The sequence below is a fragment of the Herpailurus yagouaroundi genome, unplaced genomic scaffold (assembly GCF_014898765.1).
Source record: "Herpailurus yagouaroundi ecotype Mexico unplaced genomic scaffold, PumYag 29, whole genome shotgun sequence".
Classification (NCBI taxonomy): Eukaryota; Metazoa; Chordata; class Mammalia; order Carnivora; family Felidae; genus Herpailurus; species Herpailurus yagouaroundi.
Genome location: NW_024412377.1, coordinates 35,323,823 through 35,468,001, shown reverse-complemented (window position 1 = coordinate 35,468,001; position 144,179 = coordinate 35,323,823). Strand labels below are relative to the sequence as shown.

At 37.5% G+C, this 144,179-nt stretch overlaps 1 protein-coding gene across 1 annotated transcript; it reads left to right on the top strand.

Moving 5' to 3' along the window:
- The first annotated feature begins 25,410 nt into the window (after positions 1 to 25,410).
- On the top strand, positions 25,411 to 108,254 carry FGF10 (fibroblast growth factor 10). The gene is made up of 3 exons (XM_040496682.1): positions 25,411 to 26,532; positions 101,145 to 101,248; positions 105,317 to 108,254. Exons 1-3 carry the CDS (start codon positions 26,169 to 26,171, stop codon positions 105,512 to 105,514), a joined length of 666 nt encoding a protein of 221 aa, XP_040352616.1. The 5' UTR covers positions 25,411 to 26,168; the 3' UTR covers positions 105,515 to 108,254.
- The last annotated feature ends 35,925 nt before the right edge of the window (positions 108,255 to 144,179 follow it).

Here is a 144,179-nt window from a genome sequence, read left to right as displayed (position 1 = left end):
TCCCACCATAAACCATCGGTCCATTCTCCTCTCTAAACCCCATGTCTCTGTCCATATACTATCTCATTCCCTCCTTGCCTACTCAAGGACGCTGTTTCTCCAGCAATGCTCCCCTCTTCTGTTCTCCCACACTAACTAAATTCTTCCATTTGCTACAGTTTAATATACATTCAGGCTATAACCACTTCTCACCACATTTAATATCATAACCTTTGGTCCAAGCTGTCATTTTTTCCTGGATCATGGCCGTACCTGCCAAATGGTCTCTCTGTTTCAACTTTGTTCCTTTACAATCCATTCTTCACATGGTAGTCAGAGTGATTCTTAAGACAGATCAGGTCTCCAGAGTGAAGATTCTCTAACAACCCTATTTAAAATTTTTAATCACCTCTCATGTCCCAATCCCTAAATTGTTCCCTTTCTTTTATAGCATTTTTCACGTTTAAATAAAATCTGTAATTTACATATCCTAGATTATTTTGGATACTTCATAAGTTAATGCAAATCATGCTCAATTCTTATTATTGCATTTCTGTCTTTATATTTTCCAAGATTATGAAAAGCACTTAAAAAGTAGAAGGGATTTTTACAATAGATATCTAATACTTATCACCTGCATTTGACCATTAACATTTTGCTGTATTTGCTGTATCATGTTTCCTTCTCCTTCCTCATTCTATCCAGCCATGCAGCCATCTTATTTTTGATACATTTCACAGTAAATTGCAGAATCAAGTTTAACTCACTGATTTTGCTCATTTTTAATTGGGTTGTTATTTGCTTAGTGAATTATAGGGTTTCCTTCTATATCCTATTTACCACTTCTTTGTCAGATGAATGCTTTGTGTATATTTCCCCCCATCTGTGGTTTGCCGATTCATTTCCTTAATTGTGTATTTTGACAAGCATAAGTTTTAACTTTCAATAAAGTATAATTTATCAATTTTTATAGTTACTGCTTTCTGTAACCTTAGAAACTTTTGCTTATATACACAATGAAGAAATTCTCCTGGCTTTCTTTTTTCCCCCCTGAAAGTTTGATGATTTAAGCTTTTGCATTTAGGCTAATAACTCATCTTGAATTAAGTTTTATGTATAGTGAGGTAGAATTAAGCTACTTCTTTTTTTATAATATATTTTATTATGTATTATTTATATATATACATAGATATATATGTATATACACACACACACACACATTTAAAGTGCATTTTAATACATTTTATTTTTAGAGCAATTCAGGTTCACAGCAAAATTGAACAGAAAGTAGAGAGAGCTCCTGTCAGCATACTGTGCACTACCTGTTACCAATCTTAGGGCAGGACTACAAATACTTCTGTCCACTGAATCTTAATATTAGAGTCACCAAGGAAAACACAATACAGTTAAGCACTGGATGGAATAATACTTTACTTACATAAAGAGACAGAGAAAGATCAGCTTCAATACAGGGTGTGACCCATGGCCAACAGGTCTCTCCTGGCAGCCAATACAGGACAGTTTGCTTACTTACATCCTTCTCTAGCAATGGTTAAAAAAAAAAAAAAAATCCTGACCCCCCCGGCCCCGCCTTGTGGAGTCTAAAATACTCAAAGCTAGTGGACTCGCTGAGGGCCAACGACTTCCATGCTTAAGCAGAACAAAGAAACACGCACTGCTCCTGAAACAGGAGAAACAATTTCCCGCTACAAGGTGGTAAATCTAGCACAGGCTGTGCAGTTCTTTACCTGTTGGTAAGTTAGTGCTGCAGGCCCAAGGCTCGTTGTTTTACAGAAGAGTAGGGATCAAAAGACTGAATGTATGAGACTGCATTTCTCAATAATTCCCATATACAACCTGTCCCCACACATGCATAACCTACCCCCACTATCAACATCCTGCACCAGAGTGGTATATTTGTTATAACTGACACATTGTTATCAGCCAGAGCTCATAGTTTACATTAGGATTCCTTCTCTGTGCTGTACATTTTATGGGGTTTAACAAATGGATAATGACATGTATCCACCATTACAGTCTGCACACTAGTTTTACTAGCATAAAAATCCTGTGCTCTGCCTGTTCATCTCTCTCTCTCCTACTCAAGACTGGTGACCACCGATTATTTTTACTGTCTCCATTGTTTTACTTTTTCTAGAATGTCATACAGTTGGAATCACAGTATGTAGCCATTTTGGATTGGCTTCATTCACTTGGTAATATGCATTTAAGTTTCCTCCATGTCTGTCATGGCTTGATATAACTCATTTCTTTTCAGTGCTGAATAATATTCCATTCTCTGGATGTATTTGAGTTTATTCACCCATTCACTAATAAAGTACGTCTTGGTTGCTCCAAAGTTTTGGCAGTTTTATGAATAAAGCTGCTATAAACGTCTGTGTGAAGGTTTTTGTGTAAACATAAATTTTAAAATTCATTTGAGTAAATACCAAGAAATATGATGGTTGGATCACATGGTAAGCATAGGGTTAGTTTTGTAAGAAGCTGCCTGTCTTCTAAAGTGACTGTACCACTTTGCACTCCCACCAGCAATGAATTGGAGTTGTTCTTTCCAAATCCTAGCCAGTATTTGGTGCTGTCCGTATCCTGAATTTTTACCATTCTAATAGGTGTATGGGATCTTTTTTGCTGTTTTTTTTAATGTTTTATTTATTTTTGACAGAGAGAGAGAGACAGAGCATGAGCAGGGGAGGGTCAGAGAGAGAGGGAGACACAGAGTCCGAAGCAGGCTCCAGGCTCTGAGCCATCAGCACAGAGCCCGATGCAGGGCTCGAACTCACAGACCACGAGATCATGACATGAGCCGAAGTCGGACGCTTAACCGACTGAGCCACCCAGGCGCCCCTCTTTTTTGCTGTTTTAATTTGGAATTCTCTAGTAACATGATGTCGATTAACTTTTCATGTACTTACTTGCTCTCTGTGTATTATTTTATTTATTTATTTATTTATTTATTTATTTATTTATTTATTTATTTATGAGAGAGAGAGAGAGAGAGAGAGAGTGAGTAGGGGAGGGACAGAGAGAGGGAAAGAGAGAGAATCCTAAGCAGGCTCCACACTGTCAGCATGGAGCCCAATGCAGGGCTCAAACTAACAAACCATGAAATCATGACCTGAGCTGAAGTCAGATACTTAACCAACTGAGCCACCCAGATGCCCCTGTATATCTTCTTCTGTGAGGTGTCAAAGTAACCTGCCCAGTTTTAAATCAGGTTGTTCATTTTCTTTTTGAGTTTTAAACTTTCTTTATATATTTTGGATAACAGTCCTTAATTAGGTATGTCTTTTGAAAAATATTTTCTCACAGTCTATATTATCAACTTATTCTCTTGACACTCTCTTTTGCAGAGCATGTTTGTAATTGTTAGGAAGGCCAGCTTCTCTATTCTTTCTTTCACGGATCTTGCCTTTGATGTTGTTTCTAAAAAGTCACTGCCATACCCAAGGCGTCTAACTTTTCTCCAAGGTTATCTTCTGGGAGTTTTATAGTTTTGTGTTTTGCATTTAGACCTATGATCCATTTTTTAAGAAATTTTTTTAATGTTTATTTATTTTTGACAGAGAGAGAGAGAGAGAGAGAGAGAGAGAGAGAGAGAGACAGAGCATGAGCGGGGGAGGGGCAGAGAGCGAGGGAGACACAGAATCTGAAGCAGGCTCCAGGCTCTGTGCTGACAGCAGGGCTCGAACTCACAGCCCTGTGTGTACATGCAGGGCTCGAACTCACAGACCATGAGATCATGACCTGAGCTGAAGTTGGACAGTCAACCAACTGAGTCACCCAGGCGCCTCCCTATGAGCCATTTTGAGTTAATTTTTGTGAAGGTGCAAGGTCTGTGTCTGGATTTATTTATTTTTTTGCATGTAGATGTCCACTTGCCCTGGCACCAAATATTGAAAAGACTATCTTTGCTCCATGTATTGTTTTTTTTTGCTTCTTTGTCAAAGATAAGTTGACAGTATTTTTGTGGGTCTACCTTTGGGATCTCTATTCTGTTTCGCTGATATATTTGTTGATCTTTTCACCAACACCATGCTGTCTCAATTACTGGTAGCTTTATAATAAGTCTTGAAGTCAGGTAGTGTGAGTCCTCCAATTGTTCTTCTTGTTCATTATTGTGTTGACTATTCTGGGTCTTTTGCCTATGTGAACTTTAGAACCAGCTTGTTAATATCTACAAAATAACTTGCTGAGATTTTAACTAGGATTTTATGGAATCTACAGATCAGGTTAAGGAAAACTGACAACTTGACAATATTTATCCTTCTTATCCATGAATATGGAACACTTCTCCATTTATGACGTTCTTTGGTTTCATTCATCAGAGTTTTGTAGATTTTCTCATTTACATCTTGTGCATGTTTGGTTTTATAACTAAATATTTCATTTGAGGGATGCTAATGTAAATGTGTTTTTAATTTCAAATTCCACTAATTACTGGCATACACAAAAGTTGTTGACTTTTGTATGTTAATCTTGTATCTTGCAATATTACTATAAATGCTTAAGTTCCATGAAGTGTTTTTTTTATTGATTTTTAAAAATTTCTACATAGACAATCATGTTATCTACTAAGAGTTTTCTTTCTTCCTATTCTGTACACATTTTCTTTTCTTGGGTTATTGCATTACTTAGGACTGATAGTATAATGTTGAAAAGCAGTGGGTAAGAGGGGACACCCTTTCCATGTTCCTGGCCTTGGTGGGAAAGCTTTGAGTTTCTCACCATTAACTATGATGTCAGGTGAAGGTGTTTTGTAGATGTTCTTATCAAGTTTTGGAAGTTTTCCTTCTATCCCTAGTTTGCTGAGTTTTTGCCATGAGTGGATATTGGATTTTGTCAAGTGCTTTTTACGCATCTATCTATACGATTATGTGATTTTTTTTTTCCTTCTACAGTCTGTTGATGTGATGGATTATATTGATTTTTGAGTGTTCAATTAGCCTTGCACACCTGGGATAAATCTCGCTTGCTTGTGGTATATGACTATTTTCATACATTGTTGGATTTGAATTGCTAATATTTTGTCAAATATTTTTGCATCGATGTTCATGGCAGACATTGATCTGTAGTTTCCTTTTCTTGTAATATCTTTGTCTGGTTTGGTATTAGGGTATGCTGGCCTCATAAAATGAGTTAGGGAATACTCCCTCTGGTTCTAGCCTCGGAAGCACATTGTGGGGAATGTATTTAATCTATTGCTTTAATGTTTGGTAGACTTCACCAGTGAATCCATTTGGGCCTGGTGCTTTGGGAGGTTATTAATTATTGACTCAACTTATTTAACAGATACAGGCCTACTCAGATTGTCTATTCCTGTGTTGGTTCAGGCAATTTATGACTTTCAAGAAGTTGATCCATTTCATCTAGATTATCAAATTTCGGGGCAGAGAGTTGTTCATAATATTCCTTTGTTATCCTTTATTATTCATCAGATCTATAGGAACGACTCTCCTTTTATTTCTCAGTAATATCAATAATTCATGACTGCTTTCTTATTTTTTAGTTAGTGTAGCTAGAGGGTTACCAATTTCATTGATCTTTTCAAAGAACTAGCTATGATTTTGTTGATTTTCTCTATTATTTTCCATTTTCCATTTCATTTATTTTTCCAGTATATTATTTTTTTAATTTCTTTAAATTTAATCTGCTTTTTTTTAGCTTCCTAACATGGAAGCTTAGATCTTAGATCTTTCTTTTTTTCTAATATATGCATTCAATGCTATAAATTTCCCTCTAAGCAGTGCCTTTACTATATCCCACAAATTTTGATAAATTGTGTTTTCAATTAATTCAAAACATTTTTAAATTCCTCTTGATATTTCTTTTTTGAACCATGTTTTATTTAGAAGTCTATTGTTTAATCTCCAAGTATTTGGGGATTTTACAGATTTTTTATAGCTCTTTTATTTGTTATTGATTTCTAATTTAATTTCACTTTAGCCTGAAAGTAGACATTGCATGATTTCTACTCTTCTAAATTTGTTAAGATGTGTTTTATCACCCAGAATATGATTCATTTTGGTGAATATTCCATGTGAGTTTGAAAGGAGTATTTAGTCTGCTGTTGTGGGATGAAATAGTCTACAGATGTCAATTTTATCTAGTTGAATGATGGTACTGCTGAGTTCAACTATCCTCACTGATCTCCTATTTACTGGATCTGCCATTTCTGATAGAATATTTTTAGAATCTTCCAAATATAATAGTGGATTCATCTATTTCTCCTTGTAGTTCTATCAGTTTTTACCTCAAGTAGCTTGATGTTCTATTATTAGATGCATACACATTCAGGATTCTTAGATCTTCTTGGTGTACTGACCCTTTTATCATTATGTAATGCCCCTCTTTATCTCTGATAACTCTCCCTGCTCTTAAGTCTACTCTTTCAAACATATAGCTACTCCAGCTTCATTTTGATTAATGTTACTATAGTAGAACTTTCTCCATTAATTTACTTTTAATCTATATGTGTCTTTATATTTAAAGTGGGTTTCGTGGGGCACCTGGGTGACTCAGTCAGTTAAGTGTCCAACTTCAGCTCAGGTCATGATCTCGCGGCTCATGAATTTGAGCCCCGCGTTGGGCGCTGTGCCAACAGCTCAGAGCCTGAAGCCTGCTTCAGATTCTGTGTCTCCCATCTCTCTCTTCCCCTCCCCTACTCGTGCTCTGCCTCTCTCTCTCTCTCTCTCTCTCTCTCTCTCTCTCTCTCTCTCTCTCAAAAATAAACGTTAAAAATAAATAAGGGAAGGGAAGCAAAAATAATATAAAAACAGGGAGGGGACAGGGGCGCCTGGGTGGCTCAGTCGGTTGAGCAACCGACTTCCACTCAGGTCTTGATCTCACAGTTTGTGAGTTTGAGCCCTACGTTGGGCTCTGTGCTGACAGCTTGGAGCCTGGAGCTGCTTCAGATTTTGTGTCTCCCTCTCTCTCTGCCCCTAACCCATTCGCATTCTGTCTCTGTCTCTCTCAAAAATAAATAAACATTAAAAAAAATTTTTTAAAAAATAGGGAGGGGACAAAACATAAGAGATCCTTAAATATAGAGAACAAAATAAGGGTTGCTGGAGGGATTGTGTGTAGGGGGATGGGCTAAATGGTCAAGAGGCATTAAGGAAGACACTTGTTGGGATGAGCACTGCGTGTTGTATGTAGGTGATGAATCACTGGATTCTACTCCTGAAATCATTATTGCACTATATGCTAACTTGGATATAAAGTAAATATATATATATATATATATATATATATATATATATGTATACACATATATACACACAAACACACACATACATACACACATGTATTTAAATAAATAAATAAATAAATAAATAAATAAATAAATAAATGAATGAATGAATGAATGAAGGAATGGTGGGGGTCAGTGCCTGGTGCCTGGGTGGCTCAGTCAGTTAAGCATCTGACTTCAGCTCAGGTCATGATCTTACAGTTCATGGGTTCAGGCCCCGCACTGGGGTCTGTGCTGACAGCTCAGAGCCTGGAGCCTATTTCAGATTCTGTGTCCCCCTCTCTCTTTACCCCTCCCCTGCTCATGCTCTGTCTCTCAAAAATGAATAAACATTAAAAACATTTTTAATAAAAAAATAAAGTGGGTTTCTTATAGACAACATATTGTTGGGTCTTGTTTTTAGATCCACTCACAATCTGTCTTTCAAACCATTGACATGTAAGGTGATTTTCATATAATAGAATTAATATGTACTATATTTGCTACTGTTTCTATTTGTTGCCCTATTCTTTGCTCCTGTTTTTGTCTTCCATACTTTCTCATATATTTTGTGGCACTAAGTATTTTGTATGATTCCATGTTTTCTTCTTAGCATATCAATCACTTTTTTTTTTAGTGTTGTCCTTAATTCACAATATACATTGCAACTAATCTAAGTCCACTTTCAAATAACATTATGCCACTTCACAGGTAATACAAGTATCTTTTAATAACAAAATACTCCTAATTCCTCTCCCCTTCTCTTGTATCATTACTGTCATTCATTTTTCCTATAAATAAGCACATATTAGCATATATAAATATATGTGTGTGTGTATATATATATATATGTATATATAATCAAATACATAGTAGCTATGATTTTGAACTGTTATATATCAATTAAGAATAAGAAACATAGGGGTGTCTGGGTGGCTGAGTTGGTTAAGCCTCCAACTTTGGCTCAGGTCATGATCTCAAGGTTTGTGGGTTTGAGTCTGCATCCGGCTCTGTGCTGACTGATAGCTCAGAGCCTGGAGCCTGCTTCAGATTCTGCCCCTCCTCCACTCGCATTCTGTCTCTCTCGCAAAGATAAACATTAATTTAAAAAAAAATAAAGAATAAGAAAAATAAAAGATCTACCTTTATCACCTGATGTTCTTCTTCTTTTTTTAATCTGGATCAGAGTTTTTGACCCACACCACTTCCCTTCTCTCTGAAGTGCTTCTTTTCACATTTCTTCCTAGGCAGACTAGCAACAAATTCTCTCAGTTTCTGTGTGAAAAAAGTTTTCTCCTTCACTTTTGAAGGGTCATTTTTCAGGGTACATAACTTTATGTTGGCAGCTTTTTTTCTCTTAACATTTTAAAATATTTCACTCCATTCTCTTCTTGCTTACATGGTTTCCGAGGGGTAATTTTTATCTTTTCCGCTATAGGTATTTTTTTTCTTCTGGCTTCTTCCAAAAGAAGTTTTTTTAATCTTCGATTTTCTAAAGTTTAAACCAAACATGCTTAAATGTAGATTTTTTGGTATCTCCTGCTTAGTACACTTTGAGGCTCCTGAATCTGTGATTTAGTTTCCGACATTAACTGGGAAAATGTTCAGTCATTATTGCTTCTGTTCCTTCCTCTATTTTTTTTTTTCCACTTCTAGTATTCCCAATATGTATATGTTATACCTTTTATAGTTATCCCACAGTTCTTGGATCTTTTTTTAATCATTTTTTTTTCTCATTCTTTCTTTTCCCTTGCTTTTTAGTCTTAGAAGTTTCTATGGTCATATCCTCAAGCTCAGTGATTGTTTTCTCAGCCATGTCCGTCTACTAATGAGTCCATCAAAGGCATTCTTCATTTCTATTACAGTTTTTTGTTATTGTTCTCTATCATTTGTTTTTTATTTTCTTAGAATTTCCATCTTTCTGCTCACATTACCTCTATATTCTTATATGTTATCTATTATTTTCTAGCATATTAATATATGTTTTAAAAATTCCTTCTCCAATGAACACTATAGTCTTGCCCTATCTGACTCTGGTTTTGATGCTGTTCAGCCTCTTCAAACAATATTTTTTGCCTTTTAACATATCTTGTAATTTTGTGTCGAAAGGCAGACATGATGTATTTGGTAAAGGGGCTGTGGTAAATAGGCTTTTAGTAATGTAATGACAGGGTGTGGGGAAGAGAAGAAGCATTCTACAGTCCTAGGATTGCATCTGCCTTTTGGTGAATCTATGCCCCTGGACTATGAACTTCACCATTACTTCTCAGTATATCTTCCTGCTCTTAGGTGGAATAGTATGGCTAGAGGAGGCTAGAATTGGCTATTTCCCTTCCCCTGTATTTAAAGCTAGGGCTTACTGAAGTTGAATTAAAACTCAGAAGGTTACACTCTTATAAAATAGTTTTTCCTGAGAAAACACCTCATTATGAAAAACAGAATTTTCGGGGCGCCTGGGTGGCGCAGTCGGTTAAGCGTCCGACTTCAGCCAGGTCACGATCTCGCGGTCCGGGAGTTCGAGCCCCGCGTCAGGCTCTGGGCTGATGGCTCGGAGCCTGGAGCCTGTTTCCGATTCTGTGTCTCCCTCTCTGTCTGTCCCTCCCCCGTTCATGCTCTGTCTCTCTCTGTCCCAAAAATAAATAAACGTTGAAAAAAAAAATTAAAAAAAAAAAACAGAATTTTCTGGTATATTTAAACATGGTTCCTATTCCTTCCGCCTGTCAAAGCCTGAGATTTTTCTCCAATATTCACTCTGAGGACCTGATAGAGCTCCTGGAAGTAAAGCTCACAGAAGTGTGGGAAGCCTCCTATGACCAGGTCCCCATAGTTTTTAACTCTCAGAGTTGTATACACATAGCCTCTAACACTTGTCAATTACTGTCATATTTCCCTGCCCTGGTACTGGTTCCAGTGGGGATACCTGCTCATGGATTTTTGTTCTGGTAAGTTCTGTTTCCTTGCCTCTGTCTCTCCAATATTTGGGGCAGTGGTTTTATCTGTGATCTCATTTCTCTAAAAGATCTAAGAAGAGCTGCTGATTTTTCAGTTTGTTCAGATTTTTGTTGTTAGGATAGCTGTTGTGACTTCTGAGCTGCTCACACGCTGGCCTACAAGTCCTTAATCTCAATTAAATTTTTTTTAAATTTTTAATCTGGATTCCCAGTTATTACAACATCATTTGTTGAAAATACTTTCCTCTACCACTGGATTGCTTATCTAATTTTGTTGAAAATAAAATCACCACACAAGTATAGATCTGTTTCTGAGATTTCTCTTCCATTTCATTGTCAATTTTTTTTTGTCTATCCCATGCTGTCTTTATGATACAGAATTACAGTCTTTTATTCTTCTTGAAAAGTGCTTTAAATATATTTTTAGATTGCAATATATATTTTAGAATCAGGTGTAGATTTTTACAAGTTAAGTCTGCTAAGACTATGATTAGGATTGCATTGAATCTACAGATTTTGAGAGAATTAATGTCTTAAAAATACTGAGTCTTTCAAATCATAAAGTATATCTCTCCATTTATGTAGGTCTTAATTTCTCTTAAAAACGTTTTGTTTTCCGTGTAGAGACATCATACATCTACTGTTTAATTTACTCTTAAGCACTGTATGTACTGTGACATGATTGCCAATGGAATTTTTTTATACTTTCTCAATTGTTCCTGCTAGTTTGTAAAGAAAGGTACATAGGTTTTTTCCATATTGGCTTAGTGTCCTGCATCATAGTCAGATTTAATTTCTAGTATTTTTGTAGATTCCTTAGGATTTTCTATATAAACAGTCATACCACCTGTGAATTAAAGGCAATTAAGATGTTTATTTCGGGGCGCCTGAGTGGCTCAGTCGGTTAAGCGGCCGACTTCGGCTCAGGTCATGATCTGCGGTCCATGAGTTCGAGCCCCACATCGGGCTCTGTGCAGACAGCTCAGAGCCTAGAGCCTGCTTTGGATTCTGTCTCCCTCTCTCTCTGTCCCTCCCCCATTCGCGTTCTGTCTCTCTCTGCCTTTCAAAAATGAATAAAATGTTAAAAAATATTTAAAAAAATAAGATGTTTATTTCCTGTCTTATTCCAACGAATACTGGGACTTCCAACGAATGTTAAATAAAAGTGGTGTCCATGTGTATTTTTGCCTTGTTTCCAACATCTAGGGGAAAATATTCAATATTTTATCGTGTATGATAGTGACTATATTTACATACGTCATTTATCATATTAAGGAAATCACCTTTTATTCTTTGCTGGAAATTTTTATCACATATGGGTGGATTTTCTCAAATATTTTCTTTGCAGTTATTGAAATATTTTTCTCCTTTATTCTGTTAATACAGTGACTTACATATTTATATTAAATGTTTAAAAGGGGAATTCTTAAACCCTATTTAATCAAGATTTAATGTCTGATTTATAATTTTAAATGTTTATTAAAAGCATTTTTAAATCCTGCGTAGTAAAGGCTTAATGTTTTTTTGTGCTACATTTGGTTGTGCTAATATTTTGTTCGTTGCCTATATTCCCAAGAAATACTGGTCTTTGGTTTCCTTTGTTTTTTCAATATCTTAGACTATTAGTTTCATAAAATAATTTGGGAGCAATTTGTCCTCTTTTTCATGAAATGTTTAGTGTAATATTGGGGTTGTTTCTCCATTAATGTTTCTTGGAATTCATTAGTGAAACCATCTGGGTCTGTAGTTCACTTTGTGGTAAAATCTTCTTTAATAATTTGATTTACTTAGGAGATATGGAGCTATTATTCATTTGAGTCTGGGAGTAAAATTACAGATTTATAGCTTCTGTAAATCTGTAACTTTGTGTCTTCCAGAACTCTAGCCACTCTTTCTTCTCTTCTTCCCCCTCCTCCTCCTCCTTTTTGTCATATTTTCTCCTTTCTCCCCTTTGGCATACCAGTTACACATATATTAGAACTTATAATATTACGCTATAAGTCCCAGAGTCTCTGTTTACGGTTTTAAAATCTTTTCCTCTATATACTCCAGATTATTACCATTTTCCTAGTTAGCTTCACTGATTCTTTCCTTTGAAATTTCCATTCTATTATTAAGTGACATTTTTAGTAAGGATGTTGTGTTTTTCCTTTCAGCTTCAGAATTTCTATTTGCTTCTTTTTTTGAATGTTTTTTTATCTCTCTGCTTTGATTTCCCACCTTTTAAACCATTGTGAGTATATTTTCCTTTATCTTAATTTACCTCATTGAGTACAACTCTTTGCAGTCTTTCTACTACTTTCAACAGTTGGGTCACTCTTGCATTGGTGTCTCCTGAGTGTCCTTCCTCTTGAGAAAGGATCACATATTTCTGATTCGTCACACATTAAGTGAACTTGGGTTAGATACTAGATACTGTGAATGATATGCTGAGGATCGTGTTGTATTACCGATTACTTTAATTGGATTCAAGTTGGAGGCAAATTCTTTAGTAGCTCAAATCCCAGCACAGTTATTTTATCTTCAGCTAGGGTCCGTTCAGCAAACACAATGGTATATTTATGTTTGACTTAGTGAGTTTACATGGACTTGGGGAGAAGGGTGGGTTCACCAAATAAATTAGAGACTATGTCACAAAGGGAAAAGCTGGTGATGATTCTTGGATAGGCAGTCAATAGTGTCTGCTACATAAAACTCTGAATTGCAAAATAACCAGGAGATACTTTTCACATAGACTAACATAGGAATGACAGGTCCCAGAATCGTGCAACGTGGTGCTGTTAAAATTAATTACTAGATAATTTTATGAAAATAGTATTGGAAAATTTATAAAGTAAAAATTGATTTATTTTCATCCAACTATATAGCCACTGAAATGGGAGTGTGATTAGTGTTGTTTAAGAATTCCGAGGTATGAACATTCTAAGCATGGATATACACGGAACAGGGAGAGCACTCTAGCTGGGGAAGTATATGGACTGATATATAATCATATTGAGAAAATATACGGTTAAATGGATATCATTAGACTATGATTTTCTAAAAGGTCTAAGTTTTCTCAAAAGGTGGTAAGTTTTATCAAAAAAAAAAAAAAACAAAAAAAAAACAAAGAAAGTATATTAAAAACAAGAAACACCCGGTATTATACAAGCAACCTTCTTTATTTAAAGAAGTACCCTAGAGGAGACATGACCAAAATAGTTAGGGATGAAGTCCAGTTAGTTCAAGAGTGAGAATGATATTAAAAATTAAGTCATCTTTCCACACAGATGAAAGGAAAGGCCAAGGATTATTTTCTTGGAATAAATTCCCAGAGATCACCTGATGAAAGATTGTATCATTGTCCTGCTCATTCATGCAGTTTTTTGACAATTTCTTTTCAAAACTTCCAACTGACCTAGAACTTTCAACTGCTGATCATTTCAGTGTCTTTTGGACCTCGAAATTATTATAGCGGCACCTGGGTGACTCAGTCAGTTAAGTGTCTGACTCTTGATTTCGGCTCAATGATCTCATGGTTCATGAGTTCGAGCCCTATGTTGGGCTCTGTTGAGCATGGACCCTGCTTGGGATTCTCTCTCTCCCTCTCTCTCTGCCCCTACCCCACTCACAAGTGCACACTCTCTCTCAAAATAAATAAACTTAAAAAATGTTAAAGAAATAAAATAAAGTATTATAAATATATATCATCAAACACAGTGGTCTCATCAGGGATGCCTATGGTTAATCAAGTATCAGATATTTGACTTCTAACCCCTTCTCATCCTAAAGTGCCTGGATTTTTGCCAGTCTTTTTTATAGTAGCTTGCATAAGATCTTTAAAAATCTATTTAGTCAGAGTTCCCCTTAATCCACATTTACATTTACTCAGTATATTTCTCACTCTATTACTATCCTCCTAAAAAAACAATTTTACATTATTTTTGCTTTAAGAGATGGATATAGTGAGAAGAATATTGGGCAATTCGGGTACACAGCTTCTAAGGTTCTGTCAGTAATTACCTGGATAATATTGGGCAAGTAATTTTTCCTTTATGGACCATAGTTGCCTCATGTGCAATTATGGAGAAAAAAAATGAAAAGAGAGTTTGGTATTAGATGGGCATTTCAGTTCTATTACTCCATGATCCCAGAAGATAACCTCAGTGACAAGATCACACTTCCAATGTTTAATATCATCCACAGTGCAGTACTGAAAAAATATAACCTTTGTTATTCTGAGCCTCATAGGTTAGAGAATTTTAAAGCCAGAAGTTATTTATCCCTTTGCCTAAATATTAGCCCTAGGTCTCACAATTGTTTGTGTCAGAACCAGAAATATAATCTAGATTTCCTAACTTCCAGGTCTGATGCACATCCCTCTTTTTTCACCTGACAATGTCGTAATTACACACTCTGTGAGTCTGACGAATATTCTCAATTGTTCTTTTCTCCTCAGGTGAACATTGTAGAAGACACTATCAGAGGAGATAATTAAAACACAGGTTATCAATCATTTGTCATTCCACATTTTACTCGTATCTGGACAGACTCAGCATTCTCCAATAGTAATGAAAGCCTTGAAAGTAAAGGCTAAGAAACTAAATATCTTCCTGTAAGAAACAGCGCCAGGAAATACACCTTGGTCAGAAGATAAACCCAGAATAACATCCAACAGCAAATAGCATACACATCTCCTGAGTCAAAGGCTGAGTTGAGCTTCAAAATATTGCTCAATTTAAAAGACATCCCCTTTCCTTTCTATGCATTTTAAGATATTTTTAAATGAAAAATCATTAAAAATCTACTGGTTAAAGATGATCTGCCTCTCCAACAAAAACATGTTACTTTTTATTAGCTTTACTAGTCTCTGTACAGTAGTGCTGAAGATAAAACATCGTAAGAAAATAGTGATGATTTATGTAAAGGCTCTTAAAATGGTTCTCTTTGCAAAATGTAGGGCAGGGGGCAACCACTCCCATGGGTCCTGTCCCTGTCTAATCTTCCAGTTCCTTCCACAGGAACCTCACACATTTAGAACTGAGGACAGTGCCTCACCTGCTTCTCTCTACCCAAGGGGAAAGCTCCCTGGGCTCCGGCTGTCAGTCTTACAGCTGCTTTGATGAAAGATAGGGATCTAGATGGGATCCCCTCCATCTGCACACCAGCCTCCCTTCACTGCGCCCCTGTAGGAGACAGCCACTGTGACAAAACAGTTCCCCTCAACCTCATCCCTCCCCACCTGGGATTTACTTCCAGCTTCTGCTCTTTCCTGACGGGAGCTGAGGGATACCCAGCTTTCTCTTTATCCTCCACCAACATAATGCCAGCCACAAATTTCTAATTTTCCCTAATAGCCACTTAGTGAGGTGGCTTTGAAAAAATTCACTTGGTAATAAAGACAAGTCAGATAGGAAGGAACAAAAAAAATTCCCTCCAAATGACAGAAGCAAATATTTTTAAGACAAAATACCATGTAAATGAAACTGGCTCCCAAACCTTACACAATTCATTTCTTCCTAAAACATTCGTCTGCTGTCATGTGGATACAGTCTTGTGCATTTTCAGTAGTCCTAAAAGGGTAGTGTTTATCAATAAAATGTTCCTAAGTACCAAAACTGATTATGCTTTATATTGCTAAATCTGGAAGTTGCTTTATTTAAAAAAAAATCTGAGGTTTTTATCTTTACCAAATATGTGGCTTCCTTGCTGTCTGTATTTCATTTCCCTTGCTTATTTACCAAAAGATAAACTAGTCACATTTCCCCCCTGGCTTTGCTTAGTTCTAATTTTTTTTTAACCTCACGGACAATTTTCTTTTGAAGTTTGAGAATGGGAGATCCTGTGCTTAGGTTTACTGAGTTTGTTGTAATTTCAAATTTTACTCAGTTTAAAAATGCACTAACAGAAAGTCAAGCAACAAACTTAAAATTCAAAAACAGAGTTGAAAACAGCAGCAGAGTTTGCTACCTAAATTCTAACTCATAAGCAATGAGTCCATAGGGATTTTTTTTTCCCTCTCGCAGCCCCCATTGTTCTCTGAAAAAATGATTGGGCATCATCCCTCAGGCCTTCAGTGCTCAGATTGGGATCTGGTGTTAAGAATCCTCACTGAAAGACGCCCCAAGTGCTTACTGGGAATGTCCTCGAGTAGCTTAAAAAGGCTTTTTCTCCACTCATTATGTAGAATCTATCCGCTGCCATCCAGCCCTAGATTTCTAAGCAAAAAAACCAAATTGTGTTTAATCTTGGCACAAAACTAGCTCAAGAGTCAGGTCTCTACCTCAAGCAAAAGAAAGGGAGGAGCAACTTGGCACATAGAGCAAGCCCTCAAGTTAGGGCAAAAGGCTGTCATTACTACTACTGTGGTAGTATTAATAATTAAATGGAAGAGGCAGTTATGCAGAACAATTGTCTACGTTTAGGAAAGGAATAAAGAAGCAGAGGACATGCGTTTGAGTATGTATTCAGAACCCAGAACTTTCTGGAAGAATAAAATCAGGCACCTGAAAGAGAAAAATACAGGAACATCAATGTAAAGAACCACTGTCCTTACTCCTTAGATCCTTCCAACACAGATACCCCCAAACTTCGATACTGGTATTTCTGAAGTTCAGAGTCCTCAGACTGGGTACCCAGGACTTTTCTATTCACAGGAGAGTGTCCGAAGAGGGGTCCTGGCTCTGCCACTGGAACAGGTTTCTTCACCTTACTGGACTCCAACACATACACCTAAGGTCAATACTCCTTTCTGCTTCCCTCTGTTATTTGTCAAAGACGACGAACTCACATGTTTATTCTTGTACGGCACTTAAATTTCTTTGATAAATCAAATATCCAAAGTTGCCTTCCAATTACAATGGGCTGCTTTCCCAGTTGTACTAAGCAATTCTTTTACTGGGCTTATTTCTATCAATCTAGAAGCTGACCTCCAGAAGAGAAAGAACCCAGCACCAATTCATATAAATAACACTAATCTGTTATAAGTAAATATTGAACTAGTGCAAAAGCTGTTCATGTATTTGGAGGAAGGTGGTCAAAAGGTACAAACTTCCTGTTGTAAACAGGTACTAGGGATGTAATGAACAACATTAACGCTGCTATATGATAAGCAGGAAAGTTGTTAAAAGAACAGATCCTAGGAGTTCTCTCACAAGGAGAAATACATTTTTTCTTTTTTTTTTATCATATCTATACGAGATGATGGATGTTACCTAAACCTACTGTGGTGAGCATTTCACAATATATGTAAGTCAAATCATCATGCTGCATACCTTAAACTTACACTGATGCATGTTAATTATTTCTCAATAAAACAGGGAAAAATGAAAATGGGCCATGTTAGCTCTTGGCCCTCTTCTTAATTCATGCTTTGCAGTTAAAAAAAAAAAAACCTATTTTTCAATCAATTCCAAATAATCTGACAGGCTCTGTATTTCAAAAATAAAAAAAAAAAAAAGATCAGATGTCTAAGAAGAGGTGCTTGAAGAGGAGTGTGTATTTGTGTATGTATGTTTAATAAATGAGTAAGGTAACTTCTCACAGTTATACTTCTAATTGCAAAAAATACAAGAATAAACTACTTCTCACAGGAGAGGGTCCGAAGAGGGGTCGGAAATGTATATTTCCCTATTTTTAAACATGGCGAAATAGGTAAAAGAGTAAAAATAATACCAGCTACGTAAATAAATCCAGGAAACATTGCTACCTAGTGCTATAAAATAGGAAGAATATACCCTAATCCACCCACAAATGAGCATGACTTTGGTTAAAGGCAAAACAGTATTTCTTTCTCACAAGTTAGCCAAAAAGTTTTCTAAGTCCTTTCTCCCTTTGCCCATAAAATTTAAATACATCAAATCAAAATAGCCAAACCCCACTGACAACTGAAACAGGAATGTGAAAGCCAGAATGGTATAGGCAAGAAGGAGCCATTGTAGATACTTGAGCACAAATTAATTTTAAAATGACATACTTTTGAACTATTATCCTGAGGGCAGTCTCTTTATCCCTTAGCTAGAATTCAAGCAATTTATTGAAATGCTCTCCTAATTCACGGATAGTCTAGGATGTTCTCAACCACAAGGACGTGCTCTTCTAAAGGCACAAGTTGGAATAAACTCTGAGAATTTTCCAAAAAACCTGCTAAATGCCCCGAACATTAGGAAATGTTCTTCCTCCCTATCCCACAGCTTCAGCAGGGGCCACTGTTGTTCTTGCAAGTGTACTACATCTTTTAAGTATATGACGCTTTCTTGCAATTCACTAGTTTCATGCAGGCGTAGTAGTTCATTACCACTAGCCCTGTCACCCTAGGCAGTTTGCCTCATCTTCCCAGGCCACCAGCCTCCAGCTGCTCTCCCTCCTTCTCCTCCTCCCACTCCTCCTTTTTGTTCTCTTTCTTCCTCCCGCACCCCACCTGTGAAGCAAGGGCAGCAGAACTAAGAAATTTAACGTCTTTTCCAACTATAAAGGTTCACGATTTTATAACTGTTCATGCTGATAAGGGGAGGTGATAGACAAAGGGGAGAAAAAGACAAAGGCTTGATCTGAGCTCCATAAATTCTGGGTTATGTTGATTTCTGTGAAAAGTTATTTGTGAAATTTATGGAATTGTCTAGACAGTGATCAATCCACAAAATTATCTGTATATATAGTTTGTCTTGCAAGTTTTGGTCCTGTACCCAGCTTTTATGCCTAACTGAAAAATTCAAGGCTAGCTGCGTACCCATTTTTAAAGACTTGTCTTTAGATAAAAACAAAGCAGGCTAGAAAATAATACTATTTACCTCCGTCCTTCTTTTCTAACTAAACTATCAGTAAAGTTCAATGAAACAAATTTACTCACACAAAAATAATGATTTTAAAGATTAGGAAACATTCAAATTTTTCATAGTTAACTGAAAAGAAAAAGGTAATTTTAATATGGAGCTCTTACTACAGCTTTCCACAATTGCATGCTATTTATGAACATAAATTTCTACTTTACTGTATTCATTTTCTAGTTATTTGTGTGAAAGTATTTTATTGAACATTTAGCAATCAAAATGTTTTTAGACCTCAAAGTCATTCACTAAAGTAAAAAAAAAAATCTCTGCAATAATCATTCAAAACTCAATACTAGATTACATATTTCTTGAGGTCAAGTGCCATGTGTCATTGTCTTCTACATAGTTCAAAGATTATAGCATATCAAGCTAGCACTAAATGTTTCACAATGCACTTCGTATTAAATTACACTCCTCTGTTACCTTGCACACATATAAAACATATTCCTCACTGGTCACTTACTGCAGAAGATGTGCACTGTAGTCAGTGTCCTGACTATGACACAGAATTTATCCCAACTGACCCAGAAGAAGAGACTGGAACAAAGTTGCCAGTCATGGAGGTGTAGGTAGGGGAAATTAACAAGCAAGGAATGATGATGGCAGACCAGCAATAGAGAGGAACTGTTACCACTCCTTGAACTTAAGGGGCAAGAGGAGGAAATAATATTGCAGGGACTCCAATGAAAGTTGGATCCCTGGAGGAGGGGTCATCCAGCAGGATATGTGGATCTGGAAGGACACAGCCAATGTCAGAAGAGTTACAGGCAATTGAAGAGGAGAAGGAGAGGAAGAAATACCCAGAGTTCTCTCTCCTGGGCTCTGATCTTCTGGAGATCCCATTCTCCCACCAAGAAAACTAACTGCAAGTTGACACTGGTGATGCACAGGCGTTAACACAGAGCTGAGCAGAGACGGGCAGGAAACGGATCTGAGAACCAATCTACCAAAAACCCAGAACCGTGAATATTGCCTCCTCCCAACACAATAATATTTCTAATAGTAATTAGTGGATAATCTTCTTTGTGGAAGTCTATTTAACAGAGGCAAATTTTGTCAGATAGGGAGAATGAGTTTCAGGTCAAATTAGATTTATGGAATTGTCTAGACAGTGATCAATCCACAAAATTATGTTTTAATAGGAGGCACACAGGACAGCATATAGATTAGGGAACCCTTACTGGGAAGGAATTAAAATAATAAGGTGGAAAACACAAAATATGCATACAGGAGTCTGAGAACAAAAGGCAAGGACAACAAGTCAGGTTGCATTGTTGGCAAAAAGGATGTAGCCCAGTTGCCCAGACTACAGGAGAAACTGTGAGGGACTGTGTCGGGGACACATCACAGGAAAAGATGGAACCCTGATCCTTCATGAAGCCAGAAAATAGAAGTCACACAGTTCCCTTCAGCTCTTTATATAGGCAGTAGGACAACCAGAAAAAAAAAAAAAAAATTCAGGGACTATTTTCTCCTCCAAAATGTTTTCTGGGTCCTAAGATAACTTTACTTCATTTGTCATGAATAATAAAGCACCTAAAACCATTCATTCGTTCATGCTTTTTACAAGGGATGCTGCTCTTAGTTATTTGCAAAATCCCTCACCATGCACGCCCAGCTGGCACATAGTAGGTATCAATAAACTTTAGTTAAATCAAAACCAGTTAAATGAATGCACGAAGAAAGACATGTATAAATGTCTGTTGTTTTAAGACACTGCACCTTTAAAGAAAACGTAATGATGTACCAACTGAGTCACAGACATAAATTACTGATATCAGAGTGTTTAAAATTCTGATCAAGGATACAGGACTAAGAAACCTAGAGGGCATGAGGTGGAAGGAAGGACAGCGCTACAAAGGGACAGCTGGAAACACAGAAAACAAACAGAACTCTTCATACTTCACAGCTTTGTCAAGGGAAGGTTCTGTTTACCATCAGCTGGGAGGAGACAAACAGAAGCTTTGTGCAAATATGTTTGGTGTGTTTCGTGCCAATTGAGGCAGAGTGGAGTTTCCAAGAACTTTTGTGATTTATTGTATAATTTAAACATTCTTATATAGTTGTTTGTTTGTTTTTTTTCCCCTTCAAAAGATCTTTACCACTACCTGGGCCATTTTTCATTCTCCACAACAGATCATTAAGTCTGTCTGAAAGCTTGGGAATAGAACATTTAATTTAGTTTCAAATTTTGAAAAAAAATAGTTAAGCCAATACCTATGCTTTGAAATATCACACTCCTTTATGGAGATTTAGTCTTAGAGAAGGCAGAATCAAATTATAAATCTGCTCTTTTTTTTTTTTTGAAGATGCCATGGATTTCCTAGAGGAGAACCTATACATCCAGATTATATAGAAAAAAAATCATTGAAAATACATGGCATGCATTACTTTCTAATTGTGTTCATTTCACGAGTTTTGATAAAAAAGCCCCCCTTTGCCAAATATATATCAATATTTATTTGGCTGATTAACTGGTACTCAATAATTCAACACAGAGCTATTTTATTACTTTTCTCTGCCTAATCTTTTCCAGCAAACATATATTGGTTTTGCATAAGTAAAGCCTCCTAACCATTCTTATCATTTCCACTCTGCCATCTCTGACATATTAGAGTGATGAGTGGTCATTGATAAGGAGGAAAGGAGCAGGGAGGGGGGGAAAGAGAAAACAGACAAGGCAGGTGTTACCAAAAAAATTAGGACAGCAGCCTCTGATTGTTAACATTAGGACTCAGCCCCTGAGTTCTAAACTCTGTTCTATCACTGAGTGACTTGGGCATCTGTTCATTCAGCTATAAAATGAATGAGGTAGATTCGTCTGTTGCTAAAGTTCCCACTAGCTCTGAAGTATTGCACTGCTCTCTGTGGCTTAAGACCTCTTTCCCTTTCAATTGAAACCCCTTGTTAAAAAAATAAGATATCACTGTTTGATTTGTCCCAAATGTCACTGACTATACACATCATCTCCAGCCTCATCCTGGAAAGACCAGAAGCTCCAACAGTGCCTTAAAACTGGCCTCTTCCATATCGGAAAGGGAGTAAGAGCTGGGACACATAGCCCAGAAGACTACAACTGCAGACTTCAAAATAAGGCCTGCACATGTCTACTTTGTAGAACAGCCTGGCTGACTTTTGACCTGACTTATTATTATTTGAAGCAGCTTACTGACACTGTCAATTACATCACACATAATAGAACACACATCTTGTAATTGATGTGCCACAGATAGTGCCAAGCAACATAAAGAATCCAGGAAATACATACTTAAAATGTAAACTGCTCAAACAGAAGAGCTACCGAAGGATCTGGAAGTACATACGCAAACTGCTTCTCTGAGGCTGAATAGCTACAGCTTAGGCTTCTTCAGTGGCTGCTGCCATGGTCTTGCTTTTAAAAGCCTCAATAACTTCTCAAGGCATCACATTAAACAAAAGGCCACATCTATTTCCTCCAATAAAGACTTAATCTAATATTACTGGATATGTTTAGGACATAGAAATAAAGCATGCCTTCCAGAGGTTAGAAAAAAAAAGAAACACAGCCTTTGAGAATTAGTAGGTACCACTCTAATCTGAAGCTTGTACTGTCCTTTTCAATCGTTGCAGAGAAACAATTAATAAAGGAACCCATTAAGACCTGATTATTGCTGCTAAAAAAGGAAGGTAGAATTTCAGTCCTTTGAAGTAACTGAGAATGATTCAGGCCTCATTACAGAGATATAATCTACATTCATACATTTATGTTAGTGATTCAAATCTATTGGGAGAGATTGAATTCCGTTAAATAGTGCATCTTTCCTGTGGAACTTTTCTCAGGCTTTCTCGGGCTAACCTAAGAGGTGACCTAACAATGAAAAGCAGTGGAGTATTTAGGGATTCAACTGTGCTATAAAAGAAAGGCTGTACAGAAAAGAAAAAGAAGAATGAGATATAATCTAAAAAGCTATGTCAGCTTTTCCTTTGGGCTGTTTTGTAAATGCCCTTCCTGTCATCACGCTGTACAGAAGAACGGCGAGAGGACTCTAGAACTTTTAAACACTGCACCTGCTGCAACCAGATTTTAATATGGAAGTTTGACGATGTGTTTTTCCCCCCCATTTCAAACAGAATAAAAACACAAAACTTCTCACAAAGATCTGAATAGCTTTCTCTGCTGGAGCAGAAAGTTGGAGTGTCTATTGTGAGCTTTAAAAAAAATTAAAAGGATCTCAAGCTGGCATCAATAGGGTTGATGCCCAGTGTAGAGAAACCTCAAAATAATAACTTCCTGTACTTTGTAACTTTTCACAGCAGAATCTTTACTGTATGGTTTCATCAAACATATTTTTAAAAACAACATGTAGTTTTAATTAGTTGTCAATTCAAACATTTGGATTCTGCTGAACAATTGGACTGAAACTCAAGTCCCTTAGAAACACTACACTCTTTCAGGCATTTGTTAGCTCAGGTATAAAACTGTGAGCTAGAAAATTAAAATTAGCACAGTGATTTCATTTTTAAACACCCATGCTTTAGTGAAAGAACAAAACTTTAAGCATACACATGACATATGCTCTTTATTTGTTTAACTTTCCAATTAATAGCCACAGAAATTAGAACTGATTATATTAAATTAAAAACCCTACCGTGGTGTTCACATTGTCAACATCTTTTCAGTAAGCATTGCAATTGGTTACAAACAATGCAATTAAAATTCTGATTCTAGCATTACAGGGTTCTATTTCAAAGACCCTGAATGCATAGGAAAATGTAAGCGCATGCATATAAAGTCATTTTTTCAGGTCACTAAACAACATAATTGGGCAATCATTCCTAATGCCCATCTCTAAAGCTAGATTTTTTATTTCTTCGAATTTTGTTCGGTTCACAATGAAGACTAAGGTCAAACGCACACTATAGGGATTCTGGCTTGTAGTATATACACAAGCACTTCTGATTAGTTCTCTCCAGATTACAGTTGCAGAGGTCAAACTCCCAAGTTCACCTTGAAGCGATTCTCCATCTTAGAACAGCAGTCTAAAGATTAAGCTGAACCATATGAAATTGCCACTTGGGAAGGTCAAGAAATAGAAAATAGTGGCCATTTCATATGCTTCCACATAAGGCTAATGTCCAGCTGCCTTACAGAAGCTAAATATTTTACATCTTCAGTAACTCCCTCCAGTTAAGCCTTCCCTCATTCACCGAAATTCTAGTAGTGAGCCTCTAGGAACTCTCTCTTACTCGTGTTGGAACCAATTCTGCTAGTAGTGTCCTCTCGCGCCTCTTAATTCTTGGCAAGCCTTCCTAGCCAGGGATTTGGTTCTGTCTACACCTGGGTTGTGGGCACTGCTAGCAGTAAGGGTGTTTCCAGGTAGTGAGTGTGGAACCGAGAGGGAGACTGGTAGTTCACTTGCATCGCAAAACAAAGCTCTCTTAACATAGAAAGTAAAGATAGAAAAAAGAAAATGCCCCTTTTATGACAGGGTGCAAAGGAAATCGCATAGAAAACAGAATTCGGCCAAATCGCATGGTTAAATCTTCACAATCTCAGTAAAGTGGGTTCGCTTTGAAGTGCACGCGTGGTTCAGTAACCGACTCATGCTAGCAATTAGAAATCGGTCTTTTCGGTCCCCGATTTCATTTGCGCCAAGAGAGAGGCGACTTTTAAGGGTGACGATAAATCTCCCTGAGCTTAAAAGGCAGAGAGGGCCAAAGTGTGAACTTTTTACTTCAGCAACGGAAGCGAGAAATCAGTGATTCATTAAAGCAGAGACCTCCTTGGAAGCTGGCAGAAGAGGAGGAAAAGAAGCTAATTATGGTCTCCCTTCTCTGGGCTCACTCCGACCAGTTTATAATCTGCTGCTTTGGAAGGTTTATCCTCAGCATCTTCTGCTTTCTCCCCCAGGCCTCCCCTCCTTCTGGGAGCCAGAGGGGGCGGGAGGGGGGAACAGTCAGCCGAGCACCAAGCTCCAGGTGGCTCTCAAGTACTGCACGGCCAAAAGACGTGGGGGGGGGGGGGATCCTACGCTGCAAAACAAGTGAGAAAGGGGCTCCCCAGGGGGGACTGGTTCAGGCTGGAAGACAGCAAACTTCGGAGAGCCTGAGGCTACAGCTCGCTCCGGCGGCCCGCGCAGCCAGCACACGGACACTTCACAGCAACTCCCCGCAGCTGGAGGCGCGGGCGGAGGCTGCGGCCGCGGGGCCACAAGGCAGGGACCCGGCAGCCCCCAGCTCCGCGCGGAGGCACCGCGCCCTCTCCTCCTTGCTCCCCTGCTCTCCCCCCCACCCTCCCAGCCCCCTCCCCCTCCCTCTCCTGGCTTTCCCAGCAGCCGAGGGTTTCAGATGTCCCACCGCCGTTTGACCCCCTCCCCGCCCCCCCGCTTCTCCACCCCTGCAAATGAGGTTTGACCAGCGGAGGCAGAGCCCACCTCGGGCTTGGAATCACTGACATTTGGACTCCTGGCTGCAACCTGTTTACAAGCGGGCTTTCCAGAGGAAGGGGGTGGGGAGGGAGGGAAGTAGGGCCAAACAAAACACCAACCGCCATCTCCCCCCAAACAAGAAGTGACTTTCTGGAGGCTTCAAATCAACAGGCACCACCAAAAAGAGAAAGCAGGAGGGGGGAAGCAAACAACGGCGACCGGCAGCCGCCTTCAGCCCTGACAACTCCGAAGGGACGCGCTTTTCGAAGGCGGCTAGCAGGCTGGGGCTCTGCGCAGAGGGACCAGAAGGTGCCAACCTCAGAGAGGCGCAGATATCTCCCCCAGCCTCTGTGGGTTTTGTTCACCGTGCTGTCATCTGTTTTTCAGACTTTTTTTTTTTTTTTTTGCATCTAACATGGTGAAGAAAGGCGTGAAGAAGAGAACAAAGTAACTCCGGGTGGAGTGAAGATCGCTGGTGACCACCGCCACCGCCACCACCAGCTCCTGCTACTGCGGCCACCCACATCCACCATTCACCGGGAGACTCGAGAGGCTCACGGCAGCGGCAGCGGATCCGAGAAAGGAGCCAGGAGAGGCAGCCGGCCCTTCCGAGGAGTTATGGATGTTGGTGTATTCACTTCTGGCCAGATCCGCGCCCAGAGGGAGCTAACCAGCGGCCTCCACCTCCAGCTGTCTCCTTGCCTCGCACCAGGTCTTACCCTTCCAGTATGTTCCTTCTGATGAGACAATTTCCAGTGCCGAGAGTTCCAGTACAATGTGGAAATGGATACTGACACATTGTGCCTCAGCCTTTCCCCAGCTGCCCGGCTGCTGCTGCTGCTTCTTGTTGCTGTTCTTGGTGTCTTCAATCCCTGTCACCTGCCAAGCCCTTGGTCAGGACATGGTGTCACCAGAGGCCACCAACTCCTCTTCCTCCTCCTCCTCCTCCTCGTCCTCCTCCTCCTCCTCCTCCTCGTCCTCCTTTTCCTCTCCTTCCAGTGCGGGGAGGCATGTGCGGAGCTACAATCACCTCCAAGGAGATGTCCGCTGGAGAAAGCTGTTCTCTTTTACCAAGTACTTTCTCAAGATTGAGAAGAACGGGAAGGTCAGCGGTACCAAGAAGGAGAACTGCCCGTACAGTAAGTTACAAATGCGCGCTCCCCTCCTTCCAATTATCCACCCCCCACCCCACAAGGGGGGGAAAATCTGTTCCAGATGTGGCCAGCTAAATATTTACGTCCCCAACCCCTGTAAAATGATGAAGTGGAATACTTTCACACTAAATCACCCCCATACATTGTGCCGCCGCACCCCCTACCCTTGGCGCGGCTCCCTCCACACACCCCCCCCACTCCTTGCCACCCTAGCTGCCCTGTCTCCGCTGCTTGTCATTACCTGGACCGCGCAGGGCGCTGGAGAGTAGTGCAGGCGCAGAGATTCATAGATGCCCCCCTCTCCGTCTCCGTCGCCCTTCCGCACCTCGTCCCAAGGTCCCCTCTCCCTCCCTTCTGGAAATGGCTCAAGTAAACACATTTTGTTTCTGTTCGCTGGCAATCTTATTAAGAGTTTTGGGACAGCTTCCTCAAGCTGAAAATAATTATCCGCTGTCAATTACAGGGGCTTTATGGGAGCCTTATTTAAGAAAGAAAAGTCAATTCCACTAGCTCCCCACCCCCAACCCTTTACCCACTACCTATCTAGACAGGAGTGCAAACATTTCTCTGGTTTTGATTCTTTTTTTTTTTTTTTTTTCTTTTTCTTTTTGGCCCCTCATGTTGGTTTGAGTGATTGCAGTCCGTGAAGTTAGCTTTTCAGGCACCAGCGCCGCTATTTGTCTTCTGCCTGCCTTCTCTCTTGGTAACATGATGCTCATGTCTGCATTGTCAATGGCATATGCGCTGCTTTGTGGTGTCCTGTTGTACTCATTTCTTCTGAAACCTCTCATATTGCAGAGCCATACTACTACAGCATTGTAAACATCTGGGACTGGATTCACACAGACCTCACACAAATTTCATTGTCATTCTTTTATTTTCAAAGTAAAAGTCATAAGTCTGTTTCCATGGCTATAGTTTGTACCACTGGATGAACTTTTCTGCTCTGTATACATAAATTATGACCCCCTCCCCAGCCCACCCCACCTCTGCATTTCTTTCCATTTTCCTTTCTCTCATTCTTTCCTTCTTTACCTCTTGCTCTTCTTTCTTTCTTGCAGGGCTGTGGGCTGGGTAGGGGGAGGGAGAACTGGAGGAGGAGGGGTGGATATTGTGTCTCTTCTTGAATCAGTCCAGCAAAGCCAGATTACTCTGTTGGCTTCTTTTCCTAGTTACTTTCAAGTGGTGAGACTTATTCACCCTCTATTGACTGCTATTTGAAAGGAGCCCGAGGCTATGTAATGGCACACTGAAGACAGTAGACAATGACAGTTACACATCTTTAATGACTATTTAGCATTATCTCAATGGTTCTACCAAGTCACCTCTTTAAGGGACCTTAAAGTGTCAGTCATTTGGGAATTTCTTGCCAACTAACTTAAATACATGGGTCATACATTCCAAGACACCTTGGCCCAGAAAAGTATCTGGTACCAATGGGAAAGACAGTTAATCGGAATTTAGCATTTCCTTTTTAAATAAGGATTTATAAGAATTAAAACTTGGTTTTCTTCTCTGGAGATCCACATACATTTGACATTAACTTCTGCTGCTGCTTCCACTTACTAAAATTAGCAATAAGTTTGTAAGTAATAAAAATACTTGTCAAAGTATTTTAACGTATCCATCTTACATTTAATACTAAAGCTGTTTCTGTTTCTGATTCATAGAAAGTGGCTGAAATAATGTCATTATGATTTCTTTGGGTTGAAAGTCATTTGTTGCCTGAATTCAGTAGGTATTATGTATAGATGTTATAATTGTTGGTTAAAATTTTAATACTTTTGTTCACTTCTAAAACAAAATAGTTATGGTGTCATCCAGGTAGGAAAATAGGGAAGAACTGAGCCAAACACTTGCTGAAGAGTGAGCTGAGAGTTAAAAAATAAAAAATAAAAAATAATAATCCCCATGGGCTGAAAATCTTCTGTGTATTTTTAGTTCATGGAGATAAATAAATTTTCAGTTTTAAGCTCGAGCAAAATTCCTTTTTTTGGATACTAACTTAATTTTGCTATTGGTATATTTTAAGTATCTTTATGATTTACTGCAAGGACCAATCTATATTAGTTTGCTTATACAACTGAAATGACTATTTTCTAAAATCATAATCATGTGTGATTATTTAATAAAGTGATTGCTAGGGGTATACATTGAATTATATTTTTAGAGTAAGAATTATCTGCAAAGAGAAAAGTATCTGATTTTTATTGCATAAAAACTAGTATGGAAAGTTTCCATCCCAATTGTCCAAAATTGAATAATATCCCTTCCATATGATAAAGCATACCAATAGTCCTTATTAAAATATAATATCTTATGTAATAATGCAATGTTAATCAATGGTTGAAAATGAGAGGGGGTGGGGTTTACTCTGTTAAATAATGTTAAACCATAAATAATTTAGGCTTTCCAAGAATATCTGTATCAAGACACAGCAAGTGAAAAGTAAAGGTTGAAAAAGCCTTAATTTCACATGTGGCTGGGTAATCAGAACACTCCTACAATTTCCAGCTGGACTGATTCAGCTGAACTACATGGTATCATTAAGATATTGTCTAAATGTTGCATAATTACATGTGAACAAACTTTTGCCATGCCTACAGGGTAACCAGCCGGCCAGCCCACCAAATGGTAGCCTGTTAAATATTAGGATTTCTGAAGAGTGTCAGTTCCTTGTCCAAAAACCACTTTTCAGTAACATTTTCCTAAACAAGTTATTAATTATTTTCAATACACAAAGCTGGTCTTTTGAGGTTTGCTTATTTGAAGCTTAATTTTCTTTGTTACTTTTGACCCTAGTATTATTGCTGCTAAAATACAGTAACAGCTTATCTGAGAGGTGACATGTTTGGGATGTCCTGGGTAATTAAACAACTGTTTTACGGGCTTTTTGCCAGCAAAAGACTAACAAAAGGGAAGTAAGGAAATCACCCATAAGTATTGCAAAATCATTTTTAACTTCTACCTCCAAAGCTGGTTCCCAGGAATTGGATGATTCTAAAAATATTATATGTGCTTGGGGTGATTACAAACGTTTATGTGTGTGTGTGTGGAAGGGAGGGTGATTTTTTGTTTGCTTTTTTGTCATTATGTGAAAACAGAATAAAGGGAGCAGAGATGAATTATGTTTCTCCTGCTGGAAGTGTAAGAAAGCTTGAATAATTTAGAATAGCTGTGGTGTATCTGTCACTAGATATGCTTAGGCTCATTTAAGTTTGTTTTATCACTCTTTATATCTAGAGCTTTGCCCTTGAAACATTACCACTCAGCTCTATTTCTGGACTCCTGGAAAGGCTGGATACAGCTGTTGGGTACCCTTGTGACTGGGACTGGATGCGAGTGGGCTGTGGGCTTCTCCCATGGTTGTCACTGGTAGAAAAGGGGAGTCTAGTGAAAAGAAAATGTATCCCTAAACTTGAGACAGCCAAAAATGGATATTCTCAAAATGGAAAGCCACAGTGCTTATGAGTCTTTGCAGGAAAGGCGATTAAGCTACAATAGAGAAATCAGGATGTACTGTGTAGTAAGTGCCCTATTTCTTCAAATATATATTTCATTTGACACATAATAGTCCTATAATTTAGATATTAACTATCCACACTTTTTCAAAGATGCAAAATAAGCTGAAAACAGTTAATTACCCAAGGTCATTCAACTGGAAATTGGTAGAGTCAGGATTCAAGCCTACATCTATTTGATTACTTTATTCCTTTTACCTCTGTTACTGACAACAATGATACCAATATATTAGAATTAGATATCTCAAAACTCTAAAAAAAAAATTATCCGAAATCTTAATTGCTTCTTGCTATGAACACCAACAGTTCTTCAGGTTCACGCTGGAATAGTAGTAAATTGGGAGGGGAAGAGAAGTGAATATGTTAAAGGTTATCATTGCAGGTGGCTATGCAGACATGGTATCAGACAATGTTAGTGCATTCTCTAGGTGAAATACCTCTTCTGATATTTTGTTTGGGAATATTTTTGCTTACGGAAACGCAAAATACATGTACACGGATCTCAGCTTCTTAACAGAGGGCATTAGGAATACATTTAAGAAAATCCATGAATGTCATTGTATATCGTAATTGTTTACAGCTGAGGGCAAAATGTTTAATTGTTCCCACATGTAATAAAATAATTTGGTTGTAAATACCGGTGTGAAAGTGGGCTGTTGCAGAAACTTCTGATATATGACTCTAAAAAGGGCAAAATCTTAGAGACCTAAAGCTATATACATGTTAAGAAGGCTTTAAAATGAGTCTGCAAATCAAAAAGGTACTTCACCACATATAAATGACAAATTACTGTCTGGGATTAAAGGTTTGCATTATTACATTTAAATCAGGACTGGGGCTGATTGTAGGAAGTTACCTAAAGTGAGAAAGGAAGTGTTGAGGGAAATAGGGACTTGAATATCATCTCCTAATAAATGATTTTATTTTGGATTTTTGAAAAGAAAACCTATATACAACTTATGGCTTCCACTGGTGTCTTATTTAAGTTGTGGTTGTTTCTAGAGTTTGGTTGCATAATTTATAACTGGCAGCATTTAATCATGCACATTGAGGATTTATGAAGGTGGAAGCACTGTATTTAATGTTTACATGACATTGTCCCGTTACCTTTACCGCATTCCTACCATATGGACCCTCCACTTTGATGGCTTTATCATAAATCCATTAAAAATGCACAATTACCCAGTTTCCTCTTCATAAACCTGATTTATAACCTTCTACTAGAAGAAACCCAAGAAAACAGTTGGCAGAAATCACATGCCAACAGTGGAGTATGAGAATTCAGAAACACCAATCTCTAGGTAGTCTTGGGTATTTCAGGAATCTATGAGGCAAAGGTATGGACCACTCTTTAAAAACAGGTGTTTTCAAAATGATGTTGAGGCACAGAATTTAAAATAAAAATTGTCTTATTAAATGAGGGAAACCCCAATGCACGCATATTTTCTTCTATATTTTTACTGCCTGCTTTAGAGCAAAAAGGCTTATTCGAGTTCTTTTTTTTTTTTTTTTTTAACTGTTTAATGAACTTACAGTGGAACATGAAGGAGCACTTTACACTCCTGTAGTTACCTTCCTGTGCAGAGGCAAACCCCACTTATTATTCAAACGCCTGACTTTCCACAAGCCAAAATGTTGGAAAAAAGTTGACAGCTCATTTGAAATGGAGCTAATGTTCCTCACATTTATGAGCTGCCTGGGAATATCTACATCTTTCCTAAGCCTTAAATGTCTGTATGCTTATCCAAAATTGTAGTACCAATGATATTTCCTTATTATGCTTCAGAAGGAAGAGTAACACATGTGTATTAGTTCAAAGTGATTTTAATCTATCTTAACATTAATTCTGTGAACTTTGCAACGGGGAGTAATTCAGATGACGTTTTTAGTATTACTGTTCCAACATTTGTTAGCATTAATAGTTGATATTTGCTTAATGTAAGTAAGTAAAATATTAGTATTTCCCTCCCAGAAATTAAAGTTCTCTTTTAATTTTCCAGCAAGATGGGACACAAGATTTATGTTTATGTAATTTTAATACAGCTTTATCACAGCTTAGAAAATAATGGACCTCATTTTGTCTCAAGTCCTCTATACAGAAATATCTTCATTTTTCATGGTATATTGCAATCACTGAAGATCATTTACACTTACGATTTGACCAATGGTATTTGTTACCTGTTTTTGCAGATTAAAAATATTTACTTTTCATAATTGGCACTTTTTTTCACTGCCCGTTAACCTTTGCCTGTGCCAGTCAGTCAGTATAACAAGTAATAACCTAGACACAGGCCTTTAAAATTAGTGAAAGAAAATATACCTGCATCTTGGGAAGCCAGTGATACTCTGATCAAGAGCTAATGAATACAAAATGTTGATGCTTTATAGAATCAGTTTAAAAGCAAATATTTAATCAGTACAGATTTTACACAAATAGAAAGTTTCAAGATAAACTAAAAGGGAGCCAGGTCATCCACCAATGGCCTTAAAGGCCATCCAATAATGGCCTTAAAGGCTCCCTTGCCTTTAAATCCGGTCAGTTGTGTTCTTTCTTTGAACACTGTGTTCTAATTGGAACAATAAATCAAAGAAGACACTCAGAGTAGATTCCCATGTAAGGTGGACAACTGGACAGTGACTTTTTACTGCTGCTAACACGTGCATCCAATTACCATTTGAAAGATTCATAGTGCTGGCAGTAAAGCATTGCCTCGTTTTATAGTTCACCTAATAATTCTTCAGCCTAAATCTGTCCACCTTTACCTATATCTAATCTGTCAGTATGTGTGTTATCATTAATGAGGAATTTTCAAATGTTTGGCATGCTTCCTACAATGGATGGTGACATTGAGAGATTAATGAGCCATTTAATTAACCATAATAGAAGAGGTAAAGTATTGATTAGGTCAATATATACCCAACTTCGAGTAAACTGTCAACTAAACATAACCTAGTACTTCCACCACAACTATAACTTAATCATGGATCATGGATAGTATGGGTTAACAGCAACCCAACTCTATGTGGCAATGGTTAACTGCAAAATTGAGAACTTCTTTAAAAGGCATTTTCCTATAATCATTATTGTCTTTCAAGGACCTGGTGTTATCATGCTTTACTGATAAACATGTGTGTTAGTTCATCCTTAACCCTTTTCAAGGCATTGCCCCTGTCTGAGGATAACTTGACATGTTAATAGAGTCTTTACAATTCAAGACTCATCAGTTTGTTTTTTTTTTAATATTAAAAAACTTTTTTAGTGTTTATTTTTGAGAAAGAGAGAGACACAGTGTGAGCAGGGGAGGGGCAGAGAGAGAGAGAGAGAGACAGAGAGAGAGAGAGAGGGAGACAGAATCTGAAGCAGGTTCCAGGCTCTGCTAAGAGCACAGAGCCCAATGTGGGGCTTGAATCCGTGAATTGTAACATCATGACCTGAGCTGAAGTGGGATGCTTAACCAACTGAACCACCCAGGCGCCCCAAGGCTCATCAACTACTAATAGTTCTGTCTGGAGGCATTTATACATCTGGAACATTAGACATCTGCAACAGCCCTGCCTCTATGGCACTGTGAATCATGATACTTTTTTGCCCCTTCACCACTCCGTTATTTTCTCCTCTTTTTCTTATTTTCTTTTTTTCCCTTTTCCCTGATGTTCAAACCCGTTACATGTCATGTAGGCCAGGGAAAGTCATCCATTATCATTGCTCAGCATGCCATGTTATATTTGGAGCCAGCAGCCTAGACCGTTTTGGATGTTCAGCATCCAAAATGCTGAGGAGTCTCTTCTCATTTTGAATCTGCACTGAATTCCCCCTTATCCCAGCACTCAGGCCAATTTCTTACAGCCTTGCCTTTAGTGAAACAGGCAAATCACAGATAAGCACCTTCTGCCAATGAATGCTGATTGTCTGGTTATTCTGCATTTTCCTCCAGATTAAATATTCTATCTCCAATAACTCTCTTTGCAGGTTCATTTTGCCTTTGTTTTAAATTATTTTAGTACATGTAACATTAGCTACTTTGCCAATTTCCCTACATTTTGCCTTTGTCTGGACTCCTATGAGAGAAAGTGAAGCTGAATTAGGAAGTCCAATAACTACTGCTCTTCTATTTTAGTCATCATTTATTTCAAAGAAGATGAATGCTAATCATAAAGGTCTTTAGCATTTCTAACTTCCATGATTTCCCTTAAAACACAGGGCTTCTCTGTATACCCCTGCCAAATGTAGCTTTGCAAAGTAAAACCTACTTTTCTCATTAATACTGGTGGTCAAGGGGGAAAAATATAAAATACACATGCATTTATACTCCAGGCTGACTAAATATAGAAATGCACATATATTTTTAGAAAGATATTAAGATACCAACAGGAGTTAGAATTTGAATCAAGAGCATACGTCTCACTTATTTCTTTTAAAGAAGAACCTTTTTGTACTGATTGCTGAATTAAATTTATTTTTATGATATGTAGAATCTGACTATATAAGTTAGATTGGTCTGTTATAATAATTAAAAGTCAAGCTTCTTATAATTGGTTTCAAATTATATAGATACATAGATGTAAATAGATTTCCAAAGCCTAAATAGCTTTGACTTATTGATAGAATTATTAAAAGAAAAAATTGACATTTTGTAATATGGGCAAAATGATAACACATGATATGAATTTGTAAGCTATTTCTTATCTAAAGTGAAATAGCTTTACAATCCTATTAATAACAGTAAGTAAACCAGATTTCTAGGGCGTTTTTTGGAACATCTCTGTAGAAGGGTATGATTCCACAAATATGAAAAAGAAAAGTGCTAATGATGTTGATAAGATTATGGTATAAAAACTAGATCAACGAAACTACCGAAGTGCTTTAAAGCAGAAGCAAGAGGGATGGCAAAGAACATATGATCAGAATGTTAGAAGCCAGAGGAAAAGCAGGAGAAGCCATTGAGCATTTCGACAGACTGTGGAAGGGAGGAAGAGATGCTGGGCTAGAGTGATGGAGACAAGGGTTCTGAACTCCCAGCAAAGAGATCAAGCTAATGAGTAGCTCTGCAAAAGGACGGACATGACAAGAAAGGTGTGAGGGAAATATAACCCAACCCCTGGCATTTGACTGCATGTTAAATTAACTGAAATGAGAACCTGTGATCTAAAAGGAATCCCACAGAAGTAATCGCAGCCACGGTATCAAAGTAAGGAAGGCTAAATCCAGAATTCTTGCTAAGGAGGCAGCAGGATAGAGGGATTAAAAGTGTGGGCTTTGATGATGACAGGTATGGCCCTGGACTGAAAATGAACTTTGGAGACACAAAAGTGGGTGTATTGGAGGCTTTGACCTGCCAGGGTGTATGACTTGGCAACTTGCCATCAGTAAAACAACAACATTAACAATACCTTCCTTTTTCCTATACCATAAAGATTAAATGAGATTATTCATTCATTCAACAGAAATTGAGTGCCTGCTTTGTGTCAGATACTGTCTGACACATACATACAGTACTGAAAAAAGAGCCTGGTTTAGCTCTCAGAGAGCTTCACTCTAAAGACAGTGTCAAAAAAAAAAAAAAATAGCTATGTGATGAAAACTTGGGGTAAATGCTATGGAAGAAAGAAGGAGAGTACTCCAGAAGAAAATAATTGGAAACTATTCTAAATCTCATGGCTAAGAAGTCCTGGAAGGTGAGATGTGGGTGGAAGGAACAGCATGGGGAGGGTTTGGTACCTCCTCCAAGAAGGACAGAATAGACACACTGAGCCTGGGGTTTGGGGAGAAGTTTGGAGAAGTCAGACGTAATGCACGGAATAGCTTAATGGTGCCTGGTGCATAACAAGTCCTCATCAAATGGGTATTTTATAAAGAAAAAGTAAAGAGGGGCGCCTCCGTGGCTTGGTCGATTAAGCGTCCGACTTCGGCTCAGGTCATGATCTCACGGTCCGTGGGTTCGAGCCCCGCGTCGGGCTCTGCGTCCAGCTCAGAGCCTGGAGCCTGTTTCAGATTCTGTGTCTCCCTCTCTCTCTGCCCCTCCCCTGTTCATGCTCTGTCTCTCTCTGTCTCAAAAATAAATAAACGTTAAAAAAAAATTAAAAAAAAAAAGAAAAAGTAAAGAGAATGCTTCCCTTTGTTGGAAGGGAAAGGGCTGGGAAACCAACTAGTTAGATTATTTGCTGAAGTTAGAATTTAAAATATTGGAATTAAAGAAAGAGGCAGGAATGAGGAATGAAATGACATTTTTAGAAAAGGAAATATTACAACATCTGAAATTATTTAAGGTTTGCAATTGTAGCATTCATAATGTTCCGAAGTGTGGGGGGCAAAGAGTAAAGTTCTGGTTTATTAAGAGACTACCAGCAGATATTTAAAAACTGAAGATAATTTGAGGAAAGAGCGAGGAGCTGAAAATAAGTAGAAGGTAACAAATGAGTTCAGGACATATTAGAAAAGAACAAATGGGAAAAGTAGGAATGAAACAGGTAACTAGAGATCGGAAGAAGACAGATTACTGCACAAGAGGCAAAAAAAGAAGTGACTCGATGTTTACATATTTCAAGACAAACTATGTTCCAAGTTATGATATGGTTTTAAACCAGGGTTATCACAGATGCTTAGCTCTCAGTAAATTCTGTATCTAAGGTTCTTGTTTCTCATCCCACGACAGTGACCTGTTTGGCCCATAGCTTTAAAGGGTTCACAATGTAGAGACAGAGACAGGAGATCTTCCCAAGGAGTTGGAAGATAATAGAAGACAGTTTATACTAACCACCAAAGAAGCAGAGCAGAAATTAAGTGAAAGGTAACCCAAGGGATGCATGAATGACATGGGCAGTGTCGCACCAAGGATAAGGACTCCAGCTAGACACAGATAAAAAGAGAGGAGTAAGAACATCCTAAAAGAAGGCACAGAAGCATATGGGTGCAGAGCCTTACATGAAGTTTCCAGGTAATAACAGGCAGGCAAACAGCGTGGAACAGAGTTTACAGGCTGGGGGCTTACCTTATGAAACACAAAGTGAAATACACTGGAACATGTTGTCATGTGAGAGGGAGAAATGTAAACACCCTTATATTTGAGAACTTAACTTTTCTGCTAAAATATTACATTAACAGTTTTCATTTAATATTGGCCTTACTTTACTTTTTAAAGAAAAAAAAACAAACAGAAAGCAGAGATATATTTTAAAAGAGTATATAAATTTCAGTATAATAGACATAACCTACCCATATTGAAATTCTAGCTTGATCAGCAAAACAAACAAAAACCCAAAACTAATTTTATACTAGGGACACGGAGAAAGTAGTTCTTCTGACCGATACCAAGTGGCATCATCTTTAGCATTCATCATTATTTAAAAATTTAAAATAGTCCCTTTGCAGAAGTTCCTAAAATATGCATAGCACGGGGTGGGGTTTTGTCATTTCTCAGCAGATTCCCAAAGGCAACTACTGAGGCCTCAACATTACTTGCTCCCATTGTATATTTTTTCTTGTCATTCCTAATTCTAAATTATCTCAGATTTACTTGGTTTAGGTGATTGGGAAAAGAAACAAAGTAGATACAGGTCCTTCTCTTGCTCCTTCTCTTCTCTTACATACTTTAAAAAATTTTTTTAATGTTTATTTTTGATAGAGAGAGAGAGAGAGAGAGAAAGAGAGAGAGAATATGAACGGGGGAGGGGCAGAGAGAGAGGGAGACAGAATCCAAAGCAGTCTCCAGGCTTTCTGCTGTGAGCACCGAGCCCAGTGTGGGGCTCGAAGCCACCAACCATGAGATCATGACCTGAGCCAAAGTCAGACGCTTAGCCAACTGAGCCACCCAGGCACCCCAGTACTTATGTATTTTTAAAACAAACAAGGAGTAGGACACAGGCAGTATATACACAGTCACACCCATAATGAAGACCATCAGCTTTGGAGACAAACTTCTGGGTGTAGAATCAGGGTTCTAAAAGTGTGTAGCTTTGTGGCCTTGGGCAAATTACTGGGTTGTGATCCTTGCAACTGTTAAGTAAAGATAATAATACCGCCCACCTCATCACTGTTGGAAGGATGAGCTTGTAAACTTGCAACTGAGATTATAAATGTGAAAGTCTCAATACCGGACACAGAGTCCGACATGGGGCTCCACATGACCTGAGCCAAAATCAAGAGTCAGACCCTTAACTGACTGAGCCACCCAGGTGTCCCTTAATTATCCCATATTCTGAAAGGATCCCTAAGCCATGGCCTAATATAAAATTAGACAGGAAATTGATATCATACTATTTTACTTCATTTTATACTTTATGAAGTATTTTAATGTTTTCATGAATTGATTCTTGGAAAACTTCCATAAAATGGGTAAAATAGTCATTGTAATTCCCAAACTATATTTAGGTGAGAAAATTGAGTCCAAAAGTTATGGTGCCAGGCTGAAGTTGGATAGTTAGCATAAGTGAGTCAGGATTCAAACTTAGGCCAGTCTTAGCAAAGGTGACCTTCATCTTCTAACTTGGTTTCCCAGGAACAGTCTCAGATGTGCCTCTTGCTCTGGCGTATTATTAATAGCACCCTATTCACTCTCCAGGTCTCACATGACAAAATCACCCTTAACCAACTTGGTCTGTGTAAGGCACAAATCTACACAAGTCAGTTCCCTATTAAATACTTTAATTTCTTCCTAGTGTCCTTAGAACAAGATCCGTATTCCTCAGCATGTCATGTAAGGCCCTCAGTATTTGTTCCCTACTGACTACTCACCCCATTTCTTACTATTTCCCATTATAGATATACTGAGTTGATGTTAGTTCTAGAACACGCCTTGACCCCTCATGTCCAGACCCTGCACACATTACTAGGTCTGACTGGAGTGATGTTTCTATCTTTGCTCCTCGTACTTCTTCCTTTCAACGTTCTATTGGATGTCATCTCTAGGAAGCCTTCCTGAACACTTCCCAAACACCTGGTCTCTGGTATTTTAACACAGTCCCACACTTGATTTTTTACCCATCTAGTTTCCTCTTACACAGAAAACTTACTGAAGGGTAAGGACTATATACATCATATTGACCTTTGCATCCAAGCCCTTAATACAGAGTCTGGCCTATAATGGGTCCTTTCTATATTATTTACCAGGTAAATTGTTTTTAACTGCATATCCTTGATCCAAGTCACTTAGACTTTTGGGTTCAGTCACTTGGTCTGGAAAGTATGATTAATATGCCACCTACCTAAAAACATGTGGTTGAAGTAAATTATCTTTTACAACTACATTAGGTTCTAAGTTCCACAGTTCTGAGAACTTGAAAATGTTAGGGCCATCAATACTTAACTGAATGTTAAGAACTTAAAGTCATACCAACTTCTGAATGGAAATACTGTGTAATCCCTGAAATGGATTGTTTCCCATATTTCTCCAGTTTTCCTAAGATTACTATTGACTATGATCAGTGGATATAAGTGACAACTGCTCTCTTTTAAAATTGACGCTGGTTGTGACACAGTTTTGGTTTCAGAGTTACAGTTGGATTCTGGAGTAATTTAGTACCAATTAAGAAATAATCAATTCTTGGTAATTCATTTATAGAAGAAGAGTGTATACACTATGAACAGTGGCAGAACATATGGTTCATAGTCTTGGTCATGTCACAACATTTACTGTGCAACCTTAGGCATGCCATTTACTTTAACTTGACCTTGGACCCTAATCTATGAAATGAGTGAATTGAACTAAATTAGTACTAAAATGTTTTTATTCAAGTTACTCATTTCCTAGATTAAGGACCAAATTCCACAAGCGTACCTATATTAGGAGATATCAACTATGATATGCTGGATGATAGCCACCCAAAGGTATTAAATCCTAATCCCTAGAGCCTGTGAATGTTACTTTTTATGACAAAGTTTCTGCAGGTAGATTAAGTTACGGGTTCGTAGATGAAGAGATCATCCTGCATTCTCCAGGTGGGCTTTCCACCCACCTGTTGTTATAACAACATTTGTCACTTGTTGTTATTATAAGATAGAGACAGAGGGAGTTTAGACACACACACAGAAGACAGTTTGGTGACAGAAGCAGAGAAAGAGAGACTTAAAGATGCGATGCTTTGGTTTTGAAGACAATGAAGGAGCCACAAGCCAAGGAATGTCACTGTAGAAGCTGGAAGAGGAGACAAACAGATTCTCCCCCAGAGCCTCTGGAAGAAGCTTGGCCATTCTGACACCTTCATTTGAGCCCAGTAAAATGGATATTGGGCCTCTGCTTTCCAGGACTATGAGAGAACCAATTTCTATTGCAGTAAGACACAACTTTGTGGCAATTTGTTATAGCAGCCAAAGAAAACAAATACAGATTTTGATACCTCAGCATACCGTGGAAGGGACTTTGGAATTGGATTGTTATAAGCAGGAAGAATTTTGAGACACATGATGGAAAAAGCTTAGATGGTCTGAAACAGACTTCTGGTAGAAATACAATGAAAGCACTCTGGTGAGGGCTCAGAAGGAAGTAAAGAGCACAGAAGAGAAAGCCTATGTTATCTTAGAGAACGCATATATCCTCATAAAGAGGATACTGGTAGAAATACGAAGATTAAACTTGATTCTGGGGCACCTGGGTGGCTCAGTCCGTTAAATGTCAGACTTCAGCTCGGGTCATGATCTCACGGTTCGTAAATTTGAGCCCTACATGGGGCTCTGTGCTGACGGTGTGGGGCCTGCTTGGGATTCTCCCTCTCTCTCTGCCCCTTCCGTGCTCTCTCTCTCTAAAAAAATAAATAAATAAATAAATTTTAAAAAATAAATAAAAAATAAAAGTGATTCTTACGACAGCTAGAGGAAACAGGGAGCATGTTATTGGAGCCAGAGGAAAGACTGTCCCTGTTATATAGTGGCAGACACTTAGCTGAGCTGTGTTTAATAGTCGTGTGGGAAGCAGAACTTGTATGTGGTGAACTTGGAAATGTAACTGTGGGGAATTCCAAGAAAAATGTTGAAGGTGCAGCCTGATTTCTTCTTGCTGCTTTTAGTAAAATGTGAGAAGAAAGAAAGAAAGTGAAGAAAGAACTGTTAAGCAAAACAGAACCAGCACTCAATGATCTGGGAAATTCTCAGCCTATCCAGATTGCAAAAGATGCTAAATTAGGAGGTACACTGCTAAGGAAGTGTGCTGTGAAGACAAAGCCAAGGGTGTGGCTGAATAGCTTGAATCTAGTGCCGGAGAGATGAGGCACTTGACTGAGCGGTTCCTTCAGCCGTCTCAACAGAAGCTAGGAATAGAGATTATAAAAGCAAGACCTGAGGAGGACCCTGTGACTACTGGCATGAATGCCTATGACATACACAGGAGACTCACAAAGTTCTTGAGAATGCCGCATCGGCAGAAACACTGCCAGCGTGAACTGAAAGAGAGCTGATAAATGAAGGAAAGCTGTCCGACTCCCACAATTGTACAGGCAGGAAACAGACAGATAAAACTATTCAGCTACAAATACATGCTAGCTTTAAAAAAAAAAAAAAAAAAAAAAAAAAAAAAAAAAAAAAAAGCAGGATCATCAGGATCACCGTGAGGGAAGAGCCTTGGGCACAGAGGGTACAACCGTAGGTGCAGAGGCAGAGACTAACCACAGGCCCAGAGCCAGGACCCTCAAGCCACAGAGGACTATTCCGAGGTGCTGAAAGCTACTGGGCAGTTGTCCTGCTAGATTTTGAAACTGGTGGAGACTGTTGACACTTGTCTTCCTTCCACGCTTGCTTTTTGGCAATGCAGATGTCTATACCTGGCGTACTATGCCCGTCCCGACTGTATTTTGGGAACAGGTGTTTTCTAGTTTTACAGATTCAGAGGTATAGAGGAATTCCACCCCAAGAAGGCTCATACCCAGAGTCTATTCACACCTGATTTAGATTATGTAGATGATGAGACTTGGGATTTCTTAAATGATGATATTTAAATGAGATTTAGGACTGGAGTTTATGTTGGGTGTGAACTTTGGGGGGTGTTGGGATAGGATGAATGTAGTTTATTTTACATAAGAGGTGCATGTGAATTTTGCAGGTCTAGAAGATGGACTATAGTATGCTGAATAATGGTCATCTAAAGATACTGGGTCCTAACCCTTGGAACCTCTGGATGTTATCAAATGTAGTAAAGTTTCACAGTTGTGGTTAAGTCAAGTGTTTTGAGATGAGGAGATTATCCTGAATTATTCAAGTAGGCCCTAAATACCATCACAAATGTCTTTATAAAATAGAGGCAGAGGGAGATTAGACATAAACCGAGAAGGCAGAGCGTGATCTAATGACTGAAGCAGAGAAGGGATTTCAAGATGCTATACTATTGGCTTTGAATCTGAAGGAAGGACCATGAGCCAAGGAACGTGGCTCAAGAATCTGGAAGTGACGATGAACAGTTTCTCTCCTAGAGAGCTTTCAGAGGAAATGTGGCCCTGCCAACATTTTTACTTCAGCCCAGTGACACTGATATTGGACTTCTGACCCCCGGAACTGTGAGAAAATAAATTTCTGTTGTTTTAAGCCACCAACTTTGGGGTAATTGTTACAGCATCCCTAAGAAACTAATACAGCCGCCTATGACAGTTCTATGTGACTCACATTAAGGATAATTGGACAAAAATAATATTTTGCCATGGAAAGTACTAAGCATGGACTCAGATGTAAGTTCAAACACTTTGTCTACCTCCTGGGTGTCTGGATTCTTCGTCTGATCCGTGAAGATTAAAATAATTTCTGTAAAAATATCTAGCCAAGTAGCAAGCTTATAATAGAACCTTAAATTTTAATTGAGTCTAAATTGATGCTGAGTTTCAGTGACTATATATCTGTAAAACATTGTTTACAAAATATAGTTTATTTGCACCTAGTACCTTCTTTGCTGGGCACTACCAGAGCAAAGGAAGGGCTTTGATTCTCTGATGCAGAACCTGGCTGTACCTGTGGTCTGATTTTCCACCGGGTTGTAAATTCAATCCAGATCCAGAAGTATCTGTTCTCTTCCTCCTCACTGGTCCAGAAGCCACATTCCTGAACGTGCATGCTATACCCATATTTTTTCAACTGAAAGAGGCCCTTTTAGAGTTAAAGGTGATAGAAGATCTATTTAATAAATGGATAATTAATACGATTAAAATGTAAGCAAGTGGTACTTTCCAAAGTATTTCAATGTCTATGTTGAAGTTCCATTTGCTCTCTGTGAAACTATATCCCACATCCTCCATCCTCCTCTGTCACTGCGGATAAAATTCACATAACACCCTAGTTTAAACTTTTCACTTTGCAAAATGTTTCCGTAATGGTACAACTCTCCTAAAATTTATTATCACGGCTGTTTAGATCACCTAAAATTTTAAAGCCTGGAAAAAAAAGCATGAGTCTAAAACTGACATTTCCTCTTACAGAAAATTAGTTTCTCTCACAGCAACAGGGCTATGAAGTTTTAGACAATAGATAAATGTTTTGTTGTCATGTCTTAGGGTAACGGGCTTTTATCCCAAGCTGAGGCGGACAGTGACATCTCCTAGGTTGGAGTGTTATGGGGCTCACTCCTTTTTCTCCTTTGCACTCACTGTTAACTGAGTGCTGGACCTATAATAATTCGAGAAGAGAGGTAATGGTGGTGATTTGGGGGGAAAGTGGGTGCAATTAGGAATAGGACTCTTCTGCAAGGGAACTGGATAAAAGATCTGATCCACGATTATCTTGAGCACAATGAGCATGCTAGTGGTCACGGTCAATCTTACCATCCTTGGTGCCATTCAAAGATTGTAACTTACAGTCTCTGAGACCAGGTAAATCGCACAGGTCCATGTAAATCCACACTTCTGAAACATTTTTAGCAACAGAATGGTTGTTTGTGAGTTATGGCTTGAGAGGCAGCCCCTACCTATTTCTCTTAAAAAATAAGATTCCTTCTAATAAGTATACAGAAAAGACATTTGGGGAAAAGAGAGAGAGAGAGAGAGAGAGAGAGAGAGGCCAGATTATAATAGCTAATAAGAATAGACAATGCCAAGTATTTCTCAGAGTTGGGCCCCTGGGCCACATGATCAGAATAAACTAGGGTGCATGCTCCAAATACAAATGGTAAGAGTCCTGTTTCAGAAGGGCTGCACAGGGGAAGAGGAGACTAATAAGAAGTATACACACAGGCATCTGAACTTTAATAAACACCTCAAGCAATTCTCAATGCCAACAAACCTCTGAGAAACAATGAAATTAAGGATGACGCTAAGGTAAGCGTGGAGGTGATGAGATGAAAGGCCAAAGGTATTCTGAGCTTGGAATAATCCAAAAAACTTGGCAGAATGGATTTCATACACATACTCCATGTCTGCATATTTTCCATTTTTGCACATAATCTGGAAATGGGGAAAGTGCCAGTGTATTTTGCAAAGAGGAAGTAATTTTAAAAGTGAGTTAAAACATATGCTAAAGTGTAAATACTCTTTCACCGGTGGAAAATATTGATACATCTGAGATTAGGTCAGTTTACAGCTCCCTACTATAAAGTGCATGGGTCGTGTATGCCAAATCTGGGGTGAGGGGAGCAGAGATGTGACCTTCCCGCGGGGGGGGGGGGCCCCCCCCCCCCCCCCCCCCCCCCCCCCCGCCGTCTACAGCTGCCTGTTTTCGCCCAGTGTCAGGGTGCTCTGCGGCTGCTACTTATGAGGAAGAGCCAGGGGTATACACCTCATGACAGTTGTGCAAACAAACTTTTACAGATTCAGGGTTCCTTCCCACTTGTTTTGCTGTGATTGGTTAAGCCACAGGAATCTGTGACCAAGCACCTCTATCCCAAGAGGGTTAGCAAGAACATAAACCTCAAAGTGATCCACTTCCAAAGCTAGAATCCTGAAAAAGGAATACAGATGACATTCTGTAGTTTCCCGGAAACAATCTTTCAAACTCCAGCAGCTCTTTAATGGTTTCGGCATTATTGAGAGGAATTCCTCTTTGTTGTGAGGTTCTCTTTCTTTCACTTGTGGAAATGATTTGAGCATCAGTTCCTGTATATGACCCTTTTTTCAGATGAATCGGACTGGCAGACACTATGGTGAAGGCTGTGGAATGTCCACCTTGTGCTTCATGAATATGCAAATGATAGGCTCCCTTCTGGTTCAGTGACATGTCTTTATACCTACAAAAGACCAGATTTACAGCCCAAATAACTTACAGAATGTCTCCTGCGAAGTCACAGGGAATATGAATCTGAAAATGTTAATTTCAAAAAAAAAAGTCAACAATTAGCATACCCTCTGATGGATCTTTTTTCCCATGTTTCTTTCTTATTGTATTTTTTTTCTTTGTACTGTGAAGGCTTTGAAGGCATTTAATAAGATTAGTCAGAATATAGTCATCTGAGTTTAGCTATATGTAACCACTGACACTGGCTATAATTTATTAATCTGAGATGGTTATTATACTGACCAACCCAAAGTAGTATGGTTGGGTTTTTCACAATCCAAAAAACTTCACAGGGTTTTCAATTATTTGTTATATCCTGATGTGCTATACGAAGTGCCTGGCCAAAGGTGTTTTTGCCCTAATGTCTTATGCTTCAAAGAAGGCATCAAATTTTCTCAACTTTTAAAAAAATCTCAAATTGAACACTGCTGATTTTATTCATCAGAAAAGTGCCACCCATAAGTTGTCATATTATTTTCCATTTTGATGACAAGGATTATAGAATAAAAGCATGTTGTTCGGGACCTTCCCACCATCCCATGGCCATATTCAGTGACTGACACTTTAATTGAAGTAAAAAGTTTTCAATTGAAGTAAAGTAATAGTGACATTTTGTGATGCAGCAAAACCAGAAAGATACTAGAAAAAGAAAAACGACTGAGGAAAAGTTGTATTCTTAAAGTCATCCTTATTTTACCTTAAGCACAATAAACATTCAGTAATACTCCTATAATCTCTTAGATTAACTACATAGAAAATCCTGTTTTCCTGTGTTGATCATTGACAATGTTTGGAAGCAGTCAAGTTTTCATTAACATATGGGTTCCTCATGTCCTATTGATTGTTTGTTTTATCATTTTGGATATCAGCAGAATCCACTGAATAATCAGGGAAAGCTTTATTTAAAAAACAACATAATAAGGATTTTATTGGGCAACATTCAATGATGGATGCAAACTGGGCGAACAGTCTTAACTACTGATACCTAGCTCCACAGTTTGAGATACTGTTTCAGTTCTGTTTTTAGGATGGGATAAAATAATAACAGCCATTAAATGCTTCATTAGTCCTAAATACTTCACACGTGTACTCATTTCAACGTCAAACAACCCTAAGGTGTGGATACTAGTATCATCCCAATTACAGACGGCAAAATCTAAAGCTTCTAGGAGACGGAGTAATTTCACTAAGTTACCAAGAGGTGGAGGTGGGACTGGAACCCACGTAGAGAGGCTCCAGTGTACATGTACTTTATCAGTATGAAATTGTACCCTTCAATACGTTACAACATACAACAAGTCTAACCTAAAATCCTTTAGTCAAGCAGAGGCAAACTGGGCAGTATGGTGCATCAGCAAATTGCATTTTATAGCGGGAGGAGCTCTATGCAGTATTCTATGCTTTCCTGACTTAACTTTGCCTACTCAAGACCAAAGAAGATCTCTTCTTGCTATCTATAAGTTTGTACCTGCAGGTCCAAAAGGTTGGCTCCTGATCACTTTTGTCTTGATATGATGACTAAAAAAAGAAACAGGTCAAAAAAAATATATGTACTTTTTCTTTTCCAGTAGTAAACATTTTAAAGAATGATAAACTGGAAATGTTTTAAAAATAAAGTTTTATAGTATGAATTTATTTTTCTATAATTCTTTCAGCTTGAAATTCTTTAGGTCATTTACTTAATATCAAAGATAATACTTTTGACCTAATCACATATGAGGAGAAAATATTTTGTTTTCTTGCAGTTTGGGAAATATTTGTCTTGAAGCCAAACTACCCAAAGATATATTCTTTTACTAAGAAAGCAAAATTTTAAGAGTTTACTTTTCCCTTTTATTTAATGTCCCCATAGTTCCCAAGTTCAAGACTTGAAGTATTCTCTTTATTAAAGAAAATCATTCAGATTAACCCCTACATCTACATGTAGCCATTTCTAAATTCATAGCACTTAAAAATGATCCAAATATCGAATCAAATAAAAGACGTATTCCCCTATCTTAGCAAATGTCTTTCCTAATGAATTTTAACCAAACTAACCTAACTCAGCTTTTGGTATACTTATGCTAATGGTAGATTTGCTCTCTGCTTTTGAAGGTGAATTGATATTCACAAATCATAGGTCACAAGCCACTAAAAGTGTCAGAATCCCACAGCAGGCCCTTGGTGGCTTGTTAATCTCTCCTGTTTAAAGGAAACAGACTAATTCACTTAAATATAATGAAAGCCATGCCTGCTCCAGCCTAGTCCTTCAGAGTGTCAGCCCATGCAAAGTCCTGCCTTCTTTCTTCACCTCTTTCCTTCCTGGCTCTGACAATTAAACATGAAACGAAGACGCAATGATTTCCTTAATGTTACCATGTCTGAGTTATTTCAGATGTCACATATGCACAAAATATTGAATGCTTTTTTTTTTTTTTGCACTGAAAATACATACAAGAACGTATTCCTGCCCACCTTTCACCATTGTTCTCAACAAAGCATAAAAGATAAACCAGGATGCTAAATGGAGGGACCAGATGTATATATAACCTTTTGCCCTCATTATTCTAGTTGGCTTCCATTAGGGAAGACAAATAAAATAATACACAATAGGAAATAATTGATACAGAGGTGTGAGAATGAACTTTTATAGTGGATTGGCTAAAACCTGAAAATACGATCACAAAGATGGAAGAGCGGTTTTCAAAAGTGCCAAATAATAAATGATTGGTATAATATTTATAGAAGGGAAAGAAAGAATTTATCTTAATTCTACACACATAGAAACTGTCCAACTGTGGTCAGTCATGTTCAAGCTACACTATTTTTACCATTTCTAGTTTTTACATTTTTTAATACTTTGAAAGAAGAGCCAGATGTTCTGTGACTCTTTTTACCCAAAGACACACCACCCACACTCTTTTGGCTAATTTTGACCGTAGTTCGCTACCCCCTAAAAGAGCACATTACCCTCTTTTAATAGCATTATTTATTTATGGTTGTCCATGCTGTAATGAACTGCAACATATGGTAAGATGAGATTTTTCTATCAAGTACCTTAGTGACAAAGGAAGGGACCTAGGACTGGGATGAAAGCAGATCTTTACTTTTAACATATGTCTTAGTCAAGCTTAAAGCACTAAGAGTGAAAATCTGGAGTTAGGACACTGAAAGAGAAAAACAATTTTCATTGCAAGCATACTGTACATGTTAGTCATGGCTCCGTGGAGTAGAGACTTTATGGAGCAAGAAGGGGGAGGTGCAAGAAGAAGGTTTTGAATTTCCTTCCAAGTGTATTTTTAAAAAAGCATTACGGAATCAGGATTTATGAAAAAAGGAAGATAATAACTAAAAGAAAGCTTTTTCTTTGGCAAATTCTGAGAACTGGATGGACCACCAGTAAAGGGGCATGAAGAGACCAAACGAAGATAATTAATTGAAGAACTCCCAAATGTGGCAATGTCTGGAATCCTACACACAACCTGCCAGAGCCTGCTGACAGCTAATCTTGGGGGATAGAGTCTGAGTGGAAGTTGTAGGAGTGGAAGGAGCTTTCAGAGGTCATTTAGATCACCTCCTCTCTCTCTCCACAAACCACACTCCTCTCATTTTAGCCAGCTCACACCCACACAGATATTTAAAAATCATCATAATTGGAGAATCTACGGTATTCATTAATACCCAATTCTAGTTTTGAATATACTATCTGGAGATTATATATATATATGTATTATATATAATATATTATATATATATATTAGTGTGTTCTTAAGTATTTTATTGGTTTTGATGCTATTATTAATGAGTTTATACTCTTTGTTTCTTCTTCAGACGGCTGGTGGGTTGTGTGTAGAAACATGGCTGATTCTGTATGTTGATTTCGTATCCTCCAACTTTATATTTCCCACATGAAGAGCATCTACAGAGATTATACTGCCATATTTCTACCTTAACTTCCTTAAAGCAAAAGGACTCTTATACTCGTTGAATTCATTTGGATATTTATTTGGTTTACAGGATACTTTCACATATGTGAGCTTATTTGATTTTCACAACAGCTCTTTCAATTAGGCAGGGTAGGTGGTAATATCTTCATTATATATATGAAAACACTAATCATATTGCACTTAACCTAGAATTCTCTTCCTCTGATTTCTAATTTATAATCTTTCTGCTGCACTATTCTGTTTCTCCTAGATCAGGCTGTCTCAGCCACAGCACATTTGATACTTTGGATCAAATAATGCTTTGTTGTGGGAGGCTGTCCTGTGCATTGCAGGGTGTTGAGCAGTGTCCATGGTCTCTATCCACTAGATGCCAGTAATATTCCTGTCCCAATTGTGACAACAAAAAATTGTCATTGTCACAGGCCATGGGTTGAGAGGCTGCCAAGCAGATCATATCTGGAGAATAACGGTATTCAATTTCTATTAGTTATCCTGCAATTCCTTAAATGTAAGATGTGTATTCTTCCTATTAATATACATAGAATTGTTGAGTCATCACCTTTTTGATAACAAGGGTGTCTATTCACTCACAGAGGATATAAATTACTACCTTCCCGTAATTCTTCTAAGGCCTTTAGTTTCCCATCATAAGGTAATTTTCCATCTTTCCTTTAGAAAGAGTCCAGTAAGAAATGTTCTTTTTTTCTTTTTCTCTTAGAAGTTTAAATGGCAAAAGAAGAAAATGTACCTTGGATAAGTTTGGAAATCTCTTAGCCACCTAGACCTTGGTCTATAGCCAAGATCTGAGCCCTGAAGTCTTATTTTTTATAGTATACTCTGAAGCTGAGAGCTACTGAAATATATAGTAAATTTTACAATGCCATTCAAATGTGAAGAAATCATGTTTACTACCAATTAATTTGTTACTTCATTACCATGTGATCCAGGGCTATCTATCTTACTTGTATATTCAGGGGTACATGAAAGACTTGGAGAGACAAATTACAAAGGAAAAATTTATCTGGAGAAACCAAGAAAATAACTAATGAGAACAAAAAAAAATGAGATTTCCTATAGATCAAAAGTATATGCAAAATTATGAGTGACTGCAAGTAGATACGTAAATAACCACTTTCTAATTTAATAAATTTCCTTATGACATAGAACATATACCAACTTGCCAAAAAGTACTTTCTACAGGGGTGCATGGATGGCTCAGTCAGTTGAGTTCTGACTCTTTATTTCAGCTCAGGTCATGATCCCAGGGTTATGTGATCAAGCCCTGTGCTGGGCTCCATGTTGGGCATGGAGCCTACTGAAGATTCTCTCTTTTTCTCCCTCTGTCCCTCTCCACCACTCGTGCTTTCTCTCTAAAATAAAAAATTACTTTCTGCATATTATAAAGAGGGTCTCATTAATTAGTGAAGGAAGATATTGTCAGTGACCTTACTGGAAAGTCACATTTAAACTGGACAAATCCTTCACACTCTCTTTTCACTTTTCAACAAACATATCTTCTTCAGTGCTTCTTGGGTGTCTAAGATAATTTGTGTCAAACCCCATATTCTGAAATTTGCTTGGTCCAAATTCTCACAGAAATTTACAGTAGTCAAGTTTTACTTGAAATGTCTTTAAACCTTACAATCTACATACTTTTAAATCGTTATTGATTCTGAGAATATCTAATGACTAAATCTTGCTGGTTCCCTAAGGAATAATTTTATTTCCTTAAGAAAGGTTAAATATTTACTTCACCACGACTATTTAAGTTTCCTGTTAACATTCACAATTGCCTATTAAAGGAGAATATGTTGAACTGAAATTCAAGAGTTACTCCAATGCAAGCTTTTACTTAAAGAGCCGAAAACTGAAAAGCCGAAAAGCTGAAAACTATATTAATTATGCATTAAATGACGGGCATTTAGAGATATGAAGTGAAACAAATTACTTCATTAACATGCTAATTTTAGGTAAATTATATTCATCTCTTGCTTTTACCAAAACTGAACTCCAGGAAAATTGATACTGTTGTGAAACACTGGACAAGTTACAGAGCAAACATATTCAGGAGTATATTCACTATTCAACAAATACTGAGTGCCTACTGCATTCTAGGCCCTGTGAAATATTTGGGGGATAACAAAATTAGTCGTTGCTGTTTCCCACATGGAGCTCACAGTCTGGAACTAGAGACAGACAGACAGACAGACAGACAGACACACACACACACACACACACACACACACATAGTACACGAAGTGCAAAAGAACAGGGCAGTGGAGGCACAAGAAAAGAGACGACTTAAACCTGCCTCAGTCTGAGTGTTTTGGGCAGGAACATGCAGAGATAAGTGATGGCAATTCAAGCTTCTCTAGGAAAGAATCTCTTCAGCAGAGAAGACAGGATATATGGAATATCTCTAAGAGGTTAGGGACATTGTGAATGGAAGGAGAGTAGCACATATAAGGCAAAGAGGAATACACTGCAGATTTATTCTCTAGCACATAGCATTCATTTTTACTCTAGGATATCTCTACGTGGGATGGAGAAAATGACAAAATGGATATAGGACCAGCTGCTGTGAGTGTTAATGTTGTCAAATATGAGGAAATGTAAGAATAGCTGGTTATGCTGTATGCCGGCTTATAGGAGCTTTACATATGTGCTGGTTAATTCTATCAAAAATAGTATGGAACAGATGGAGTGGTTTTTTTTTCCATTTTTCAGAAGAATTAAAGGATAATTTGTCACAGTTGACGAGGACAGTGAAGAGCAAAGCCCTGATGCCAAGTTAGGTCTGCTTGGATCTAATCCTTATAGAATACTCTTCCTCTTCTGTGTGTGTTATCTGGCTCAGTAAGATTTTTTTTTAGAGAGTAGTCTCCTCCTTTGAGAAATGGAAGCAGAAGGCATAAAAGCACAGGATTTATTTGGACAAAATAAACATAGATCACCTTGCTGGTAAAGGGAGCAACTGAGAGAGTGGTAGGAGGTAGTTTTGTGTGTGTGTGTGTAGTTGAGAGGAAGACTTTTTGCAAATGCAGATGTAAGTGAGTAAAAAATGGCATCTAGGTGCTCAGGAAATGGAAACTACGAAACTGCTGAGCAGACAAATTGAAATCAGTGAAAATTTTCAAGTAAACTCACAGAAAGCATCCAATGTAGATTTATTAAGTGCAACATAGTAATGAGTTTGTGAGGCACAAAGAATCTGTAGAAGCCCGATATTTCTAAGTTTTGCCAGACTATGCAAGACAGACTTCTCTCTCCTCCCTGGCTCGGCTCCTAAACAGAGCTATTATCTGGAGAGATAATTCCAGATGCTCTGACCCCTTCCAAATTCTTATTTGATGATCAGTCATCTGGAGTGGAACTCTTACTCTCCAATGGGTTTTCAGAGTAATGCACCAAGCTTTGCTCTCCTAATTAACACTATGGGTCATCTCCATGCACCCAGTAGTTCTTGGAGACTGTCAGAATTCTCAAATCTATGACACTGCCCCTGGGAAGGAGAGGGATGGGTGGACCCCTTGAGTGGCCTTCAAATGCCTCTGCATTAAAATAGAAGTCTCTCATGAGTGTCTGAAAAATCTCAGCTGTTATTTCTCCAGCTTAAAAAATTTTTGAACTCAGAAAGCAATAAACTACAAACTAAGAAGGCCCAGAGAGCTTCTGTGGGACGGCAGAAGCCGTTTTTAGCTGAACTAGCAAACTCTGATTGTCATCATTCAAGATTTCAACACTGGGGAATAATCTTAACACAGTTGCTCTGCCAGGCAACTCTTTCCATTTACAAATTTGTATTATTGCTTGTAAGTACAATACCTTTTAATACAAAAACTTCAGGGCACTTTGGTTTGTATTCTATACTGGGTCATTGAGAAAACTAAGAGGACGGTCATTCAGAAAAAGAAGTTTCAGTTCATAAAATTAGCAATTCACCCATGTTTTCATCAGCATCTGACCTCTTTAGAAGATCCAAGTCTTGAAATATCATTTAGACAGAATATTTTCTAGACAAAGTCACGCCCTTACTATTCTTTGGCAATCAGTCAACTGGTAATGGGGTTGCTACAGGTGTCTTGCTACTTTTAGTGGTAGCGAAAATGATTATCATCATGTGCTGCAAACACCGAGTTCCTGCAGGCATAACACAAACTGACATAAGATTCCAGCCCCCAAGCTTAAGAGTCTTACAATCTAATTTAGGAAACAAGGTTGGTAGTATAATTATAAGAACATACACAATTTCCTAATTATTGAACACAAATAGAATGGTATGTAAAGTCAATACAAAGGCAGGCATGAAGAAGCCGTGCATCCTTGAAAGATGCTCTTTAAAGGAAGAATGCAATCTAGAAAAGTGGCTGAGATGGCAAGGAACTCAAGGTGGTGGCCGTGGCTTATATTGGAACTATGGTTTGTATGTTCAGGGATCTAGGACCGGATGCTTTTGGCAGAATCAACGGCTGCCATAGGGCAGAGAATGTGAGATATTCGTAGGAAAAGCTACACTGGCATATCAAAAGCTGTCAGAATATCTTAAATGTCAGAAGGAAAGTCCAATAGTACATTAAATGTCTTACCATTCAAAACTACTTTTGTTAATACGGTATATTTTAAACAATGAAGTCTGTTTCAACCAAAGATGAGTCTTATGTGGTTAAGATAACGTCATTTTATAGTGGAGTAATGAATTGTTAACATTTGGGCTCCAAAATCCTCCAAATGTGTCTTGGCAAATGTCATCCTGTGAAATCACAATATGTCATTATGAGCCAATGTGTTGAATGAACACTGGTCAATACAAAGCCTTTTTGTGGTTTCTAGGACTGTGAGGATTTGGGATGATTTCAAGACTAACTCAAAGAGTTAATAAAAGGATACAGGTATTACAAAAAGATAATTCATTCCAGGGAGGTAGCATTTTCTAAACAATCACAGAGCTAAATATAGATCCCATTGTTCAAGTTGGAATTAGGTTTTCCAGTCCAGTCCAAACTAGCCTACCATTACCTAGCTAGCACAAGCTACCTTGGGAAGTAAGGGACAAAGTAAAATCAACCATTAAAGAATATTTGCCATATGCAAATGATTTACATGTGCCGTTGTATAGGTCCTTACTGAAATGTCCAATGTACAACACTCTCCTGATGCAGTCTGCACGACTGGCCCAAAGAAGATATGTCTAATCCAGACTTCTCCCTTCCCCAGTAAAGTGGAAGGTTTTGTAATTTCCCTGGAAAACTGCACAGTGACAAATGCTAAGTACAATAATTAAGGATTATTTTCTCTAGGATACCCAGAATGTCATATATCAGTGTCTTTGAATACGCATCTGATTTTTGCCATAGATACATCCAATGTGTGTCAATATAATTCTTTCCTTAAAAATTCCATTATGTAAAAATGTGAAAGTTCAGAGCTTATCCAACAACAGAAAGAAAACCCTGAGGACTTCACTAGCACAAACTAAATATAAGCACTCTGCAATGTACTATGGATGATTCAAAAGAACTACAAGATGGTACCTGCCTTTATAAGACTTTGAATCTTGCTAGGGGACTCTCACTGGGATATAAGACTACACATAGTCAACTGCTGAAAGGCTTGAGCCTTTGTGCATAGTGAGGTTTGGAGGCTTGTTGGGCCTGTGTATGCTGCATCACACAGAGAGAAAATGTACCATAAAAACAGGGTCTTTCTTAGACCATATCATTCTGAATATTTGGGGAAGCTAATCCTATTAATTATATAATTTCCATTTTTTCTTGGCTTTTGAAATATATATATCAATTTAAGGTACAATGTACTAGCTTTTAGTGTTCTTATGGGTTGAGCATGTACCATTAAAACTGATGTGTGGAGATAATATGGACCACATGGTTTCTTACTGTCTATATGTCTGGCTTTAATCACAGATTCTTCATGAAATGTTGCAATCCTGGGGTGAGCTAGCTGTGAGATTCTTCTGGGGTACAGGCTGAGCTGTGGATTATAGGTGAAACTGCATTACGAGGCTACTGAGGTTAATTATGTCTGAAAGTTTCCAGCACAATCCACATCAGTTGACAGTCTGTGCGCACTACATAAACAATCTGGAGGGAGTCCTTTATTAGCAGAGCAAGAAAGCAGCTAGCTGTCTGTGTTCTATAATGTCCTCTTGGTTTTTAGAGACTTTGACTCAAATAGCCCTCTGTTTGCTTAATGTATGTTTATTCAAATCCATATTTATTCAGTCAAATAACAAGAGCCAAGAGGATCAAAATATTGAATATAAATTCTCAGTGTCAAAGAATAGTTCCTAATATAAGATCATGTGCTCCAGGACAGCAGTCCGGTGCACCACAGGGAAAGCATCCCAGTGTTCACCCAGAACTCCACAGTCCGTGGTGCAGTGCTGGGAGCCTCCCTAACCTGCAGAAGTTTGATGAAGAAGTTAGCCAACAAGCATTTGTTAAAGGTCTCCTATCCTGAGGATGTTGTGTCTTATCTGTTGGATTTTCTGCCATGTAGAAGTCTCCCAATTCTCAATGAATCACAATCCTTTGTGATACTCTTTCAGTTGTTAAACAATAACAACAACAACAAAAAGGTGCGGGGAGCGGGTAGAAGAACACTGGGGGCCCAATAGTCTAGGCTGGCCTGGGAATGCTTTTGTTTTCCATCAAGTCTCCCAACTTCGACATTACTCAGCCTCTGGAGTACACCAGAGCCACGTTTCCTCATAAGGGCTCTGCTTCGTCATCTTATCATCTGGTGGGTCTCACACATTCTGGAGGAGACAGAGGGAAATGTAGAATTCCTACAGGTCTTCTGAATTACCTCTGTAGATGAAAAGGGCAGGAAGCTTGAGGGTCCTGAAGATCTTGTAAGTAAAAAGGTACCGTGCTCACAAAGAGAAACCTATATTCACTAAGATGTTGACAAAGTAGGAGAATTTTGCCCCAAATTGGCATCTTTGTCATTATAGTGCTTAAGCACCTTGCAGAGAGAGGATCAGGAGCCCAATGGCTAAGATCAAGGACACAGGATCCATGTTGCTTGATCCTGGCTTCACCACTTAACATATGACCTCAGGCAAGTTACCTAAGGTTCAGGTGCCTGTTATCTCTCAGTAAACTAGGATACTAATAGCATCTCACTCATAGGACTATTCGATGGTTAAATGACTTGATACGTGGTAAGCGTTCAAATTTCAACTGGAAATTATCGATTCCACCCATTTCTCTAATACCATTTTCTTTGTTAGCCATTTGTATATAGACAAAATTTTATATCTGTAAACTAATGGGAAAGTAAACACATGCACATTACAAGATACCTAAATTTTGTATCCCAGCACCAGTGAACTGTATGACTATGCAATTATCTGATCTTTTTGGGTTCGAGTTTCCTCAGCTGTAACATGAGGAGGTTGAAGTAGATTACTTCTATGGCTCTCTTCAGGTCTAATGTCTAATTACTCTAACCCTAGAGTTGTTGTTGCCAAGCCAAAATAGCTCATCATGTTTCCAAATTGCATCAGAGTATTTGTTTCTCACCAAATCTTAGGAAATTACAGGTAGTGTTAGTGATCTAAATGGCATCCCTCACCTACACACACACACACACACACACACACACACACACACACACACTTTTTTTCTTTGTAACAATCCTTCTAAAAGTTTTGGTAGTTGGAGCAGGAAGAAGTGAAACATTAGATTTTTGAAAGCAAAGTATATTGCAGGGAAAGGGTTATAAGGTCACCCTGTTAGTCTAAAGTGTGTAATTCTTTTCTCTCTCACCTCATTCTTGGTTTTTCAGAGTAGCCGTTGAGTAATATTGTATCAGTTTGATAAGGCTCTCGTGCCCTTCCTAACAACTAAAACCATCCTAGACACCTTTTCAGGGACACTCCCTCCATTAAAGCATCAGAGAACTTTAGAGCTGCTTTTTGAAAAACAGATAAATTAATGATTTTCTTAAGAAATAGTTCTCATGAGAAGAATCTGAGAAAGAATTGATGATGCCATATAAGATCCTAACACCGAATAAAGACACGGAGCATTTCTGCCTCCTGAAACATGTTCAGGAAATATCCCTGGGACATTGATATTAGAAAAGGAACAGACACAAACTCCACTGCATTTGGCTGCCAGTAAAGAGCTCGTTTTGTTTACATTATTACTCTCCAAAGAAGACAAGATGAGATTGTCATTATCCAAATGTTATCCAGTGTTTTCCAACTCAGTTCCTGAGCTAAAGTAAGAGATTGCCAAAAATCATGTTTACAACATTGAATGCATTGTGTAATAAAGTGTTAGGTAGATCAGCTAATAAAATTACTTATTTTAGACTTAAATCGAAGTTGAATTTGGGTCTAATTCTCTTCCCCAAAGGGACAAGAGAGAGCTGATTTTCTGATAAACTGAAACATACCCAACTTTTTGTTGATAGTAAGGGGTGAGATCCTTTATTGAGATACCACCCATGGGAACCACTCTTTTTCAGTGGGAGAAATTGGCCAATCTTAACCGAATTGCTAATGGTCATCTTTCTAATTGATTTTGATTCTCAAATTTGTTAAAACAAAGTTGGCAAAGACTATTCTTTATTGTCCCTGTTGGCTGACCTATAGACTCTGAGCTGGAATGGAGTTGGTAAAAGTTTAGGAATGGAACTGAAATTAAATCCTTAGATCCCCATCATTAATTTCCTAGGGGAGACTGTAACAACTTCACCTCCCACCCTTTCCTGACACTGAGAGTTGTATGATCAGCATTCCCTTGTTAAGGCATTAGTGGATCAGGCCTCTTGGGAAAAGCAGTGCTGTGCTTTGAATATTTGACCCAAAGTACCACTCAGAATAATTCATCTCAATTTATTCTACTTATAAAATTCAGATTAGGAAAACTGAATCATGATGCTTTAAAATAAATGCAGCCTGCTCTTAAAGAGCCATGTGGAGTCATACATAAGTAGTCTTCTATACTATGTTGTACTTTTATTATTTTATGGTTGCTCAAATATTGCAGAAAAACATGGGTCATTGAATTCTCCTTGTTTTCATACCTTTGTATACTATCACTTAATTAGTCATCCTTTGTTTTGAAGCTCATAAATCTGAGATGTTTATTAGTTCTCTATTTTCTTGGTAAAGAATACCATTATAATGTGGCTTGAAGCAGGATATATCCACACTTGGGAGTCTTCAACAAGCTTTCTGTGCTACTCAAGACTATTCATATCAGATCCTTGTAACCTGTTTGCTCTTTCTGTTCAGTCTTTTAACATGTCCACAACAAAGGCATTATCCCATGTAGATAGGGAATATACTTGGACTTTTCTATAAATATGCCCATTAGAAGATCATTTGTAATATTAGATTGGGGCCACATATGTTAAGAGTGTTTTGGTGAGATGCTAAGAATCCACGAGGCAATGACTACACTTCCTGAATTACTTATCTTCTTACCTACCCCATTCTCCCAACATTACATACAAGTGAACTAAATGTTCTTATAAACCCTATTTTCCCTTTCATGCCATTTGGACCACAGTTCTGCAGTGCACGGACATATAATTTAGAGACTGGGTGGATGCAAAGAGGAGAAAGTCACTGTCTTTTTAAGATCCGGGTTTATATCAACACTGCCTAGCCAGAGAGAAAGCCTAATGAAGGAAAAGGGCACTAGTATTACAACGGTAGTGAATCATAAAACCTAATAAAACCAAGATCCAACCAAAGCCGCATCTGGGAGTAAGGTTTTAAGGAGCAGGCAGGAATGTGCACTAATTATCGGATTGTTAATATGTTACATGTGTTTTGGAGAAGAGATAGTGTGACTCAGGGCAGGCAGTAGCTGGACCAGTAGCTCTGGGTTTTATCCATCACAGATTTAGTATTAAAACACCAGCTGCATTATAACTTTCCTAATGGAACAAATGCCCATACATCACCTGGTGTAACAAGTAAACATCCTGCCATTTTTAGAGATGTTGAATATGAAGACTGGGGTCTATTTGGACACCTTCTCAGCAGGAGAGGAAGTTTAGATATGTATGTTAGGTGCTTAAAGCTTTGCCATGGCAATGAACAAAATTTGAGGGCTCTCAAGTTCTTCATAAGCAATTAGATTTAAGAGTAAAGTGGTTATTTGACTTAAAGCCAGTGTAATTGTCCTTTAATATAGGATAGTTGGAGAGTCAGGGAAGACTTATTATTTTAACTACTACACACACACACATATAAATATATATATATATATATATATATATACATGTATATATAATACAATATGTTACAGATTATATTTATGTGTAATAAACACTTCTAATATAATAAACACTTCTAATTAACCTTCCTCTTAATCAATATGAGAAATGCCATCAATTACAATACTAAGGCAACATGTCTGCTAGGCAAAACATTTTAGTAACAACTGAGAACATAGACATTTAACATGTCACCCACTCTCTAATTTCTATTTAAGAATTTAACTTGAAAAGGAGATTTAAATGTTACTACAACTGCAATTTCAGAATCTTATATATTCTTTGTTAAGCAGTTTGCATTCTCCTAAAAAAGGAACCTTTCTAACATTCAAAAGGTAGGGTATATCTAACATACTCTAATTTTCCTAAACTAAGAAAAGAATCCCAGAGAGTTATAGCTTCTTATTTACCACCTTACTCTGTGCTTTGCTTTATTACTTAGTTGTATTACTACCAGTAGAAATGACAAAAATACAGGGAAAAATCTTCAAATTATTTATGAAATAAGTGCATTTGTTACAAATTCATTTCATTTCAGAAATGGAAATACGTGGGGCACGTGAGTGGCTCAGTTGAGCGTCTGACTTTGGCTCAGGTGATGATCTCACAGTTCTTGAGTTCGAGCCCCGCGTCGGGCTCTGTGCTGACAGCTCAGAACCTGGAGCCTACTTTGGATTCTGTGTCTCCCTCTCTGCCCCTTCCCTGCTCACACTCTATCTATATCTCCCTGTCTCTCAAAAATAAATAAACGTTAAAAATAATTTTTAAAAAAAGAAATGGAAATACATGAGCTAGCAGGATTAATTAGAAGTACTCTTTCAAGCATAGCTGCTTTCTAGCAAGGAAAATAAGAGCCTTTTTCTTCATGATAAATGACTTTTCTTTCCCTAATCATGACTTACTTGTAAACCTAATAGGAAGTAATTGTAAAGCCTTCACAAATTTCCTTACTTCCCAGTTTCTTTTGCTGAAGTAAAGTTTTCCAGATATATCCAATTTTACTAACAGAATCTTCCTATTTAGAAGGTATATAAAAGGGGCACCTGGGTGGCTCAGTCAGTTAAGCTTCTGACTCTTGGTTTCGGCTCAGGTCATTATCTCTTGGTTTTCTGAGTTCAGGCCCAGGGCTGGGCTCTAGGCCGGCAACATGCAGCCTGCTTGGGATTCTCTCTCTCCCTCTGCCCCTCCCCCACTTGCGCTGTCTCTGTCTCTCTAAAAGTAAATAAATACACTTAAAGAAAATAGAAGGTATCTAAGAAACTCTTGTGACATTTGGAAAGTACCTTCGGGATTTCTCTTGTTTATTATTTCCACTTAATTACCAAAAGATCTGAAGCAATTAAAAAAAAAAACAAACGCTAGGGGCACCTGGGTGGCTCAGTCGGTTGAGCGTCTGACTTCGGCTCAGGTCATGATCTCGCGGTCTGTGAGTTCGAGCCCCGCGTCGGGCTCTGGGCTGACAGCTCAGAGCCTGGAACCTGCTTTGGATTCTGTGTCTCCCTCTCTCTCTGCCCCTCCCCTGCTCATGCTCTGTCTCTCTCTGTCTCAAAAATAAATAAAAACGTTAAAAAAAGATTAAAAAAAAATACAAACGCAAGACACCACCACTGAAATAAGGAAATAAGAATAGGAATTATACAATAATTTTGTTGCAATAGTTTTATTAAAAACTATGCTAGAGGTTGCTCTTAAGCATAACATTTAGCTCTAAGCTTATTGTTGAATGTAAACCGAAAAATGGAACAATGCAATCGTTCTCAACAACAATAGAAAAGCAAAACAACGGGGAGGTTATCTGGACAGTCAGAAATAGATCTCGGCATTAGATTCTTTTGTGACTACTGAAGACAGAGAATGGCTGACAGAAATGGAAACTAATATTACTAAGTAGAGAATGTTGACCAGATGCTATTTTAGGTGCCTACGTCATTTAATTCATAAACATTACAAGATCTCGGTGAAATGAGTAGTATTAACTCTGTGAGAAGGATGACCACACAGAGGCTGTGTGATTTAATTCTACCTACACATGGCCCTATGTCACATTAAGGGAAATGTTTTTAAATTCCAAAACATGTTTTCAGAGTATCTCATCCATTTTTGTGACAAGTCTAGGATAATAATAAGGAGACTGAAAGCTTATTTCTAATAGTAACAACACAACTTCTGTTAGCACTTATGGAGCACACATCATACATCAACTCATTTAAGCCTCAGAAACCCCCTTGTGTTAGGTACTGTTAATATCTATTTTACTGATGAGGAAACTTTCCAAAGTTCTCATAATTATAGAACCTAGAAGGTTCCCAGGATAATGTCTAAATCATGTACTCCTGGTGATCTAAATTAACACAAGTGTGCATCTTAGAATGCTTTGATATTCTTGGGCTTTCAACTGCTGATCTCAAAAATCAGTTATCTCAAAGCTCTGACAGGAGCTGGGAAGGAGTCAGGCAAAGCTTCTGAAATGCAGTGGATATTTTGTTCCTAAAATCTAAGAGCCTGGTTTGGACCCTGGGCCAGAACAGGGTCATGCTGACTCTGCATTTTTCAACCCCAATGCTATGACCAGTGCTAAATGACAGTCACCCACTCATAACAATTTATGTGCTCATCTTTCATGGAATATGATTCTGATTGTTTTGGGCTCTTCTTAGCCTGAGATGGAATCACTAGTAATAGAATAATTGACCGATCCTACAAATATCCCCTAGCTTTTAAATTTTACCACTGAATTCAAATTAAAACACAGTTCTCAGTTGTTGGAAAATTCACAACTTATAGTACAAAATAATAAGTAAGACATAAATCAATAAATAATTTAACTCTAGAGTGTGTATCTGTGTGTGTGTGTGTGTGTGTGTGTGTGTCTTTAATTTGAAGAAAGGAACATGACCATTGTGCATCTTTTAGCACAAACTACTAGGTTGAATCATGTACTTTTAACTATTCCTCCAAATCTTTACTACGAAAAAAATTGAAATTTACATGGTCCAATCCAGTACTTCCAAATAACAGACTATTATTATTAACAGCAAAGTAGCAATAGAAATGTTACTTAGCATAGTGGGGGTGCCTGGCTGACTCAGTTGAGCGTCTGACTCTTGATTTGGGCTCAGGTCATGATATCATGGAAATCAAGTCCTGCATCAGGCTCTGCACAGATAATGGGGATTCTGCTTGGGATTCTCACTCTTCCTCTCTCTCTGCCCCTCCACACTTGCTTTCTCTCTCTCAAAATAAATAAACATTAACAAAATAAAAAAGAAATGCTAGCACAGAAATTAGTCAGTGATGACATGGAAACTTTCCTTCCTTAAGAAGATGATTCCAGGGGCACCTGGATGTCTCAGTCGGTTGAGCATCGTACTTCAGCTCAGGTCATCATCTCCCAGTTTGTGGGTTCGAGCCCAGCATCGGGCTCTATGCTGACAGCTCAGAGCCTGGAGCCTGCTTCAGATTCTGTGTTTCCCTCCCTCTCTGCCCCTCCCCCACTCATTCTCCCTTCCTCTTTCTCCCTCTCTCTCTCTCAAATAATGAATAAATATTTTTTAAAAATTAAAAAAAAAAAGATGATTCCAACAATGATCTGCCCTGAAAAACACCTACTTCTGGTTTTCAGAGATAGCATGCATTGTAGCATGTTTCTCTGTTTAATTAAGCAGGCACAGTGTTTGTAATCATCTGACTCGAGTTTTACTTATCGTTCTCAGATCCTCAGAGATTTTTCTGTTTTTAAATATTTGGAGACCCACGTAACTTTAAAAACAAAGTAGATTACATTAAATAAGACAAATCAGAGAACATGACCTGTCTTTTATCAAGCATAACCTCTAAGCATAAATAATAAGAGAATGAATCACTGACTCATTTTATCTATTATCTATCTGTTCATCTATCTAACATTGAATGATAAAGCACTTCTTTATGTAAGAAAATTGGAAGACACTGTCATGTCTTTAAATCATGCCTTGTGTGCTGATTAGTATATTTTGAATAAGATAAATAAGAAACTCATATCATGGATCATTATCTTCTCTCAAAAGAGAGAAAATAGGACTATTTAAAACCCAAGAGAATTTAAATTTTAACTTGGGCTAAACTGAATTAGCTTATGTTTATCAACTTAACAATGCCAGAGAAAGCAAGTTGACCTGAGAAGATTAATTTTAAGAAATGGATATTTACCTAAGTACTTTCTAAGTTCTTAGGTGCAATATAACACATATAAGTTTTCGTTGGGCATTATTTTCTAAGCTACTTAATGATGCAAATATAAGCAAGTTTTCTCAACATGTAAGTTACAAAAAAAAAAAAAATCAACATTCCTGAGGTGCTTGGGTGGCTCAGTCAGTTGAGGGACCAACTCTTCAGCTTGGGTCATGATGTCACAATTCATGGGTTCAAGCCCTGCATCAGGCTCTGCGCTGTCAGAGCGGAGATTGCTTGGGATTCTGTTTCTCCCTCTCTCTATTTTCAAAACCAAGCATGAATCAAACTGATAATGACATGTACACCTAGACCAAGTCTAACTTGATTTCAAAACAGAGACTACATTCCAGCAAGGGAAATACCCGGACTTCACCAAAGGTAGGGAGATACAGAGAACACGTAAGCACGCAAACACACGCAAACACACACACACACACACACACACACACACACACACACGATTTTTCTTAGGGAAGAATTGCCATTGTTAAAAAATTAAGGCCATGAAGACATGGTCTGTAAAGTGATGGTAAAAAAAAGACAAGATAGCTAACTGCCTTGCATGTGAACTGAATAGAAATCTGGCTGCTGGGGTAAAGTAGTAAGAGAAGAAATGAAGAGGTGAAACAAAATAGGAGGAAGTAAAAGATTATAGAGGTAAGTGGTGAGTAGGAAATTTGCTCAGAGTGGAATGTAGGAGGAGGGCAAAGTGGGATGAAGTATCCTGGAAAATAAGCTCATCTTTCCTGAATCTTATTTACACTGTGAAGACCTGTATCCCCTCCCTAGCTGCAAATGTTAAGGGAAGCCCACTATATACATAATGGCTTGAATGAGTTCAGGGGAAAACATTTACAGAGAAGGAGCCCAGTTTCGCAATGCAATCAGTATGGAGCATAAGAAAGAGAAGATTCATGGAAAGTGAGACGGAAATTGACACCTAAGATTCAGGGTTTTAGTACAAGCAAAAATTTAGAACCAGAGGTGATGAAGAGAAGCAAAAGTCACCACCTCCCAGCACCCTCCCCAAGCAGGCTGCCAGATAAAATACAGTTAAATAAGAATTTTCCTTACACCTCAGAGGATAGGGCAAACTCTAATATGCATAGTGTCAGAATGTTAGCAAAATCGCAAGTGCCTGCTATACTCTGAATGTTTGCATCCTGTCAAGATTCATATGTTGAAATCTTAAATTCCAAAAGATGATGGTGTTAGTAGGTGGAACCTTTGGGAGGTGATTGGGTCTCCAAGGTGGAGTCCTCACAAATGGGATTAGTGCTCTTTTATAAAAGAGATTCACAGAGCTCCCTTCTGCCCTGTGAGAACATTAGAAGTCTGTAACCCAGAAATGAGCTCTCACCCCCATCCCAGCACCCTAATCTCAGACTTTTAGCTTCCAGAACCACAAGCAGCAAATTTCTGTTTATAAGCCACCCAGTCTGGTATTTATAAGCCACCCAGCCTGACCAGAACAAAACAGTACCCTGTTTCTGTCCCTAGCTCTGCTTCCATTATGACAGGACTATTCCATTAGCAAGTTTTATTAGTGTTAATAATAAATAGTATTAATAAATAGATTAATAAAATCTAAATAAATACAAAAAATATAAAATAAAAATAAATTTATTAATTTGTAAATTCTAAAATTCTTGTTAAAGTAATACTACATTAAATTAAGTTCTTATTAAATTAACAAATTCTAATTAATAAATCAATAAAATTATTTAATTTATTGATGAAATTAATAAATTCCAAATAAATTAATAAATTCTAAATAAATTAATAAATAGTATTAATAGATAAAATTAATAGTTAATAATAGTGTGATACCTATACTTCATCCTACTTTGCCATCTTACTATTGGTTCCATAAAAGAAAATTAGACTTTTAACAACTCACTGCTCACTCACCTCTAAATGCACAACTCTTTAGAATAGCTAAGACATTTCCTTAAAGAAAGGCTGCAGGAAAAAAAAAATTAAAAATTTAAATGAAAAAGGAAGAAAGGCTTCCGGGAATGGCTAACATCAACAACTCAGGCAACAAAGAGGATCTCTTTTGCCCTGCTGGTGGGAATGCAAACTGGTGCAGCCGCTCTGGAAACAGTATGGAGATTCCTCAAAAAGTTAAAAAGAGAAATGCCCTATGACCCAGCAATTGCACTACTAGGTATTTATACAAGGGATACAGGTATGCTGTTTCAAAGGGGCACTGCACCCCAATGTTTGTAGCAGCACTATCAACAACAGCCAAAGTATGGATAGAGCCCAAGTGTCCATTGATGGATGAATGGATAAAGAAAAGACACACACACACACACACACACACACACACACACACACACACACACATTCATACACACACACAATGGAGTATTACTCAGCAATCAAAAAGAATGAAATCTTGCCATTTGCAATTATATGGATGAAACTAGAGGGTATTATGCTAAGTGAAATTAGTCAGAGAAAGACAAATATCATATGACTTCACTCATATGAGGACTTTAAGATACAAAACAGGTGAACATAAGGGAAGGGAAGCAAAAATAATATAAAACCAATGAGGGGACAAAACATAAGAGACTCTTCAATATGGAGAGCAAACGGAGGGTTGCTGGAGGGTTTGTGGGAGGGGGGATGGGCTAAATGGGTAAGGGGCATTAAGGAATCTACTCCTGAAAGCACTGTTGCACTATATGCTAAATTGGATGTGAATTAAAAAATAATAATAATTAAAAAATAAAATAAATAAAAAAATAAAGAAGAAAAAGGCTGCTGGCCTAGCAGCCATGATTCAGCCAGAAGGCAGATAGAGCCCTTGGAATCTTCTATTAATCATTCTCATATTTGTGAAATATTTTCACTCAGGTTCTATTTACATTTTATACCAAATTATGACAGCCTTAAGAAAAGTGACATACTGCAGAATGGTGGTATTGAAGATTCCTATATTTACCTTCTAAATTTAATAAAAATATGGCCCCAACATAAATAAAATCCTATTTCCAGACACTAAAACTAATTGTTCTATAGAAGTAAAATGCAAAGAAAAAAATTTCTTCTTTGATAGGAATAATAAGAGTCTTGAGCCAGAGTCATTGGGTTGCATCCACCAGTGCTATGGAATCCTACTATAAGGGCATGAGCTGAGTTTAATTAACAATTATTGATGGAGCACTTACTATGTGTTACATATAGGACCTCTGCTCTGTGATGAGGTTACAACATAAGTCACTGTCCCTGAACCTAAGTACAATATATTCATATAGCAATAAAAGCATGGGTGAGATATGAAAGGTATACAAAAAAGGGAGTGATTCTCAGCAAGAGAAGGAATATCTGCCATGGGTGAATCATCATACAGAGCACACCTTCAGGTTTTTGAAGGATACATAAGGGTATCCTAAACACGAAAAGGAAGTCTTGTTCAAACCAGACTGGGATGTGTGAACACTGCAAACACTTCAGTATTTCTTGAGTGTAAGATAGGAGGTAAGGAAGGCCAGCTGGGCAGAAGTCACCATATCATTAAGGGGTTCTCATGACATCCATCAATGTGTTTTGAGCAGTAGTGTGTGACTTGAACACATATGTAACTCAAAAGGATCATTTAGACGGTGACATTAAGGGTACATTTAAGTGAGGCAGAAGTAGTCCTCAAGGGAAGATAAACCAGGGATTTTATAACACAGGCCTAACTTCAGCAAGAAGCAGAAGGGATGGATTCATCATTCATTCATTTATCCATTTTTCCTTCATACATTTATTGCACCTGGGTCTAACTCCAAAGTCAACCCAATATCTCCTTACTGAATAGATGACAAGAAGTCACAAGAATATAGTTATATTACAAAGAGTGCCCAAAGAATAGGAGAAAAATGCAGACAGTGCGATATCTCAGAAGACAAGTGAGAAAACGGTTTCCAGAAGTATGGAAGAACAGTTACTTCAAATGCCGCTGCAAAAGGCTTAGACAAGAAGGAACTACTGGATCTTGGCAACATGGAAATTATCGCTGCCTCATGAAAGGGTACCAAGTGGAACCCCAGTCTTATTGAGCTGAGGAAGAGAATAAAAAGTGAGAAAATGGGGATCTATAAGCAACTTATGTTTTTCCGAGATAGGAAAAAAAATGGAGAGAAACTTGAGAAAAACTTGAGGTCAAAGGTAGGTTGTTTTTCTCACACCTGTCAGAATGACTAAAATCAAAAAGATGAAACAACAAGTGTTGGCAAGAAACAGGAACCCTTGTGTACTGTTGGTGGGAATGCATACTGGTGCAGCCCTTGTGATAAATAGTATGGTTCCTCAAAAAGTTAAAAATAGAACTGCCCCATGACCCAGTAATCACACTACTGGGTATTTAGCTAAAGAATTATAAAAACACTAATTCAGAAGGATACTATGCACCCTTATGTTTATTGCAGCATTATTTACAATACCCAAATTATGGAAGCAGCCTGAGTATCCACTGATAGATGAATGGATAAAGTGTGTGTGTGTGTGTGTATACACACACACACACACACACACACACACACACATATATATATATATATATATCTTCCATACATACAATCATACAATGGAGTATTATTCAGCCATAAGAAAGATTGAAATCTTGCCATTTGCAACAACATGGATGGAGCCTGAAAGTATAATGCTAAGCAAAATAAGTCAGACAAAGATAAATACCATATAATTTCATTTATATGTGGAATTTAAGAAACAAAACAAATGAACAAAGTGGGGGGAAAAAAGAGACAAACCAAGAAATAGGCTCTTAACTACAGAGAACAAACTAAGGCTTACCAGAGGGGAGGTGGGTGGGGGTGGGGTAAATAAGTAATGGGGATTAAGGAGGGTACTTATCATGATGAGCACAGAGCAGTATATAGGAATTGTTCAATCGCTATATTGTACACCTGAAGTTAGCATAACATTGTATGTTAACTCTACTGGAATTAAAATTAAAAACAATAAAATTAAAAAAATACTTGATGTTAACTAACTTGGATTTAAATAAAATTTAAAAAAATAAAAAAACTTGAAATCCAGAAAAAAAAAAAAAGGTAGGTTGTTTTTAAGATGAGAGATACTCAAACACATTGCAGAGAATGATCCTGTAGTTGGGTTGAAATTGATAATGGTAATGGCCTTTTGCTTGAGCAAAGATGAATGGAATTTCAATAATAATGGAATTTTTAATGTATTACATTTTTATAAACAATACAAATGTGGTTGAAATCTGAGGTCTTGGGAAATACAATCTTAGTTCAGTTTTATTTTACTTATTTTTTCCCTAATGTACCTTCAAGTCAAATCTTCTCATTTTCTCATTCTATCGCTATTTTTCAAGAAAACAACCAATAGGCTGTCAGTAATGCTTAATCTTTTGGCATCTGAAGACCATTTTTTAGATTAAGATATCTTGCAGACTTCCACATGTAATCACTATAATTACATAATGATAAAAAGCTAATAAGAATGCTTTAAAAATTTTTATCATTTTATCACTACAAAATATTCTACAAAATATCACTACAAAATATATTTGAAAAAGAGTCTATATGCTTGGGAAATGATGTTTTTTCAGGTTATAGGTGATGTGTAATGTGACCACTGACCACAGTAACTGAAATCCTTAAGGTACCCAAGGCCACAGATTGGAGGTCCACATACAATACAAAAAAAAAAAAAAAAAAAAAAGGAGCCAGCAAGTAATTGTAATTACTACTGTAGCCTGAATCAGGGAAGTTTCTAGGACTATACAAGTGCTTTTATCCAAACTCAAAAAGTTATTTTCAAATGAAATCCTTTGAAAGTCCGAACACTTCCTTTCCTTTACTGACCCCTAGAAACCATTGACCCAGTACATACCATAAAATCAGAACAATGCTGAAACTGTTATTATTAGCAAATGTTTCACAGAAAATCATCTTGAAGGAATACTTGTACTCTCTCAATCCTAATTACTGGAAATACAAAATATTTATCCCTGGAAACAGAAGTGGGTCAGGGAGTTGGTAGGGGAAAAAAACTGAGAAAACCCTAATTTTGGTAAAAAGAAAAATTATTGCCCAATTAGAACTCAGCTTAAATCTGGCATTGTTACTGTGTTTAATTTAAATTTAGGGATGAAAACATTCATTGAATCTTTTTAAAATTTTCAAATGATATATCCTGTGGTTTTATAGCAACTTAGTGAAAACTACAGTTGGTCAAAATGCTATTTTGCTACCAGCTTGTCTTTACTCGAACATGGTACCCTCATCTGCCTGAAGGTATCCCCATGCAGGGATAAAGTCTGCTGGAGCCTCAACACTGGACTGTGACAATGGACTGCATTGAAGTGCTTGGACTGGGAAAGGAACTCTGCTCAGCCTTGGAGCAGATACCCTTACTGCCCTGTCATGCACACCCAACTCATTGTTCTCTCTGGATGTCCCTTTGTTTGCTCTCTGCCCAGATTTCTAACAGAAACCTTGTCCACTTGGTCCCTATGTCTGGATACCTATCCATCCACCTCTCTGGTTTCTTCATCATAGCTTTTCCCTGAAATGTTGACATGCAGGATTTTTTACTCTTCCAGAGTTACATGTGCAGACAACACGGAACTCTAAGGAGAAACACTTCCCAGTCTAAATTATTGAAATGTGTCAACGTGTGTAACTGGGTTTTTTTGTTTTTAAATGTAGGTGTGCTTGAATGTGGTGGGCAAGGTTACAAAGAATTTTCATTTCCTTTATTCTAAGGGTCCCTTGCTCCCTCCTCCTACCTGTGTTTTCCTAGAGTGCTTGACCTAGAGCTGGCAGACAGTAAATACTTTGAATAATGGATTCTGCTGTCTCCATAAAGCCTTCTGTAACTTTCCTAATCCAAAATCCTTGTTCCCTTGAACTTCTATTGAAGTTATTGTTTGTACTACTCATTTGGCAACATATATATTTATAGATGGATTTGTGACATCATTAACTAGTATTTGTTAACTTTTCACAAATTGTTTTGCCCCTTGACAGGATTTGCCTAATACGATGTTCAGTGAATTTTAGTAACTGAACTAAGAACAAGGTCTAGATGCTAGAGTGTGACTTGTACTTCCTGCAGTAAATTATGCATATGGTACTTGACAAGGGGTCACTGATTTGTCTGTGATGCTTATGAAGTTCAAATTTAAAGCTAAAAGAATATGTTTTATGGAGGAGACAACTAAGGAATAAGTAGCAATAGGTGGTAAAGACTGAAAATATAAATCTACTAGCTTCTAAATGGTACTAAATTCACACATATCTAAGGAACAATGGAGTTATTAAGGGATACATACCTAGGTTTTAAAGCTTATGTTAGAAAAGACAGAGCAACCTTCCCAGCTTTGGCTCTATCATCACTAAATGGTATTTCTGCAAAGCCTACTGGATTAGTTACAATATAGAACTAAAAATAGCCATTATTTGTTGAACATTTTCCATGCATTGAATTATTTATTCCTTATATGAATCCTAGAAAGTAGGGTTGTTCAACATCACCTAAAATAATAAAAGGTAGAACTGGGTTCAGGTCTGTCTGATTTTAAATTCTATGATCAATCCACTATCCTATGATTTCTTCCCAGTCACTTCAGATCATTTACTGTGATGGTTCTGTTCTTACAATTGGGTCCTAAAATATATAGTGCTGAGTAATCCTGATAGTTCTCTAATTGATTTAGGTCTTCAAATAATGGGTGTGAAATCTCTTCTAAGACAATTCCCTTATCATGGGGGTGGTCTATAATGTGGACATTATAGAGCCTTTACTGTTTTGCTCAATGTCTTGAGTTGTAAAGTAACTTACCCACTTGTAAACTCATTTTATGGCCTTCCTTCCTTCCTTCCTTCCTTCCTTCCTTCCTCTTCCCCCGCCTCTATCTTACTTTCTTTCCTTCTTACTTTCTATGTAAAATAATGAACCATATTATATTGGTCTTTCACTGTATTCGGTAAATCAGATCCATGACCTGATGAGGTAGAACTGATTGATGTAGTTTTATTTTAAATTCTTGCTCCTTTCTAAGAATTCCTTAAAAGCGAAATCTAACCAATTTTTACTCAGACCAGTATTTATTACATACATCAAATTCCAAGAAGACATTTTCAATGGTTTTGCATAATATAAATAGGAAAGAAGCAATTTGTTTTAAACCTTACACTATCATATTTTTAGATTTGTACACATTTATTACCATTTATTTCCTCAAGAATTCAGGTGCAAGCTTTCTCTCTGGAATGTAGATATCAGACAACCCCCAGAGTGGTGAAAAATAGGAACACATAAAGAACTGATTAGAGTAACTTCTCTTATTAGACAGACAGTGATACCCATCAGATCATCACACAAATCCATCCTAATTTAGGTGCTTCTCATGTTAATTTCTAGGACATTCATAAGGAAGTGGATTTTTTTCTTCCTGGGCTGATTCTACCTTTGACTTCATCTTTTTTTTTTTTTTTCCTTTTGGGTAAAAAAGAATACACAAAATCTTAATTCTCTTTTCTTCCTTTTTTGAATTTGCCCAAAGAGGTAGATTCTAAATCTTAGAAGAGGGGTGTGTATCAAAAACAGCTATTCCATCAGAGCCTAAATTCTCAAAGGGCACTCTCTTTCAAAATTTAATGTTTGCTGGGGCACCAGGGTGGCTCAGTTGGTTAAGTGTCCAACTTCTGTTCAGGTCATGGTCTCACAGTTCTGAGTTCAAGCCCCACATTGGGCTCTCTGCTGTCAGCGCAGAGCCTGCTTTGGATCCTCTATATCCCTCTCTCTCTATCTCTACCCCTCCCCCCTCGCAAAAATAAATAAACATTTTTTTAAAAAAAGAAAAGAAACATTTAATGTTTGCTACCACTCTTCAGTCATAAAGTGAGAGGTACCGGCTAGCAATCATTTATGCTAATATCCTCAGAATAATAAAAAGTTAAACTATCACACTGGCAAAAGACAATGCCTATTGCCATCATTATAAAGAAACAATTAACTGTGTCCTGGAATTAACTGCTTCTTAGAGCCTGCATATGGCCATGTTCTTAAACTTTCAAACTTTTATTATGTCTCATAATATTTTGTTACCAGGTCAGTGCTGTGTGTTTTTTTAATAGTTAAAGGAAAGTATCAAGAAGCTAAAAAGGATAGGCACTTTATAGGTACAAGGGTAGATTTCAAAGGTTTATGACTCTCACTCAAGTTTATAGCTCTTAGGCAATTATTGTAGGGATGGGGAGAGAAGCAAGCCCAAGGAATGTCATTCCTGTCCTTTGGGCTACTTTCATTCCACCTTCCAAATTCTGTATCGATGCATACTGCCACTTTTTCCCTCCACCCGCTATTTCAGCTTTTATATATTCCTCTCTTCTTTACTGCTACTCCTCCTTAACTGTCTAAAGTAGCAAATGCATGTGAAGTGGAAGAATTCATGGTCACTTTGGCGATAGTGGCAACTGGTAAGTGGAAAAAAATAATGACTATATTCTAAAATTCTTCATTCCTAGTCTTCCATAAATTCCAGTTTCTTACCACTTGCTGTCCCATTAACCAAATAGTGAAGAAAGAAATTTAAAGTTAAGGGAAATGAATAAGGTTTCACTTGGCTTAAAGAGGTATCTAAGAATGGAGACCTAAGTCTTCAGAGGCAAGAGATGGGTGTTGATAGGAGCATAAAAAGAATGGGGACAGATGGCCTGGAATGGTAGTCCTTTGTTCAAGATAATAAAGAGCCTGAAGAAGGGGGAGAATTCAGTCAAACGTGAGAAGGTGAGAAGCTGAAGAGCAAAGAGCAGAAAGCAAGATGTTAAAGATAGGGGTCAAATGGCGAGAGGAAAACTTTAAGATAAGAGGACACCGTTCAAAGGATCTCAAAGTGGAAAACAAAGAAGTAAGTGGAAATTTCTCAGCATGGGCCTAATAGGTCACTGGTTCTTATATGGTGTGTTGATAGGAGGTTATCACTGCATTTCAGATAATCAACAAATACACAACATGAAAAATTCTCTTGCTAGGACAGAACATAGCTCATTCATAAAAGAAGGATAATTTCTCTTACAGGATGCTTTCTACTACATTTTAATTTTTACTTTTTTTTTCTATTTTCTTCAACCCTACGTTTCTTTAATATATTTTAAGAATGGTATTATCATCTCTCCATTTAAAAGTTAAACATCAATTAGATTATGATATGTGTAACATGTTTGAGGTGTGGGTTAATTTACACTCGTTTGTGTTACTAAATTCTAAACTGATTTAACTATTCTGATCATCATGTTGCAACACTTAGAACCTAAGATGTACAGACTTCAGGTAAAAATAAGTAAATAAAATTTTTAAATGTTCTTGGATTTAATCTCTCCTTTGAGACAGATTCAATATTTTAGAAATTTTCAAAAAATACCCTCTTTAAATCATATTCATTGTTTGCTTTGATCACTTTTAGAAAGGAAAACAATAAGAGAGAAGGCACTTTTTATAATTAAATATACTTGGTGCTAAATGACCAGGAAATTCGATTCATTGATTTGGTTTTATGTGAAGCTCTATCCACATTCTTTTATTTATTTATTTATTTTTTTAACGTTTACTTATTTTTGAGACAGAGAGAGACAGAGCATGAACGGGGGAGGGTCAGAGAGAGGGAGACACAGAATCTGAAACAGGCTCCGGGCTCTGAGCTGTCAGATGCGGGGCTTGAACTCACGGACTGCGAGATCATGACCTGAGCCGAAGTCGGCCGCTTAACCGACTGAGCTACCCAGGCGCCCCTCTCTATCCACATTCTAACTGACATTTGTAACCCACCTTTTAAATTCATTATTAAGTAGCTGGTTAGATAATCTCAACCTCACACTATAAAAATACAGTTTGCTATTCTAAATCAATTTTCCACCTCATGACATTCCTCACTGAAAAACAAGATGCCTCTATTATTTGTCTTTGATACTTCAAACAGAACACATACATCGCAAAGGCCCAGTGAAAATTAATAGAGTACTTTAACTCAGCTGTTGGGACATTTCTGATAAAGTTGCAGATAAACTTTACCTTGGAAATCAAAACTAGGAGAAGCTTCTGTTACAATTTAGTCTCTTCATAATAAATGTTTCTTTGAACTTGTGCTGCAGTGAGGGAAGGCACAGGGAAGCTTTGCTGATCTTTTAAACACATGTAGAGAGCCAGTCATGTCGGACAGGTGCTTTTGTCAACCTGGATGGTGTCTGTGCCCATCTTCCTGTGGAGATGTGGCATTGATCTTCTCTCAAAGGTGAACAGGAGCTCCATCACTTCAGGAACTCTAGAAGACCTACACAGAGCTTCAAAATTTCTATGTCTTCTAGCATCTCTCCGCTTTATTATTATGTCGTCTTTGCTTACAATTTTGCACTCAGAAGAAAAAAAAACATTCAAAATATTGGGTGTGGAAAATACAGAAGATTAAAAAGAAAAAGGAAAATCACCAATAAAGTGATCATTCAGAAATAATCACGATTATTTTATTTTATTTTTTTAAATTTTTTTTTCAACGTTTATTTATCTTTGGGAGAGACAGAGCATGAACGGGGGAGGGGCAGAGAGAGAGGGAGACACAGAATCGGAAACAGGCTCCAGGCTCTGAGCCATCAGCCCAGAGTCTGACGCGGGGCTCGAACTCACGGACCGCGAGATCGTGACCTGGCTGAAGTCGGACGCTTAACCGACTGCGCCACCCAGGCGCCCCTTCACGATTATTTTAGATTATCTTCCTCCTTTCTGATAATTATATGTGATATATAAGATATGTGCTGAATTGTAGCTTTTATAGGATGGTGATCATATAGCATCATATTGAAAGCTTATATTATTATCAAATCGTCCTATCACTAAATAATGTTATTTTAACATTTTTCTAACATGTTTTATATGATTGCCAGTGGAAATATAATAATATGACAATAATAATTTCATGTGTACATTTAGTTGGATATTTAGATTGTTTTCCATTTGTTGGTATTACATGTAATGATGTCAGTTTACTTTTTAATATATAAATCTGTTTTTTTCCATTCCTAACTTTTTTTTGCACAGATTTATAAAAGTGAAGTTATTTGGTTAAAGGGTTTAACAGTTTTTTTTTTAATTTTTTTAATGTTTACTTATTTTTGAGACACACACAGAGAGAGACAGAGCACGAGCAGGGGAGGGGCAGAGACAGAGAGGGAGACGCAGAATCCAAAGCAGTGCTGAGAGCTCAGAGCCCGATGTGGGGCTCGAACTCACAAACCATGATATCATGACCTGGGCTGAAATTGAGAGTCAGATACTTAACTTACTCAGCCACCCAGGTGACCTCTTGCTGAATTTTAGTTCTTCTTTTTCATTGATTTATGTGAGCTCTTAATGGACTGGGGTTAGTTTCCTTGTCAGATTTGTGGTAGAAATGTTCTCTTTTATAACATTTTGGTTTATTATGTACTTTGACATAGAGAATCATTAATTTTTTTATATTCAAATATATCATTTTCACTTTGAGAGTATATCCTTGTATTTTATTTTTTTCTCATGCCCCAGACCACATTATTTCTCTATATTTTTATGTCTGATTACATGATGGCATTGCTTTTGAAAGTGAATGCTTTTATTAACTCAGAGAGTGTAATATTGATTTGAGGACAGGATCTAATCACTCCCCACCCCTCATTTTTTGCCCAGATAGGTAATTGCTCAGCATCCTATACTGAATCTTCTGATTTTTCATGCTACCTGAATCATAAACTCTATTTGACATGCTAATCATTTATTATTTCTTTACATTGTGTTTAATTCTAAATTAAGAAAGCATGTAAAGAAAAGGATAAAACACAGGTAAAATTAAGCAAAGAAAAAATAATAATTGAAATTGTATATGGAGTCAATAATAACACAAATTTTTTACCTTCCATCATAATTATTCAAGGAATGGGCCATAAATAGCATACCTTAGGCTTTTTAAGCATCTAGTGAGAATAGACAAGCTTAGTGTGTTGCAGGATTCAAGACTCATAAGTATAAAAAACTAACGCTCTTAAAAATTACAAATTACCTGCTCAATGAAACTATAATGAAGAACACCAGAATGTGGTAAAATATATTCTTTGTTTTTGTAACAAACAGAGCAACATTTTTACTAACAGGCTATTTTCAAGCCCATGGCTTTGACTTTCTGGTAAGTTTGATTTCACTACAATTTTAAAAATCGTAACTGTAAGAACAGAATCCATATCCTTCAACGTTTTTCATACCACTACACAATTTTTTAAAGATACTGTGCAGCCACAAATTCAGAAATATCCAAGCTGAGAAGGTCCCTGAAGTGCCTCGAAGGCATGCAAACAGTTGAGGGCAGGAGGACGATGAGCAATTCGAAGAGTTAGGCTAGAAAGGACATCTGCATGAGCCAGCCGAGAAGTGATAAAAGGTCATGTCTTATGTCTAACAGAAGTCCACACTCCCTCTGCTTGAAGGAAATGTTTATATGTAGGATAACCAGTGTCCCAGCTGTCTATTCCACCCATCAGTCTTTGTGCCACTGTCGCATTGTTGGAATTCTTACACCTGTATAACACATTTTATGATCAGGTAGAAAATGTGTGCCTCAGAATTATGTATTTTTAAAGGTGAAATTTTGTTATTCTTAACTATTTATTTTTCTCAATGAAAGATAAGACCCCTTTACCAAGTGAAAACATTAAAATTGAATCAAGCACATAATAAATGAAAAACTGAAATGCTTATAATGTTCGTAATTCTTTATACTCCCCTTCTTTTATATCTCAACATTGCATAAGTTTTTCCCATAGGCCATGCGTATTTTGTTCATGATTATCTCTTATTTTTTAAATTTTTTTTTTCAACGTTTATTTATTTTTGGGACAGAGAGAGACAGAGCATGAACGGGCAAGGGGCAGAGAGAGAGGGAGACACAGAATCGGAAACAGGCTCCAGGCTCCGAGCCATCAGCCCAGAGCCCGACGCGGGGCTCGAACTCACGGAGCGCGAGATCGTGACCTGGCTGAAGTCGGACGCTTAACCGACTGCGCCACCCAGGCGCCCTGCTTATCTCTTATTTTTTATTTCTTATGATTTATCAAGGGATTTTTAAAAGATTGTTTTAACGTTTTTATTTATTGTGGGAGAGACAGCAAGAGCACACATGTGAGCGAGGGAGGGGCAGAAAGAGAAGCGAGAGAGAGAGAATACAAACAGACCCTGTGCTGCCAGCACAGAGCCCAGTGCAGGGCTCGAACTCACAAACCATGAGATCATGACCTGAGCTGAGATCAAGAGTCGGGATGTTTAACCGACTGATCTACCCAGGCGCCCCACAGGGATTATTTCCAAATAGTAGTTAGCATATAGAAAAACTATTAATTTTAAATATCTTTGTATTGAACCAACTTAAAGAACTGTTAAGGTTTCCAGATTATTTTGATGTTGTAGTTAGATAATCCTATCACCCAAAGGTAATGATAGCATGGCTTCCTCTTTTCAACACTTATCCTTCTAATTTCTATTTAATGTTGTATTTCATTGACCTGAACTTCTTGGTTAATATTAAATACTGGCTGTGGCAGAGGGTGTAGTTACCTGGTATTAAACTATGTTTGAATTGCTGGATAAATCTCACTTGATCATAATGTCCTCTTTCGATAGTGTATTAATGAATTTGATTAAGTAGTATTTTAATTAAGATGCAACGGAGCTTTCTCTTTGTGTTATCTTTATCATATTTCAGGGTCAGTTGTATGCTTTTTCTTCTCAAAAGCAAAATGGGATCATTAATATAGCATGGGATTACCTGGTTTTGAAAATGAAATAACATTCATAGTAACAACCATTAGATCCATTGTTAGGATTGGAGAAACTGTTATAATAGTAGAAGTAGTAAACGTGGTATTCTATCTTAAAATAGATTCTTTTCTCACTTTGAGTCAGGTGATGAAGAACATAGGTTATAAGGATATTTGAAGGTCAACCCTGGTGTTCAAGTCATCATCATTATTAACATTCACTAATTATATTCTGATATTTTTAATATTCAAGAATATAAAGTTATAGGGGTTATTAAATTGGGTGTGCATATGTAATATAGTATATTCTACAGTTTGTTTACAGAATTATTTTGTCCATTTTTACAATCTGGGTTTTTCCAACATGTACAGTTAACAGGGAGGAAAACAGTAAATTAAAGCTTGATATATAGGCAAAGTCTAGGCATATAGTTTAACTACTCTGTGAATCAGTACAAAGGATTTGTTTTCCATGATTAGCTTCCATGTATTAAAGAGTACATTGATTTCCATTAATGATGCTCAAGTTGTAAATCAGCATATAATTTAGCATGCCAAAAGTTGTATTTGGCATGTAGCTTTGGGATCATAAAATCTGAATGTTTCCACCCAGGAGAATTCCCAAGAAGACTTCTGTTTAAATTTTCTTTTGGTAAAGCGTACTTAATATGAAAGGTTTTTTATTATATACCAAGATATATACTAAGCAGAAAATTAGCTGTGAACACGACTGAAGGTACAGCCCAAACTGAAGATTTTCAATTATCAAAATTATCAACATTTCTTGACACAAAAAGAAATCTGGAGACTTTTCCAATATATCAGTGTTTGCTTAAGGTAAGGTGGAGTAGGTCATTCTCATGATGATGCATGAGTGTCTCTTGGTAAGCAACCACTGTGGATGATCATTGTTTTTTTGTGACCCACATATTCCCGCCTGTAGGCATAAGTCCTTCTAACTGGTAGTTAGAAAAATACAATCTATTCCAATCTTTAACTTATTCTCTTGTTGTTATTCACCCTTCTTCATGTTGAAGCTAAATTCTGAGTCTGGCACTATGTAAAAAGAGATTAGGCTACATACAATAGCAGATCTTTAAAAAATCATATAACATTACCAGGGAAAACGTTCAAATGAGAATGACTAGGAAGAGAGAGACATTTCTTACACTCAGTTATTTCCCCTCAGCATTTATGATCAATTTCCACTGAGCCTTCCTGAGGTTGATTCATGACCAGTAAATTTGTTTTCCAGATGACTGAACCTCTTAGACATCAGCTTTCTTGTTCTCCTGTCATTAACCATCTCAGGTAGAAGCTACTTTGCATAGCATCATTTTTCTAGAGCTAGTAGAAAGAACATTACGTTGGGGTTGAAAAAACATGGACTAACCACTACTGTATAAAGTGAGATAATTCCTTTAACTACTGTGTACATCTAGTCTGTCCAATCCAAATTACTGATATTCTTTAATATTACCTCTATAAGCATTGCTATTGATAAGCTTCTAAGGCATTTCTGAATGTAGTTTTTGTGTGAAGTGACTATATTCCCCTTCGTAGCTGGGATGAGAATGTGGCAAGCATTTCTTTTCAGTGAATTGGGAGAAAATTTATGTTGGTATTGGGTTTCAAGAAATCTTTGCAGAAGATGCCTAGGAATCTTCAAAACACACTTAAGGAAAGGGCTAGAAGAAGCAGTATTTTTCAAAGGAATTCTCATTCTAGAGTGCAGGGATAATATGGCAAAATGGGAGAAGATAGAGAGCCTAGAATAATGGACATGATGATAGGGAGCTTGTATCCTCATTCAGAATCATGATATGGGGCATCACAAAGTTTCAAGACCAAGGCTTACTGGAAGCATAATGCTAGGAAGATAAATTTGGAGAAACACTTAGTGTGAGGGAGTGGTGCCCTTGCTAGCTGTAGGAGCAAAAGAAGTGATAATCACCTTTTTGAACCATGAGACCATTTGCTTCTGAAAAGAGAGTGAGGCCCAGAAGAGGTAGTGGAAGAGAATGAGTGCTCTCATGAAGGAGAAGGAAGCCAGATCTAAAAACAGATGAGAGGGTCAGGCTCTGCCTTGTCTCCTCCTGCCAGCTCCTCCCTCTTCCTACAGTCAACTCCCCACACATAAAATACAAATGTAGAGATAGTGGGATCCAGACACACATCATTTATTATTCAAACTGGCAGTCTCAGCATCATCTCCCTCCAATGCACTACAGAAGTGGTTACTGAGAATATGGAAACAAATCACACACAGGAAAAGGATTGACTTCATCTGTTAGTCAACTGGATTTAACATTTTGAAAACCAATGAAATGCAACATAATCTAGCAGTTAAGAGCCTACACATCTGATGTCTCATAAGAGATGGGATCTTAACTCTGAGCTTTTTCAACTTCAGCTTCCATATGCATATAATGGGGCCATCAAGGTGAGGACCACAGTGTGCTTAGCCTAGGGTCAAGTACATGGTGATATCCCATACACTGGAGCGATTATTAATCTCCTACAAGCTTCATTACACTTTATCATAGTTAATGTTAATTTTCTCTCTTCCCCTCTGTGAAATGACAAAATACCACTGTTGTCTTCCTTGGGTAGGTCTACACCCAGCACAGTGCTTTGAACAGATATAATGTTTTGCTGCTAAACTTAGACTGCTCTTCTGTCTGAAAAGAAATCCCACGATGCCAAGAGTTGAGTGCATCTGGACATATGTACTCATTGTTCCCATCAACACAGCTTCCTTCTGCAATAAATTACACAAATATGGAGATTATTTTCTGTCTAGACTGATTCCAATGTGTTTGTCCATAATTATAGAATTGTTTTCGGGGCGCCTGGGTGGCGCAGTCGGTTGAGCGTCCGACTTCAGCCAGGTCACGATCTCACGGTCCGTGAGTTCGAGCCCCGCGTCAGGCTCTGGGCTGATGGCTCAGAGCCTGGAGCCTGTTTCCGATTCTGTGTCTCCCTCTCTCTCTGCCCCTCCCCCGTTCATACTCTGTCTCTCTCTGTCCCAAAAATAAATAAACATTGAAAAAAAAAATTTAAAAAAAAATTGTTTTCTATATTTAGGTTCAATTAGTTCTAATTTTTTGGTAGGCCTGTTAATTAAAATTTACTAAAATACAATACAACATTAGAGGGGCCCTAAGTCCTAATGCATATACTGTCATATGAAGCCTTAACTTAGAAACTTTCTAGAGATAGCTACTGAACGAGAGCAGTGTGGCTTTGCCAAATGAGTCCTTTCAATCTGGTGCACTTATTTCCCTCTCCTCCTCCTTCTCCTGCTTCTCTTCTTATACTTCTCCCTCCTCCTCCCTTTTTTCTCCTTCCTTTTCATCTTTTACTAACTAGAAACTTATTTCTCAGCACATGCTGAATGGGTTTCCTTCCTTACTTGGACCAATTTTGTGCCAAAGAACACTAATCATTTAAACTCTTTGCTAGTCAAACTCTTGCTGATTCTAGGACCAGAAGCAATGAAATCACCTGGGAATTTGTAATGCAGAAGCTGAGACCCCCACCTCAGGTGATTAGTTTGAGAAGCCTTACCTTAACCTATTTTGTGGGGGATCTAGGGAAGATATGGTTTCACCCACTAGAGGGCAGTAGCACGTGTGCACCACCGAGCACCGCATTTATTTCCCAAGTATGATTAAAAGTTCTTTTAAGAATCACTTGCAGTTGCCACAGGGATAGTATACTTAGTTCCTTTAAAGGAAAAAACCACAAAGTCAAACCAGGTTACATAGAGAAATTCAACATGTGAGATTAATGAAAAAAGCAGTTCCATGGCACTAGCATAGTATAAAGTCAGGTGCCAAATCCTAAATTGTATTTTTGGCTCTTGTTCAAAGATCACAGAATTATAAAGCTGGAAAAGACTTTGATAATCACCTCTGGGGCAACCTCTTTACTTTACAGATGATGAAGGAGACTCTGAGAGGTTAACTGGCTCTTCCAAATTCATATACTCACTATCTGCCAGGCCAAAGCTGGAACTACTATCAACAGACTCCCTACCAAGAGTAAAAAGTTTTTAACAAAACACTAAACATATCTCTGTAGTATTCCATGGTAAAATGGAGTTCATTTTTATGCTTTACACATATGGTGGGTTTAACACTATTAGTTCTTGTTTCTTAAGAGGGAAGATAGAAAGGGAAGCATGTGTGTGTGTGTGTGTGTGTGTGTGTGTGTGTGTGTGTGTGTGTGTGTTTCCCTTCAGCTATTTGCATGCAACCACACTACCATCAGAAACAAAGTAGATGTCTGCAGCTCCAGACCCAAAGTGTCCACATGTAAATATCAACCAATCATTAGGTATTGAGTAACCATAATATTCATGGCACTGTTTCACATTCCTTTTAGCATGATGCTAGCATGGTTTCTGCTCTTGGTGGTCTTTGGTTTTGTGTGTTATAATAGCTTGGCTGGTGACTGTTTTTAATTCTCAGTCCCATATGGTTTTTTGCATGCAAAATGGGATCAACAACATTGTGTCAGACCCAAAGATACAGAAGATGATGAAAACTGAACTGGTAGATCCTCATTCATCTAAGAAGCTGGCGAGGCTTTACAGAGAAAGGAATCCTAATTGCACATACAACACCCTCAGTACAACTTGCTCACATGTCTTCAAAATGACCTTTTAAAGAATGTTTTAAATGTCAGTGCTTTTTTAGAAAACATTGAACCAAACATGGAAATCGCATGAGAAAAAATTCGGAGTCTCCAATTAAAGGAACAAAGCTACATTTTCAATTCCCTCTTCCCTTTTCTCTTATCAATGCAATTATTTAAGAAAAACTAAAGTTATGTAAAGTTAGCAGACACATTCCATTGGTTGCCTTTTAGTTTTGTTGATTGTTTCCTTTGCAGTGCAGAAGCTTTTTATCTTCATGAGGTCCCAATAGTTCATTTTTGCTTTTAATTCCTTGCCTTTGGAGATGTCTCAAGTAAGAAATTGCTGAGGCTGAGGTCAGAGAGGTTTTTCCCTGTTTTCTCCTCTAGGGTTTTGAGGGTTTCTTATCTCACATTCGGGTCCTTCATCCATTTTGAATTTATTTTTGTGAATGGTGTAAGAAAGTGGTCTAGTTTCATTCTTCTGTATGTTGCTGTCCAGTTCTCCCAGCACCATTTGTTAAAGAGACTGTCTTTTTTTTTCCATTGGATATTCTTTCCTGCTTTGTCAAAGATTAGTTGGCCATACTTTTGTGGGTCCAATTCTGGAGTCTCTGTTCTATTCCATTGGTCTATATGTCTGTTTTTGTGCCAATACCATGTTGTCTTGATGATTACAGCTTTGTAGTAGAGGCTAAAGTCTGGGATTGTGATGCCTCCTGCTTTGGTCTTCTTCAATACTACTACTTTGGCTATTACGGGTCTTTTGTGGTTCCATATATATTTTAGGATTGTTTGTTCTAGCTTTGAGAAGAATGCTGGTGCAATTTTGATTGGGATTGCACTGAATGTGTAGATTGCTTTGGGTAGTATTGACTTTATGACATATCAGACAAAGGGCTAGTATCCAAAATATATAAAGAACTCACCAAACTCCACACCCAAAAAACAAATAATCCGGTGAAGAAATGGGCAGAAGACATGAATAGACACTTCTCTGAAGAGGACATCCAGATGGCCAATAGGCAATGAAAAGATACTCAACATCACTCCTCATCAGGGAAATACAAATCCAAACCACACTGAGATATCACCTCATGCCAGTCAGAGTGGCTAAAATGAACAAATCAGGAGACTATAGATGCTGGGAGGGATGTGGAGAAATGGGAACTCTCTTGCACTGTTGGTGGGAATGCAAACTGGTGCAGCCACTCTGGAAAACAGTGTGGAGGTTCCTCAAAACAGAGTTCCGCTCTGGAAAGCAGTGTGGAAGTTCCTCAAAAAATTAAAAATAGATCTACCCTATGACCCAGCAATAGCACCACTAGGAATTTACCCAAGGGATACAGGAGTGCTGATGCATAGGGGCACTTGTACCCCCAATGTTTACAGCCGCACTTTCAACAATAGCCAAATTATGGAAAGAGCCTAAATGTCCATCAACTGATGAATGGATAAAGAAGTTGTGGTTTATATATATAGAATGGACTACTACTTGGCAATGAGAAAGAATGAAATATGGCCTTTTGTAGCAACATGGATGGAACTGGAGAGTGTTATGCTAAGTGAAATAAGTCATACAGAGAAAGACAGATACCATATGTTTTCACCCTTAGGTGGATCCTGAGAAACTTAACAGAAGACCATGGGGGAGAGGAAGGGAGAAAAAAAAGTTACAGAGAGGGAAGGAGGCAAACCATGAGAGACTCTTAAAAACTGAGAATAAACTAGGGGTGGAAAGGAGGGGAAAGTGGGTGATGGGTATTGAGGAGGGCACCTGTTGGGATGAGCACTGGGTGTTGTATGGAAACCAATTTGACAATAAATTTCATATTAAAAAAAAGTTAGCAGACATAAGCATTTGGATATTGATGGCTATAATGCAAGCAGATTCCTAGAGTCTCAGTTATTGAGCAAACCTCCAAGATAAAAAAAAAAAATATGGTGAAACAACATCTGAGTGGGGAGACCCCAGCAACAAAGAAGCTCCAAAATTAGTGCATATGTTTCTTAAAGAAGTATCTAATCTTGCTTAATTTCTATGTTGACAAAAAATTTCAATCCAGCTCCCAAATAATTTTTTCCAAGTTACTTCCCATGTACCACCTCTCTTTTAACCTTTATCCTGTGCAAATGATGTCATAACCAATGGTAATAATTTTACCGGTTGCAACTGTTTATAGTGTTAGCCACAAAATCTTTTTTTTTAATTTTTTTTATTTTTAAGTTTATTTATTTGACAGAGACACCGAGAGAGAGACAGAGAGAACAAGTGAACACGGAGTGGCAGAGAGAGAGAGGGAGAGAGAGAATCCCAAGCAGGCTCTGCATTGTCAGCACAGAGCCTGATGTAAGCCTCGAACTCATGAACCAAGAGATCATGACCTGAGCAGAAACCAACAGTCAGACACTTAACCGACTGAGTCACCCAGGCGCCCCACAAGATCATTTTTAATTATCAGAATATGAATGCGAAATATAACTGCTATGATTCAATCAGTCTGAATAAAAGATCCAAGTAGTTGTTTCTATTTTAAACTGAATAGGCAACAGTTTAGCAAAAAAATGACAATATCTAATCAATTGAGCAAATAAACAATCCCTAACCTGTAAACAATTTAAATTGCTAACTACTTTTATAGGGTGTTTCCCCTACTATAAAAACAGTATGACCATAAAGAAAAACAGTAGCATTTAATAAACTTTATTTTTAGCATTTATATAACAATGTATATGCAGTTATTTAGGAGAATATTACCATTTGGAGTTACGCTATGTATTTCATCTGAGAATATTCTTTCTTTTTTTTCCCCACTATAATAAAAAGAACAGCTCTCAATTATTGCCAGTAACATTAGTGGCATATTCATGTTTATATCTCAAATATGCTTTTAATTTTCTGAAGCAGAGGCAAATTGCTGGTGATATCTTAATGTTTAGAGGTGGTTAATGCCAAAAGGCTTGGGTCTGATCTTAAACTGAATATTTCCCAGATGTGTGGTAGGGTGAAAGGTGGAACAGCTAACAGAAACCAACTTCCTATCCATGTTAGACTTACTTAGGTGAGTTTTAAGTAAGGATTAATTAGACAATGAGACTTTATAAGCAGTCACCCTCACAGCTCCCACAGATAAAAGCTGAGGACCTGTTCAGTTGTAACATAAGCCATATGTTGAGAAAGAGCAGTTATCAACTACAACTGTCTCCTTGCACCTTGTTTATAATGCCTTTTTAGTCAACTTTCTTTTGAAAATCAAATGCTTTTGGAAATGTTGAAAAGCTATTCACTGAAGGATTAAAGAACTTGCAGTTTTTGAGTACGTATCAGCTATTGAAGTAGCAAAAATATATGCAAAACATTTAATTCATACGGATGAGCTCATAAATATAAAAGAACAGCTTAAGAATGACAAGAGGAAACTGCTATTAATGTGGCTTATCCTAGACCAGCTTTGTACTAGCAGATACCCTGGGGACACTAAGGCTCTAAAAACTCTATGTCTCCGTGGGAAGCCAGGCTGCCTATTTCAGGAAGAGGAATTTGGCACAAATTCACAGTTGTTTGTCCAGATTCAGCAGAGGCTAAAGATGAATTGGAACAAGATCTTGCCAGTTAGCCATTCTGAAGGGCTGACAAGAGTTTGCCACCTACAACAGCTGTTTTCTGTTGGAGCCTAGAAGGTAATTTTGCCAGGACTACTTAGAAGGTCTGAGCCATCGATGTCAAAACAAATGTTTTTGATATTGAGTATATGCTCATTCCGTGGTATTTTTCACTTAAGTTATCATGTCAATATGGGTGCTGGTTGAGGTTGGAGGTGTTGATGAAGAAGAGAGTGGTGTCAGGTTAAAAGCCTACTATCAAAATATGCCAAACTATTAGGACAAGATCTGCTTCAACAGACATCATAAAAACTAGATTTGGTGAAGTCAAAAAAAACAAAAAAAATCAATGAAATGTACCTGTTTGCTAAAAGTAAGAGCAAAATCTTCATCTGTAATATCAACTCTTCAAATATATCATATATCAACAAGTTATTCTGGATAGGGATCTACATGAGATAATTTTCCTTATATAGTTTTCTCCTTAATCTTTTTAAAAGTATTTATGAACATAGGTAAGACTGTCAGGCTATGGTAAGAATTAAGGGAAGTATGAAGAATCTGAGAAAGTATCTTGCAAAGAAAATAACTATATGTTTTTCTGCCTCTAATAAATTGGTCAAAAAATTCTGTTTACTTAAAGACTTAGTGTGTCAATACTTTGCTTCAATTTAAAAGTAAAAAATACCTCTGACTTTCCAACACGATTACCTTACACAGTAATTAGCGAGCAAGGGCAACTGAAAAAAGAAAACAATCAGATTCCAGTAGGTAGTACACTCCTCACTCTCTAGGGATGCCAGTATTTTTGGAAGGCTGAATGAAGTTGAAAGGGAAAAAAAATGGGAACAATGGTCAGGTACAGGCATTTCACAGGATGGTGTTCATATCCCTTGAAGTTTGTGAGTGGGCAGACAGCTAAGAAAATGTCTCCGAAGCTCTGTTTTTGGAAATCAAGTTTGTGTAACTGGACAAGACATGTGCCACAAGTCTGTGCAATTAGATCACATAGCCTAGTACCACAAACATAATTATTAGCGGCTGTTTTTGTTGAATGGCAGGTTAGAAAAACAGTAAAAAGAGGAGTTGATGATGATGAATGGGGAAGGGCGTGAAATGGCTGTGCTCTTCTAGGAGCTTTTAAGTCTCAACATAAAGAAAAGACTCTGTCATCCTCTCCGGACTTAAAGTGTTGACTGAGAAAGCAAAGAGGGATGAGAAGGCTGTTTGTAGGCTAGAGGAATAAAGATAGGATCTCCCACCACGTCAGAAAGGTGTTAAGCACTCAAGGTGAAAACACCCATTGGGGTTTCAGAGTCAACAAGTAATTGTTTGTATTTGGACACTGGCAGCAGACTTCATTACCTTAACATTCTTGACCAAAGTTTCTGAGGCAAAGGACAGGCCTTTGGTGTGGACTGAGTCCACTGGAGTGGTGTGGACTGAGATACTAGACTTCAAGGTTAGGGGACATTTTTAAAGCTTTTCAGATAGGTTCTTATGACTGCACACCTATGTAAGGAGAAGGAATAAAGTGGTCTTTGACTTTTGTTGTGGAAGAAGCGAGTAGAATTTAGGAGGAAAAGACTGAGCAGAATAATTCTGTACTTAGGTTTGGGACTTCATTTTATTCTTTCTCTTCCAATACCATGCGAGCTACGGTGGCTCTTTTCATGCTCGGTAGGTGGCTTTCATACACAGTAAACATCCAGTATTTTTTAATGTTTTCATAGGATTACATAAGGTAATCAGTCCCTCGAGGTAACGACTCATAACTTTGAGTTGAATATATATACCCAAGATTAATGTGAGGGATCAGTCTCTGGGTCAGAGACCCAGTAGAAGAAAAATTGGGCCAGTGGAGGGGGACAATGTTGTGCTCCTCTACATTCCTATCTGCCACAGAAGGTGAAAATGAACTGGCTTCTGATTTTACCCAAGTACCCAGGGTCGCTTGGCACCCCAAATTAAGAAGGGATATCTGCCAATAGCTTTCTCTCTTTTCCTCTTTCCAGAGGAAAGTAAGTAGGCCGAAGTTGAAACAGGTACTTTGCACATTAATTTATTCAGATAAATTAATTTGTTCCATGATTCTATATTGGGCATCTGCTATGGGCAAGGTGCTGGTAGTACAGATGTGGCCCATACAACAAACAAAAGAGTCATGCTTGCAATAAACTAAGGGAAAATTGAGACTCTACCTCCAACCAAATTCATTCTCCTTGTTCTTCACTGTAGTTCCCACTTCTGCCAAATGATCCACGATCAGACTTTTGAAAGAAGTTGCAATAGGCATACTGAACCATTTCTCCTTGATAAGAAAATTGGCCTAGTTCTTGTATCAGTGCATCAAGAATTAAGTTCAGCTACAGAGTAGCTGTAACCTGTCCATAAATAAAAACTGCTTAATAGTTTTATTCCTCAGCCCCATTTCTATGGTCTGCCATAGTTTAATCATGCTTTTTGAGCTTTCTCAGAGCATGTCTATTTTTATTTATTTGCTTAGTTTTTTTTTTTAATTTTTATGATTGTATTTTAACCAGTTTGTTTGGATAAGACAGTCGTGCATGTTTCTATTCATATATCTATTTAATAACACTGACCAAAAATGTATACTGTATTATGGTCCTGGATTTCTGGGTCTGTTTTGGTAAAATAAGGAGACTTTAAATATAGCTCCTCCTAAAATTAAATTATGACACTAGATTTGACATCTCTTTGGACATCATTTGTAAAGATTCTTATACGAAAACAAACAGGGTTTACTTTGAATCTTACCCAAGAATAATCTCCACTGAAATATTTCAATGTTTGTACTAAATTAAATAATATTATAATCAGAGTTTTCTTTTGGCTATCTAGAATTAGTAGGAGAGGAGGAAACATTTGCAATAGAAATCAAATAGTATGAAACTATTGAATGCTACTTGATTTTTATAGATATTTCAATTAATTTACTAACCTGACTTGCTCAAATGCCAACCACTTTGCCTGGAAATGTATTTTGCCATTTCAGTGGCAGTTTGACAAATTATTTTCAAGTTTTTAGCTCCTGTTTTCCCTATCCCATATCTATACACTGAAATTTTAATCATCATAAATTATTATAAATTATCATATTTCAGGTGAATTTAATCATTATTTGACAATACTATATACACTAGTCTGAATTGAGCAACTGAATTCAAATTCCTTCTTACAATTGATTATATGAATTAAATAATATTAATTGAGTCTTCTGGGGGGGGATGTTTTCAGATTTTGATAAATAAACATAAATGGAAACATTTCTTCAAAATATAATATTGTGGCATTTCATCCAGCGTAACTAATGTATCCTACAAAGAAGTTAAGACAACTTTTCTCTGCATATAATTTTTCCCCCAAATTTTAAAGGTTTTCACAATTTTGGATAAAATTTTGAGTAAAGTGAAACATTTGCAGTTAGCATGATTTAGGTCAAGTCAGTGCATTCATTCTGTTTCTTGCAGTGTTTCTCCTCTATCAACTTTTCAGTTTTGGTTTTCTCTTCATCTCTTTTCTTCTATAATCCGGATCCCAGAAATATTTTATGTGTAAGAACTCAGGTACATAGTAGTTGTAACCTACCTTCTAGTCTTAAATACTAAATTTTCAGCATGTTTTATTCAGACAAGTTGACTAAGACTTGCACTAAGATGAGTGTGAAATAACACTTGCCTAAAATGCTGATAAATAATTATTTCCTGACATAATTCAATAAGGTTAAATGGACAAAAAGCAATCTTTGGAGAGGGAAATAAAAAAGAAAACTTGTTGTATTATTAAATCTATTGATCTAGCACAGTGCCATGAAGAGACCTTAAATGACCACCTGCAAGTATTTGTTGACTGATGATCAATCGGGAACACTCCAGAGTCACATTTAATTTGCAGTTAAAGATGCAGCAGAAAATTATTCTTTAACACACTTTAACAATTAATTTACAATCGGGAGTATTGTCCCTAAAATTGTGTTGTTAGTTTCTGGTACTTTTAACGGTAGGTCAATGACAATGGCTAAACTATAATACCGTTCAATTGAATATAGCCTTAAATTGAGAAATGATTTAGAATGTGCCACTGTGTTCATCAATAAGGCCAAGCTAATGACTACATTTGTCCTTGAAGCACCAGTTAAAAATGTCAAAAGGTCATTCTGGTCTTTAACAAATTAAGAAAAATATGTATCCTCTTATATAGAGAATTTTCTGCTAATGCGGGTCCTGTTTATGTCTGCAGTTCTAAATTCATGTCACGGTATCTCAAAGAACTGTGGATGGTAGAGAAACTAAATCAGTTCGGTTGCATTATGCTGAAAGGGCATCTGGAGTCTAAAATAGCACAGGGTGGCCCAGAACTAGGCTAATGATTAGCCCACTCTGGTGTCCTCTTTTTAAAAGTGGGGAGATCATTCCAGAGCAAGTATATGCCTTTAACTCTGGGTGGAGGATAACAGATCAAGTGACTCTCTACTGATCTGTAGCAATTTCTTGGCCATAAGCATAACAATAAAGGGGTCACATGGTCCCTTAATTTTTAGAATGGGGACACAAGTAGCCCTATGAGAATGCATGTAAAATACTTAAAGGAGTAACTGAAGGCACTTAAGTTTCAACCAACATTTCCACACTCTTATTCAGGGTAAGAAAATGATGATTATGATAATCTTCTTGCAAATCTCTAAAAAAAATTACCTATAGACAACGATAAGGTAGATTTGTACACAAATACCAAGTCCACATGGCTATAGTCATGCAGATGTTGAGTCCCACACCTGTCAAAAATACACAAAAGAGGGGTGCCTGGGTGACTTAGTTGGCTGAGTCTCAGACTCTGGATTCTGGCTCAGGACATGATTCCAGGGTCGCGGGATCAAGCCCTGCATCTGGCTCCACGCTGAGGGTGGAGCCTGCTTAAGATTCTCTCTCCCTCCCTCTCTCTTTCTCTCTCTCTCTCTCTCTCTCTCTCTCTCAAAATAAATAAATAAACATTTTAAAAATACACAAAAGAAAAACCTAGTGCTTCTTTCCACATTCTTTAAAATTTTTTCATTGATGTTAGGCTGCTAACATTATGTGTGTCTATTCCTGTTTGTGGTTCTGTTTCTCTGTTTCTGTCGATGCTTTTTTGATGTCAAAAACCTGCTCCATTTCTGAACTGTAGTGTATAGAACAGTGTGTGGTCCTTGCACCAACAGATTCAGCCATTCCCTAGGAAATGGCTAGAAATTCAAATTCTCTGGCGCCTCCCCAGATCGAGTAAATTAAAGAGCCCAGCAATCTGTGTTTAAACAAACCTTCCGGATAATTCCAACGCATGCTTAAGTTTGAGAACAGCTGATATAAAAAACATGAGCCAGCTTCAGCAGATAGTAAATACCTATTCAATACCCACTTCTCCAGATTCCATGCAATCCCATGAACTGTATGCAATTCGTTCCAATTTGCAAATGAGGAAACCAAGACTCAGGAATTACAAATCACTTATTAAAAGTCATTTTGATGGCTAAGTAACAAGGCTGAGATGCTAAGCCAAGTTCTTCTGCTCTTTTAGAGCCACTTCCCTCTCATTTATACTTCTTCCATTAATTTCGTCACATAAAATATGACTTTGATGTTCCCTTTAAAATTCTGTGTGGATGTGTGTCTGAAATTGCTGGCTGCCTCATTGTGCGTGTGTGTGTATGTGTGTGTGTGTGTGTGTGTGCGTGCGTGATTGAGAGACAGACAGACAGATGGTGGAAGGCAGGGTGGAGAGAAATGAAATGGGAATATAAGTAGGCAATACAAAAAATAAAAGTAGTATCACAAATGGTGCTGTCCAGTTACCCTCCATTTACAGCATTAGAAACATTTTGACATTCTTTCAAGACAGTTAAGCTAGAGTCTAGACGCACTTTTTGATATTGTTGAATCAAGTGAATATGCAATTCCAAACAGGGCTACTTAAGCTAAGAGCCATACCCCTCAGCTATGTGCTGTCCTTTCCCAGTCTTCAAAAACATATTCTCTTCTTCCTTTTTGCATTCACCACTCATAGACTATTTGGCAGGGCATAGGCTACCCATGAATTTGGTAACAGTTTTCTACTCATAATTTCTGTGAAACTTTTTGAGCTCATGTAATTGAAGCAAACAAACAGCATCAAATGCTGTTAAAGGTGATAAGACAGATTTTATTCAGACTACTGTAGTAAGGGAGGGAGATTACAATATTAACTGAGCTCAACTCCAACTAAGCCAAAGATGAATGAGGTTTCTAAGGGAGAACAAAGGATTATGAGACTGGAGGAGGTGAGAAAAAAGAGAAGAGTCTACATGGAAGTGAAAAATTATAGAAGGGAATAAGTAGAGAATCACTGAAAATAGTCTGGGAAGGTAGGTTTGGACAACGTATGATTTGAAGCTGGATAGAATTGTGTTTTCTTAAGTAAAGACTCAGCATAGGACCCGAGGTCACCTTTAGGGACAGAGCCTATTGCAGGTGGAAGGCAGGCTTAAGTGTGGCCAAGTCTCTTTGCAAAGTGTTCAGGGAAGATCCTTTGTGCTCTGTGAAAGCAGCAGTTACATAATGTGTTGAGGTTTCAATTAATTTAACTTTCACATTAAAGAGAAATGAAAACATTATTTGAAATATTTTTAATTATTACGATGGAAACTAATTAGCTTTGAAAACTGCTAGGTATTTTTTCTGGACATAATCTTATGCGCCTAGAATCTATTGGACTTCCTAGATGTAAAGTAGCATTTCACTGTCAAAAACCATGAGTGGAATCATGTTTTCAAGAAATTAAAGAGTGTAAATGAACTACCAGCTGAAATAATAATTGCTGTATAATTTTTGCAACCTTGGTAATTATGAAGCAAAATTATACCCCATTAGATTGTTGGCAAATTATCACAATTTTTATAACATAAGAAAATTATATTTGTTTTATCATAAATATAAAAGATAAAACTAACAATTTGTTCTAAATATAAGCCTAAATATTATCATGTTTCCCCAGAATTTTGCACATTTGTATAGAACTTCACTCTCTGGAATGTAAGAAAGAATGTATCAAAAAGAGATTCTAGGATTTCTACACAAAACCTCATAACCTGTACTCAGAAAAAAACACCATCAAAACCTGCTCATAATTTTGACTCAATTCTAACCAGACCTCATATTAATTTATCAGCTTCTTTTAATGGAGGTACTCATAAGCTCCTTAGAGCATCCTACTTTCACAGCAGAGGAAGTCATTAGAGATGTCATCAAGAAAAACATTAAATTTTGATTAGTAATCTCCATATATGAACAAAAAAGTGAATGAACTTGAAGATGAAGGTGCCAAATTATTTTTTTATAAAGTCTAAAAAGCTATAAAACTTTAATTACCTAGAAAATTAATCTATATAAAAATTAATCTCTTTGTGTTAACTAATCGGTATGCGTCTCTAAAAAACCTTTTGAAATCTAAAAATCAAGTGTCTGCTAGAATATGGAGAAAAGTATTCAAAACAGATAAAACAGTCTTTATTACTGCCTTTTTTATTTTGCTATTTTTAACTTTATTCAACAAAACCTGATTTAGTGGAAAGAGAATGGGCCTTGGATCCAAACATTGAACCCACCCTACCCCAGGTGAGTGTGTGTTCACCAATTGATTGAATTTCTCCAAGGCCCAATTTCAACATGTACAGAAAATAATGCTTAGCTGATACGTTTTGTGAGACTGAGATATGAATATTAAAAGTATATGATACAAGACAGTCATTCTGTATTAGTTCTTGATTTTTATACCATACTCTCTTCCAATTCAACTTACCCCAACCGGTGCTTTTCTTAACCAAGAAAGCTGCCTTGAGACCTCATGCTCTAGATAGCCTTTCTGATCCATGCCTGACACCCCTTTTCTCACAATTTTAATAATGACTAGTTGAAGAGCCATACATATATTAAGAAAGTTTAAAGGAGTTTCAGATTTGTAATAATTGCCTATAAATAACAAATATTTATATTTTGCAATCCACTGACTTTTCCTTTGAAGTATACACATTTTGGCATTTCCTTTTACTTTCATTTTCATTTTATTTGGATGTAGAGTTATTAATTTATCTCAAGGATTTACAAATTTTACTATACTATCGAAAGAAAAAAATTCTGTATTTAATGAATGCTGAGTTTTCCTTTATTCAGCTAGTTGCTGGACTGCCCACTCATTGATTCATTATGATTCATTCAATAAAAATATATTGAGCTCATATTATGAACCATGTATGTATGCCCTGTTCTAATTTAAAAAAAAAAAAATGAACATCACTGCGATTTCTATGGTTCTTTGAGAAAGATACACTACGGAGATACGACTCACAGGTGATTCTCAAGACCGCAGATGGAGCCATTTAGCCCCGTACTCTAGGGTATGGCCACACAATCTCTGAGGTGTATAGGGTAAATGTGATAACAACTCCAGAAAGTCAGAGTCGGGAGTACAGGCCTTTTTATATTAGTATATAATTAGAAATTATAATTAGGATATATTATATTATATTATATTATATTATATTATATTATATTATACTATACTATATTACATTATATTATATTATATTATTTGGGACACTTGACAACAATCATGAGAAAAAGATTTAGTTTAGAGAAGTTAGGATTTGTTTCCTACACTATACTAATTATAATATGTTCAGTACATTGTCTAAAACTATCAAACATTGTAATTTTTAGTAAAATGTTCGGAGCGAAATAACAGATGTGACAGATTCTGGATTCGTGAGGCTCTGACATTTATGGAGCTGCTTCCAAGTTTCACAACAAAGTTTTTCAAAAGTACATTCTTCACCCAGGAGAGCACCACTGCTACTCAATAAAATACAATCTATACTTGTATCGAGAGTGGTCCCCACAAAGTACAATTGGTGGAGAGAGTCAACCATAGCTCAAATACACACTGAAACCCTCTCCCTCCCCCATGCCTTTCTTTACTCATTCACTTTTCTCCACACAGATTATTCTCCTCGACTTTTCAAATTCTTACCTACTAAAATCCTATCCCTGAAAGATTCACCCAAAACATCAACCATCTTCTTCAGGACAACATTTTATTATTTAAAATCATGACAATGTATTTTCTCTCTCATATGGCACTTAAAACATTCTCCTTGTATTGTAATTACTTTAATTATTTGTGTCCTTATTCTACCCAGGTTTAAAACTCCTTGATGGTAAAGATTGTGTCTTGTCTTTGCCTCCCCCATAGTGAGAGATAACATAAATCCTACACAGTGTTGCTTAATAGGTATTAGCCAAATTAATTTACTCAAATAATCTCTAGGATTCCTTTATATATTCACGTTCTCTTTATTTAGAAGAGAATAATGGAATTTTGCATTTATTTTTATATCTAGTTTTCCCCTTGTCTGTACCAATTTTACTAAAGTTTTACTTGCCTTTTACTTTCTCCTACTTTTTAAAGTTGCCTCTGGGGCGCCTGGGTGGCGCAGTCGGTTAAGCGTCTGACTTCAGCCAGGTCACGATCTCGCGGTCCGGGAGTTCGAGCCCCGCGACAGGCTCTGGGCTGATGGCTCAGAGCCTGGAGCCTGTTTCCGATTCTGTGTCTCCCTCTCTCTCTGCCCCTCCCCCGTTCATGCTCTGTCTCTCTCTGTCCCAAAAATAAAATAAAAACGTGGAAAAAAAATTTAAAAAAAATAAATAAATAAAGTTGCCTCTTACTTTAAAAAAAATGTTTAAGGAGAAAGTTACCATGATGGCCAATAGCTTGTTTATTCTAATAGCCCCAAAAGAGAAGTATTCTTGGTCCAACCTGATTGCTGGGGAGAAAATCAGTCAGATGCTTCTCTTCTGGAGAAGGATGAAAAGCATAAACTGGAAGAGAAACTTGTGAATGGCCCTCCTCAGATTAACTACCCAATGATTCATCAAAACATAACTCATGCCTTGGCAAGTTAAAAGAAAAGATGATTTACATGAAAATTGTGACTTCTAGGTTATTTCCATTTGGACTTCATCAGTTTGCAAAATCCTCCCCATTACTATGGTGATGTTCCATTCTTTGGTAGAATCTGCTCATAAACAGGAGCTGATTTATGTCACAATCACTTGTAATGTCAATAATCAAACTTCATCATGTAGGATTTTAAGTATAATTCAAAATAAACTTTACAGATTGCTATTATTTACTTACATGAATTTGAATTTGCCAAATACCAGCTTTTTCTAATATGGTTTTTAAGTAATATATTTTTATATAAAATACTTCCTATTTTCCAGAATACAGCATGGTTGATACCTTGAGCCTTATTAACTCCCTAATCTCACTTCTTATGACTTTCTGCCTTGCTCCTTGTTCTCTAGTTGGTAAATCAAACTTATGGTTTTTCTGGAAAACACCATACTGTTTTCACCTTAATGAATGCTTTTGTTCATGTCTTCCCACCTTTCCCCTGAATGCCTCTTGTGCAACCTTCAAAACTCAGTTCAAGTCTCATCTCCAAAGAGGAAGTCTGCCTTGGAGCCACAGCCAATATGAGCCACGTTTATTTTTGCCTCTTTTGTCTTCCATCTTAGCTCTCACTATCACTTAATATGTTTTATTGTAATTCCCTGTGTGTTTGTCTTTTACTCCCAGTAGAGCACAGATTTTGATTGAGGAGGAGGGATTTTAGATTTTGATTGATTCATTTGACTTTATGTTCCCATTTCCTACAAGAGTGCCCTTCTCCTCATAGGTCTTCCTATGTGTCTGAATTAAACTGTCCCGAAGCTCTTAAACAGATTTAGAAAACCACTTGGGATATTCATCTTTTAAGAGACATCAAAACTGATGTTGTTACAACAAATTTCACTACAAGAATATGTCTTTAAATTAAAAAAAACAGCTGACCTATATGAATGGGAAATATAATTTGTGTTCCCTTTCATGGATGATATAATTTTTAGGTGTTAGTTTCTTTGAGTAACAAAACAGTACTTTATAACTTTTGAGATAATTGTATGCTCATATAAGTTGTTAAGAAATACAGAAAAATTTGTATGTCTTTCACTTACTTTCCCTTAGGAGGTCATCCTTTAATTGGCATTGAATTTTGAACCAAAATACACTAAGTTATTAGTCTAACAACCATAAAGCAAAATTCTGGTTCTCCTTTGCAAAAATACTTTTTTTTTTCTTTTTAGTGTTTATTTATTTTTGAGAGAGAGACAGAGAGACAGGGTATGAGCAGGGGAGGGGCACAGAGAGAGGGAGACACAGAATCCGAAGAAGGATCCAGGCCCTGAGCTGTCAGTACAGAGCCCAACGCAGGGCTCAGACCCGTGAACCATGAGATCGTGACCTGAGCCAAAGTCTGATGCTTAACTGACTGAGCCACCCAGGCGCCCTGCAAAAATACTTTTTATTGGAAGACTTGATCATTCTCACCAAAGAACATAGAACACTGGAGAGATTTTTTATGAAAAATGGACAAGTCCTCTAGACTTGAGCCCCTCAGAAAGTCACTTCCGTATTAACAGATGTTCATAGTAAAGACAGTCATTGTTCATTACCACAAAATTATCAGATTATAATTTGCTGGCATATGTTATACCATAAAAGTTCTTTTTCAGAATTTGAAAGACCCTTAAATCATCTAGTTCTTCCCACTTTGTATTTTGAAGCATAGTGAACCTTTTCACACTAGTCTTAACTGGTTACAGAGTGGGGAAAATGGTTCATTGACTGAATGGATTCTTTCAATATCGAGATTCTATTTTGTGCACAGCAGAAAAACCCAGGGGTTTCCAGGCTAAATATGATATATCATGTGCAGTGCATGCTCAGAAGTGATTGGTCAAGGATTTGGTAACATTTGTCTCACGTTTCTCCTTTTGTCAACTCAGTCTGTTACTATAGATTAACCCCACTACATCTTGTTCACCTTCAAAAATCCTGCTTTACTCTTTGCTTCAATCTTTCATTCTAACAATTTCCAGTTACAAAAGCACACCTTGCAATTTACTGACAGTGCTTACTTGTTTCTTAGGCAAAGTAAATACTGGCCTAAATATTTTGCCCCAGAATTCAACCTCCTGCCTCACTCTGTATCTTCTGCTTGTGACATAAAGTATATTAGATTCCCTTCCCTGATACTTAGACATTTACCTCTGTGGCATGCCTATTAAAGACTATTATCTTGATGAGTCATTTTGTCAGATGGTTTTCCAACAGGATTCCCTTGAGACAATGGGAAAGAGAGGGGAGATATGATGGAGAAACAAGTAGTCAGAGATGGAGAGAAATAGTTTGAAAGCCAGAAGCTTAGGTATTGGAGCCATCATTACTGACCTGTGTCACCTCATCATCTTGTATCAGTTATATAATCTCATATCCTCTGGTTTTTTTCATCTGTAATTAAGAGCAATGCCCATCTTAGAGGACTGTTGTGAGAATTAAAGAAATAAACTATAAGAAAATATTTTAAAATATGCAAATAAGTGAGTGTATTTGTTTGTACCTTGAGGGCAACTAGCTGCATAAGGAAACAGGATACTAAAAATACAGATACGGTCTCCTTCACCCTTTGTAACCTATCCTTGGTTTGAGCTTGCCAACTGAGATTTATTTCACCCTATTATTGAGGGAGTGTGTTGTGTTAGGTCAGAGGCTTCCTACAAGATACATGGAAAGAATGATTCATTCATGGCATGTAGTCTAGCTCTCTGCTTTTGTCAACTTTGCAGTGGGGGAACTCAAACATTTCTATTGGTCTCCACATGGCTGGTCCACCTAGGACGGATGAGGAAGAAAGAAGGTATTCATGTCTTAAGAACAAGCCACTCTTTCCCTACGGGAAGGTATATGTATAAACACCCAATTTGTTGAGCACATTTAGAACGGCATTTCTTATGACAGTTGATACATAATAAATGATAACGTATAATCACCTTTCAGATTTTATGGGCTAAGCCAATGGGAATTTGTATGTTCTGTCCAGGATTTACACAGTTTGGTGAAGGAGGAGTTCCAAAATCTATTAAGTGTGAGAGGAAATTTATTTTCTTTAATAATATTTAAGGAGGCACTAAAGCTCTAGCTGTAGGCAAGTTCTAATTATTTTATACGTACCAGCTCATTTATTCCTCACAACACGACTAGGAAGGAGGTACTATCGTGTTGCCCATTTTACAAATGAAATGTAAACACAAGCAGTTCAGTGACTTCTCCTGTGGTCATTCACCAGTAAATGTAAAGCCAGATTCAAACCCAGACACTCTGGATCCAGAAGCCTTTGCTATTCACCTGAGAAAGCTTTTCTGAGTTCTAGAATAAGAAGTAGTCTTAGCACCTGAGAGTTTCTTAACCTAAAATAGATTTGGGGTAAAATATCAAATGCTCTCCCTTTAGTTACCTATATACTTTTCAGAGAAAATTACCTTCAGATGCACCAACCAAAATATGTGTATGAGGACAAAAGTTCTCTTGTCTATCAGTTACAAGAACCTTCAACGTTCCATTCTTTTTAGGGGGGAAAAAGCCTTTAAAAATGCTGATGAATATTGGATATTCTCCCAACTCAGAGTAGTGATTTTGCTATTTTACAGATAATGTGGATGTTGGGATCAGTCTTTCTGTATCTCAGAATGTCAACACATTTTCCCAAACTGAATTTATCAGTTAAGTGTAGCCAAGAGATTTAGTTTATCTGAGTATCCTACAATGGAGAAATAGTTTACCACTGTTTTTACAGATTGAGGTAAATCTGACATATTATTGACATATGCTATGGATTTAATTTAATACCATAGTACAGATGTGTGTTCTGATAAGTTTTTTGTGAAATCTAGGCTACAATAGAGTTGTTTCAATATTTATGGGGTTGAAAATGTAGAGTTAGCAAAGGAAGTATTTTAATTAAAACAACATTTTTCCTTATATGCTCAGAATAAAAATAGGGGAATTCTTTTAAAGACTTACTATTTTTTCAATATAACTCCTCAGTTTTTAGGCACATTGAAAGAGGTTTGGGTTTTTTTTCCCCCAGTTTTTTAAATCTACTAATTAAAAAAAAATTTTTTTTTCAACGTTTATTTTTGGGACAGAGAGAGACAGAGCATGAACGGGGGAGGGGCAGAGAGAGAGGGAGACACAGAATCGGAAACAGGCTCCAGGCTCCGAGCCATCAGCCCAGAGCCTGACGTGGGGCTCGAACTCATGGACCGCGAGATCGTGACCTGGCTGAAGTCGGACGCTTAACCGACTGCGCCACCCAGGCGCCCCAAAATCTACTAATTTTAGAACGATCAGAAATTAAAACTCAGTAGGTCTTCTGATTTTCTTTCTTTCACCTAAATTTATGCAACTCTTTAAGTTTAGCTATTGTTGTTTTTTGTGTGTTTGTTTTTTCCATTGTATGGTTTAGGTATCCTGGAGATAACTTCAGTGGAAATCGGAGTTGTTGCCGTCAAAGCCATTAACAGCAACTATTATTTAGCCATGAACAAGAAGGGGAAACTCTATGGCTCAGTAAGTATTCTGCTTTAATTTTCCAAGTCCACTGTAGTAAATCATTACCAGAGTTTTGGAATGTTTCCCTCAGACACTGAAGAGCTTTGTTATCATTCTATTGCTAGTAAATAGAGCCACAGTGGGCTGGTCACCAGAGTTGCAAGGGCTGGCAAAGCGGCTCTTGCAACTCTGTAATTTCCTCTGTTGTTCACCCATCACTCTACCACACAAGCTGTTACTGGCATTCGTCAGTCTATGCTCTGAACTGTTAAAGGGTCAGACTCTCACGGAAGCATCTGGTCAGATTGGCACGGGTGCTGCAGACAACTTGGAGAAGAATCATTGAAAACAAAGATCTTAAATTAAGGAGGAAATCATATACTGTGTTTTAGAGCTGGTATTTTGTATTCTTTTAAAATATGAGATGGGGAGACAGATTAAGAAATTTACCATTTGTGTGCCGTTCAATCAACTCCATATTTTTATTTATGTGGGCGACAATCATTAATTCAATGACGGAGCTGGAATCCAGCCAATGCTTTGAGTACATATATCTCTGGTGTTTCATAGCAAGTATTAAGGACTATCACTTCAAAATGTGTAAATAACCTTATTTTGTTGGTTAGCATAAGGATGATGGTAGTGGCTGCGTAGAGCCAGCAGGTCCCAAACTTCAGTATGCATCACAATCACCAGGAAGATTAAATCACATTTCTAGATTTTTTGATGCACTAAAGCTGTGGTAAGGTCTAGGAATTTGCATTTCTTTTTCTTTTCTTTCTTTCTTTTCTTTCCTTCCTTCCTTCCTTCCTTCCTTCCTTCCTTCCTTCCTTCTGAGAGAGAGAGAAAGAGAGAGAGAGAGAGCACAAGCAGACAAGCAGAGGACGGGAAAAGGAAGAGGGAGAGAGAGAGAATCTCAAGCAGATTCCACTCCCAGTGCAGAGCCTGATGCAGGGCTCAATCCCACAAACCGTGAGATCATGACCTAGCTGAAATCAAGAGTCAGACACTTAACCGACTGAACCACCCAGGCACCTCAAGAAATGGCTAATTCTTAAATGAACAGTGTCATCAAAATATTTACTACTTCTCTCATTTCCCCATTTTTTTCTTCTGTCCCAACACAGCTCATGTACTGTGCCTATGATGCTTCTTGAACTCTAAGATGTGTGAATTATCTTGTCCCATCTCTGTATCTAAAGTAGACGCCCACTTTCTAGCATAGCACCCCCTTTTACTTATCTGCAATAGGATTCATCGGAAAAATCTCTCATTACTGTGTTTAGTGTTTACTATCTTCCCCCGATTTATTGTAAACTTCAATTAGGCAGGGTCTGCCTTATCCTGCATTATACCCTCAGCACGCAGTCCATCCAGAGCACAAAGTCATAAATGCATAAACCTAACCACCTCTCCTGGAAGCTCATCCCATCGTAGGCTGTACTCTCCACCTTCAGCCCATTTCAGAAAGAAGTCCATTTTCTAACCACAGTGCATTTGGTTTGCAATTTTCCATTACCACCAGGAAGAGTAAAATATGATGGCTTCAAATTAAATGAAAAATCTACTCAAACTGAATGTCCCTCTCAGGGTGGACTAGGAATTTTGCACTGAAGGGTATGCCATCAAAATTCATGAGGACATACCTAATATAATTCTGTTTATCAGTGGCAATGCTTATAAATACCTGTCATCTTTTTTCAGGTGATCTCCATTGATGCCAGAAACCTTCTTGAAAATATTAGGCCAACACTCAGAGTGATTAACTAAACCAGCTCTTTATTCTATTCTGTATTGAATATTTTCCTCTGTTCCCTTTTGGGAAATGTATGTCTCTCTTATATTTACATTATTCCTTCTCTGAATAATGCATCTATGGTATTCTTGGTTTCCACATGACTGACAGAATTAGGTTAACTAGAAAATGGTGTTTAAATAAAACAGGCTCTCATCCAGCCTGATTTAAGGACCAAAGAAATTTATGAGGCATCCTGAGGAAGTTTAAAACATTTCTCTAAACTACCAAAACCCTATTTTTGAGATCTTGCTCTAGCCTAGACTTTTTTTTTTAAACTTTAATACTGATGATTCGCCTAAATGCTGTAAACACATAGATTCCTAGGTCCCTCCTCCAGAGATTCTGATATATTTGAGCTAAAGTGTAAATATCAAAAAAACACTTGAGATTAGGAGTCTGCCACAGGTATACCTCACTTTAAGAGACATTGCTCTATAAATTTATATTGGGGAGACAAAATAACTACACATCCACTGCTCTTTTCTATATGCAGCTCTGTTGCGAATATGAAGTCATCTCGGGGCACCTGGGTGGTTCAGTCAGCTAAGTGCACCCAACTCTTGATTTCGGCTCAGGTCATGATTTCGCGGCTTCATGGGTTTGAGCCCTGCGTTGGGCTCTGCGATGATGGCATGAAGCCTGCTTCGGATTCTCTGTCTCTCCATCTCTCTCTGCCCCTCCCCGACTTGCACTGTCTCTGTCTCTCTCAAAAGGAATAAATAAATTTTAAAAAATAAAAATAAAAAAATAAAGTCATCCCAAAAACCTCAGTCCTCCCACAGTCTCTAAACTGCGCCCCCTTTATTAGAATGAATATAACTATGTTAAAAAATCATCTCTGCTTTGAAAGCCACATAGCTTTAGACAAACTAAGATGAATAAATGGGAAAAAAAAACATAGGAAGGACTTAAATTCCTTTCTAATGCAGAATTTTTGTCACATTAAAATATTTACCTTAAATAATTTACCGATTTTCCTCTTACTTTCAACCAAATGAACCATTTGAATCTTACACTTCAATATTACGTTATAGAAGAGAAGCACATTGGATAAATAAATTCCAGGAAACAAAGCTTAAACTAGAAACATGAACATAATATATACCTGTTTGTGATGGTTCTGATAATGTTCAAAATTAGGATCTAGTTCACAGAAACCTGAATATTTAAACATACACACGTTCAGGAGTTGAGAATTTAGTAACTTTTTTTTTTTAATCCCGAGGTGAGAAAAACTGTTTGAACTGCCCGGTAGAGGCCAAGGAAAGATGCCTATAATACCCTTGGCTTGGACTGGAAAAGGTAGAACCAGAAGAGCAAAAGCTCCAATTCTTTAGCTTCTTACCTGCTTTAGTGTGAGTGTAAGGGAAGAGGGACATTTCCAAAGCCAGAGTTTTGAGATTAGTGAGGTACCTCCTCTACATCAGTAACTCCAGAGTGAGACACTGGATCTATGGAATGAAGGAAAATCAATTCTTGCCCCAAAGACCCCTTAAAAACACACGGTCACCTATAACAAAGCCAAAGGACTGTGACAACTGAGTGGAATTTCTGAGGGTCAAAGTCTCAGGTTTATACAATATACACAGTGATCAGTCACCATGTTTGTAATTTCTTTGATATGGTAATTCACAAAGCAAGGCATTTCATGTCCTAATTTTCAATCATTCCTAGAGCTCAGAGTAAAATCTGTTAAAATTCCAGGTTATGGAGAAATCTAGTATTTTTAAGAAAGGAAGGCATCCCTCCACCCCTCCCTGGCCTCTTGATTATCTAGAACTATTATGATTTTCCTATAAGATCTGTTTTCTTACCAACATGGATGTATTTATTATGGATTTACAGGTAAAGTCTGCAAACTTGAGAAACACAGGTTTTTCTGTAATTCTATTTTTCCGATGAGACCCCATGGTCCTTACTCTGAAAACAGGATTGTAACACTATTGTTTGTCATTGGCTCTTCACAAATACCACCAGTAGAATCTTTGCTGTCGACAATCATTCTAGGCACTTAAACCATGTCATATTGAAAACACACTAGCTTTTTAAAGGGACCCTAATATGTTTATGATGGTCAATTAAAATGAATCATGAGCCTTCAAACACAGAATCTGCTTTGTGGTTGAGTTTTACTCTGCTGTTGTTGATAATGTGCCTTAAGTGCACAACTTAGGTACAAATGGTAACAGCAAAGAAAGCTCTTGAACTGGAGTTCTCCGGATGGTTTGTGTCAAATGGAATGAAGTATCATCATCACAGAAATAAAAGATTCTATTTTTCACTTGCAGAAAGAATTTAACAATGACTGTAAGCTGAAGGAGAGGATAGAGGAAAACGGATACAATACGTATGCATCCTTTAACTGGCAGCACAATGGGAGGCAAATGTATGTGGCACTGAATGGAAAAGGAGCTCCCAGGAGAGGACAGAAAACACGAAGGAAAAACACCTCAGCTCATTTTCTTCCAATGGTGGTCCACTCATAGAGGAAGGAATGTTTGTGGACACAGCAGAACTAAAGGCCCTTTCGCCAGGACTAGTCGGTATTCTTCATGAAGACAGTAGCTCAAAAGGCAAAGACACATTGCAGATGTCTGCCTGCTTGCAAGAAAGGAAGTCTTTGAAGGTTTTGTACTCACTGCTGACATATGATGTTCTTTTAATTAGTTCTGTGTCATGCCTTATAATCGAGATAATAGGCAGATTAAATGGGATGGAAGTTATTCCTAAGTGAACAACACTGTGGCTGGGTTTTTGGTTACGTTTTTGTTTATGTTCTTGTTTTTGAACCTCTGAGATAGAACTTAAAGGACATGGAACAATCTGTTGAATGATCTTCGGGAAAGCTATTTATGGAATACGAACTCGTATCAAAAACTTTCATTGCTCATTCAAGCCTAGTGATTCAATGAGCAGTAGGACATGCAAGCATTTACTGGAAAGCACTTGGGTCATATCATATGCACAACCAAAGGAGCTTTGGGCGTGGCATCACGGAAGAATTGGATAAGATTTAAAAATGTAAACATGTTAGCGTAAAACTGTTCTAACAAAACAAATAGTATGGTATGCTTGTGCATTCTGCCTTCATCCCTTTCTATTTCTTTCTAAGTTATTTATTTAATAGGATGTTAAATATCTTTTGGGGTTTTAAAGAGTATCCACAGCAGCTGCCCTCTGATTTACCTTTTCTTTTTCTTCAGCACACCCCATGCATGTTCATGACAAAGTGTTTTTAAAACTTGGCAAACACTTAAGACTAGGAGAGGAGCTAGGGAAGGAGGGTGAGAGCCCCGTGTAATATCAGTTAACTTAATATCACTTCTGCAACAAGAAGAATCAACAGTAAATATGACAGTGCTGGGGCATGGCTTGATGAGACATATCTGCCATCATTTAGAAAGAGCTATCACTCCTAAGGCTTCCTTTCATAAAAAATAGACCAGAACGCCAAATTCTTTTCTCTCAGTATATCAATGGGTCTCCAATACAAAAAGAAGGAAAATTGTGAAGTAAATTTTAGTAGCCTAGCCTCATTATTTGCTAATGATTTTTTTTGCCATGGCTCACAGTAGTAAGTGATGAAGAGGCTGCCTGCATATATAAGAACCCTTTGTAAGTCCCACATAGCACATCTCCCCCAAAGGAATTATCAAGGAATTTGAAGTGCAACCCTTCCAGGGGCTTAAACTGAGCAAATATATCCTGGTATATGTCTAATCACATACGGAAACCTGTTCCAGCTGTATGGCCTAGTCATTACAAAACCAAATAAAACTTATTTTCTGTAAATTTAAAGAGCTTTGGAAGATTCCATAATGTAACCATATCAAAATTCATTTTGTTAGAGCAGGCATAGAAAACAATACATAGGAATATACCAGTCATCGTCACATTGTATTCCACTAAATAAACACATAAGCCTTATTTGCAGTGTCTGTAGTGATTTTAAAAGAAAAGTGTAGAAAAATACTATTTGTTTTAAATACTTTAAATCATAACTATAAGATTATATTGATGCTGCGGTTTTATCTTCATATTTCTTGTTTTGAAAAGGTCTGTTTATTTTTATTGTTCAGACACAGCATTTTGGTACAAGGGAAAGACTCACTAAATGTCTTTTTACTAAAGTTTAACCTCTAGAAAGGCTGGTGTTTTGTGATCCTCTCTTACAACTTCATTGTGTCGATACTTAACCAGCACGTCCAGTTAATCTGTTACTTAAGAATTAGTTTTATTAAGACATTTTCCCATGAAGTTATTCCATTACAGGTCTTTATTTTTTTCATTCCTTAAAAAAGTTGGAATTTCAAAAGATATGCATTTGAGGCAGAGTGTTTTGGCTTATGGCTAAAGTTGCATTTCATAGCATTTGGCTTCCAACTTGCTTCTTGACAAATCAGATTCTAAAAATGTTTAATTTTTGTGGTTGGAATCTGTATGTTAAAATATAATTGGTAACTGAGTCTGAGAGTTGTAATGTAATGTATTGCTATCAGAACTAGATTATCTTTGTTCTTTTATTTTAAATAATAATTGCACCTGACACATGAACACGGACCACCCAAAACCAAAATTAAACGTTTGGTAAGACAAATACAGTATTAGATGACTACACTAACAGCAAACAGGGCACAAACTGGATTCGTATTTCACATAGCCATTTAGATTACCAAGGAGACTATGTGTAAACAGGCATCATTATTGCACTCGAAACACTAAAACAGCTTCTAGCAAAATGTATCAAAGCTTGCAGAAGCCAAAAATAGAAAACATATCCCTCACCTCCCCCCCAACACACACACACACACACACACACACACACACACACACACACAGAGATAAGAACAGAAACAGTATGGTAAGGAGTAAGGAGATTCTCCTGCATTTAAAAATGGCATCTTTGCTTGATAATTGAGACAGAATTCTGGTCCCCTCTGCAGCTGGATTGTGCTACTGAAGAAAAAGCAGTTCCAGTCCGGAATATTATATGTTAAAAAGAAATCATCATGATTTGGGGAGCTCAGCCTCTGTGGGAAGTGTGGCCCCTGGCCATGATGTCAAAGTGTGTCAGCCACAAATGTATGTCCCCATCTGAGTGTTGGTTCGGAGAAGACTCCTCATAAAGACATAGAATCCCTTCCTCCTCCTACCTCCCAAAAGGCTGAACAGTGTATAGTATGTTACATTTAAGTAAATCAATAAAAATGCTGGGAAAAGAAAACAGAAATACTGTCCTTGTTTGTTTTATTAGCCTATACCTGACTATACCTGGGAATAGAAAGAGAGGCTCTAGTGTTCTATGCATGGCAGGATGTGGTTAAATGCCCCACAGTCCCAAACAACAACAAAAGAAAAACATCACTCAAACATTTGTAAGTTTTCTTTAATGTTTTACATGTGTGAGTCAGCTATCCTTACTCTAATAACAACCAAATGCTTTGGATTTTTCCTAAGTATTCAGGTCCACCTAATTTACACAGTGGATAAAGAAGGATGAATTGAAAACAAGGATGGCTTGTGAAACAATGAAAGACTTTTGGAGGAAAGCCAGGAGGCTGCAAAATCTGATTTCAAGGGGAGAGAATAGGCCAATGAATTTGATTTGAGAAGTAGACACAGAAAAGCATATAATTATGCAAGGTGTGTCCGGGACCCAAGAAAAGTTATGGACACTATCTAAATTGGCCAGCATGAATACTGCACAGTGCCAATAATTTGGACATTGTTCATTCAGGATTTATGATTATTCAGCAAAAATAAAATTTACCCTTTCCTTATCAGTGAAGGCATTAGCTGTTCCAAACTTTGCTTAAAAAAGTTAACTGTAGGAAACCATGAAATACTTACAATGCCTCATGCATTAGAAGTAACCCATTTACATGCAAACAAATACCATGTTGAATAAGAATTCTTGTCTATTTCACTTGACAGAACTTTTCCAACTTAAAGCAGTAAGGAAAAAAGAGGAGTATTTTGGAAGCGTACTGGAAAGAAAAGGACAAGTCTGAGTTCCACTGGAACTGGGATATGAGGCAACTAAGCTCCGCCTCCTCACAGCCACTCATTTCCTCTTACCTCAGACTGGCTTTTTTTGCTGGGCTACTTACTGCTTGCCACCGATTTCCATCCTTCCAACTCTGAAACCGCAAATCTCTTTTTCTCAAGATCTCTAAGTGCAAATATACTAGGTGTGACTGTTACTGGCCAGGTGTGGAGAGCATCACAACCTCTAGAGCAAACAGTCTGGCATGGGGACCGGCCAAGTGTCAAGCACATGACCACAGAGCTGCAAGGTGCAGCTTCTGCCCACAACTGGAAGTAATGAAGAACAGTGTACCAAGGAAAGGGCAGAGTGCTGGACAGGTGCAAAACCCAAAACGGTTCTTAGTTATATCAGTGAGACCACTGACCTAATCATGTATCTCTTTTTAAAACATAGACCTTTTAATCTTATATTTTTCACTAATTCTAATTAGCCTTCATCTAATTTGTTCAAATCACAGACACCTCAAGATTGTTTTTCTTTTATGCATCTTTTATAATGGAAAGATTATATTTGTTTTGCTTTGTTCTAAAGCCAAGAGAAGGACCCTGAATGTAGCCAGGATCACTGTAATTCTGTAAACTTTACGGAATAATAACAGATGAACGAAAGTTTTCACTAAGTCAAAAGGTAATTCTTCTACTCAATACCAGCCTCTATCATAATAACAAGAAAAGTTATTTAACTCAAGAGTATATCCCAGTATTTTCAAGTCTATCAACATGTAGAAAAAATTTGCAACTCAAATGCCATTCGTTATTTAAAATATGGAATAAAAAGGAGAGAAAAATAAAAAAAACCTGCTTTATATCTTTTACTGCATCTTTTATACATTCACTATGAGCCAAAAGAAAACCTTATAACATGCATTTCTCTCTTTTGCTGATTAGAATAAAACACAGAATGTCCTTGCAAGGGACTAATCTACTGAAAAACACCTTTACAAACACTGTGTATTCATTAAAATGGAATAATCATGATCAAACTAATGAGATCAAAGGAACTGGTCTCATTCCTAAGTGGCTATTAATGAATATTCCCATGTGGCTGCTCCGTGATAGCAGCTAAGGGCAACAATTCCATACTCAAAGAGAAAAGCCATATGTCAACCATATATGCATGTGGCACGTATTATCTTACACATTTTCATTATCCCCCATAAAAGAGCCTATATTCATTTTTTAATACAGGCCATTGCATCCTCTAGAGATGAGCACAGGCAAATGAAGAATCAAAACATCCCATGTTCCTCATTACAACTGTAAATTGAACATATGCCTTCGTACAACTTAGGCAGTGACCCCAGCTACAGAGTAACCAACTACAGTCAGGTCTTAACCCTCCTAAGGGTTTGTTTTTAATTACCTTATATACATCCTAAATGACTAAATAATCTTACAATTTTCTAAATTAGTTATCATTTCTGTGCTCAATTTAAGCTGCTGACAATGCAAAGATTCCTAGGTCTTTCAAGGAGCAGTAAATTAAAATCAGTGTTTCATAGGTATTATTTTATTTTATTTTATTTTATTTTTTTTAATTTTTTTTTCAACGTTTATTTATTTATTTGGGACAGAGAGAGACAGAGCATGAACGGGCGAGGGGCAGAGAGAGAGGGAGACAGACTTGGAAACAGGCTCTAGGCTCTGAGCCATCAGCCCAGAGCCCAACGCGGGGCTCGAACTCACGGACCGCGAGATCGTGACCTGGCTGAAGTCGGACGCTTAACCGACTGCGCCACCCCGGCGCCCCATGGTATTATTTTAAAAAACAACAACAACAAAGACTGCCCTTTATGGTTACAGCAGATATTCAGGTGAGAGGTCACTTATCAATTCAACATTAAAAATGTTTTAACATCTGCTATTTAAACACCAGACTTTTCAATATCCATTTTTTTCAGTGACATGATCAATATATTCAGACACTAATAGTATTTCAGCCAATATCTGTAAAACTGATATGAGAAAAAAATCTGTATTTAGGGAGCTTTGCAACTAACAAAACACTGAAAAATGGTGTTGCAAAGAAGCAAAGATGCAAATAATATTTACTTTCCTAATAAATTGATATTAAATGTAAAATGCATTGTATCCTCATGCAGGAAACAAATGAAATTTAATAATATTTAATAATATTTTTTAGGTCCGATTACATAATGTTCCTTCTCATCCTACCCCAGGGAAGTTTTGCATTCCATCCTCTAAAATCTCCTAAGAAACACTCAAATCCCCACATTTCAACTGCAACATTTTCTCTCTTTCCTCATTTTTAACTCCAGGTGATATCAAATAGCTATGTGAAATCGACTTCCCTGTTAGACTCATAAGAAAAGACAGACTTTATACCCATACCTACCTTCAGCTGCTTCAAACAAGTGAAGACTCCACAATAATAATGTTAGTAGAGATTGTTGGAGGCCTCTAATATTGAGTGCTCGGAATTGTTACATTCTCCTTTCTGGTCATTATTATTCCTATTTCTCTCTATGGTTATAAATATTCCCTAGTGATAAAAATTAGCAGTTCCTAATCATTTAAATTACTCATCTCTACTTTTAAGAATAAAAGAAAAACAATTTAAACATAGGACCTACTAGGGGCTGTAGTCCTAACTGCCAGTATTTTAGGATATAGTCCTATTAAATAAATGGGTGATGGGTACTAAGGAGGGCACCTGTGTTGAGCACTGGGTGTTTTATGTAAGTCATGAATCACTAAAACTAGAGTGGACCTCTAACCTAGCATGACTTGTGTCCTGATAAAAACAGGAAACTTGGACTCAGACATGCACTCAGGGAGAACACCATACAAACGCAAAGACAGGGACTGGGTGATGAGTCTATAAGCCAGGCAACACCAACAATTGCCAGTAAACCACCAAAAGCTCTCCACTCTCACAGGCCTTAGAAGGAACCAACCCTCCCAATACCTTGATTTCAGACTTCTAGCATTCAGCCAAGTGAGACAATGAAATTCTGTTGTTTAATCCACCAAGTTTATAATACTTTGTTACGGTAGCTCTAGGAAACTAATACAGAGTCTGTAACTTAAGACCCACAGAAATCAGGAGGATGTTTGACACATTGGGAATCATAATGCTTTCATGTCAGTACATAGAATTGTTTGACATCAACCATCATATCAAACAACCTGTAACACACTCCTAAGCCATGTCCCTGAGAAGTCCAATGTACAATTTTGCTCAATAAATCTATACTTATGCCATAAATTTTTGGAGTGTCCCCACAATCATGTTACACTTTCCCTACAAATTTTGTGGTTTCTTAATGACCCCAAATATGATAGATTCAAAAACCTACACTTGACCCAAATCTCAAAATGGTAGTTAGATGAATTTGATGTAACCAGAAAATTTAGTGGGAAACAGACATACTTTGGGGAGTTCTAATTTTTTTTAAATCTTGACCTTCCTTGTTTACTAGAGGAACAACAAAAAACAATCAAATTAGTACGTACAAGTATAAATCTACATATGGTAGCCTCCACTAATTTCTGACAATTTTATGAATTAGCATCTCCATTATTTTATGTAAAATATTTACAATAGACTACAACGAAGACGTGACGATAACATAATGGAATTGGCTAATATATTAAAATGTATACGTCTAATGAATATTGCTCACTTCAGAGAACATTAGGAGACCATATTTATAATATTCTTCATCCTAGAAATCAAATGTTCTCAGCTCCTACCTCCTTTTCAAAGCACTGATTTGATGCCGGGGACTTTCTGTTCCATCCCATCCATAGTAGTTCATACCAAAGATGGGCACCTGTGCTCACACTCATTTACAATCCTAGCTTTTATCGTTTTAGTCTTAATTTCCCCAGTAGAATTACACATTTAGCTTTTGAGTCCGAATACATTACTGAACTTGTTTCTATGATCCTACTGTTGTGCAACCATAAGATGGATGGCTAATAAGGGCCATCTTCAAAAACTTTAGTAAATCCATCCAGAACCAAAAATGTATAAAACAATGAAATGCTTGTGTTATGTACTCAAAAACTACAAGGATCTTCTGTAAATATAGTCGCATTTGCCAAACCGTTTCTCCTAATTTGTTTATTCCTCCTCCTTTGATCATTTCCCATCTGAACTTCCATCTTCTTTTGTACAACTAGTAATCAAATAAGCAAGAAGCTAGCAGGCCTTCAACAAAACAGACATCTGCTAGGCAAATAAAATAACTCCAGGATAATCCAATGCTGAGTCCGTGCTGCATTTAACCACAAGAAAACTCAACATTCAAAATATCACAGGTTGGTTCCGGGACACAACATAATACCATCACTGGAAGGTTTGTCCAAGATTTGTCTCCTATATCAAATGCAGTAAATTAGCTGAAAGGTTGAGCTCCGTCATTTGGCTCTTCCCCTAATTTTATAAAGGATAAGACTGAGGTTCATTTTCCTTACCAGAGCTCCGTGCTAGGTAATGAATGCAGGTCTCCTGATGCCAAAATCACTCTTCCTTCCATTAGATGAGAACTTTGCCAAACAAATAAATAAATAGAGAACCACACCATTTACAGTCCAAGGTTGTTGTTTTTTTTCAATGTACGTCCAAGGATAATGAAGGTGTTTCCTTTAGTGATACATCTCCTCTTATGGATGATTTTTTGAGAGGAATAGTATATATACTTTGAATCAGAGAGATAGAATTTTTTTTAATATTTATTTATTTTTGAGAGAGAGAGAGAGCGCATGCGCAAGTGAGCAAGCCTGAGTGGGGAAGGGACAGAGAGAGAGGGAGACACAGAATCTGAAGCAAGCTCCAGGCTCTGAGCTGTCAGCACAGAACCCGACGTGGGACTTGAACTCACGGATCGCAAGGTCATGACCTGAGCCAAAATCAGATGCTTAACTGACTGAGCCACCCAGGTGCTCCAGAGATACAATTTTTAATCTTAGCTCTGCCATTCTGTAGCAGTGTAAACTTAAAAAAGTTACCCCACTTAAGATAAAAATGAATGAACAAAAAAAACTTGAATAATTCCTAATGTTGGGAAAGATCATATTTGTTAACTGTTTTGTGTAATGACTGGTAAGCAATAAGTACTCAATACATGTTGGTTTTTTGCCCTCTCGTTGGTCAATTGTTAATATTTATGAAACATGTCCCAATGTGCTAAAATAATGACTGGGTCAAAATCTCTACATTACTCAGGAGGTTACTTCAACACACAGATTCCAGGTTTAACTTATGATTCTTCCTTTCTTCAAATCTTTTTCTGACCATTGAGTAGATCATCACTGTATATTAAAATCAGCTTCTCTGGGGCGCCTGGGTGGCGCAGTCGGTTAAGCGTCCGACTTCAGCCAGGTCACGATCTCGCGGTCCGTGAGTTCGAGCCCCACGTCAGGCTCTGGCCTGATGGCTGAGCCTGGAGCCTGTTTCCGATTCTGTGTCTCCCTCTCTCTCTGCCCCTCCCCCGTTCATGCTCTGTCTCTCTCTGTCCCACAAATAAATAAATGTTGAAAAAAAAAATTAAAAAAAAAATAAAGTAAAATCAGCTTCTCCAGCACTGTTGATGACTGGGCTCTGGGCCAGCTTGTGAGGAAGTACTGTGGTTTTGAAGTACGATTTTCTCACCTGAATAAAACGGGCTTTCTGAGGCACTGGAGCAAAGGAGGCACAGATAATATGAAAAGAACGTAAGCATGGACATAGCTTTCTTCAGATATAGAGGTGACATTGTCTGTGGAAAGTTTGGTTTGAGAACAAGAGGGATCGACGTTTTAAAATATTCACTTGGAAGGAAGAATAAACACTATGAGCGCAAGGGTTTCTAGAGAAATTATAGAGGTTTTCGTTTAGCAATGTTTTAGCAGTATTTCAGCTTCCCTCTCCCTCCCAACTAATACAAGCCTCACTTTCATAGAAAGTGAAAGTGACAACTATTCAGCCCACAGTAAATAGTAAATACAAAAAAACACACCAAGATTATTTTTCATATTCTCCACTGTATGGCCATCTACCTTCTGTTACATTTTTAATCCTTTTGCAAATAGTTTGGGAGATGAGGGAAGGTATGCCCATCTACCACCTTTGTTTCCCAGCTTTTAGCATCCCGAACACTAATGGGAGGTACACTGCCCAAATGCTCTTTGCAGGACCGAGGCACTCATTCCCTGGGTGCTAAAGGCAAGTTGCATGCTCCCCCTGCCGCCTGCTGTGGCAGTCACATCAATGCAGGTATTAAAGCCTTGCCCCCTTGCTCAATTGGGAATAAAGCTCATCCCCTATTTGACGGGTCATCCCCGTGGGATCAGCTGAGACATCTCTTGTGACTTCATCTCAGATCAACTTTTTTCGCTCTGCCTACAGCTGTTTACTTCACCTCTCACAGGTGTTCGTTCCAAGAGCACTCCCCCATAAACTTCCTACATGCAAACCTCCATCACAGAGTCCGTTTCTCTTGGAACTAGATCGAAGACAGCCTGTAAGTGTAGTTTGTTTGTTTTTAAGGTAGGGACTATTTGACAAAACTGTAGCAAAATGACTACCCCTTCTTCTGAACGATGGTTGCCTCAGTTTTAACTTAAACAGCATGTGAGTTTAATAAGTCCACCAGAGAAACCTAAGGATGCACAACGCTTCCTAGGAATAAATTGATGCGGGAAGCAGCAATGTTTAGGACTAGCATGGAGAGAGCCAGTAGCATAAGAGATTGGGAATGGGTTTGCCAATCCAGTTGCAGGATATGAACTAGAGGTCAATGGGCAATAAGCTAAGTGCAAAGCCATACAAGGGCAAAATGGCAATTGTCTAAAAGTCTTTCCTTTTTATTTTTTGACAGAACCCGCAGAGAGAAGTTATGGTAGATGCGGTTCTATTGTGGAAAACCTAAGGATTAAAAAAGTATACTCAGGCATGTTAATCTTTTTTTAATGTTTATTTAGAGAGAGAGACAGACAGAACATGAGCAGGGCAAGGGTGGGAGGAGAGTAGAGAGAGAGACACAGAATCGGAAGCAGGCTCCAGGCTCCGAGCTGTCAGCACAGAGCCCCACGTGGGGCTTGCACCCACGAATCAGGAGATCATGACCTGAGCGGAAGTCAGATGCTTAACCGACTGAACTACCCGGTGCCCCCAAAGTATACTCAAGACATTTAAAAAGGAACATTCCCAAATGTTTCTTTACAGGAAAAAATAGGTCAGTATAAAATGAGACATGTGTAGGTATATGAACTTCACTGTAAGAGGGTTCATTTCAGTTTACCAGGAGTCCAGAAAGCCAAGGATGCTATTCTCAAAACTACGAAAAGTTCCAGAGCAGCCCCTCCAAACAGTTTCTGGAACCTAAGTATTTGTATTTTTCTAAAGAAAATCACTGATAACAATTTGCTATTATTTTTTTTTCCCAATGTGCTATGTTGAAATTCCATTACTGAGAGCCTCAGACATCATTATCCAGGACAATTCCCTATTATTATGTTGGAAATGGAACTTAATTTTAGGTTTTCAATTCCAAGTCCTAAGCGGGAACTAAATGTCACAGAACAAAATGTCACGCAATGAGATCGGACACTAAAATATGTGACAGTAACCAGATGTTTCCCTAACAATTACCACATAGCAAAGGCCAGTCAAAGAAATGAGGTACAGTGTTTCTCACAAGTCAGAGGGCCTCCACATTGTTATGTGATGCTGGTATTTGCCAGTTTATAGTCTGGTGAGCATACTCTAGATGCCTCTGAAGAAACACAGAACACAAAACACGATTATTTCTATGAAAGACTTTTGAAAGAAATTACTTAAAGAATTCTCAAACAGGGCAGTATCAACAAGATCCAGGTTCTCATTAAAATATAAAGCAGACAGAAAAAGGTTCCTAATCACTCAACTAAATCCTTATCACCATCATCTCTGCCTTAACACCCTCCTGTTAACTACTTTACCATTTGTGAGGCATGACAAGAGGCAAAAAGAAATAGGATTTAGGAGACAGATGTTCAGCTCAGAGATGAAGAAGCAAAATGAGAGCGGACCAAAGAACAAGAACATGCTGCCTTCCACCTTGGATACTATTTATGACCAGATCCCGGAGTCTCAGTCCTTGGACTGGTTCCTCAACATTAACCAAAACCTGCAAGTTTCAGGGAGCAAGTGATTTGTTTTTAGGACTGATATCCCTGTAGCCTCTTGATATACAGTTTTAACACTGTGGTAAAATGGTGGCCAATAGTGAAACCAAAGATGAAAAGCAGAAACATTCTTCAAGCCCAATAGAGATAGATACCCAAATTTCCATGAGACAAGGGTAAATATTAATTTAGTGGATTTATTACTTTAATGGATTAAAAAAATATTTCAACAACTCAAGTCAGAAATGGAATACAGGGAATACACAGCCTTCTGATGTGAGAACAAACTTAGATTAAAACAAATTTTAGAGAGGGGCGCCTGGGTGGCGCAGTCGGTTAAGCGTCCGACTTCAGCCAGGTCACGATCTCGCGGTCCGGGAGTTCGAGCCCCGCGTCAGGCTCTGGGCTGATGGCTCGGAGCCTGGAGCCTGTTTCCGATTCTGTGTCTCCCTCTCTCTCTGCCCCTCGCCCGTTCATGCTCTGTCTCTCTCTGTCCCAAAAATAAATAAACGTTGAAAAAAAAATTAAAAAAAAAAAACAAATTTTAGAGATAGTTATATGGTATAACAATTTGATCCAAGAAAACACAAAATATATTTAATTCACCTTACATGTGCAATGTTTCTTTTCTGGAGGTTCTAAAGTATTATATGAACTAGTATATTTGTATTAACACATATAAGTTTAATGTAGGATAGGACAACAATTTGGGAAGTGTTTAAGTTCTAAAATGTATCCTTGAACCTTTTAAAAACTTCACTCCTCATTATATCTAAGATCTCCCTGGGCAGCTAAAACACAATATACAATATGTTGGGTTCTTAAAAAAATATTGAGTTTGTTAATAAATCTTAAAATATAAAGGTATATAGTATTCCTCTTTTTCCATTTTCACAAAAATAATGAGGTCTTTATGCTCATAATTGCTGTCTTCAGCAGACTTGGTTATGCAAAACACAAGAAAACAGGTGGCTCCATCAATCTGGAAAGAAACGCCAACATCCATCTCTCTATGATTTAGTGCAAGTCTTAACTTGGCATATTTAATTGCTACATGGCATTCCATCTTAAGAAAATAACATTATTCATTTATTCATCTATCTTCAAATGGATACACATCTAGTTTGTTTCTAAATTTTTATAGCCAGCGATACAGTAAAACATCTCATGCAAGTCCCTTGGGGTACAAAGTCAAAAGGCCTCTTCAGTGTGTAATTAGAGATGGACTCTAGGGTTTTATCACCTTTGGACTTTCCCATATATTGTCAAGTTGCTCTCCAAAAGAAAAAAAAATTAATTTTAACATCGTTTGTGTTTTCATGTCATTTTAAAGAAATTCTTCCCCATCTTAATGTTATAAAATTTTTCTTACAACATTTTTTCTAAAAGTTCTAAAGATTTCTTTCCTATTTTGATTTTCAATTCATGTGAAATTTATTTTTGTTATGTATGGAATATGGATACAAGTTTATTCTTTTCAACATAGACAGCCAGTGGTTTCCCTACTTACTTTTAGGTCCAACCTTAGCATATATATAGGATAACCATATATTTTTGTTCATAGAAAGCAAAATGCTTTTGAAATTAAAGGGGTGATTGTTAATAATTATGCTCAGACAAGCATAAGCAAAAATTGTCCCATGCAAACTGGGACATATAGTCATTTCACTCATAAATCAAATTCAAATACGTGTGTGGTTCTATTTTTTGACTATTTGGTTTCCTCTGTTAAAGCTTAGATGCCTGCAGCTGCAACACACAATTTTAGTGATGAGTTTATAATGCCAGATAGCGGGGCACCTGGGTGGCTCAGTCGGTTAAGTGTCCAACTTCGGTTCAGGTCATGATCTCATGGTTTGTGGGTTCGAGCCCTGTGTCGGGCTCTGTGCTGACAACTCAGAGCCCAGAGTCTCCTTCAGATTCTGTGTTTCCCTCTCTCTCTGTCCCTCCCCTGCTCACGATCTCTCTCTCAAAAATGAATAAATGTTAAAAAATTAAAAATATATATATAATGCCAGATAATTTCTGGCCAGTTTTAACAAAATTTTAAGAACCATGGGATCTTGCAGTAGAAAACTTTTTCATATGAAGTTCAGATGGGAAATAATATTTGCAGCTCATAACACTAAGAAAGATTAATATGCAGAACATATCGAGAACTACAAACCTCTACTAAAATAAAGAGATCACTTCACATCCATCAAATTAGGAAAAATTAGAAATTCTGACAACACTAAGTGCTGGAGAAGATTTGGTAAAATGGAAAATCGTAGGTACTGCAGGGGTCTTGTCAAACAGAGACGGAAAAAGAAGAACAATCTACCCAGCATCTTCATCAAAAATGTTCCAAAATGCTCCACAGCCCTTTTGATTTTACATGAGTTTTCAAATCAACTCATCTTACTCCTCTGCAAATTGTTTTGCTTCATCTGAGTAGCTGTTCTGCTCTCAGCTGGCCACATCACAGCCTGCTTGCCTAGGAGAGTACCAGTGAATTTAAATTATCAACAATGTCGCTTTTATGCACCAAGGGATACAAGTGCTTTAATACACTAAGGGATAAACATGCCATAGACTGTAGAGTGCCAAGACAGCCTTAGTAGAAGGATGCCAGAGGAACTGTGATGTGAGTGAGAGAGTTCAGTTGCCTCAAGTTGCCCTCTAGCATCATGATGGTCATTATTTTTTAAACTCTTATACTTGGAGATACTTACAGATTTGACATACTGTTGCAAAAAATAATAGATCAAGATTCTGAATCCTTTAGCTAATTCCCCTCAATGGTAACATCTTGTGAAACTACTACAATAGCACAACCAGGATATTGGGAGGAAGAGTCAACATATTGAACATTTTTTTAACTTTATCTACTTTGAGAGAGAGTGCAAGCTTGAGCCACTGAGGAGTGGGAGAGAGAGAGGGAGAGAAAGAATTCCAAGCAGGCTCTGCATTGTCAGCCTAGAGCCCGACATGGGGCTCGAACTCATGAACTGCGAGATCATGACCTGAGCTGAAATTAAGAGTCAGACGCTTATCCAACAATGCCACCCAGACGCCCCCATATAGAACATTTTCATTACCACGAGCACCCCTTATATTGCCCTTTTATAGCCACACCTACTTCCCTCTCACTCCCTTGCTCTTAACATCTGGCAATCATTAATCTGTTTTCTATTTCTACAGTTTTGTCATCTCAAGAATGTTATATAATGAAATCATAAAGCATGTAACCTTTTGAAAGTAAAAGCAAGAAGAGGGGAGGGAAGGAAAAGAGAAAAAGGAGGCATCATTTTGGGATGCTGCCTGAATTGTTAAAAATGCATAGCCTAATTAGGGGAATTTTTTTTTTCTCTCAATTATCTGCTTCTCTTGTTTCAGCAAGCTTTCCACCTCTTCTTGTGTATTTAGGTTTCCTCCTTTTTCATTGCATCCCTGCCAATGTTCTGACAAATCTGGCAAAGGGAAGAGTCTGAAATTCTAAACTCATGTGGCAGAGCCCTTCCAGCAGCACTACGAATTTATGGTAGAACAGCAACCGTGTCAATGAACGAACCTGCTTATTACTGCTTTTTTCACATGCCAGCCTGTGCTCCAGACTCAGTAACTGGGGAGTTCTTCCTTGCTAACGCTCTGAACATGCCTTTTACTATTTTCCTCCGTGTTCACTCATCTCCAACACACTGTTCTCACTGCTTCTCAAATACACAGGTATGAGGGCACCTCAGGAGCTTTGTGCTTGCTGGTCCTCCTTTGTGAGACTCTTCCCCCAGGGCACCTAATGGCTTCCTCGCCCATTTCAATCAGGTCTCTGCCTAAAGATCACTTTTCATAAAGGCCTTTCCTAACTATTCTACATAAAATATTTTTGTACATGGATTCATTTTTATGCATGGCACTTAATACAATTCAACGTACCGAGTATTGGTGTATTCTCCGCTGGCATTTAAGGTCTAAAAGAACAGATTCTTTCTGTTCACTATTATATCCCCAGAACTTAGACTATTTCCTGACAGGTAGTTAGCAAGGAAATATTTGTTGAGCAAATGAATAAGTAAATGATAGAAGGAATTTTCACCCCCTTAGGATGCTTGTATATCCCTAGTGATCAAGCATGGGGAGATCTTACTGCTGCATATTTTTTAAGGTAGGAATTCAGAGAACAAGTTTGAAGACAATCACAGAATTATTGGCAAAACAAAGAGTAGAACCCAAGCTTCAGGATCCAAAGTTTCAATCAATCTCTTCCATGAATTCTGACAATTCTCTACTTCTACATTATTATGTAAATTTTATTATCTGAAATTCTTCCATCTGTTCAACCCACTAGAAATTTCATAGACAGAAGTTTTTTAATGCAAAATTTATAGCAGAAGTTGGCTTCCTCAGATCAGGTCTAAATTACCCCAAGAATAAGCCTTTCCCCAAAGTATTTTGGCATTTCCTCTCCTGGCTGCAGTCAGATCCCAGAAGCCAAAAGGTGTTCTAAAGTGAAAAGTAACAGGAAGGAAAAATTAATCAAACTCTTGAAGCTTCCAAAACTATTGGCGTCAAGTTGCATTTGCATTTTGGTGTGGATCGATTATGAAAGAAGAAGGGGGAGGGTTATTATTCAGTCTGATCACTCAAGTTTGAGATAAATTTTTGGTTAAGCTCTACTTGGGGGTTTCTTTGTTTAAATCCCTCCTGTTTCTTGCTGACAGTTCACTTTTAACTAGGTTCTCCTTCATGTATATTTAGATAATTTTCTTAACGGGAGCCAGAACACATTTAACATAATCAGGATGGACCTAATTAAATGGGGGACAGATGTCGATCTTTCCATAACACGTGGAAGAGTTGTAAGATTTCTTTTTAATTGAGCATGAAATATGCAACAGATTTGTTGTCACCTATGTAGAATTACAGGTTCACTAAATATATATGATAGTGTACACATTCATACACAACAGTTTTCAAAGATAGAGGAAAATAAAAAATAAACACTTGTAGAAAATATTTTACATGTAGTTGTCATGCAGTTTAGCCTAAAACCAAACTTACCAAGTTTGAGAAAGAACTACCTTCCACTCCCTTCAGTAATATGAAAGTATACTGTACCATGATGATAATCATTAGCATTTCTCGCCCCTTCTCATTATTGCCCCCCTACATGCCCAAGGTAAAGTAACAACATATTTTGTCGTAAACCATTTCATAGGCTTGTTAAAGAACTAACCTCAACAATCTTAGTATGGTGGAGAGAATATTAATATTGGTGTCTGACAGGGGCACCTGGGTGATTCAGTTGGTTAAGCGTCTGACTTCGGCTCAGGTCATGATCTCACGGTTCGTGGGTTCGAGCCCTGCATCAGGCTCTGTGCTGACAGCTCAGAGCCTGGAGCCTGCTTCGGATTCTGTGTCTCCCTCTCTCTTTGTCCCTCCCCTGCTTGTACTCTGTCTCTCTCTCTCTCAAAAATAAATAATGAACGTTTTTTTTTTTAATGTTGGAGTCTGACATAACCTGCATTCAAATTCTGGCTTACTCATTTAGCCGAATTTAAAGGAACTTTACTTACAATAAAATAGGGATTAGAATTCTCCCCTCAAAGGTTAGTATAAAAACCTGAAACAGTGCATGCAGAGCTCCTAGGGCAGCTCCTGGGTTACAGAAAATGTTCAGTAAATGCAAAACCAATTGAATTCTAAGAAGAAAGCTTTAAAGATTCTTACTGATATTTGTTTCAAATAAAAAACTGACTTGCCTCCTAAATTTTTCAGATACCTGATATAACATTAGTATTGGAAGGGACTTAGAGATCAACCAGTTCAACCCACTCATTTCGGAGATGATGAAACAGAGACCCCGAGAAGTTAAGCGATGGAAGAGACAAGACTTCAGGTAGCCTGGCTTCAGAGTAATGACCAAAAAAAAATCACTAAAAAAATGAAATTGACAATTCCATGACTGATCACTTCAATTTTCCTGTTGTTTTTCCTCCCATCTCTTTCCATATGGATATTTCTTCTCATGTGCTGGAATTACAGCCTAAATACAATTTTATAGCTTTTTTTTTTAAGCTTGTGATTTAAAAAGTAAAAGAAGAAGCAGAGTTGAAGAAACACAGAAAAAGAATATCCTGTTTGGGGAATTACTGTTATTTGATGGTCTCAAATTCTGGATGGCCAATTGTCTTCACATCTATACTCACTCGGTTAGAATTTTCTTTTTCTCCCTATCCAAGTAAGTGACCACTGTGACCTAATACCATGGTCCTCAACCAGGGATACAGTGGAGAGGAAAATCATATGTATGCAATGACAGTGTAAAAGCTTCTTTGTTAATTCTTCATCTCTTCATGCTGCATCAATAATCAATAGATTATTAATTCATAGGATTTCAAAAGTGGAATGAAGAAGCCACAAAATCATCTGTGTCATACATGAAAATCTTTCTTGTATAGTTTAAGTGAAAAAGTAAAACAGAAACTATACTCTCTTCAAGTCTAACAGATGCATGGACACTGTTGACCTCCTGTAGTCCTTTTGTCCAAGAGCCACGATCACTCACTAGGTGAGATGTCCTAAGGGAAGAGGAAGAGGGACAGTGAGGCCCTCAAGATTTGTTTGCTTTTGGCAGGTTAGGTATAAGGGAATTGACGTGTGGCCAGCAAAGTAGACTTATTAGGTTATACGAGCCAGGTTTTTTAAATTTTGTTTTTGTTTTTGTTTGTTTGTTTGAGAAAGCACAAGAGCAGAGGAGATGCAGAACGAGAGGGAGGCAGAGAGTCCAAAGTGGGCTCTGCAATGACAGCGGAACACCGACGCGGGGCTCAAACTCACAGACTGAGATCGTGACCTGAGCTGATGTCAGACGCTTAACCGACTGAGCCATCCAGGCGCCCCTGTAAGAGCCAGTTTTTTGGGGTTTTTTTTGGTTTTTTTTTAACGTTTATTTATTTTTGAGATAGAGAGAGACAGAGCATGAATGGGGGAGGGTCAGAGAGAGAGAGAGGGAGACACAGAATCTGAAACAGGCTCCAGGCTATTAGCACAGAGCCCGACGCGGGGCTCGAACTCACGCACCACGAGATCATGACCTGAGCCGAAGTCGGACGCTTAACCGACTGAGCCACCCAGGTGCCCCTGTAAGAGCCAGTTTTAATTCAACTGGCCCTAACAAGATAATGAGATGGACAACTGTTTTAAATGACTTTAAAACATTTCTATAAATATTCAGAATAAAGATAACATTAATAGAAGCACAAGAAAACAACTATAATACTAGAATTGGCACTTTTATTCCAAGAACAAGCTTTAGCTTCATCACAAAGTTCAAAACAGTAACTGAGTGGGGCGCCTGGGTGGCTCAGTCGGTTGAGCGTCTGACTTCGGCTCAGGTCACGATCTTGCGGTAAGTGAGTTCGAGCCCCGCGTCAGGTTCTGTGCTGACAGCTCAGAGCCTGGAGCCTGTTTCAGATTCTGTGTCTCCCTCTTTCTCTGACCCTCCCTGTTCATGCTCTCTCTCTCTCTCTGTCTCAAAAATAAATAAACGTTAAAAAAAAAAAAAAAACAGTAACCGAGCAACCCCATCTGACACAGTAATACTGTGTGTAGTTGTTGAAAATATAAACGATCTATTTCTCCAAAGTAAAATTTTATCAATGAGCTTGAAAGTAAAGCTTTTATAAAAAATACACACTCATTATGTGGTAAGAGTAATTTGAAAATAAAGGCTTGGAAATGTTTCTATTGTTATGATTTTATATTGAAAATTATATATATTACCTAAAAAATCTCAAATATCTGTGCCTATGCACAAACATGTGCATACATATACAGAACCACACACTGTGAATTCTTTTTCCTAATTCCATTTTCATAGCTTTGCCCCTAAAACAATCCTCCTCTTTATATTTTGTTTAAAATTTGAAGATACAGAGCAAACAAAGTGTTCTTCCTTTACATAACCTCATTATAAGGCTTTAAGGGTTTTATAATAAAGTGAATTTCAGTTAAAATACAATTCCATTAAAAAAAATGTGAGTACTTGTACATATTCTAGGCACTTTGCTAAAAGCTGTGAGGTTGAAAAAAATCAAGGACTAATTATCTCTATCTGAGATGTCAGCAACATAAAAGGAATCATGGACAAGTAGATAAATAATCTTGCACAAAATATAATGTGATAATATAATAAATACATATTATAGAAAAGACTGGGTAAATGCTGGGTCATGGAGAAAAAGTATTCACATTTGGCCGTTCGAAACAGGGTAAGATTTTAACAGGTGATTTTAGGTGAAGAGAAAGAGGAGAAGCACAAAGCCAAATGAATAGTACCATTAAGGAGAGGAGAAGGGAACCAAGGGAAAACGGTGTTGGGATAATCAATATCTGCTTTTCCATCATAGCTTTATCACATATGGATATACTCCTAAGCAACTTACTATGTAGTTTAATTTACTTTTGAATTTTTTTTTCAACGTTTATTTATTTTTGGGACAGAGAGAGACAGAGCATGAACGGGGGAGGGGCAGAGAGAGAGGGAGACACAGAATCGGAAACAGGCTCCAGGCTCTGAGCCATCAGCCCAGAGCCCGACGTGGGGCTCGAACTCACGGACCGCGAGATCGTGACCTGGCTGAAGTCGGACGCTTAACCGACTGCGCCACCCAGGCGCCCCGAGTTTAACTTACTTTTGAACTTCATGTGAAAGAAACCAACTGTATGTATTTTGTTATTTTTTTTTAATTTTTTTAACGTTTATTTATTTTTGAGACAGAGAGAGAGAGCATGAATGAGAGAAGGTCAGAGAGAGGGAGACACAGAATCGGAAACAGGCTCCAGGCTCTGAGCTGTCAGCACAGAGCCCGATGCGGGGCTCGAACTCACGGACTGCGAGATCATGACCTGAGCCGAAGTCGGCCGCTTAACGGACTGAGCCACCCAGACGCCCCTGTATTTTGTTATTTTACCCAAATTTGGGGTTGAGACTCATCCACGTTGAAAAATTGGCTGCAGTTAATTCATATTTTTTTGCCGTTTTATAAAGATGTAACTAATTATTCTAGTATTAAAGAATCTAGGTTTTATTTTTTTTAGTTTTTGCTGGTGTAACACGTCTTCAAGGATGTGCACACACCTAGTAGCGAAATTGCTGGTATGTGTGCATTTATTACTTTACACGGTAATATGAAATGGTTTTTCACAGCAATGGTAATAGTTACACTTCCATGACGTTCCCATCCCAACAATTCCTTACCAACACACCGTATTTTTAGAACTTTAGGGGCGCCTGGGTGGCGCAGTCGGTTAAGCGTCCGACTTCAGCCAGGTCACGATCTCGCGGTCCGGGAGTTCGAGCCCCGCGTCAGGCTCTGGGCTGATGGCTCAGAGCCTGGAGCCTGTTTCCGATTCTGTGTCTCCCTCTCTCTCTGCCCCTCCCCCATTCATGCTCTGTCTCTCTCTGTCCCAAAAATAAATAAACGTTGAAAAAAAAAATTTAGAACTTTAAAAAAATAGTTTAGTGACCTGGTGGTGTGATAATCATGAAAAGAATCATGAAAATAATCATGAAAAAAGAAGTTATTAATAAAGATGAGTATTTCATATGTTTATAGGTCATTCTTGGCATAAGGTATGTCCCCAGTAATGGTTTCTTAAATTAATGAAGAATAATCAAACAGCACTACGTGAATTCTATCAAATCATGAATAGTGGCATAGTAAGATCCTACTGTTTTTATGAGGGTACCAAGGATTCTGAAAACAAAACCAATGGTATTTGGAAAATGTCGCTACATATCTTTTAGAGTTGTGGTCGGTTCTGTAGAAACAAAGCAGAATAGTATGTTTCTTATTTAACTCTAATTTTTCTTATCATTTGCACTGGATCTACAAGAATATTTGCTTCTAAATAGAGTAATGCTCAGATAACATTGGCTTGCCCTTAAATTTCCCAAACTGTTTGATAGGCAGTTTAAAATTAGATTTACTAACCATTATTTAACAGATCTGTAGTTACAGATCACAGGAATATTTAAAAATCATGACCACAGATCAGTTGTAATTGCTGGCTCAATATCCACTATAGAAGCGCCCCTAATGTTTTGTTAAGTTAAACATAGGTTCCAGCCATGGAGAACTTATTTCAGGTTTCTGAATGTGCCTGACCTTTGTGCCTCAAGGTTTTTAAATATGCAGTTCTTTCTGTTATTAATTCTTCCATCAGTTTCTGGGTCCACGGTTTCCTTAGACTCTATGTATCAAAAATTTATATTTTCAATATTGACATTAACCCACTGTGGCAGATGCTTACAATCATTTCCTCCTTCCCTTTTTCACACAATTATATTTTACTTTATCACCTTTCCTCATTATTCTTTGAACAGAGAAAAATCATGTAGAAAGCTATTATTTTAAAGTAATATTTTTCAAATAATCTTTATATATTTTTTATAATATCCACACAGTCCAAGAACCTAATGGATATTTTTCTTATTAAAGACATATGTTACAATAAAATTAATGGTACAGTCATTGGAATCTTTTGTTTGTTCTTACACCTTTAACATTTGTGAGTGGTTGCATTTTTGCCACTATAAATTTTATATATATTTTTTGGATGGCTATTTTTATAAATATATGTTAACTATTTGAGTTAATCCCATCTGGGATTTTCTGCCACACTTAATATATATAGTTTAAATAAGAAAGAAAGAATGTTCAATTCACCATTCCAATAAAGGTAATAAAAATAAATAATTTCCAGAAAAGAAATAAAAGAATCAAGTCAACAGAATCATGTAGACACCAAATTAAGTATTTTTACTTACGCAAGTATGATCATATCATTCTATATAAGAAAATGAAGCTTCCCTTCTGAGGCCAGAGGTGAGCCCTTCCCCTCCATAAAACGCAGAGCATAAGGTTATTTCTTAGAACTTCGCATTGTTTTGGTTTTCTATTTGCTTCCTCTTGAAATAGTGTGCCATTTCCCAGGTTTTAGACATTATTATACATTTATGACTATAGTATTTAATATTAGAAATACACTATTTTGGAAGGGTTTGTATGTACATTTTTTTCAACTTTATTCTCCAAGCATTTTTCTAGACAGTAAAGATCAGTTCTGCACACTGGAGACAAAAATGTTTCAGTTTCCATCCTCTTACTCTCAACATTCAAATTCTTCCCCTAGATCATAAGGCAGGCTAGAAAACATCTGGGTTCTTTATCGCCTGCCCTCCTTTTGCAGAGATCTTCCTGTTACTTCCAGGAATTATTGAGGTTGCTTTCTCTAAGACACTAGTCATTCCATATAAGGAGGTGAACTAGCATTTCATTTCTGTTTCAAGAACATCAAGGTTTACCCTCAGCCCCCACACCCGCCGCCAAGCTCCTTCCACGGTGAATAACTTAGGTATTTTCAAAACACGGTATGTTATCCCACAAGTAGAGACAGTAGAAGGAAACAGAGAGTAGATATATAGCTCTCCCTTGCCTGGAGTACTTAATGTGAGGTGGGGATGTATTGCATTGAAGGTTCTGCAAATTGACCATCCTCATATCCTCTTTTCAAAATACTAGTCTACTTGATATCTTCCTTATGTTAAATATAATAAAACAATCTTTTTAGTCTGATTCCAGCCAAGTTTTCCATTTTTTAATGTTTTATATTTCACCCCAAATTACTAAATATTACTAATTAAAGTTAGATATGGATTTATTGATTTTATTTAACACTTAATGCGTACAGATACGGAAGAAGAAACAATATCCTTTGTAGTTTCTCATGTTAGGTCAATACATCTTGTTAAAGAAAGTGTTTTGTCACTTCATCATGTGACCTTCCTTTGTGTGCGTGTGAATTAAAGCAACTTGCACACACATGCACACGGAAGCAAATCCTATTAGTTGGAGAAACCTAATCTTCTGCATGTTCTATAATAATTCCTGCTGAAGTAATTCAATTACTTTTAAATATTTCTTGGATTTTTAAGATTTTATTATGCTGGTGTTTTTCCAATTCTGTAAGGAATTATGAATTTTATTATTTCAAGTTACCAAAAAACTCTGGTGGTTAGCAAATAATTTTGTGTTTTTGTGTTTGTATTGGACAGCACTCTCAGCACAGATGAGTGGTCTATAAATGAATTCAGAAACCTAACTATAAGCCATCCCGTTATAACTTGGGCGTGCGAATCCCAGGGGAAAAAATGATTCAGCTGCATCTCAATAGCTTATAGAATAATTAGGACCCTTAGGTGTGGAATTTCACCTTATCAATTCCATTCACTAGTTAGAATTCCAACATGTTATTTTTCTTGTGACCTGTCTCACGCTGCACTATGCGGTGAATACAGTACAGTGCACCTCTGACCGATAATTAAGACAACTTGCTATTGGGGGAAGTGTCAATGGAGCCTCTACTGTGGATTTGACAGTAAGCATTTTTATCTGATGATTAAGCACTTCTCTTTTAAGAGTTTCTCCAACCATTCCTATTTAGGAATATGCCTAAGTAACCCATTTCTATTTCCTGAAATTGATCTAAGTGACACAAAGATTGGTAGGACTGAGAGCAGCAAATTGAGAACCTACGGTCTCATCCCAGCCACTAGTTTTTGTCTTGTTTTGCTTTTTAGACATTTAACCCCAGCAAGGGTAATGCTATGAAAGAAGTGCATGACAATTTTTTTTAAGTTTATTTATTTATTTATTTTGAGAGCGAGTCGGGGAGGAGCAGAGGGAGAGAGAGAATCCCAAGCAGGCTTCGCACTGTCAGCACAGAGCTCAGTGTGGGGCTCCAACTCACAAACCATGAGATCATGACCTAAGCCTACGTCGACGCTTAACCAACTGAGTCACCGAGTGCCCTGACAATTTATTTAAATGGAACTATCGGTCTTGCTGGGAACAAAAGGAATGGAGACAAAATTTATACATGTGAAACGGAAAATTAAAAAGTGAATCAGGTCTCAGCCTAATGTTGACATCCCAACTAGAATGTAAATGACATTGGCAACAGGGACCTTGGCTGTCTTAATCAGCTCCATCCTCAGGGACTAAGACACTGCCTGGTACACAGTAACAATGAACTTTATAGTCTGGACTGTTTCTGACCATCATCTTGATCGTGAATGTGACAGCACGTGAAAAAAGGAGAGTTCATTAGAGTTGGCACACACGAAAAGCACTTCCTCCTCGGAGCAAACAGGATCTCAACAATCAAGTGCATCTTTAGCTCTTACAGAGTTGTTAACTAAGAACTAATAAACATCTGTCGTGATTGATAAAGAACTCGCCTCGACCATATTTCACTGACTTTGAAATCCTTCACCACATTTGAAAACCATTTATTTTTCTACCAGCAGTACTCCTACTGTTGTGCCACCAATAATGCTTAGGTAACTTTTAACATGCTTATTCTTGAAATATTTCCCCTCATGGACTTCCTATACACAAAAATTCAATTGTTTCCATTTAATATTTTTGAATTCCATTATCACAGAGAATATAAATACGAATGAGACACGGTTCATTCCTCAAGGACTTCAAAATCCAGTATGCTTAAAATAGAAATCCTATTCTGAATAATAAATGCAACAGTAGGAAGCGGAGAAGCCAGGTATTATTGGGGACCAACTGTGTTCTAAGCTTAGGATCAGGCAATATTCTTTGGCTTTCCATGATCTTGCAAGTTAGGTTATATAATATGTAATGTCTAATGTTATATCTGAGGATTCTATGTTCATGGACATAGAATATCTTCCAAACTAAGAGCTTGTACTCCTGGGATCCACACTTCACTGAGCTGAATACACTGTACTACAACTTGTACTTCTGAAATCCAAACTCCATCATACTGATTACCCCATAGTGTGCTGCTTCTTCCATTTGTCTCTTTGCTATTCCTCCTCCTCTGATTCCCTGGCATATCCTCTGGCATGAGGTAAAAGATATTAAAAATTACCTAAGCTTACATCTGTTTTTTTTTTATTTTTTAACATTTATTTATTATTGAGAGACAGAGAGACACAGAGCATGAGCAGGGGAGGGCCAGAGAGAGGGAGACACAGAATCGGAAGCAGGCTCCGGGCTCTGAGTTGTCACCACAGAGCCCAATGCGAGGCTCGAACTCACAAACTGTGAGATCATGACCTGAGCCGAAGTCGGTCACCCAACCAACTGAGCCACCCAGGAGCCCCTGAGCTTACATATTCTTTGGTAAGATGTTTCTAACGTCCTAAAATTTCTTCTCAGTATCAACGAAACCATATAATTTGATATAGTGACCTCATATTCTGTGTTTTAATAAAGGCAAAATTGGTATTGTGTTATGGGAAATCTAAGGCACAACTCGAGAGGATTCAAACGCTGTTTCACTAAAGATGCAAAGAACTCAACAAGAATATCTTCCCATAGCTATCACAAGGATTCGGGGGGGTTTAGATACATCCCCTTTGGCCAAATAAGACCTTTCAGTCTAAAGTCTAGTATCAAAGTGATATTTTCATTTAAATCTGCTAAATGGTTCAAATACTTAAATTCATCTGTAAAAACACATAAGGACTTACATATATTTCTATTGGTTTTATCTGAATCGGGATCACCAGATTGCAGGTTTTTAATAAGGCACTCCGCTAACTAGACCCCCAAACTTAAATTGTGAGTTCAAAACAAACTTGTAAAAACTAATAGATGCCATTTATGTGCCCTAAGTCTTGCCTCCGATTTTATAAAGTTCTTTTTCCAATGGCATCATTCATATAAAAGAAGTATGTTTGTTTTAAGTTTTTCCCTCTCCTCTCCACATTTGTGGTAACATTTCACTCTTAGTTATTAATATTAGAATACAGAAAGTGTTCTCTGAGCAATGGTGTGGCTACTGTGGCTGGAAAAACAGGAGAATCTGCTTACAAAGAATTAGCCACCAAAGCAAATAAACTGGTTTTGAACTATACAAGCTGCCCACAAAATGTTTCTGGGCTTTTTGACCCTGTTTTTTCTTTTGAGTAAACAGAATTCAAGGACATGAACACCAACCATTGCTGACAAAAAGTTCTTAGACTTCACTTACTGAATTCTCACTTTCTCTTGTTTCTGAAATGATGCTACCCCTCTGGAGGGCAACCACCTTTAAAATCAATCTCACTTTCTTCCAGCTCAAGTACATTTTAAAGTTATTTTGACAGGACAGCAGGAAGTAACATATCCTTTAATCTTCTTGGCAACATTTCATATTTTAAAAGCTTTACATATTTAATTTAGCATTCTTATCTGAAAGAAAAAAGTGGGGAAAAAATTGTGCATGACATTCAAAGCCATAGAACGGTGTGACAGGCCATGCGACACTGTCTTCTGTATAGGTACCCTCTCAGACAGCAGATTGAAAAGGTAAGCTTACTTGTGTGTACAGAGAACTAATTGGAGTATTTTACTGCCTCTGTCTGAAGATTTTATTTCTCTGGGCTGACTAGTTCTTAGAAATAATTCCATATAATCTTATATCACTTTGCTTCCTATGCAGCTAAGCATCTTGGTTCAGTGTCTAACATGCACTAGCTTTGAAGAATATTTGAGACAAATATTTGAACAAATGAATAATGTATATAGAGAAATATTTAGGGAAAACTAAAAATCTTATCATTATGGAATATATAATGGCCCTCTAAAATAACTATTTAACCATCAAATGGGTCGCTTTTAGTGTGTCTACATTATACTGATGTAGAAATACCAGATGTTTTTACTTAGTTCATGGAGGTGGCCTGAAAATAATTATTTCCTCTTTTGAGGGCCTTGCAGACATGTGGCAGAAAATAATTTTCAATGCCTTATAGCTCTGGTGGAGGCACATATAACGGTACATCTATCATCAAGGGAGCTAGGAAGAAACACCTTGGCAGCTTATGAACATAGCACTGTCATATTATATAAGGTGCCCTGTAAAGCCCAGGCTGAAAAATCTATATTAAAGAGATAGGAACTTACCATGTTTCAAGTCAATGATTTGAAGAAAATTTAACATTTAAGTTAAAAGTAAATAAAAGCTGAACTATCACCAGACCACATTTTGCTTCACTTGCAAGTTATTATCTATTAACAGGTTCATCCTGTAGGCAATTCAGAAAGACAGACATTTTTTATGAAATGCACAGTGACATGCTGGGTTCCAAGATATCTGAAGGTCTTTTCAACTGTCACCAACAGGCTTCCTGTTCAGGAAATCTTTTCATTTTTGTCCCTTCCTTATAATTTATTAAGCATATGTTTTTGGGTGATGAGATGCCATGATGCAGATCACATGCCTTTTTCTGTCCACAAATTATTTGAACTCAGCCAAACAACAGTTCTTGTCAATCTGTGTTGGATATAACAACTGCAGAGTTGTGACTGCATCATCGGAGATTTGAAATAACACCAAGAGTGAGTTGAACCATGGGAAGTCCCAACCAATGAATAAATTATTTTCTTTGGAGGGCTCTGAAAATCCAAGTCAAATCCTGACCAAGCTTCTTAATGACATCCTATATACAGAAAAATAAGCTGACTTTACTAAATTAATAAGTGACCAGTCATTAAATTCCTCTCTAGATTTTGGTTCAATTTCAAATTGCACATTACCAGTATGTAGCAATACAAATTCTTTTTATATTTTGACCTAGTATCCTCTGACCTTGCTAAAGTCAATTTTTAAGTCTAATAACTTTTTTGTAGGTTCTGTGCATACTCTTCATAGACAATCATCTCATCTGTTAATACAGTAAGTTTTATTCCTTTCTCTCCAATCTCTATGGCATCTATTTATTGCACTGGTTATGACCTCCAGCAAAGCGTCAAATAGTAGTGAGATGAGAGGGAGCATACTTCCCCCTTTGCCAATCTTAAGGGTTAAAGAATTCAGCCTTTCACAAAGAAGTGTTATGTTAATTCTATTTGGAGGGTGGGGGATGGGAGGGGAGTAGATCCCTTCACTGGCTTGAGAAAATAAACATTTATTTCTAGTTTGTCAAGAGTTTTATCATGAATGGATGTTGAATTTTGTCAACGGCTTCTTTTGTATAAATATGATCATATGGACTTTCTTCTTTAATTATTGACATGTTGATTGCATTGATTTTGAGTACTGAACTAGCCCCACTTCTCCAGGATAAATCCCACTCAACCTTGGTGTATTAACATTTTCCTAAAATTACTGATTTTAATTTGATTATATCTTACTGAGGATTTTTGTATCTATCCTCATGAGAAATACCAGTCTATGGCTTTCTCTTCTTGTAATGTCTTTGGTTTTGTTAGAAGGTTCTGACTTCATAAAATGAATGTAGAAGTTATTACTCTTCTTCTGTGGTCTGGAAAAGTTTGTGTAGAATTGATATTTCTTTCTTGAATGTTTGGTGTATCAATTCCACTCCACTGAAAGTACTTTAAAATCAGGAATTTCAACTAAACCATCTGCACCATAAGTAGGAGTCCTCAATGTTTTAAGATGTCACTTCTCAAATTGACTTTCGGATTTATTTAATTTTAACCTAAATTATAAAAGGGTTTTACAAGGAATTTGATAAGCTCATTCTAAGTTTAAGTGGAAAAACAAAAATAATCAAAGTATTGCTGAAGAAGGATAAGAAGATGGTATGATAAGCCCTCGTGAAACATCAATGTTTATTGTAAAGCTGTAATAATTAAGACAGTATGGCATGGAAATGGGATAGCCAAATTGACTAATGTCACTAAATTGGAAGGCCAGAAACAAACCCATACATCTAAGGATATGAGAATATGAGACAAATGAGAGAAATGAATTATAACTCCCTCAAGAAAGGCTGAGCCCTTTAAAAAAAAAAAGTCTGGGATCACCAATAAGACCACAAAGGAAAATTAAAATTTAATTAGTACCTTATGCTATTTATAAACATTTCTAATGGATTAAAGACATGTGGAAGGAAAACTTTAAAATTTAAGAAACCAAGGTAGAATACCCATGACCTTGAGGAAGGACAGAATGTATTAAATTGGGTACAAGAAAAAACTGATGACAAAAAATAGGTTGATTAGATTACATTAAAATTAAGAATTTCTATTAATACAGCAAAAGCAAATCATCAACAAAGTGAAAACAACCTAGGGATTGGGTTGTTGCCAGGAATTAGTTTTTTTTAACTCCCCCAAATGAGTATAATGTTTATTCAGTATTAACAGCCACTTTCTTAGATTTTTATGTCTTAAAACCTTTCTAAATTATGTCACTATGTAAGTTGCTTAATAACAGATAATGTGAAATACTCTATTTACAATATTCTTTCTGATAAATGTTACATGGCATATTCATTTAATAGCATTTTTCTATGATGGAAAATGTGAGAGCATCCCCGTGGCACCTCTGGTTTGGGCACCTCATGTCAGAACCAATCTGCCACTTTTACTTAGTACCATCACCTATCACCGCCCAAAACCTCACTCACTTGGGACAAATCACTCCTGGATTAGTCTCCTCTTACATACTGAGCCTTGTTATTATCCCAGAGAAGCTCAAAATCCACACAAACACCAAAAACGAAAAGCCATAATCTCTAGTCTTATAGATCCATGACTTCCTGAAGTCCTGAAAACTACTTCTACTCCTCTTAGATAGCCAACCATAGTCTGCCCTCCTTATCTTACCTGACCTCAATTAACACTTAGCAATATTACTCAGTCCTTGGTAACCCATTCCCCCTGTCCTTGTCATGATACTCTTCTGGCACCTCTTCTCTTTGGCTATTGCTTCTTATTCTCCTTCATCAGCTTTTCATTCTCCCCTATTTGTGTCTTTCAGTGTCGCTCTTCTTCAGTTCTTGTTTTCTAAACACTTCCCATGGGTAGTTTCATCAGTGTTTTTGGCTGCAATTGTCATCCATCAGTGAAACCAAAGAACTGTGCCCCCACTTCCTCTAAGAAAACATGGTTAAAAGTGGATATTTATACTGTTTTGGTTACATATATTTCATATGTGTCATTATTTGAAGGTACTTAGTTGGATTCTTTTTTCTCATTTTTTAATTACATACATAATTGAGAACATATTCTTTGGCAAAATGTCAAATCGCCATCAAATTCAAAAAGAGCCTACCACCAAGAAAAGTGGAGCATCATTAGTCTAGGCAAGTGAAGTCATTTCTAACTGATCAACTGAATTTTAATCATCCACCTACTGCTCCAGTGCAAACATACGAGGTAATATTTGTTGTCCGAGGAGAATCACAATTGTCATCAACTACTTGCTTTTATTTTCAGTGTAAAGGTTTAGTCTCCTGAACTATACATAATCTCCCACCTCTGCAGAGAGACTTAGGTGTTTCACTTCTTTAGGAGAACACTTTGAGAATGATGAACCTCAAACCGGATTAGAAGCAAGTTTCTGGTGCCCTAGCACCATCTGCATTTACAAACTGCCCAGATGATTCCGTTACAAATCACAGCTAAGTCTGGTCCAATGTTGAAGACGTAGTAGTGACAGACAGGTACTTATTAATTGATTGATGTCTATCTAAAACAGCGGGAAATTTGATACCATATTTAACATACAGAAAAAGATGACACTTTTCTCATAGGCAAAAATGTTGTTACTTTGCTTTTGCTTTTATTTCCTCTTTAGCAATTGACTTTGGATGCAAAGAGGGTACCTTTCTTGCATTAATGCAATCATTATCCCTTAATTTCCTTTGACACAAGAAGCTTAGAGTTATCATATGAACATATAATCTATAAACCTCCCCAAAATTCTCAGTTTGTAGGATGTTTCCCTTTGTATAATTTAAAATTTTATTCATAGTTATTCAACATAAATCATGATTATCTGTCTTCTGTGACTTCTACTCCTTTCCGTTTTTTCAAGCAGTCACATTTCCATCATTAAATATCGTTTAAATCATGATTATCTAGAGAAAATAATTTAAAATATGGGAGAATAAAACCCGTATCCCAGCACCAATCACAAACCATGCTTAACCACAGGACACACAGTTTGAGAAGCAAGATGTGACACAGCCTTAAATTTAGCCCCTAAGCACCGTAAGATGTTTAGTGAGCCATTATTTTCACAGTTCATCACAATGAGTAGCTTTGCCATACTTACTTTATAGGGAACATTTTATCCACCCCATAAAAGTCTTATTTTCCCCCTCCCCTCTTCTTTAAGCAAGGGTTGACAATCAGACATCGAATTTTAATGTGCAAGAATGTCCCCAGTTCACTGAGATTAGAAGCTTTCATTTTCAAGATTCTAGTCCAGCTTCAGGAAAACTTCTCTAACACTCCCCACCATAATATATTGCTACTGCTTTGACTTTCATTCACCAAATAACTCCATTAATTACCAGCAACCAGACTTCACTTCCTTATGATGTTTTGTGCACCTGGTTTGCAGACGGGATGTAGTAACAGAAGCCGACACTGCACACCCAGACCGCAGTACAGGCCAGCATGTTGGCTACACTAAACTAATTTTATGTGTCTGTGGAAAACAGAGTTTTGGATTTCGACCAGCTGAAATTACTGTTTGCCACTTCTCTATTCAACACCAACGTCATTCTGGACAAAGTCAGAACAAGGAAAGTAGATTTTCAAGATGGTGACCAAGTCATCATTTACTTGTAGGTCCTACTCAAGTAACCACGGATTCACATGTTGAAATGGAAACCACACGAATCAGAGCCTCCCAATAATTTGGACTTTGGTCATTGACTTTGCATATGAACAGCATATCTTTCTAGTAATAATTTCACAATAAAGTCTGAGGGCTCCTCTGGAAAAAAATAAATACCTTAAGAGTCTGCATTCTTATTTACCATTTATGTCTATATTCTGACACTTGAAATGTTTACTTAAAATAAGTCTTAAAATGCCTTCTCTGCATGTGGCATGAGCTCCAAGACTATAACATGCCCAATAAATATTTGGGGAAAAGAAAAATGCTTTGTTTTTATCGTGAAATCAGACTTTCTTCACTCCTATTTCTCTCACGTTAACATGCTTTGCCATATTCGGAAGGTTTTCTGATAAGAAATTAGCCAGAGGAGCTGTCTTTGGATCTTCCCTCTCTGAGATCTTTTTAATAAAACCTCGAAATAAAAGCGCTGATGATGTTCTAGTGAACTGTCCCAAGACCAGGCATGTAGGGTGTGAGGAGCAGGCAGTCTATGAGAGTGTGAGAAGAGTACATCCCACACTTCGACTAGGGGGTTATACTAAGATACAGATGGGGTAAGGACCATAGTGTAATTCTTCAAAGATCTCCAGCACAGCTGAGTTGAGAACTACAGACCACTTTTAGGTACATTACAAAAAATCCTCATACTAACTTCAGCATTCTAAAATAAAATGCAAAAAGATGTATTCTTGGGCTGTATATGCTGTCTCTAGACCCCATGGACCTCACTTTAGGGAGGTTGAGGATCACAAAACTAACACAGGACCGCCTTAGGGCCACTGTGTGGCACCCCAGGAGACAACCAGAATCTTTCCATTATAACAACACACTATTTGAACCAAATTTATTTTACTTCCCGTAAGTTATCAAGAAAAATGGAATGAGGTGACTGATTTTGTGGGAGGACCAGGGTGAAGAGACAGGCATGATAGAAATATTTCAAGTTACAGAAAACTGGAAATTTTAATTTCTTCTCTCTTAGGGATAGGGCTACTCCATTTAAAATTAAATGGTTTGGCTCAGAAAATATTTAATACGCTATTTTTTTTCTAAAGTAAGAACAGATATAAAGGTAGAGAAGTTGCTGGACTATACAACAAAATGAAGTCTACAACAGCATTTCTTCTAATATTAATTTCATCACTGAAGAAATAATTGCAATTTTTCTTCTAGAGAACAGACTTTGATAGAAATGTCAAAAGATTTTTGCTAACTTTATCTTTTAATCTTAGTCTTTGTGGCAATTATTCCCAGACCTTATTGTGGTTTCCTGCACAAAATTATACCCTTAAGCTTAGCAGCCTTGCATTTACTACAGGCCCAGGACAATAAAAAGTCAACAGCAGGAGAAAATATGTTTTATATGTTCAGTTAACTTTACGCAGAACTGGAAAATATTGGCAAGTGGCACTTAATTATGTTATTCTAGTTTCTTTAATATATATAAAAATTGTCAACCTGAATGGAGATGATTAATTTCCGGTTATTTAGAGGTAGAATAACTATTATTATTTAAAGCGTTCAAATAATAGCCTCTGTATTTACGGTTTTGAAATTCTTTCCCTCTTCAATTTATAGTATTATCATTTAGTTTTAAATTATCTTTAAATATAAAATGAAGAAAAAGTGATTTTATTGAAGACACATAAAAATATAAACAACTTAATTTCTTTAGCAGGTTGATTTGGGACTTATATTAGTTTAATAGTCTTTGGATCAGAGATCTTCCCATGGGTGGTAGGGTATGTATGCATTAGTTATATATTGCTATATAATGAATTACTCCAAAACTTGGCTGCTTTAAACAATAGACATTTATTTTCTTACAGTTTTGGTGGTCCAGAAATTCAGGAGTGGCTTCACTGAGTGGTTCTGGCTCAGGTTGTCTCATGAGATTGCAGGCAAGGTGACAGCAAGGGCTGCAGTCATCTGAGTGCCTGGCTGGGGCTAGGGAATCTGCTTCCAAAGGTGCTCACTCTTTCATGCTTATGGGCAAGGGGCTTCAGTTCCCCACTGGTTGTTGGCAGGAAGCATCAGGTCCTTGCACATAGGTTTTTCCATAGTCTTCTTGAGTGTCCTTACAGAATGGCAGCTGGAGTTGCCAAAAGAAAGTCATATAAGGGGCACCTGGGTGGCTCAGTTGGTTAAGAGTTCAACTTGGGCTCAGGTCATGATCTCTTGTGAGTTCAAGCCCCACATCAGGCTCACTGCTGTCATCTCAGAGCCTGCTTCAGACCCTCTGTCCCCTTGTCTCTCTGCCCCCCTTCACTTGTGCTCTCTCTCTCTCTCTCTCAAAAATAAACAAAAAAACATTTTAAAAAAGTTATATAAAGCAAGAAAGCAAGAGGAAGCCACAATGTGTTATCACCTAGCTTCAGAAGTCACATTCCATCATTTCCACAATATCCTATAGGTTACACAAGGTATCTCTGTTTCACATGGGAGGAAACTATACCAGGATGTGAATACCAGGAGATAGAGATTGTTGAGATGAGCTACACCAATCTAGGCCAGAGGAGGAGAGGGACAGGGACAGGAGGAAATGAAAGGGGGAGGGTGAAGAAGAAGAAGAAAAGAAAGGAGGAGGAGAAAAGGAGGAGGAAGAGGGAAACACGACAGAAAGGAAAAAATCCCCATACACAGGAAAGATGGACTGCAAGGTCATAGACAGTAAGAATTTCAGAGTATGAGTAGTTGGCACATTTTTAGTATTAAAATGTTTCTGGGAAATATCTGCACGAAAGCTACTCACACTTTATTTATTTTTAAATATAATTTATTGTCAAATTGACTTACATACAACACCCAGTGCTCATCCCAGCAAGTGCCCTCCTCAATGCCCATCACCCATTTTCCCTCTCCCCCACTCCCCCCATCCACCTTCAGTTTGTTCTCTGTTTTTAAGAGTCTCTTGTGGTTTGCCTCCCTCCCTCTCTGTTTGTATTTTTCCTCCTCCCTTCCCCCATGGTCGTCTGTTAAATTTTCAAGATCCACATATGAGTGAAAACATATGATATATGTCCTTCTCTGGCTGACCTATTTCACTTAGCATAACACCTTCCAGTTCCATCCATATTGCTGCAAATGGCAGGACTTCATTCTTTCTCATTGCCAAGTAGTATTGCATTATGTATATAAACCACATCTTCTTTATCCATTCATCAGTCAATGGACATTTAGGCTCTCTCCATGATTTGGCTATTGCTGAAAGCGCTACTATAAACATTGGGTTACATGTGCCCCTATACATTAGCACTCCTGTATCCCTTGGGTAAATTCCTAGAAGTGCTATTGCTGGGTCATAGGGTAGTTCTATTTTTAATTTTTTTAGGAACCTCCACACTGGTTTCCAGAGCGGCTGCACCAGTTTGCATTCCCACCAACAGTGCAAGAGGGTTCCCGTTTCTCCACATCGTCTCCAGCATCTATAGTCCCCTGATTTGTTCACTTTAGCCACTCTGACTGGTGTGAGCTGGTATCTCAGTGTGGCTTTGATTTGTATTTCTCTGATGATACTCACAGTTTAAAATAAAATGTAAATGCAAGTGATCAAAACCCTGTGGGATTCTGGGCATGTACCTGCCTTTTATTCATTTATTTGAATTTCAATTCTCAAATCTTGCAGTAATTGATACTTATCATGATTGCTGCTTAGATTTTCTACTCTCTCTGAACACTAAGACAACAGAGAATAACATGTATAAGAAGGACCTCATGAAATTTTTCCAGTAGAAGTTTAACTCAAACGATATAAATAATAATTTGTTATCATTTGAGTTGTAAGCTGACATTGTTGGTTACTATCAGTCCATGACTACATAACTAAAAAGTGGTATTTTGTAAACTATAATCTGAGTTTGTACATATATAAATGAAACCTCTGCTAAAAATGCCACATGTGTATCCTATGTGTAACAGAGACCATACAGAGGTATAAACACACAACATTTTTGCAGTTTCTCAAAGTCCTATTGGGTGACCAACTTTCTTGACAAGAAATCTTCAAAGGAAATATCATTTAGCGTGGATTGGTTTTATTTCCTCATTACTGACTTTCTAGTTGCACTCATTCTTCTAGACCTTCCAGAATGACAATGTTCCCTAATGGAGTCAAACCATGTCCCCCACCATCCAGGAAATGATGGTGAGAAATACACGAATAGTGAGGTCAGATACTTTGTTTGCCTAATGTCTGCCCGTAGGACAAGATGGCCAGAAAAAAAACACAGCCTTAAATTAAAGATAGACATTAGCTTGAAGGAAACACAGTGAATCTAATTGCAAAAGATGGTAACTGAGCCCGGTAGAAAAAAAATGAAGTAAAATTAAAATTAAAATTAAAAAAGGACTTAGAAGGAAATGAGCTGAAAGAGGAGAGAAACAGCAGAAAGGATGCACTGAGTTAACATGGAGCAACGAATGTACTATACAACTGGGGGAAATGCCAAGCAAAAACGAAATAAAACAAAAACAAAACAAAAAAAATCAGAGAGAGAGAGAGAGAGAGAGAGAGAGAGAGAGAGAGGCAAAGAGGAAAGAGAAAAAAGAGACAAAAAGAGCTTTATTAGAATTAGCATCCAGCACAGCAGGTACCAAGAAACATACTTCAGAACATCAACTACCAGCAGAAAGATACTCTTACCCACACACAGACATGATACAAGAGGCAGAAGAGAGTCTTGGGGTTACAGCTGGCTCACTAGTCACAAGTGAGGAGTGGAGCTAGAGACGAATCTAGGCTTGTATTTAGGGAGTGCTAAGCCTCATAGCAAAGGACATCTTATAGATGTGTTTTGCAGGCAAGGGTAGGAAGAAGTTGGGAGGAGCTGGGGGTAAAAAAAAAAATGTGGCACAAAAAGTCAGGAGATTCCAAACAGCATCAGGTGTCACAACGGAAGCAAAGAAGGTTGGAGAACAGGGCCCAGACAAGTTCTGAAGATTATACTCTTCTAGTTATTTTCCCAGACACAAATGACAGAGCTCCAGCACTAAAATCTCCTAATGGCACAGAGCAACTTGTCACAAGAAGATGACCCATTAATCAAGAAACCATGAATCAGTCATTAATTATCCAAGCCATGAGAGACTACAGAACTCCTAATGTCAAGGAAGCTTTACTGAAATACTTAATTTTCTAAGTTCCACATATGGAGTTATATTCATACATGCAGTATATTACCAGACACTCCATGGATACCAAATGAGCTATTCTTTTGCTTGAATTTCTTACTTCCCTACGACTTAAAAATGTAAGAAGAAAGTAATGTTACCTTTGGGCATTTTTAGTAGGAGGCTAAATGAATGTGAGTGGGGGTTAGCCATGAAGTAATCAAGGATGTGGCTCAAAATATAGAGGTGGAATAAATTGAAGAGCCAAGTAGCTCTACAAATCTGTGGTTCTATTGACCACATTAGAGTATCAATTTATATAAACAGTGCACTTTTAATCTTTTGAAGTACTTCCACATATTTTCCGTATTCCATCTCATAGCCTTACAACAGTCCTGGGCTAAGTTGGGTAGGTATAATTACATCTGCTCCTTTAGCTGGAGAAATAGACTCGCAGAGGGTAAAAATGACTTGTACAAGCTGGTAAGGAACAGATCTATGGCATACACATACCATGAATCCCAGTATGGTTTGTCTCCCCGAGACCAGTGCTTCAGGAACTTGAAAACAAATCACTAGGAATCTTGCTCAACTACAGATTCTGATGTAGAAGTTCTAGGGGTGGGACTAAGGATTCTGCATTTCCCCAGGTAATACTAATGCTACTGGGCTGCAGTTCTAAACCAGAGTGCATCTAATCCAGTAATCCTTTAATTCAGTAGCTGTATATCAATTATTCTTTTAAAATATGGATTCAAGACCTTTAGCTCAGGGGATTCAGCGGATCTGGTACAGAACCCTGATCTCTGATTTTTTTTTTTTAAGTTCCATCAGTGATTCTGATTAATAACCAGGGATGAGAATGTTTTCACACTTACTTAGTACCTATACTGTACATTTAAAAATCTTGAAGCAAGTCTTTTCACTGCAATTATTAGGAGCTCTAGTTCCATCCTAACTCACCACAAGAGAACTTTTTCATACATTTGTAGAATATTGAATTCTTTCAGATTTCCATCCCTCATCTTTTGATCTTGAGATTTTCATTTCTCTAGTTCCCAAGGTACAAAATTTCCCACCACTCTATAATGTCACAAGATGTCAGTGTCACTCATTTTTGTTTTAACGTTTATTTATTTTTGAGACAGAGAGAGACAGAGCATGAACAGGAGAGGGGCAGAGAGAGAGGGAGACACAGAATCCGAA

What these genes read in the sequence shown, in the direction of transcription:
- FGF10 (XM_040496682.1), top strand. Translation starts at nt 26,169, where the DNA reads ATGTGGAAATGGATACTGACACATTGTGCCTCAGCCTTTCCCCAGCTG. An exon ending in GAAGGAGAACTGCCCGTACA is followed by an intron (nt 26,533 to 101,144) that starts GTAAGTTACAAA and finishes TGTATGGTTTAG; the next exon opens with GTATCCTGGAGATAACTTCA. An exon ending in AGGGGAAACTCTATGGCTCA is followed by an intron (nt 101,249 to 105,316) that starts GTAAGTATTCTG and finishes TTTCACTTGCAG; the next exon opens with AAAGAATTTAACAATGACTG.